Source organism: Copadichromis virginalis, linkage group LG18 (assembly GCF_057382275.1).
Source record: "Copadichromis virginalis isolate Kocher_CV1m ecotype Utaka linkage group LG18, C_Virginalis_male_GT1.1, whole genome shotgun sequence".
Classification (NCBI taxonomy): Eukaryota; Metazoa; Chordata; class Actinopteri; order Cichliformes; family Cichlidae; genus Copadichromis; species Copadichromis virginalis.
In genome coordinates, this window is record NC_140635.1 from 20,911,202 (window position 1) to 21,027,927 (window position 116,726).

The following is a 116,726-nucleotide window of genomic DNA, read 5'->3' on the forward strand; positions in this document are numbered from 1 at the left end:
GCATGGCGAGACATGGAAACTCTCCAAAAGTCTCTCCAGAGAGATAAGGCTTTCGCAGAGAAACCAGGCGGCACCAAGGCGTTAATGAAAGAGATGCACGTGTCTAATAATTCCCCCGTCTTTTAAAAGGCTTGCCTTACAGGACTGAGGGGTAATATTTTCTAGGATGTGAGAAACCCCACCAACCTACTTTTAGAAGCTTTTGGCCGTAAGAGGTGAGATTACAGCTGTTTAGTGCTAAGAACCTACAGGATCACACGCTTCTTTCCACAGCTGCCTGAAACAAACTGCACTCACAGCAAAGGCTGGGGAAGCTAGAAATGTCTAACAAATGTGGAGGCTCCAAAACATAAGATGCCCTGGAGTGATATGAAAAGTGTTGAAAGATCTCTAATTCCCCCCATACAAAAGAAGAATCACATGTTTACAATCCTTTATAAAAACACGTTTCTTCTCCTTCTCCCCCCCTTCTTCCTTTCACTGATTGGCTGGTGTTGATGAAACAGAAAATCTGAAAATTGTGTGTGCGTGCATGCCTGTCGCTGTTATATCAATAGATGGCATGTGCGATTGCCTCTACAAACTGGAGGCCAGGCCACTGGGAATAATGCTCACTAAGCAAGTGAGTGGGGCAGGGAGCGAGCTGTGTGCGTAAATGTGTGCGCGCACGCACGCACGCGCGGGTGTGTGTGTTTGCATGCGCGGCCGTGCGCAGTTTATTGAAAGAGTTCCTCTCTCCGTTCCCCTCCTCCCCACCGTCCTCCTCCCCCTCCCTCCAGCCCAGGCAGCAGCAGCCTGGGTGGTCCCCCTCTCTCTCCACTTTGGTGAGCTGTTGCTTAGCAGCTAATAATAGGCGATGTTTGCAAAGTAATTTGCCTCTTCCTTGGCCAATGGGAGCCGGAGCACTTTTCCATCAAACCTTCCTTTTCAGGATTTGCCGAGAGGCGAACTTCTCCAAATGTTACCGCCACGGGATCGGAGTTAGACTTGACACGGACGGCTCAGACATAAGCTACTACTACTACTACTACTAGAGCTACTACTCCTCTCTGAGACGTCGGTTCACACACCATCGGGACGAATGAAGACGGAAGGATCTATACGGACTCCGGCGCATAATGTTGGGATGGAGTTTAGAGACTTGTTTGGCTCAAAGGAAGACTAGAAAACGTTCTTCTAGTTTGTTGCCGGTGCTGCTGGATGCGCTCTACTTCTATGTTGGATTATTGTCGCTTTTTCTGAACTCGCACCGATTCTGTGTCGCTTCGCTCTGCGTGCCGTTCACGCTCTTTGGACTATGGCCTCGGATCGCGGGGTCCCAGGGGCCGGCGTCTTTGGAGATTTACCCCCGAGTTACACACGCTCCCAGCCGCCTGCGAACCCAGACCTACTCCGGAGACCCAGCTACTGCCACGCTGCTTTCGCACTCAAACAGATCTCAAAGGTGATACACTGGTCGCAGTCTAGAGTGGATTTTTCTGTGAATACAGCTTTCATCCAGTCGGCAGATGTGAATGAAAGGTTTCCCCTAAAAAAGGCAGCTTATTTATTTAGGAGTTAGGTTATCTAATCGGGATTTGAGGGTCGCATGTGGGAATGCGGTGTAGACTTTAAGCAGCAGCTATCAAACCGGAGTCCGGGGACCACCAGTGCTCCCCTGAGGGGAGACGACTGCGAAATCGGGATCGGTTTGATTTGACTATTTAATACTGAAGGGAAACATTGCGTGACATTTTGGGAGCGGAATAAAGCGATAACAAATGAACGAGTCTTCTTTTTTAGCTGTATGTTAACTCTGCTGTTTATTTGAACTGACATCGGCTTCTCATTGATTTCTGCTGTTAAAAGCCACCGTGAGGAGAGCGAGAGAGAGAAAGAAAGATAAGGGCTTGTTCCCATACCCTATCCCAGGCGTGTTGTGCGTGTTTTTGTTTTTTTTTTTGACTGTGTGCAGCCAGCGGAGAGCGCACTGGCCCGGGGTCTGTTTGGAAATGTGGTGGGTCCTGTAAAGGAATTCACTGATTGAGTTTGATCTGACAAAGCATCTTTGGACCGCCCGGATGCTTGGACGTGTTTCAGCACTGCTGCGAGAAACCACAACACTACAGCAATGTCTCCTAGCGCAGCAGTGACATTTGTGGCAATTCACAGCAAATGAGAGATTAGACAGATGGGTGTAAAATTATTCATAAAATGTGAAGTAGAACCAAATTAAAGCAAAAGATATCCATTAATATTTTTCTGTTGGGCTACAGTTATAGAAATAGCTTGAACTGCATAGTAAATGTGTTAATGGCTCTTTTTCAGTAGAACAAACTCACAGTTTTAACTTTCAGCTTTTTTTAAAGTCACGCATTTTGCTTTGGAATGAAATTGTCACCTCTTATTTTTCTTATTTATGGGAGCTCCTCTAGGCTGTAAGGTAAAACACTGGAAATCTCTCTCCTTAAATAAGGATGTCATTAAGTACAAAATAGTCCCAACACAGTGTCATTTAAATCGTATTATTGGGATAGGACTACAGATAATGTCTAGCCTGAGATTTAACACATAAGACCTGCATCAGAGCTCTTTGGCACCACGACTTGTCTCCATTTTATGAAAAGCATGATATAAATAACAAACATATGTTGTCTCTGAATACAGATGCATGTCTCTTCAAATGTTTAGAATTTACTTGCACAACCTTGTTTGAAAAGATATGCAACTAACCTTTTTGAGACAGTAAGCATGATTATGTGTAGTATAATAGTAATAATAATAATAATGATAATGTTCTTTTCTCATCCTCTTCCTGCTTCCAATCCAGGGGAAGGCAGTAGGTCAGAAAGCTCCTCTTTGGATCCGGGCGAGGTTCCAGGCCTTCCTATTCTCTCTGGGCTGCTACATCCAGAGGCACTGTGGGAAGGTCCTCTTTATTGGACTCTTAGTTTTCGGGGCTCTGTCTGTGGGACTCCGAGTCGCAGCCATCGAAACCAACATTGAACAGCTATGGGTGGAAGGTGAGTGTGTGATATTTCCTGTTTGACAGTGCATGCGTTGCCCTAGGGAGCTTGTTTTGGGTCGTAATCATGCGAAGCAGTTAAATGTTAAAATGTCTTAAACACTTAACTGTATGCTGTCTGGCGCTGGCACTGAGTCTACAGTAAAGCTATCATTCGGTATGCTTCCTCACTACGTTGTAGCTGGTTGGTGGACTTTTTTTTTTCTTTTTGCTTTTGTTGGATCGTGACAGCTGATAAAGTGACATGAAACTAAGAGAGTGATTGAGATAGAGCAAATGGTGCAGACATCCCCTGGTTTGTACACAATTCTCAGTTGTTTTCCACTGAGTGTAGCTGGAGTTCTGATGATGAGATGTGTTGGCAGGAAGATACAGGTTAGTGTCATCTCAGTGCCGTGGGAGGGCACTAGGTGTTCAGTGAGCGACACAATGGCTTGTCTTGTTGAAATCCTGATGACAGAACTGAGGATTTGTGGGACTTAGTTAAGTATTTTTTTTTTATCTTTTTAGGGGCTTTTATTAAAATTCGAATTACAGCACACATTTCTAATCACATTAGCAGCATATAAGGAAAACAGTCCTACTTACTACACACCAGTATTAACAGCCTTGGATACAGCAGATTCATGCCACTCTCTCCTGTGCATTGTATATGTTTTTATCAGCAGTTTTTCATGTTTTTTGACTTCTTTATCTTCTACGTCTTTTCATCATGAGAGCAAACACATCCCTGACATTTCTGCCGTGTTTTTTTGGATATCTTACAATTTCCTCTTCTCTTGATAGCGCTCCCATTCCTTACCTCTGAACTTTTTAAGTTAAGGTTATCTGTACATTTCCAGCGGCAGAGGCAGCTTTATTTGGTTTTTCACACTGACCAAATTCCTTTTAAACCCTCAGGCTTCAGTGCCGGGGCTGATCCCTGCAGCAGATGGGCTGTGTGAATGGTTAGCCATCTTTGAGGGCTCTGACCCCTCCCCCCCCCCCCCCCCCCCTTAGCTCCCTGTGTGGTCCCTAACTATTCTTGGATTCCATTCAACAAGAGGCAAGCAGGCAGGCAGGCAAGCAAGCAGGCACCACCTCCCTCCCTTACCCTCCTCCCTCCCTCCCTTCTCTCCTCCTCACAAGAAGAAAAAAAATATAAGTGAATGCAGCTGAAGTTTACCCACCTGTTTTGCACGCTCTAAAAGCGCCACAGCAGTTGGTGAATATAAACAGACTCTATAGGGTTTTTTAAGCCCACCATGTCACTGGAGGACAGGAACAGGCGGCTCCCACAGGACCTGTGTGGAGGTGTTGGTGGAATCACACGCCGCCGGTTGTTGGAAGGCTGTGCGCTTCACTTGCGCAGGAATTTAAATAAGGTTCTCTATCAAGCACAATAAAACAAAAAAGAAACAAAAAGAAAAATCTTTAAAAATGTAGGCACTGAAATTGTTTGCTTTGAAGGAAACGCCTCCATCTGCCACAATAAGAAGGAGAGCTGCCACTGTCCCTTTTCTTTGGTTTCACTGTGGTTAGTGTAAAGCTTCGGGATTACCTCTTGAGCTAATTGGCCAAGCCATCTTTTAAAGGACATGTTTAGATGTTTGTGTGCAAGTTGTTTTGCTGTGGGATTGAGAGAGTTGAACTGGGGGGGTGCTCAAAAGGAATGCTGTGCCTTTAAGAGGCCGTGGCCATCTTTCTAAAGTTTCTGCCTGCCTTGTTTCCACCAATAGCCCATTGACAAAGCTGCTAGGGCCTCAATGGAGAGTAAAGTGGTTCGGTAACAAGGAGAGGTTAGTTCTCCCTCTGTCTCTCACTCTTTCTCTTTTACACACACACGCACGCACGCACGCAGAAAAAGACACATGCACCAATACACATAAGCCAGGGCACAAAAAAAAATATGCCTTCTAGTAAGACATCAGATTTCAGACTGATGGAACGAAATTATGAACATATATTTTACATTAGTTCCTAAGTTTTATTTGCTGTGTTTTCTAATCTAAACATGTAAATAATTTGGCTTTACATCAAAAGCAACTTTAAGAAGCGGCATAAATGAAAGTTTTCCCACTTGCACCCTAATTTGTTCAGATGAAACTAGCTGTGAATTGACACCTTATGTGTTAACACTCCAAGCTGAATGTGAATGTGTGTGTGTGTGTATCTGAATGTGTTAGGAGCATATGCTTCCCATCATATATTCATACTAGGAGCTGCCCCCTGCAGTTTTCACACACATACACAAACACGCACACTTGTCATCTTTGTCACTTCTGGTGCGTGCAGCTTGCCTGGCCGCCTGTCTTCCCGCCTCAGGTTCCTGACTGCGTTCCCGTCTGTCTGCCCGGGCTTTGTGTGCGCCTGTTTATATTTCTACCTGTCTGTCTGCCTGCTCTGTGAAGTCAGGCCACCAGGGCTTTTTTTTTTTTTTTTTTTTTTTTAATTGCTTCCTCCCTCCAACAGGACCAAAATACCGTGAAGCACAGCAGTGCAGTCTGTGTCTAGAAAGTGTAGACAGAGAGAAAGAGACAGAATTTGTGCCTACACTTCACAATCAATCAAGCATTCTTTACGTCTTTATTCATATCGTTTACTTCAACCTGAGGACTCTTGTGCATTTCCAGAGCGGATGAGCTACTTATAAGTCGAAGGCTTCATCGTACCTTCAGCTCTCACACCTGTGTAGTGGAGAATAAAAGCTGGAGTATCAGGGTGTTTTGTCTGACAAGGGGATTACGAACTATTTCTGGCTAACTGCCTCTGCTCTAAAGGATCTGAGACAGACATCGCCCATCAAATTACCTTACACCCATGCACATCTTTTTTTCCTTCTTCCTTCTTAAACTGCAGTGCTGGCCCGAGGGATGGCACTTGTTGCCAATTTTCAAAGTGTCTGGATTAAATTGAGTTAAATTGTGTTTCAAAAAATCATTCATGTTATCTAGTTAGAATTAGATAAAGTATACACTGTGGTTCTGCTTATCTAGCTTGGGCCACATGTGAGAATTTGAAAGTTAAGGTATGACCTGCGCAACGTGTGACCCGGCTCTGTATTGTTCACAAGGAGAAAAGAAAAAGATCATAAAAAGAGGCGCAGGAAGAGGACGAGGATAAGAGGAGACAATGGTGTGGGGGGGCAGGAACAGGGTGGAAGGTTTATTGCAAGCTCACACTTTTTTTCCTTTTTTTTTGCTGCTGTTTTTACCTGTCTCATTTGAACAAACATCAAGTGCGAAACGGTCTCGTGGACGTCTTTCTCCATAAAGCCCCGTTTGTTTTATGAGAGAAGTTACTTTCTTAAGCTTTTTTTTGTTTTGTTTTTTTCACTAAAATGTGTAAAACTTAAGGATGCCTTTGCGCAGCCTTTGGATAATTGTTTTCAGGCGCGTATCAAGCCGCAGCCGAAAAGCTGTGTATGGGAAAGAGGGTAAAGAAAATGCCTTCATGTAACAGTGGTGCTGTTTACTCTGACTTTAACTAAACTCATCTTTCTTGGCAGTTGTTTGGGTGAGGCATGACAGACATGTACACAGACTCAAGCTGTCCAAATATGAGCGCAGCGAGACGAGGACTATCCGGGTAGCAGTTGCCCCATAAAAAGTCTTATGCAGGAGAGAGGGAGGTGAAGACCATACAGTGTATACAGAATAACAGGGAATCAGACAAGATATGAAGAGACCGAGGTGTGGACTGATTTAAAGAGAGGAGAGCAAAAAAGTTTGCACAAATGCACACGTGGGCGTTTCACCGTTTGGAGCGGTTTCTCTAAACAAACCTCAGAGTGGCACAGCAGGTAAATGCTATAATTCATTGGAGTGCACACAGCGCCCCAGTTCAGACAGAGAAAGGGAGCTCTATGAGGTATTATTGAAGGTGAATAGTGCGCGGTGGTGCCCCAACTAGATAAATAAACTCCCAGCGTTCAGGGCCTGGGACCTCACTGGTAGAGAGAACAAACAAGACAGAGTCAACCTGGGTCACTTCTAAATGTTTATTTCACCCCCTCTCCCTCCATCCCTCAATCCAAGACTACCTCATTCCATCTCCGTTCTCAGCATCCCCAAAACACACACACACGCTCTTCAACAGAGAGCCCAAGACCACCCCCCAACAAATAAACACACACTGAGCAGCTACAGATACATCTGCATATGACAGATACATGGCTCTTGCTTCTACTGAGACAGGAAGCACAAAAGAGCGTGCTCTACCTTCCCTTTTTTAAAGTCTTGTTTGTTTGGGGTTTTTCTTTTTTCTTCTTCTCTTTTTTGCCTTTGGTTGTAAAACAAAAGCTCTTCATATATTTATTGGGTAATGAGTATCACCGGTTTACAGTGATAGCATAAAACAGGTCTTTGGGCTGAAAAAAGGGCACTGGACTGTCAGGCTCTTTGCTACATTGAATGCGATATCCTTAGAAAGGTCGCAATGCAACCGAAAATGGGATAATAAAAACTCAATCAGTATAGTGTGGCACCCTTTATCTCTTCGCTGAAGAGCAACCTTTGTCTCTGGCTGTGGGGTGGGTGCAGGGGGGAATAAAGCGACACCAGTCACCTTAGAGTTTGCACCATTTGCCTCTGTCTTTACACCGTGGAAGTATAAAAAGTGAAGTGAGAGGGGCTGGAGAGAGAGAGGGGGACTGAACATTTTCTTGGTACTTGGGAGGGAAAAAAGAAATGCTTCTGGGGCTCAATAAATTCATTTCTCATCTGAATGAGACCAGCAACGTGGAAAAATTTTGCTTTTCAGGCGGGGATGAATGTATGTTTCAACCACACATTAAGCAGCATTAGCGGTCAGTGGAGTGTCTAATGTGACTATTTTTCACAGTGGCCAACACTGCCCATGATTAGCATAATTAGCAGAGGCAAGCCTATACATATGGAAATAGAAAGTGCCTAAATGCCAGCCCTCGTGGAAATTTATGTGTGGTGGCTAACACCACTGGCACATCTGAATAGAAAGTAAGTGAAACTGATTTTTCATGTTGTTTTTGCTGTTTTATGCAGTTTTTAAGGTGTGATTTGGAGACAGCTTTTTATTTATGTATTTATTTATTTTTTATTTTAATACCAGGGAAAAGTTACAGGACAAACAGAGACCACATTTGTTTTTTTGTGTGTGCGGGTAGTTTAGCTCATTTCCTGAGTGAATGGTGTTTTTGACAGCTGCTAAACAGATACACTGTATTTCTATAGGTAAGATAGCAAAGTGCCAGCTTCTCTTTCTTGCCCCTTGCCTCACCCCCCCCCCCCCCTTACATCCCGACTCTGGCATTGTTTTACAGGCTGGGAAAGTTTTGGTCCATTTGCTTTTGTTGAGGGGAGAAAAAAAAACGTTCCCTCTTTATTTTATTCTGCTGTTTGTTGGGAAACATCTGAAAGAAATTGAAGGGTTGAATGACAAAAGGGTTTGCATTCAGTCTGGAGCTGTACTGACGGATTCTATAGAGGAACAGCCCATCTGCTGGGGTGCAGCCTGCTTTAGGCAGCGCCCTGGCTAGGGAAAGCCATAGGGCAGGACTGGGCTGAAGAATCCAAAGTGGAGATTCTGGTGGGTCCAAAAGAAGGGGGCCTATTTGGGTGCCAAGATGAAGGAATGAATGTCTCATTTAGCTCCATTGCTGAAAATCAAAAGGAAGTAAAGCAGCTCCTTTGTGAATAAAACAGTGGAGAAGGAAGTAAATCATAGGGAAAAGACAGCAGGCGAGGGATAACTTAATCTATTTTTCATATTGTTGCTACGCTGTGATAAAGTAGCGTAGCAACCTTCCCTGAACTATATTTTATCAAAGGAAGTTTTGTGTAGAAATCGGCTGCATATTTCTTCTCATCTTGTCATGCTGTGTAAATCAGGAAAAACGTCAAATGCACTACATAGCAAGTAATAGCATACATGTCACCTTCAGCCCTCTTCTTCTTGAGTCTTCCTCCATAGCAGCGTGGGGCCTTTCAGGGGCCCCCTAATCCAGCTAATCTACCACACTAAACTTTGAAGGCGGCCTGGTCTGACCTAGAATGGCCTGGAACTGGGACTAGGTACCCATAACCACAATAGAATAGAATAGAAACAGGCCTTTAAAGGTGGTCTTGGATCATTCTAGAAGCCAGATGTTTTATTGAGTTAGGAGATGCTGTCTGTTTGGCTTGTAAGGATGGAAGGGTCAGGTGGGTAGGAAATGACTGAGGTTGGTGGAGACCGAGTCCTGTTTCACACACACACACACACACACCGGCACATGAAAACACGCTTTCTTAAAAACATTATTATTTTTTTTTATTTTTTGTACACCCACAGCCATGAAACCATGTCAGGGCTTGTTATGACATTTTCCCCTCGCTTTTCACTTTCCCAATGTCATAACTGTTGTGAAAGTGCTTTTAGTGGTGAAGCTAGTAAATGAATTCACATGTTGCACCCATCAGAGTCGAATTGTTTGCTAAAATTTGTAAGATGGTGGTCGAGTATCGCGAAAGCATCTCGTCAAACCGATGGGATGTGATTTAGAGCTGCGATTATTTGTGTTCACCCATCTCCAAGCCCCCCATTTTTATTTTTTATTTTTATTTTTTTCAATTTTGATCATGTTGCCAAACAAGGACTAATATTTCATGTTTCAGAATCGCTCGTGTAATAAACTTCCCAGCCACTGGGCTGTTAAAACCCAGCTTTACACCCTCAAAGGTGCTTTCTTCCCAGGGTGGGAAGAAAGTTTCTGGGAACTGTCTCTTTAAGGCTGTGAGGAGCGAAGCCTGGGTGAAGGGAGAGGGTAGAGGGGGGGAAACTGAAAAAGAGTGAGAAAGGGAAAAACAGCCTCAGAAAGAGAGAGAGAAAAGGGGGACGAGGAACAGGGAAAGAAAGGTAGAGACGGAGAGGCTTCTTATGAAGAGAGTGGTGAACTTGAGCAGAGCTGAGTGCTGGGGAAGCTTAGAAGTCGGGTGGTTGGGGCCGGACCGGGGGTTGAGGAGAGAAGGCGAGAAAGAGAGGGAGAGAGAAACGAGAGAGGACTGGCTGCCTGGGTGGTCCAGATGGGAGGAACGAGACACAAATAGCTATAATTTACTTCAGGAGGCCTGTAATTACAGAGCCAGAGTCTCTTCGAGCCACCCAGTTCCTGTTGGGATCAAAACCCCACGCTGCAGAGGTTAACATACGAAATGTCAAAAAAGGTTTAACAGATGTCAAAGAGGTCCTCAAACGGAAAGTGTTCAGTTTTTTAGTGGGTTTTTTTCCCTTTTTGATTGGAAATTAGTGGGGCAAGAAAACCCAAGCGGGGCCACGAAGATTAAAATGTTTTACACTAAATCTCGTATTTACACTTCATGACAGTATGAAAATGACTTAATAAAAGTTAAATCTCATTTTCTAACATTTCCAAAATTCCAGGCAGAATTATTTCTTTCACATATGTCCTGCTGTGGTTTATAAATACATTAGCTTTAAAAAAAGAAAAAAAAGAAAAGTTTTTGTGCAAAGAACATCAAACAAGAGCGTGTCCCATTTTGAAGTGTTTTCTTTGTGAGATGCACTAAGCCCGACACCAGTCACTGCAAATAAACAAGGTGACCCGATAGTGTCGAGGCCCTGCGAATGTAATTAAGCCTTGAAAGCGAAGCCTAGAAATATTGGACTGTGTCACAGAGGACCGCAGTTCTAACCTGATCTCACACTTTTGCGGCGTAGGCTGAATAGTTTGTTTTTTCTTTTCTCCCCATCAATTATGGGAGCCTGTTCCAGCCAGGGGGAGGTCCAGAAAGCGTGAGGGAAAAGAGAGAGCGGGAGAGTGTGAGAGAGAGAAAGAGATGGAGAGAGAGGTAGATGGGAGAGTGTTAAAAGGATAAAAGAAATAGATGCTCGGAGCTGCGAAGTGCAGTGCAGTAAAATTGGGTGAACGACTGACAAAAATTAGAATCAAGAAGGTGGTAGCCCTAGTTTCTAAACTCCCACCACTTCCCTCTTTTCTCCCCTCCCTTCTGTCTCTCTGGGGTTGTCGTGTAGTGGGACAGCAAGAGGGGCAGACGGGCCCTCTGTGATCCAGCGCGGCATGTTTCATGTCCACTTGGCACTGGCACAGATCCCCCCGGCTGGCAAACTCTTTTCAGGGCAACCTCCTGTAATTAGGGGGCTGGGGTCTATTGCACAGCACAACATAGCTCGCTCTCTCTCTTGCTCCCTCGCTCTCTCTCTCGCTCTACATTTTTTTTCATCCACTTTCTAACTTTTCTCTTCATCACCGTCTCTGACAGCCATATTTCTTTCCTCCACGAATATATTCACCGTTCTTTATCCATTCGCACTTTTATGTCTTTCAATGCCATATCACAAGAACACCGCTGAGGAAGCGTTGCAGAGAAATACAGAGTCTGAGATGAACACATTTTCCAATAAACAACCTTTAAAGGTTGAAAACTGTGCATAAACATCAGGAATAAAAGATGAAGTGCCCATCATAATTATTTTTTACGAGTTCAGATTGTCCCGGTCTGTATCTGCTGCTCTAAACAGAGCAGCAGTAGAGCGTTTTGGGGGCATCAGAAGGCTGGTTTCACTAACTAACAGGGCACATCTGTTTCGCAGAAGGAGCCAATGAGAAGCTGTATTACTCATTTCTCTTGGCCAGACACTGGCTTGTGTGAAGTGCCTTCAAAACCAACACTGGCGAAGGCCAAGGGCGTTGGTCAATATGTGTGTGTTCTTGTGTAAGTGTGTGTGTGTGTATGTGCATATGTACGCACAAAACCTACTCTGTATTAGGATACAAATGTGTGAGTGTCTTTGCGTGTGCATTAAAGAAAATCTATCTATCTGTCTATCTAATCACTTTTCATTTCTACTTTTTTAGCTGGCAGTCGTGTGAGCACAGAGCTTCGCTACACAAGGGAAAAGCAGGGAGAGGAGTCTGTATTTACCTCACAGATGCTTATCCAGACCCCCAAAGAAGAGGGCACAAACATTCTCACCCAGGAAGCTTTGCTGGTTCACATGGAAGCCGCGCTGTCCGCCAGCAAAGTGCAGGTGTCATTGTTTGGAAAGTAAGTGGACATGCTCTGTGAAGATCTGCTTCGCGCACCCATGTGTTTTTTAATAAAACTTTTAATCTAAAACCTTTATTTCTCTTAGATCATGGGATCTTAATAAAATATGCTATAAATCTGGAGTCCCCATTATAGAGAACGTCATGATCGAAAGGGTAAGTCGATGAAGAAATATCTGTTTTGTTTTGTTTGGGTTTTTTGTGTGTCTATGTTTATTTATCACTGATTTGTGATGTTTACTTCTTTCTTTTCTATTTCCTGATCCCAGATGATTGACAAGCTGTTCCCCTGTATGATAATCACCCCATTGGACTGCTTTTGGGAAGGGGCCAAGCTACAGGGAGGCTCTGCCTATTTACCGTAAGTCTTGGAATATTTGCCATAACTTTTTTTTTTTTTTGGGTGCACTTTTAAGCACTTCATTGACAGCTTGGCTGTTTCTATGCACTGCTTCCATCTGATCTGAGTAGAGCTTTTGGAGGGGTCCGTCACTTTTAGCACATGATGGATGGAGACATACAGTTGGGCTTTCAGTAGTCTATCAGTGGGTGCTGTGACTGACAGTGCTGGTCAGTAATAGAGTTCTTTTAGGGCCCAGAGAGGGACTGAAAGGGGGTGTACTGACAGAGAAATTCAAAGAGAGAAGGTTAGAGAGAGATGCAGCGGGCAAGCAAGCGAGGCAGGGATGGAGAGAGAGTAGATGGCTGTAACAGCAACTGGGTGGTGGGTTGGTAGAACGGAGGGCGGGGAGGCGGCGGTGGCGGTGGCGGCGGTGGTGGTGGTGGCAGGGGAGCCCTTTGGGTCAGACAATGGTAAGCATTCTTTCAGTTTACGAGTGAGTGTCCATCAGTGCAGGGGCCCCGGAGGAGGGAGGGGGGCTGGCTTTGTCAGCTCACGGCTAACACTCGGCATTCTCATGGTAATGCCCCGGGCTCCTAGCTCCCAAGTTGTCCAACAAATAAAATGGGCAGTATTCAAGCCCCAAGTCCCCCGAGAAGGACAGAGAGAGCCTACAAGACAGTTAACAGTGGAGTCTGGGCGTATTTGGGCATTTGGAGATTCTATTTTTTTTTTCTGCAGGGGATAAAGTTCTCTTGAGAAATTGAGTCACTGAAAGGGATCTCTTTTTTTCCTCGTCAGAAGTGATATTTCAATTGTGTGCTTAGTTTAGAAAAGATAGTTTAGATCATAGCAGATGTTTCTTTGCAGAGGAATTATTTGTTTATGTGTGTGTCTTAGCTGACAGCGGTATGTTGCATGACAAGCCAGCACATACAGAAACAAACACAAGTTTCCCATCCTTAGCATCTCCCTGTTGGCTTGTGTGAAAAGCATAGCACCAGAGAAAGAGAAGGGGGCCTTTGATGAATCACACATCTTCCAAACATTCACACAGTGCTCAACATCTGCTGTTATTTATTAAATGTATTTAACTTCTTCATTTATTTGTTGTCGTCGTTGAGCTTACGAGAGCCTGTTGCATTCACTGGCGGGACTGTCCCTTTATTCAGCTTCTGCTCCAACCATTTTTTTAAAAAACAAAACAAAAAAAACCAACTCAAAAACAGAAGAAATAAGAGTATGATAGAGAGCAAGAAAAGGGGAGGGGGGATCGGGAAAGAGAATGAGTGAAGAGTGGGAGAGAAAGAGAGTGAGAGAACTGGGGAGAACAAAAAGCAGCAATCTATGAAAAAACAAAAGGGCCCAGGCCCGGTCCAGTCAAGCAAAAACTAGCTGATAAAGGAGTGTCTTTGCAACCAGCAGCAAAAGGGGGACCCTGGTATGTGGGAATAGGAGAGCAGCTCTCTTCATGAGCCATCGGGGGGAGATTCAGCTTGGAGTTCAGATACTTTGGGATAATTTTATTTCCCTTTGTCTCGCTGAATCACAAACCACAAACATAATTCCTCCAGTTTTTCCAAAATTCTTATTTTCCTTGAGCAAGTGCATTACATTTCCTGATGTAGGCCACATTGCAGAGCAAACCAGCGCAGTACAGATGAAGCTAACAAACAGGTTATTTGTCCATGTACATTTCATCCCTCGCCCGTTTTCCCTTTCCCTGCCTTCCATCCTCCTGGCCTCTCCCTTCCCTCCCTCCTTATCAAGATGTTTGGGAGGCAGAGGTAATTGTTATGACTCAGTGCAGGGCATTGAGGAATGAAAGTGAGCAGGCAGCCACTGTGCCTTTTCCCTGGGCATTGTGGCAGCGTGAAACAGGATAATAAACGCTATTTTATCCTGTATCTGCAGCTAGCCTCCTGTGTAGCCCACCACAACAAAGGAGCGAGAGAGAAACTGAAGTAAAAGTTTTCCTGCCCAGAGTAAACATTAGCGAAGAATTCAAAGCCACGTAGCCGTGTGGGCACATGCTCATAAAAGCTATTTTACGTTGCCTTCCTTCCTTAAGTTCCTACAAATAATGTAAAATCAGTGTGTGTGTGTTTGTTGCCATTATAAAGTGTGTCTTTGCTCTGCAGGGGTATGCAAGATATCCAGTGGATGAATCTAGATCCAGTCAAGCTGATGGAGGAGCTGAGCCAGTTCACCTCACTGGAAGGGTTCAAGGAGATGCTGGACAAAGCCCAGGTGATGCACAGAAAAAATTACATGGATATCTTTACTAAACAAGGCTGCGTGTCATCTATGTTTACACCTCTTATTGTGTACTGAGACATCTCTAACATTGTTTGATTCCTCAGGTGGGACATGCCTACATGAACAGACCATGTCTAGACCCCTTAGACCCTGACTGCCCCCTCAGTGCACCTAACAAGGAGCTAGGAGAGGTAACCTCGCATGAAAGAGTGCAACTTTAGTAATTATTTACAGTGCACACAAAGTAAACCAAAGAGGCGCGCATATTGACATTTCTGCTTTCTTATTCAGAGTCCTGACATTGCTGGCCGTCTCCAGGGTGGTTGCCATGGTTTTAGCCGGAAGTTCATGCACTGGCAAGAGGAGCTCATTTTGGGAGGGCGGGTCAAGAACAGCCAGGATGCTCTGCTGAGGTGTGTGTGTGTTTTTGTGGGTATATTTATACATTGTCTTCCTCTTGTGTGATTAAAGGATCCAATAGCAAGGATGCGACGCGATCACTACCAGCCAAGTAGGCCTCGAGTTCCCCTCTGAATCTATGGAACCCCCTAACAGCAGTGAAGACACATGCTAGGAATGCCTCATATCGAGAGGGATCAGTTTCCTGAATGACCCCGGTCTGGGATCAGCCAATTAAAGATGATTGACAGTCACATAAAGCCCCACCACCCTGCTGCACATTTGTTGTGTGCAGGACCAAAGAAGAAGAAGAAAAACAAGGAGGCGAATAACACTCAAATTCACTTTTATCTAACCCAGGGCTCTTTATAAGACAATCTTCAGAGTTCAACTGGCTATAAAAGCATGGCCAGTACAAATGGAGTGAGAGCACTGGGTCAGAGCCCAGATCAAGCCCCCCTCCACAGACCCAAGAGAGCCTTGAATGAAAGAGGATTCCAGGCCCATCTGCAAGAGCCACACTTATTCTTGGATGTGATTTATGATCATCTCTTTCACATTTTGAGCGGCACTGCTGCTTACTTTGCTGGTGCCAAGAAAACCTGAGGACATCTGGGACTGCAGCCTAGAGATGAGCAGACAGACTAGATAACACCTGCTTTTAGTTGTTTACACTGGCAGATGGGCAAGCAGGCAGGCGGACAAATCTTAGAAGAGACGGCACCTGCTTTCAGATACAAGGAACATCTAAACACTCAGACTTAATGGTTACATTATGGTTTTTTTAAGAGTTGCTCATCATTCCTGATGTGTACTAAACTTTGTTTGCATGTTTTGCAGTGCGGAGGCTCTCCAGACCATGTTCCTGCTGATGAGTCCTAAGCAGCTATATGAGCACTTTAAGGACGACTACGAAATCCACGACATTAACTGGAATGAGGAGAAAGCCACCGCCATCCTTGAGTCCTGGCAGAGAAAGTTTGTCGAGGTATGAACTCGCGCACAGATTTCACGCTCCTTTAAACGCGCCATGCTTCAAGGACAGCAGGGCAGAAATAAAGATATTTTGTTGTCACTGAGATCATGTAGGAGGAGGGGGAGAAAAATTAGAGCTCATTTCCTTGTCCTCATGCCATCTTCACTGACACACACACATAAACACACACACAAGCGCACTGAGACTTTAATCTGCAGTGTCTGAATTCCATCAGTCTTCAGCTCCCTTGTAAACTGAATCGCAGGGCAGACCAGAGCACCGGGTTAGTGTGTGTTTGTGTGTGTGGTAGGCCAATCGTCTCCCTCTCTGTCAGGACCCTAGTTATAGGAACAAGCTGTTGCTGTGATAGCTGACACCCACCACGGCGAGGCTAAGCACAGCGGGAGGGAGGGGCATTTGGGGAGGGGAGGAGGGGTAACAAAACTCAAATGTAAACAGAGACATGAGGCCCCCCCAGCCCGACATATTAAAGTACAAGCGCAGATCTGTACGAGATAGCAAATGATGGTCGAACGCTTACAGGTAAATGGCTTTCAGGCGCTTTGGTTCCTTCATGGGCATGAAGTACCAGGAGACGCCTTCTGAGCCATGCGATCCCATCCTTTTTCACCTTTGACCTCACAACCTCTGGCATCTGTGCTCATTACTCCTCAGTTGTCATACTTATGCACGCACACACACATGCTAGCACATGTAAAAACACACTCGGGCCGTCTTACTCGCTTTCACAGCCATGCACATTTCAAACAGAAATTTTAGGGGGTCCTGAGATATAGGGCTGTAGTAGTTTAGGGGGATTTTGAACCATGTGTGTAACAAGGTCCATATTCCTTCAGTTGCTCTTCCACAGTGCTTAGTTATAAATTGGGTAGTATGTTTTTTTTTATTCTTCAGCAGAACGCTTTAACAGTTGATTGATGTTTCCCCATCAGGTGGTTCACCAGAGTATTCCAGCAAACTCCAGTCAGTCCATCCACGCTTTCTCCACCACAACCCTCAATGACATCATGAAATCCTTCTCTGATGTCAGCGTCATCAGGGTGGCTGGAGGATACCTGCTCATGGTGATTATAGTCACTGACGTTTGCCCATTATTAATGGATAATAAGTATCTTGTATCATTTCACTGTCTTTAATAATAATACATTTTCTCCTCTCCAGCTGGCCTATGCCTGTGTGACCATGCTGAGATGGGACTGCGCCAAATCCCAGGGGGCTGTTGGGTTGGCTGGGGTGCTGTTGGTGGCTCTGTCAGTGGCAGCTGGACTGGGTCTCTGCTCCCTGCTTGGCCTCTCCTTCAACGCCGCTACGACACAGGTACAACATAAAGGGAGCGGCGTACATCATTCAGTTCATAAGCACATTTAAATTTAAGGAGGTCCTCCTTTGATTTAAATCACAGAGTTTGATTCCACATGCTGAATGATCATTCAGACCCTTTATTCTCGACTGATGTTTTTCCTATTCCAGGTGCTTCCCTTCCTGGCACTGGGGATTGGTGTGGATGATATGTTTTTGTTGGCTCACTCCTTCACAGAAACTGAAAGCAACATACCCTTCAAGGTACCTTTAAAAGCCTCTTCTCCTCTCTTCCCTTGTCCTGTCCTCTTTTTTGCTCTCTTCTGATTTGTGTCTTCTGTTTTTGTTTTTTGCTTTTGTAAAGGAGCGGACAGGAGACTGTCTGCGTCGCACCGGCACCAGTGTGGCTCTGACTTCCATCAACAACATGATTGCATTTTTCATGGCTGCTCTAGTACCCATCCCTGCGCTCCGAGCTTTCTCATTGCAGGTATGTTTTGCAGACATACACAGACACACGCCTTCACACACATGCGCGCATGCATAAACAAGCTGTACACAATCGCACACCATGAGGCCTTGGGCTCCTTTTAAAATGAAAGAGATAACTTAAAAGAGTTGACATTTATTCAAAGCAAGCAAAGCCTTTGTTCCTAGTTTTATTGCCACTGCACCTAGAGGGCCAACGTTTTTTGTGTGTGTATGTGTGTGTGTGTGTGTGTGTGCATGTCTTTGCGTGTAAGTGTGCATATATATTTATATATATATATATATGTAATGCGCATATAATATGTATAATATGTATAATGGGGAATAATCAGAGCAAAGACAGCGATGAACAGACAGAGACAGAAAACGGCAGGGAGAGGGAGGGAGTGGACCAGTATATCACTGGGCCGTCAAGGCGGTTTTCTCTGATCTGTGACTAACTGTGGGTGGTCTGAAACACACAAGCTCGCACACAAATACACACACAAAGATGGACACACTCTGGAAACCACAGCCAGTTAGAATGTCAGCTTCAGGGGACGGGTGAGCGGGGAGGCTGTAGCTGAACTGGTTAAGGGTGATGGTTTTGCTCAAACTTTATATTTATATATATCTTTCTATATTTTTTTGTGACTTCTTTCTTTTCTTTCCCCTCCTGGCTCGCTTAGTATTCGTGGCTGGTGATTTAGAGAAGAGCTTTGCTTTACTTACTGTGGTGTCAGGAATTTAAAAAAAAGTCTTGACTCTTCCCAGTTGGGCTGGTGTGTCTGTAATTTTATATCATGTTCAGTCTCTTCTTAGCTCTATCTTGCTCTTATTTCACTCTGTATTTTTTTCTCCCTCTCCCTAGGCGGCCATTGTGGTTGTGTTTAACTTTGCCATGGTGCTGCTCATCTTCCCCGCCATCCTCAGTTTGGACCTCCACCGTCGCGAGGACAAGCGTTTGGACATCCTCTGCTGTCTCTACAGCCCGTGCTCCGATCGCGTCATCCACCTCTCCCCTCAAGAGTTATCGGACGCCGGAGAACAGCCTCACACGCCAACAACGGCGCACACGCACCAGTACACTGCAGGCTCGACCATCACCACCAGCACCCAAATCACTACGACGGTGCAGGCGTTCACGCAGTGCGACGCGGCAGGCCAGCATATTGTAACAATTCTGCCGCCTACCTCACAGATTTCCACCAGCCCTCCTTCCATCATCCTCTGCCCTCCCTCCCAGCCTCAAGGTAAACTGAACTCTATGATGATTCTGACAATACAGCAATTTATGATACTGGAATGCTCATTTCCTGCTTGTATTTCTTCCTTTTAGCCGCCTCTCCTTCCCCCACCACCTCTGTGCCAGACCCCTATGGCTCCCAGCTCTTCACCCCTACCTCCAGCTCCACACGAGACCTCTTAGCCCAGGTGGAGGACTCCAGATCAGGGAAAAAGTGTGTACCGCTCCCTTTCCTGCACTGGAACCTGTCCAATTTTGCCAGGGAGAAATATGCCCCTCTGCTCCTTAAGCCTAAAAGCAAAGCAGCCGTGGTTGTTCTCTTCCTGTGCCTCCTGGGCCTCAGCCTGTACGGTACCACCATGGTGCATGACGGCCTTTACCTGACCGATATCGTGCCACGTGACACCAAGGAATACGACTTCATCGACGCTCAGTTCAAGTATTTCTCCTTCTATAACATGTACCTGGTTACTATGGACGGATTCGATTATGCCCGATCTCAAAGGCTGTTGATTCAGCTGCACAACGCCTTCAACTCAGTTCGATATGTGGTCAGAGACAGCGACAACAAACTGCCCCGCATGTGGCTGCACTATTTCCAGGATTGGCTCAGAGGTAAGAATTCAGAGTAATGTTATTTTGGGTTTTTTTTTTTAGAGGGAGTTAGGTAATAACTTCTTCTTTCTGTCTCTTTCTGATAATGAGTCTGCTATTTAATGCATTAGGTTTTTTCAGACATGCTTTTTGCTAAAGACAACAGTGAGTGGGTTAATGGGTGTGGGGGTTACAATGTGCAAAGGGTGAGTGGAAGTTCAGTCATATTGTTAGACTGCATCCACCTGGGCTTAGAGGTGACGTACTCGCTCACGGTTTGAGGTCATAGGCTATCTTGGCATGTGTGTGTGTGTGTGTGTGCGCGTCCTTAGGCTAGAATGTGTCACAGATCCAGTGAAGAAGAAGTAATAGCGATCAGGTCAATCTGATCCAGAAAAGGAAACTTGATATTCCACATTTTCAGCATCACTGCTCACACAGGCAGACATGCAGAAGAACTGTTATGATAACAGAAATCAAAGCATTTATAAATGACAGCCTCAATAATCCTCTCTCTTCTTTGTGTGTTCTACCTCACACACAGGTCTTCAGGCGGCTTTTGATGCTGACTGGCAGGCAGGCAGAATTACCGCTGACAGCTATCGTAACGGCACAGAAGACGGGGCTCTGGCATACAAGCTCCTGATCCAGACTGGCTCCAAGAAAGAGCCTTTTAACTACAGCCAGGTGAGTTAAAAAAAAAAAAAGATAAAAGGCTTTGTCTCATAATATGTTTGCTTGGCATTGTAGATGAAAATATGATCAACAAATGCTAATTTTTTCTCTAGCTGACCTCTCGTCGGCTGGTGGATGTCGAGGGTTTGATTCCCCCAGAGGTTTTTTACATTTACCTGACAGTCTGGGTCAGTAATGATCCCCTGGGCTACGCTGCATCTCAGGCCAACTTCTACCCTCACCCCAGAGAATGGATTCATGACAAGTATGACACTACAGGGGAAAATCTGCGCAGTAAGTCATCTGATTTTGGTCAGAGTGGATGCATTTAAAGGTGACTTACAGTGTGAATACAAAATCACTTTACCTTCTTTTAATCTCCTCTCGCAGTCCCAGCTGCAGAGCCCCTGGAGTTTGCTCAGTTCCCCTTCTACCTGAACGGCCTTCGTCAGGCCAGCGACTTTGTGGAAGCCATCGAGAGCGTGCGCACCATTTGCGATGAGTTTGGCCGCAAGGGTGTGTTCAATTACCCCAACGGATACCCCTTCCTGTTCTGGGAGCAGTACATTGGCCTCCGACACTGGTTCTTGCTGTCGATCAGTGTGGTGTTGGCCTGCACCTTCCTGGTCTGTGCGATCCTCCTGCTCAACCCCTGGACTGCAGGCATCATTGTAAGTGGATAGCTCTTCATCCTGCACTCCACTTTTTTATTCCTTCATATCATGCATTTTTCCACATCATTTCTGTTTTGTTTTTTTAATTCTCCACCTCATCCTAACTTAGCATCCTTAACCCCTTCCTCCCTCTCGCTCTCTTTATTTTCACCCTTCTCAGCATAGCTCAATAACACTGTCTAGGGGGCCCCTTTTTTCTCTGTTGAGGGCCAGCATGCACACACACACACACACACACACACAAGGCCCTTTGTTATTCTAATGTGCGCTCTGCGAGCCTAAAAAAAAAAAAGGAAATGCAAAGGAGCAAGAAAGGCTTTACCCTCCTGAAGCCTCTACCTCCAACTCTCTCACTCCTTTTGTCAAAGGGAGAGGGAGAGATTTGGGGACAGGACAGATCTGCCCAGTTGCGACCTTGGCCTGCACAACCCATCCATCAGGGATATTTGTCTGTACGTGTATGTGCGTGTGGGAGAGTGGAAAAGAGACAATCTGAGTGGTCAACAGATGGATAACATTTCACACACAAGCTGGTGGGACCGGTGGTCCTCAAAGACCCCAAACTCACACAGAAACACATATCCCCATAGCCCCATTAGGGGTCTGTAGCTCAACTACAGAGCCAGTTTCAGCAGGAATGCGTTTAATTTAAGCAGCGGCCCACAGCAGTGCTGATTGAGACAGCAACACAACACAGTCTCTCAGACAGAGAGGCACAGCTACGTGCATGCATGGTCTCCAAGCATCAACCGGCATGTGAAGGCTTCACCCAGCCTGTATGTGGTCGAGCAGTAAAACAGCTTTTATCATTTCCAATTTAACTATGCCCCAGCTAAAAGCCCCAGCTGGGATCAAAAGCTGCCGTTGGCCAGGAACTGCTTTCTCCTCCTTGTTTTCTAAGGATTGTTGTTGCTGTTTGTATTGCGGTGTACAGTAACACCCCACATGAAGGCATTCGAAAGCTGTGGCACTGCATTACTTAGCTGTTGTATTAAATGTCAGAAAACAATAAAATGAGCGACACAGGCTAAAAATCTTGTGGAAAAAAAATGAAACAAGATTAATTTGTTATGGACAAGTAAATGTGAATGTGGTGCAAACACTTTGCCTTTGGTGCTGTCAATCTCTGGTGTTAAGCACCTATGGGAAGGAAGAAGAGAAAGAGAAAGAAGGAATATGGGAGTGGGCGAGGGGGATGGGATTAACCCGAGGGTGGGAAATTTGATCTCATGTCATTAAGATCTTGACCACAGGGTCAAAGATTCTGGCAGCAGGACTCCGCTCCATCTAGAAAGAAAAGCATTATCGTAGTTGAAATGCTTTAATTTTACAATCTCGTTTAGCCATATCTTCTTTTTTCATCCTACTGTGTTGGCTGGCTTAACATTTCCTGCACTGGAAAAGTGGTAACGCTAAATTTCATGTGTGCTTTTAGGTGTTTATCTTGGCCATGATGACTGTGGAGTTGTTTGGCATCATGGGTCTAATTGGCATCAAGCTGAGTGCCATTCCTGTGGTCATCCTGATCGCTTCCGTGGGCATCGGAGTGGAGTTCACTGTTCACATCGCTCTGGTAAGGAATGAGCAGCACCTAACCACCTAATCATACCTAATAGAAGAAAATGCATTACAAAATATTTTATTTATAACTGGCGAAAAGTTGGCTATTTTAAAATTATTGAGGTGTTGGCTTGCTCACTCATGGTGGCAACCTGCTTCCGTGCACACTCTACTGTCTTGTAGCATAGTGTTGTAATCCTCAACAAAACCAAATGCAGGAACTAGGGAGCTTGCCAAAGCCTCACCGCAAGCACAAGTTTTGTGTGATCGGCAAGATTTCCAACTCACTTCTCTTCCCCACCTTCCCCCCTCTCTCTTCCGCAGGGCTTCCTGACAGCAATTGGCAACAGAAACAAGCGCTCGGCGGTGGCGCTGGAGCACATGTTTGCCCCGGTGGTTGACGGAGCGATCTCCACGCTGCTGGGTGTTCTCATGCTGGCCGGGTCCGAATTTGACTTCATCATGAGGTAAGTGAGTGTGAGTGTTCATTCGGAAAGGTCATATGCTACCTTTAGAAGAATCAGCATTTTGTGTGGAGCCGGTTGTCTCATCTCACTTTGGGTGCAGTAGGAAACCTCACTTTGGAGGTCTACATGCAGGTGGAAGTCCTTTTTTTGTTGTTTTTGTAGACACACACAGAGACACACAAACAGTGACAAATAAGCACCTGGTTCTGTCACTCTGGGAGCGCACACACATCTGACTCCTCGAGCTTGGAGTGAAACAAATGGGGAAAACATCAAGGGTGTGTGTAGCAGCTGCTTGTAAACATGGAAGTGTTCTGCTGCCCACTGGGTGGTGTCTCCCTCTCACTCTTTCACGCTGTCTCTTTCACACATACACAGGGGAATCTGTAAAAATTCCTATCATCTGTTTGGCATTCCCGCCTTCCACGTTGGATGCCGTAATGAAAAAGAAGTGGAGCTAAATTTGAACTGGTCAGATGCTCTGCGGCCCACCAACAGACCCTCTGTTTGTGTGTGTGTGTGTGTGTGTGTGTGTGTGTGTGTGTGTGTGTGTGTGTGTGTGTGTGTGTGTGTGTGTGTGTGTGTGTGTAAGAGAGTCTACACTGGTGAGTGTACATTGTGTGCGCATCTGCTCTGTGTGCGTGTGTTTTCTACCACTGTTTCATGGTCAGAGTGGAAAAAAGGCGAATACCTCCATGTTTTTCAGCCGAATGTGGTCTCGGCCCAAACCCTAAACCACAGCCTTGAGCTCACAGACTGCAGCAGGCCTCCATGACATAAAAAGCACAGTTTTCTTCAGAAACGGAGACAGAAGCAGAGGGAGCAGGAGACGTTTTCTGAGGGTGGCTTCCGTACAAGGACATAAGGTCTTTGTGGGTGGCTAGATCACAGCCTGATGAGTAGATCTTCCAAAACTGTTGGATTACACTCATAAAGAAATGTACATATATTTAGGTACCGGTAGCGGGAATTTGAGAATACCTGGGAAGTTGGGTTGGAATTAAGGGTGCCAGAGCAAATTTCCAGTACTTTTTCTCTGCTCACGTTTTTGAGAGACAATTTTCAAAAAAACAGAGCGTGAAGGAGAGACAGAGGGGACTAGTCTCTGTTGGAGGTCTTGTTTAGCTGTAGCTGTAGCTGATTGGGGGAAGCCAAGGCTGGCTAGCTGGGGAGTAGCATAAATATACTGCTGTAAACATCTCCTGGCCTTGTAATGCACTGAATAAACAGCACGCCTAATTCAGCTCTGCTCAGAGACCTCTCTCACACACATACTTACGTAGAATGTGCATGCATGCATGCAGGCAGGCCACAAGTCAGTGCGCACGCACGCACACACACGGGTGTACACACGTGGAGAAACGCACATACGTACATGCGTGTAAGCGCTTACTGTCTCATTCTTACACACACACATACGACTCTGCAGGCCTGACAACGAATGGAAAAGATTACAGTTTATATAAACAACAGAATTCCTAACAGTGAGACGCTGTTGGAGGTCCCACCAACGTCTCACTCTCTTTCTTTCTGTCTCTTTTTCCGCCACGTAAAGAATTGTCATTTTGGGGTAAAAGCAAGTGAGCTCAAATGTGGACGCCATTCTAAAATAGTAATGATAATATTGATAAACTATTTATCATTTCGCCATCTGCAGGTGAATGCGCATTAATTCGATTAAGCATGCTTGTTAAATATGTGCGTCCCTGCAGGGTTTTGGCAAAGCAGCTTATGAATATCCTTCTGATAACAGAGGAAAATAAGGACAGCTGCTAGAGAGGAAAAGAGCAAACATATCAGACAAAAGAGTGACCTTTGTCAAGTGAGGTAGTAGTAATAATCACTGTAGTAGTCCATTGAGAGGGAATGTTTCCATAACACTCTGCAGCTATTATCCTTGTCCTTGTTGGCTTTTTTCCCTCATACCAACTGTCATTTTTTTCCCTCCCTCCCTCTTTTTTTTCTTGTTTTACCTCTTTAAGTCTGGCTGGTGGTTAGCATCTCACTGTCTCCCTGCTTTCTGTTAGTGTTTAAGTGGAGTCCTCTCTAATTTTCTTGGGGAGCTCTTTCTTGTGGCCTGCCTCCACCCCTGGCCTCCTCAGAGCTGTACAGAGATGGAAACACACACACATACACACACACACGCACAGTGTGAGCAGAAAGAAAAAAAGAAAACGAGCGAGAGAATATCTTGTAGCAGCAGCAGTGGAGGCATCAAAGCATGTTTTAGTTGGACTAAGCAGGGAATCAGATTTGCCCCCACCACCCAACCCCCTCGCCTTTGATACACAAACACTGGGCTTTCCCTGTATTCTTCCCCAGAGCTACTTCCCTTCCTCATGTGCCAACTATGTGTGTGTTTGGAGTGTTTGGAGCCGCACACACACGTGTGTTTTTGTCCATTTAAAGAAAAGAAAAAAAAATGTGTTGCATAACAAAAATGTTAAATAGAAAAATGGATAAAGCAAAAAAAAAAAACCCAAAAAAACCCCAAACATTTGTCAAATGTTAAATGTCTTGTACTTTGTGTGAAAGTGTCATGAGCTTGGCTGACAGTTTTAATGCATCTGTATTTTAGCCAAATCCCTATAAAACTTAGCATGCAAAAGAAAATAGGATTAAATGAATTGCAGCTCTGTCACTGCACGTTCCAGTTGATTGAAAAAATTGCCAATAGGCTAAAGAGAGATGACAGACCTGCTCTGTCCTTTGGCATTTGTCTGATTTCAGGATGGTTAAATGCATTAACAGCGATCAGTCACTACTGCGTGTTACCGTTTGCTTTTATTCTGACACTGATTCTTTGTCGTGTCTGTTTTCGGTTCACGCCCAAACTAACATCTCATGTCTCTCCATCCTTCAGGTATTTCTTCGCTGTGCTAGCCATCCTGACTGTTTTGGGGATGCTTAATGGCTTGGTTCTCCTCCCAGTCCTCCTCTCCATGATGGGTCCTCCGGCTGAGGTCACCCCGGTTGACAATGCCAGCTGCCTGCCGTCACCTTCTCCAGAACCTCCGCTGCCTCCACCAATGACCCATCATGGGTACTACACAGGCCACCCCAACCCACGCTCTCGTCAACAGGCGTTTTCTGAGTCATCAGACTCTGAGTATTACTCTGAGTTGACCACTACATCAGGGATTGGGGAGGAGGATTATAAGTACTGTGAACGGAGTGCATACTTAGCATCGCACACCAGCGTTCCACCAGCAACATCTCATATACTGCTGGAAGCGAGCAAAGACCCGAGCTTCCCTAAACTTACGGTACGCTGCATGAGCACGCAGACAAATTAAGCTGCCCTATTGTTCATCAAATCTTCTGAAAGTTAACTGTAAACATTTCTTTGTTTTAGGTGGTGAAGCCATTTAGAGAAAATGCAACAGCTCCTGGTGGGAGGATTGAACCATTAAGTGAATCTTCCTACATTGCACAGTCTCCTCTTGGATCCCAGGTTACATGCTGGGATGAAAACAAGCGGGAGCAGCAGAGGGGCTCCCAGAGACTCCAGGCTCAGCCTGGCCAACACTTACCCGGCGACAGAGCCCACTTTCCTGGGAGGACTTTTCAGAGCGGCCCCAGGTTCCAGAACGTTAGAGGGCCTCAGCCAAACAGGACTAAAGGGCTGAGCTATAGCCATAGCAACTCTACCCTGCCAACACAACAAGGCTCCGCTGGGGGACCTGTTACTATGGTTACAGCCACGGCTTCTGTGACAGTGGCTGTCCACCCGACCTTGCCGGGAGCAGCATACCAAGGCTACATGCATGAAGGTTTTGACACGGACAGCGAGTCGGACTGTTTTGAGGCTGCTAAGAGGACATGTGGTGACAAAACAAACTTTTCTTCATGTAAAAGAGACTCTCTAGAGCTCCAGGACTTGGAAGCAACACAGGGCCAGACAGAATATCAGCTTGACAAGACACAAGGTGAGCAAAGTTTTCAGGCTTCTTTGTCACTGACAGTAACATGTGACCGTGACTTAATGTCCCCCGTGCCTAAAGTCTGATCGCTCTCTGTCTTCTGTCTGCTGCAGGTGAGCTGAGGATCCAGGCACCCAAAGACTGCTAGACCCTCTCACACGCCTCGCCCTCTCTCTTCGAATCTCTGGGCTACTCCCCAGAACGTCCACATGGCGTCACGTCACACATTGACAGCTGTACATAGACTCTAAAGAATAAATGAGAGGTTTTACTTCAAGGACGTGTTAAGACGAAAAAAATATTTCTTTTAAGAATTATATAAATTTATGAGTATATATTTTAATACTAAACAAGAGGGAAGCTATTTAAAAGAGTACTGTATAACTTGGGTATTCTCTTGTGTAAAAGTTCAGATGTAAAAGATTATCTTCAAGTGGGGTGGTTGATTTTATTTGTTTCTTTTTTGTGGTTTTTTTTTTTTTGGGTTGCCCCCCTGCACTGTATAGAATAAGAAATGTGCTATATGTTTTCACAAAGCTGAGATGTTATTAAGATTATAGGCTATTGAACATACATGGTCAGTGTTTTATTTCTATTTGTATTATGTTCCTTTTTTTGCTGCTACACTTCAAAATAATTTTAAGCAATTTGCCTTAAAAGAAAAATGCAGTACCCCTCCCTCCCCCTTCTCCTGTTAGCATCTATCACAGTGTTGCGCTGTGAGGTATTCTGTATCTGACAGACTCTCTGCCATAGTGTGCACTGTAAAAACTTACACAGCAGATGGTGTTTTCTTAACAGTAGTAACCGCCGTGCCTTCACTACATCACCCTTCCCCTGTTATCACAGCATTCAGAGCTCAGTATTATGTTGTAATTGTATAAATATGTTTTTATCGCTTTCTCTTGTCGAGACACAGAATGTGTACCACGATTGGCAGTGATTGGCTGACGCTTGTCACCATCTATCTGAAAATGGTCAAATCTGATCAGTCAGCCATCATGACACGCTTAATTCATATTGCCTGTGCCCCAACGGCCTCTGCAGTTTTAAATTACTTGAAGGAGCTTTGATGTCTTTTTTTTCCTGCAGTTTTTGTAAGCTCTACAGTGGGTGATGTTTACTTTTGTCACTTTAACAAAAGTGTCGTTCACCTTCTCGTATTAGTTTTGAAAGGGAATCTTAAAATTCACAAATGCAAAGGGAGTTATTTTAGTTTATTATTTTCTTCTCTTTCTTTTCTTTGCTGGCTGCTTTAGGGTTATTAGGGTCTCTTGTTATCGTGACCCTGTGCAATTATTACACGATGTAAACCGGTTTCAATCTAGTTAGCGCTTCGACACGCTCTGACTCACTTTTTTTTTTTCTAATGACTCACTCTGTCTGTTAATGCAAACCTCATATATGTGTCATGTTACATTTCTTTCATTTCATTTGCTTTACAGAGTTTCAGTTGTTATTATTCTTGTTCAGTATTGGTCTAATCACTGCCAGGTTAAATAATTGCAGGGAGAAACTTGCAGATCTATTTGTGTGTGTGTCTACGTGTGTGTGTGTCATTTTCCAAGTGGCAGCTTTGGTTTTTTTGTTTTGTTTTTTTATTTTGGAAATATGAAAAAACAGTCAAGTAGCTACTGCAGCTGAACAAAAACACCTTTCACAGTTTGATCACACCATAGACAGCCAGGAGGTGTTGTCAGTATCTGTGTGTGTGTGTGTGTGTGTGTGTGTGTGTGTGTGTGTGTGTGTGTGTGTGTGTGTGTGTGTGTGTGTGTGTGCGCGCTTGTGGGAAGGGGGTGGGCGAGGGAGTCCTGCATTGATTTGTAGTTTATTTCAGAAAAAAATGTTAATGTCATGCCATATAAATTATTTATATTAAATTTTTATTTTTGTAGTTTGTACAGTTGTTAGTATCTAGACTGAAGTTCTATTTTTAAAGAGTAAATATATATTATATATAAATATATCTATTTGTGGCTGAGTTTGCTTTTATTTTATTGTTCTGTTGACTTTGGGGGGGGGGGGGGGTGGACTGGAGGGCGGGAGGTCATGGGAGGGAAGGGGTTCACAACACTTTAGAGCTGAGGCCTTTGTGTGTGTGTGTGTGTGTGTGTGAGAGAGCAGGAGGTGTGCGTGCGTGTGTGTGTGTGAAGCAGAGGGGGCAGTTGGAGGACCATGAAGGAGAAGGTGTGTAGGAGTCACTGTTACACCTTGTTTTTGAGTCTCCTCTTGGCCCTTCCTTCTTCATTGTCAGTTTTAAAAATGTTCTTGTCCACGTCTAAAACACTGTGACTTCTGAAAACTATGCTCAAGAAAAAACCCTTGTGTGACCATTATGTTCCCTCACCTGCTATAGAAATTTAACTAACAAAATAAATGGAATGAAAAAAAGTGCTTCTTCGGTCTTTGCCAGTCTTTGCGTGTGTGTATGTCCACCTGTTGCCCTGTAAATAAATAAAATGGGAGCACACATCTCACACACTGTGGCCTGTTCTCTCATCAAGACACGATGTTGAGGTGTCGGGTAGAAGCATGCTGACCCTTCTGGCCTTGACATACAAGCGCTGAGTTACTAAAGCGGTAAAATCAAAGAGATGCTTAAGATAAAGGCAAAGATTTTAATATTATCTTTATTATATTGTCAGGGAAGGATAGACATGAACTTTCTAAGCATGCTCCATCCATCTCATCCAATTTAAGCACAAGATTACACTTCATTTGGGTCTGAAAATTACATTAATTTTGCTTTGGACATTTGTCTTTCCCTTTATTTCTTTGCCAACCTCAGGTCAAAATGTAAATCTTACATACAGTAAAACGTATTTACAAAGCGTGTTGGATAACTGTGTGAGCTGGGGGCCTACCTCAGCTGTCAAAGGGAGAGAGGCTACATCCTTGACAAGATGCCAATCAGTTGCAGGACTAACACAGAGAGAGGCGACCATTCACATCCACACCTATCACAATTAGGAATCCCCAGTTAACCCAACTCTGCATAAAATTTTGATGACCACATTCTTAATTTTCCTCATCCCAAGTCTTCAAGATACTTGCTACATTTGTCTGGTACGCAGTAGTTAAAGGATAACACGACATAAACGCAGCTATTCGCTCACTGTTTTGTTTGTGTTCAAATAAATGTGAGTTTCACAGATCAGAGGGATGATAAACAAATTTATGATGATTATCTAAGGACATGAAAAAGACAGAAAACTCCATGCAGAATGAACTGGATGTCTTATCGGTTTAGATTTATTGTTATCTCACTGTGCCTGAGGTGTTGTGCAAGCATAACAGTGCCCTCAGCTTCCTGACAGTCATCTGACACCCCCTGAAAGCCGCACAGGTTTAGGGTTAGGAAATAATCCGTCAGAAAGAGTTGTCGCACACGGACAAGCATTTAGCAGCGTGTGTCTTCCTGCTGAGTAAAACGTCCCCACTTTGTGAACAATGACTTAACAGTAGGAACCAGTGAACTGGAGCTTTGAACCACCTGTAAGGTGCCTGGGATCACCGGTTGCCTGAATTATTGTTGTGACTCATCTGTCTAAATCTCGGACGCACATCCCCACACACAAACATCAAGCCTCTTGTGTTTATGTGCACTGCAGATTCTGAAACACAAACATAAAACAAGCTACATGCTCTCTCTCTCTCAAACACACACACACCCACATCCCTGCCTCCTCGTGCGCAGATGCACACACATATACACACAGGCCCACCTGTGTAGATAAAAGGTAGATGCTGTAAATTCCTTTGCTTCCCACACAACAGCTCCTCGTTTGTCAGCCCAGGCAAAGCAGCCCATGTCTGAATCTGATACCTCGCTCTTTTGAAGTCGCTGTCATGCACATGCACATCTAACACAAGCCTCATACTCTTGCACACAGGCAGACAGCAACAACACAACGCAGTGTTTATGTGTCTATATTCGGGGTAAGCTAAACCTAAATATCTCTTAGTTTCTACTATCTCACGTACGGCCTCGAGCTAGGAACAACGCGGGCCCTGCTGATTTTGTTTTAAGCTCTTCGTTAATGAGAACATTTGCTCAGCGAGTGATGTCATCACATTTGTGCGCAATGTCACAGTTCAGTGACGAGAAAACATGTCCAGTTATGGGTCACAGCAGGGCTGGAGCCTTACCCAGCATGCTTTGGAGGGAAATTATGTAAACAACTGTTCAGACTAATGTTCACACTCATGAGAGACTATTTTGCATGTACCTAAAGAGTAGAAGAAATTATCTACTACTTATCTAAACCCAAACCTTATCCTGAGGTTAATATTAGTTTAAGCTCACCCTAATCTCAAACCCAGTACAATATATTGATTTATGTTGTGGGGACCTGCTCCTCTGAAAAGAAGGTGGGTCCCCACAGATTTATGTCCCCACAGCTGAAGAAACAGGAGTGCTGAGTCATTCTGGGAACCACATAAGATAGGATTTAATAAGATAAAAAATTAAGGTGTGTTGGACTATTCCTGAGCAGTACAAGAACTACTTTTAAACCTTTTCTGCCTCCTCTCCCCAGCCAAGAAATTAAATAACAATATTGTTAGTCGGTAACAGCTTTTGCAATTAGGGAGGAATGTAACAGCCGTAATGACGGCAGCAGGCACATCACGGTCTGTCTATGAAGCGTCATAGAAGGGACAGCATTGGACGTAAAACTGCTCAATGTGTCTGCTTCTCGTCAGCATTGCCAGGACAGTGGATGTTAACAGTAAGTAAAAATGAGCTCCTTCCCTCCTTTCTGTAAGCGAGTGCAGTGTGTGGGCCCAGAAGCTGATAGTCCAGATAACAGGATCTTCCAGTGCCAACTCCTGACCTGTGTGAGGTGAGATCAATGAAGGAAGAAAAAACATGATAAAGGAACAAAAGACAGAACTCATGATCTGGTGCTGTTGGTGTGCATGTGTGTGTGTCTGTGTGCATGCACTGCTTGGGTGGCCCGAGGATGAGCGCCTATTGTTGCTGGAATTCAATAGGGCTGATTAGTAAAGAAAAGTGTGTGTGTGTGTGCATGTGTGTGAGAGCGGTGGGTGCGTGTGTGTGTGAGTGTGTGAGTGTAAAAACATGCACTGGCATGCGTGTCTGTGTGAAGCAGGGGGTGGTGTATGTGTTTCTACTTTTGCACTAAGCACAGCAGAGAAGAATGGGGGAATTAGCTGTAAAGCCAGTGAGAAAGCAGACTTCAGGGTGACATACCACACAAATCTGGGGAACTAGGATTGCTTCTCTTCACATCCACAGCAGCGCTTTTCCTCAAGAGAATAATTACAGTAAAGTGTAAACTGTATTTTAAAAGGATATCTTTTTTTGTTGGTTTGTTTGTTTGTTTTGTAAGAACTGATAGTTCTTGTTGGAAATCTGAAAATTAAACCCACCATAATCCAGAAATTGGCAGGAGACACAAATGCTGTTCAGTGATTTTTGTTAAGCCAACCTAACAGCCTTCTATCTCTAGCGCCACAGCTGAGATGTAAGAGTGGTGTTGATCTTCTGATCCAAGTCTTGAGGACTCTGGTCACCAGTCCATGCAGACAGCTGTGAGACTGTAGTGATATCCTCGACACCAACAATCAGAAATTAGTATTCCTTAATTACTACTATCTAATGGCTACTATGAACTTTGTATATTCTCCTTGCGTCTACGGGTTGTCTCTAGGTACACTGGCATCCTCCAACAGTGCATGCTAGGGTAACTAGGTGGACTCCAATGATGCATTAAGTGTTTTTTCTTCAGTCACCTTTCTCACTCACTATGTGTTAATAGACTTTTCTGCATGTAATCATACTTGTTATTAATCCACAGCTCTCTTCCACAGCATGTCTTTTATCCTGTCTTCCTTCTCTCTCCCCAACCGTTTGCACAGATGGCCGCCCCTCCCTGAGCCTGGTTCTGCCAGATTTTCTTCCTGTTAAAAGGGAGTTTTTCCTTCCCACTGTCACATAAGTGCTTGCTCATAGGGGGTCATATGATTGTTGGGTTTTTCTCTGAATGTATTATTGTAGGGTCTACCTTACAATATAAAGTGCCTTGAGGTGACTGTTGTTATGATTTGGTGCTGTATAAATAAAATTGAATTGCATTAGATTTTATTTGAAACATGTCATCTTTAACTTTTTGAAAATGAGCTTGTTTAGCATGTGGCTAAAACGTTTTCATCCTAACTCTAAAGGGGTGACCAGCACGATTGGTTTTTGAAGTCTGGTTTTGAAGACAAGTTTTTCACGAGTGTTGGTTCCAAAAATACCGGATGCGGTAAGGAAGGGCTGGTCTGAGTTGTTAGCCAGTAAGTACGTGCTTTCATACCTGTATTATGTAAAAATGGTATTACCGTAATTTACAAAATAGACTTAATTTTTCATTCAGCATCACATAAAATGAGTGATTGAACTGATAAAATCAACAGGAAAACCTTTATAGTGATTAAGACAGAAAGCTGCTCCCCCATAGACTTCTAAAGGTCCGGAGTTCTTTTTGCAACCACATCTATCGTCATCTGGTGGCCTTCAGGTGGAATGCCAATTTAAGGCGCTTCTACATTAGCTTCTGTTTTAAGACGCAGAAGCTAAGGGCTGTAGTCATCAGCAACCAGGTGACTCCTAAGAGGTCACTAACATTATTATTTCAAACTTACTCTGTAATAAAGTAAATATTATAACTTATGCAACCACAACTCACTCACCTTTACGAAATTACTTTATTAAATTACTATGATTGAGCTTTTTGTAGTTTTTTTTATATATATTTGTGGCAATATTTTAGGTGTTAGCAATATTTTTCCTTCAGCAAATGTTTAATGAATCAAAGAACATGTTGTTTCACTTATATACGTAGTTACTCACCCATCTGAAACAAAATGCTCCTTTAAGGCTTGAGTTTCTCTGCTGCTGCATGTATTTATATGTGTTCCTGCATAGTGATTGCACACTGTAGCAGACCGCTGCTCCGACGGAGTTCTTCTAATCATCTCTCACAGAAACAGAGGAAGAACGAGATCAATATTTACTGAAAACGCTCTTCAACATAACAAATGTGTTTGTAATCTATGCACCGTGTGTGTGCGTGTGTGTATTTGGTATACCTTGGCCGTGACCGGGCCCGTCGAGGGGTGGCAGGAGGAGGAGGAGGTGGAGGAATGCTAAGTTCCAGGCAATCATGCAGAGAGGCAGGAGGGCCCATATAGTGTAAACATGTTTTAAATAAACAGGAACCAGCGTAATGCCCTTTTAATTGATTCATTCTGTGCTTTGCTGTTTACAGAAGGGCCTAAATATGAGCCTCGTAAGGCAGAGGCCTTGTGTTTATAAGTGATTTGTTTGGTTCAAACAATAACAGTTTGAACGCCAAACGTAGTTGTGGATCAGCCCTGATGGGATGTGCTGTAGTACTCTCTGGCACAGCAATTTCTCTTATGTTTTTCATGTACTCTTTCTTTCTCTACATCACTTCCTTTGTGCATGTGTGTTTCTCCATTTTAGGGGAGAATAAAGGAGCTAAAGCAGCTCTCTACAGTGCCCCACTGTCTCCTCTTTGCAATTTGCAGGCCAGCCAGGGTATGCTGGTGCGTCTGTATGTGTGACTGAAGTTTAAATTGCAGCCACAGTGTAATGATATGGTGGCATGGCATTGAGGGGTACTCCAAAGGGAGGGCGGGGGTTGGTAATTAGACATATGCCGACACAGACACACACAGAGTGTGAGACGTGCACACACAGACACACACAGTGAGGCAGAGAAAGAGAGCAAAGCTAAACACATCCAAGTGGGGTAGTAAAAGCTAATGAAGGCTCAGCGCTAGGCTGGCACAGACAGCCATTTCATGTGGTGAAGAGGAGAAGAGGAGGAGGAGGACTGGGGCAGGCTGGGGAGCAATAAGGCAGAGCCTTACTCTACAGAAAGTTAGGCAAACCAGATGATAAACTATAATTGACAACATGCATGAGCGTGGTTTTTCAATATCGTTTGTCTCAGGGTCTGCCAAATCATTGTCTGTGCAATAGAAAAGGCAAACAATGGCATTAACACATTAACAATAAAACTAACACTCATGTGTAGGTAGCTTATGATGGAACTGAAGTAGTTAAGTGTCAGCTCAGGACCTTGGGGGGAAATCAAGACCTCGGTTAATGATAACAGGATAAATGATAAAAATGTTAGTAGCATAGAAGCAATACAAATACACAATAACATGTATCATTTGCCTTTTTAGACAATATCCAAATCATCGTGTCATTACGAGGTAAAAATGTTTGGTTCCATCTTTTGATAATAAACCAATGTTTGCAGCAATGTTTCTCAAACACACTTCAGCGCTCACAGTGTGGCCAGCGATGTGGTTTCTTTAACGCTTTGTTTTGGGGTTTGTTTGTTTTTTAATGAAATTTGAGCTTCAACGTTTTTTTTTTTAATTCGTTGCTTGTTCATCTGTCTTGCATATGCTAACTAGGGGTTTCTGTTTGTCTCAAACCAAAGTCTGTTGCTCGTTTTATTACAAACAAGACATCACTTAGCATAAGTCAGAGAAGGTTTGACAGGGACTACGTAACTATTTTGTTTTTTAAACAACAGAGAGAAAAAAATTATTTGAGCTTGGTGAGATTTACAAGCTTCGATGAAGAGCTCACTCTTAAGCTTTAATTCCTGAAATATTATCATTGTCTGCGGACTTGGAGCACTGGAAAGGAAATCTTTATCTCATTATCTGATTTATTTTTCTTAAAACAAGTGATACAATCTGCTAGTTTGGTAACATGACTTCATCTGTCATCCTTTTGCAATTATCTCGCTGAACGGCCACATTTCTCTCTCTTTCGGGGAACTTAGTAAAACACGAAAATTAAGTTGCTATTCTGGAAACCTTCGCAGCGCATCCCTTTGCTGTGGTTTGGGAGAAGGCCGTAAAGCTCTGTGTGTAGGTTCAGTTTTTCTTTGAGAACTTTGGGGTCCACATGTTGTACCCTGCACTATACAAGCAAACATGCCTTCTCTGTTGGCTCCTGTAAAAAAAAAGGGAGAGAGAAAAAAGCCCAAAACACTGGTGGGTTTTAAGGATTAATTTCAAAAGCACACTAACACATTTCTGTGCTATTCACGGTTTGTGGTTTCAATTGGTGTTCCCTTAAAGAGGTCGTATGGAGGCCTGCTGTATTTCAGTCTCTACAGTTTATATATAAAGAAAGTGATTGAATTCAGGAATAGAATTTATGGGCTAATTTCACAGTCATGGATAAAACTTTGTTTTAATCTCCCATTAAACTTTCAATGGACAGATTTACATTAAGATATAACCCTTATTTTGCAACCCCCAACCACCACCACCTCCTTTTTTTGTCAGATAGATTCTCTACTTTCTGCAGTTTGCTTTAACTTTGGAAACTAATGAAAGCCAATAGGGGAATTGTGATGACAGAATGGCCCTGTGGACTTTTTACCAACCAAATAGAGAAGTTGAGGAACCGCAAGTTGCACTCTGTGACCTAACTTAAAGTATGTGTGAGGTTGTGGGTGTAAAGCCATGTAGATGACATTAATGATATTTCAGTACTGTATCGAAAGGCTATAATGCCTTTTACTTTCAAATTCTTCAAAATAGCTTCACATGTAGGGTGACAATATTTAGGATTTTCACACCAAGCATCACAATGAAGAAGAGAAGTGATTTAAATGACTCTGAAGGTGGCACGTGTGTGGTTTCAGACTTGTTGGTCTGAGTATTTCAGAAACAGCTGATCAACTGGGATTTTCCCGCACAAACATCTCTGGTGTTTACAGAGAATGGTGTAAAAAAAAAAAGAGAGAGAGCATCAGTTCTCTGGGTGATAATGTCTTGTTGATGCCAGAGGAGAATAGCTAGAGTGCTTTGAGCTGATGGGAAGGCAACAGTAACTCCAATAACCACTCGTTACAACCAATTCATAAGAGCATCTCTGAAAGCTGCAGAAGACCACACTTAACACCAGTCCTGTCAGCTAAGAAGAAGAACTGAGGCTACAGTTCTCACAGGCTTACCAAAACTGGACAACAGAAGATTAGGAAAAACACTACCTGGTCCGATAAGCCTCAGTTTCTGCTTCAACATTCAAATGGTCGGATGAGAATTTGGCGTCAACAAAATGAAAGCATGGATCCGTTCTGCCTTGTACCAGCAGGTCAGGCTGGTGCTATAATGGTATGGGTGATATTTTCTTCACTCTGGGCCCCTTAATACCATCTGAACACTATTTAAACACCACAGCCCACCATGTTCATCCCTTTATAATCACAGTGTACGCATCTTCTGACAAACTCATACAAAACAAAAATAAACATTTATTCAAACGTGATCCAGTGATGCAATTAGGGTGTTGCTTTTTTACAGTTTACATTAAACGTACAGGATGCCCACAGATGGGGTGTGGTCATATGTCAGATTTAGCAGCTTAAACCACCCAGCCAAAGTCATTACAGGAACTAATCATTCCTTTTAAAGCCAAACACTCAAATCACCATTACCAGTTACCTGGCTACCACAAAAAGGCAGGGAGATAACCATTATGCTATTCACAGGTAGATTCTGTTTTAAAATACAACACCATCACATCAAATTGTTGCTAATTAGTAACTTAATACAGCATATATAAAGTACTACTTACAGATAAAGTATCACTACATAAATACCAGTGGATGCACGTGTTAAGTTTAGTTCTTTGGCCTCAAAACGGCTGTTAAATGAAACCATTTGAATTTTAGCATAAAAATCTACTGGACTGTAAACAATAGTTTTCTGTTTGTTTGTTTGACTTATAAAGAATTTAGTAATAAAACTATCACATGAGAATGTAGTAGAAGCATAAAGTAGCATTCCTGTAACTTGAATAAGTGCACTTAGTTCTGTGCCAACACTGTCATCAATCTTGGCTTTAGTTTATTTAAATATTTATCTTACTGAGTGTGCTGACTAGATTCTAGTGGATCTGTAATATTAGCCAGCAGTGTATATAACATACACTGCTGGCTAATCATTAACAAAAAGCCAGTTTTCTGTGCCCATAATAATGATTCTATTAATTGCATTTTTAACTTTAGGTATAAAAATGATAATTACATTAATGTACAGGCCGAAAACACATGCCCATAGTGTTACTGTAATTGCAGGTACTGCATGAACCATTGTTTACTTCTGAGCCAAAATAAATAAATAAAATTATTGCTGAAGAAACAGATATGCATTTGCGAGCAGTGGGGAAAAAATAGAACTTTGTCTGGCTGCACTCACAAGTTCAAAGGTGAGTGAAGTCCTCAGTGAATGACTCCAAAGCTTGAAATGATGTGGCTGAAGAGAAAATTTAGTACTTACTTTTTAAAAATAATGGCATGGAAAGAAAGAAAAAAAGGGTCACTGGCATTATTTACTGGATCTCCACATGCCAAGAATACGAACATGCTTTAATGAGTGAATGTTCCAGTTGCACGTTTAGCTCTCTGGCTTGAGAAGATTTAATTCCCTGCTGGATGCGCAGTGGGTTCAGTTATGGAACAGCACGTACCAACCCAAAGCTATGCTATGGAAAAGAAGAAAACCTGCATTCTAATACTGGATCTTGAGTCCTGTCAGCACTTTTATTTCAAATCCCACAGTTAGCTGTACCTGACTGCATGCTGTCAGTTCTGTTTGTAGTTATATTGCTCTCTGCTGGTCATGTTGTAAAATGCAATACAGACCCTATATATTTAGGGTTTTTATCTTAGAAAGATAAAAAAGATGAAAACCATTTGATAAAACCACACATTACAGACATGATTATAGCAAATCACATGCCCACTACGAACTGCCTCATTGGTCAGTATTTCAGCATCACTATAGGGCTGACACAGAATTAAAGTCCGCTTCATATTTAGGGAAAAACTGACTAATGCTCGCCGACAGCTTACACCCAAATGCTAAACTTATTCTAAAGACCTAATTTCATATTAGTGTTAGGTTTGGCAAGGGTTACAGAATTATTATTGCTATTAATACCATACAAAAAAGAAAGAATATGAAAAAGTAGTTCAGTTTTTCCTTCTCTGTTTCTCTCACTGCTCCTCTCCTCATCTGTCAGCCTTCCTGGGTGGTTTATAAGTGTGCTCAGCTCACGTACAGTATGCATGTGCATGTTTATTTAGTCTGTATAGAGGAACAGAGCTACGGCCTCCGCCAATTTTCTTTACACTGAGAAAATATGCTTTTGGACGGGTGGAAAAAAGGGGAGCGGTTAAACAGTGACAGGGCCAACAGATACAAGACTGCGTTCTTCTTCGGATCAAACACCACCAACAATCGACGCTGTGAAGCCAGCACCTAAAAATGCCGCTGTGTCCTTTCGGCAACTGTGATCTTTGCGTGGCGTGACAGTGTTGAGGCCAACTTTGGTGTTTAAAAGAGGAGACTTGAACTCAAAAACCCAATTTTCAGTTTGTTTTTTTCTAGTGTTTTTCAGCCAAGTATTGAACCCTTATCAGTATGAACAAACAAATGTGGAACAGAGCTGGCTGCTTGAAGGGAAAGCCCACCCTGAAGTCTCTGCAACATGTGCGAGACATTCTCCGCAACAGTCACAAAGTCATGAGAAAAATCTGAATAAACACGCACAAAGGTATATGAAAATAACAAAAGCATAAAGCCACAGATGCTACTGTTTTGTTACATTATTTCACATTCCCGTGACCTAGCCTGTGTATAACAGGATGTGCATTTACAAGAGCTCATGCTCAGTTTTGGGACAGACACATGTGAAGTGATAAAACATCATCACCGAGTGAGTCAATTCAAAGAACATTTTAATGATGTGCACTGTCAGCTGGTTCATGGTTTATTTTGTAGTTTAAAGCTTGAAAAAGAGAAACAATGTGTTATAGCTTTAAATATATATGTTAAAAAGAAGAAAATGTGGATGAGGATGTGTGATACTTTACTAACCCCCCCAAATGTTTTTGTAATCAGGCAAAAATCACACCTTTGTGACAGTTTTTAGCTTTATGTAAATGATGAGGGCATACTTGGACTAAGTGCACACAGAGACAAGGTTTCTTTACATTTTTTCTTATCTTACTCGGTCCACTTGAGGCCACTGGGGAAGTGTTGAGCTGAGGACTATGGCTGTGAGAATGGATGGACTGACAGAGTAAGGGGAGGAAAAGGGGGAAGGAGAACTGCTTGGAAAGGAGAGGAGGGAGAGGAGGGTCTAGAGGTTTAGGGGATGAGAGGGGAAAAAAAGGGAGGAGGGGAATACCACCCACTAAGCCAGTTGTGGAGAGGTTCTGGGGGTTGGACTGCCCACAGGAAACAGTTGTGGCTCCATCCCAGGCCTCACACCAAGCAGCCCTGGGCCACCCAGTCATCAACAGACAGACCTACCAAATGGCCTGGATGCTCAACCGACAGGGATTTGTTTATTTTTCGTCCTTTGGTGGTGGTGGGGAAATTGTTCAGCGCAAGCTGTTTATTAGAGCTTTGATTTGTCATGTGTCAGCGTTCGCTCGTGGAGAATGTGTATACATAAGTCTAGCTTGTGTATAGTTAGGAGGTTTGAAAATTGAGAGGGTGTGGGCACGTAGTGGGGAGGCTAAGGGGTGAAAAAGAAAAGAGAAAAAAATGGGAAGCCTCCCACACTGAAGGCAAGGCTGAACTGCATTATGGGTCATTCTCCAGCTGTCCCTGATTGTTGATGTCACGGAGGACTGAAATGTTGTGCCTGGTTTGCAGTGAGTGTGAGAAGAGAGGCAGCGTGTGGATAAACACTGGATTCTTGTGGTCGCAAGCATGAAATGCAATAGGCCAATTAGATCAGCTTTTAGCACATTTGGGGATCACTGTGGAATGATCAGGGATGTGTTCACGGACTGGAATATCTATAAATGTAATATTAAAAGAGGCCTGTTTGGTTTCAGTGATGTCATGATAATGCCCCTACCCTATTAAAAATAGCCTCCCACTGAAAAAAGCTGCAATTATATTTGTTTGCAGCATTTTTATTATATTTTGTACGGATGTGCCAAATCAATAGTCCAATATCGGCATGGCTGCCATTGGACTATGGAAAACAGGACTAAAGTCTGTACTTGTAATGTCTCTAAATTTGTTGTTTAGGTTTCATTGGTAATATTCCTATGATCTAAAAAGTATTTCAAAATTTAAAATAAAATCTTGCACAGAACAGTGTTTTATGTGATCTACATGTAAACAGTTGTTAGCCTGTTCATGTTAAGATAACAAAATCATTGTGTCATAGTGCAATGTTGTATTGCTGAAAGTCTAATTACTCCATAATGTGGCAAATGTGAATTCTGAGAAATGCATCGGTCTGTTTTCTGTCATTATTTTTAATGTCACATCTCATAGTGATCTGTAGCGAGTTAAACTCTAGGCTGCACTGCTACATTTGAAGCGAGTGGGAGTAGTCTGGACTTTCTACCAAATAAGTAGATACAGTCCTGTCAAAACTAACTACACTCCTACTCTTTCCAAAGGAATTATGAGGGTAAGTAACAGCCAGGTGCTGCCAATCAAATGCATGTGTCGTTAATTAAGCATCTGCAAGTGTGACCAAACTATGAAAATAGGGGTTTTGGTACTTTGCTGGTCTGGAGCATTCAGGTGTGTGTTAACACAATGTTACAATCTTCCCAAGAGCGGACATCTCAGGAAATTCATCCCAAGGTCAAGGTCATGCAATGCTCACAGAAACTGCAAAAAATCCAAAAGCTACATTTCAGACTTTACAGTCCTCCGTTAGGATGTTAAATGTTAAACTGCGATTAGAAAAATACTGAACAAATAAGGTTTGTCTGGAAGATTTGAAAGGGGAAAGTCTATTCTCTCTAAAAAGAACACAGCAACACGACTTTCCCAAAGTTGCATCTCAACAAACCACAAGAGTTGTGGAACAATGTCTGTTGGACAGAAAAGACCAAAGTGGTGATTTTTGGTCATAATGCACACTGAAAACCAAACACAGCATATCAGGACAAACATCTCACAACAATTGCAATGCACAGTGATGGAGGGGTGATGAGTAAGGCTTGGTTTGCAGCCACAGGACTAGGGCAGTCACTAAGTTGATCACGACCTCCTCTGTATTCTAGAGTCAAATGTGAAGCAATGACAAGCTAAAGGTTTGCCAAAATTACAGCATACAGCAGGACAATGATCCCAAACACAGCACCAAATCTACATGAGAATAGCAGAAAAAGAAAAGAACAAATGTGTTGCAATGACCCAGTCAAAGTCCAGATCTCAGCCTGATTAACTGATTAAGTGTGTAAGAAATGCCTGGGGGGGGAAATGAACCAAAACAATGTTGTAAATCAAAGGGCTACAACTGATATGTGAGACAGATAAAGTCATGCAGAAATATATTGCTAAACCATTGCTGGTTGTATAATGATTTTATATCATGTTTATTTTCAGTTTCAGTTAAGGTTTAGAAAATAAAATTTAGTTGAGTTCAGGATAAATATCAGTGACGAGTATTTGGTAACTTTAACTTTAATTCTTAGATTTGCACAACTGTAGCGGTTCTTCCTAACTTGTCCGATGAGTGGCAGTGTAACATCAATTTAAATACCACCTATAAATCCGTAGAAGAAGAACGCCGGACTCTATGAAATGACGAAGACCAATCAGATTCTTAAATACTCGGAAATAACGCCAGTTTAAATTCTGGGCGCTGTTGAGTTTGGTACGGGTGAAAGGTAAGTGTGATTTTTATCTTGAAAGAAACTAAAAACAAACAAATGGAAACAACTGACGGTTTGGTTTTATCAAACTTTACGTTTCCATGAAAAGGCGGCATATTTTCACAGCGACGACAGCACAACTGGTAGAGAATGAGTTGGATACTTAATACGCTAACGTTACCTTCATTATTTTCAGCTTTTTAAGAAGGCGCTATCATGGAGAACAGCCTGTCCCGACTTCTCGTTGGACTCTCTGTCCAGATCAGCCGCAGTGATGGTGAGCTCATGTTGCATTAAATCCGTTCGTATTATGTGTTTTTGTACTTCCCGTGTGCGGTGAGTTTAACTCAGGCATGCTTTTTTATGTACGTGAACTAGGTCGAGTCCATTCGGCCACCGTGAAATCCGTTGACAAGTCCACAGTTATGGTTGAGTGGCATGAGAGGAACATGTGCCGTGGAAAGGGGGTCAGTAATGTCGTAACTGAGGTGATATCAACCAAGTATACATTAACATATCCTATATGCTGAGGCTGCTTCTTCTTCTGTGTTTTAGATTGATCTAAGTGAGTTATGTATACTCAATCCAGAGGTTTTGGACCCTATAAATTCAATCACAAGCTCAACTCCTGACCCACCGACTCGTGTTCCAGAAAAGGTAAGTGCTAGCCTACATTGTTTTTTCTCATAATTTATTACATTAACCTTGCTGTCAGTCACCAGATGACAGCAAGGTTAGATGATCCTGCTTCCTTGTGTAGCCTCTCCTGTGACATTAAGTTGACCCTTATTTCAGGTAAGGGTGCATGTGAGTTGAATTTGAATGTTCAGTAGAAGCCTTATGCTGTATGAGGTGTAATCCAAAAGGAACTCAACTGTAGTTGTAAATGAACACTTCCTGTGAGCAAACCTGAAGCAATGCTCTACTCCACACGTTGATGACCTTAAGACAGTGGATTAATTCAAATTGAGCATTTTTGTTTGTTTTATAAGTGATAAACGCCAGATGATTTTTAAATACATCATCTGGATTTAAAAATCTCCCCCTGCTTTTATACTGTTTGATGTAACTACATACAGAATGATCTTCTAATAACTTATATTACACATAAGTACACGGTGCTTCTTATGAGGGAGTTAAGTGGCTGACTGGACTGAGCATTATACAGTTTTCTTTCTGTTTTTATTCTGTAGAAATACGAGGGTCGACTGCGCTCCTCTAGGATTCCTGCACCTGCCTCCTGTATGTAAATATTGATTCTCTGTGTGTGTCAGGTGTAAATGTTAAGTACTCTTGCCTAATGGCTTCTTTCCTTCCAAAAGCTTCTACTACGGCAGTCACAAGAACTGAAGAGTCAGGTCGGCACGGCGTGCATGTTTTTTGTTAAAGCAAATCTGTCCTGTTTTGGTTATGGGTGCAAGGGCGAGGAGTGACAGTCCTGCAAGAGCTGACCTCTGCTCCCAGATTTTAGATGTACATTAGATTAATAATAACGCACAAGGGATGCAAATCAAACACACTTAGGTGTTGGGTGATTGTATATGCATATGCAGCAATGGTTTTTTTTTTTTGTTTGTTTGTTTTGGGGGGGGGGGGGGGTTGTTTTTTGTTTTTTTGTTTTTTTTTGTCTCTTCGTCCTTAAATTCTGCCTGTTGAGAAATAAGATCGTGCTATAAAAAGGACCGCTGATTGTTATCACTGGTTGATCAGTTCATTGGAGAATAAACAGTGCATGTACAGTGGCCTCTAAGTCCTTTTTTTTAGGACTTAGAACCATTTTAATGACCAGCACATTAGTGTTTTCATATCTTTGTTATTCACTTAAAACACACTTTTCTACCACTGTGGATGTCTAATTTGGTTGTTCTGTTTTTAGAAAAATAAGTGGTGAATTTACTGTTGGTGTCACTTGTGTTTTGCCACACAGCCTCGTACAGCTTTTTTTTTTTTTTTTTTTTTTTTTTTTTTTCTCCTCCTCCTCCTCCTCCTCCTCCTCCTCCTCCTCCTCCATTATACCAGTAGTGGCTGTCTTAATCCAGATCAATAATGCTGGTAATAATCAGTCTGAATTGCATAAACGCATATTTCAGCAGTTTGACTTGGTTTTGTGTCACTTTCAGTTGCTACTCGGTCCCAGGCTCGGCAGACGTGTATGTTTCAGGCTCCAGGTTCTGTTCAAGGACCAGTCTCAGCTATAGAATCCCTTTCAGCTAACCCAGAAACCATACATCCCGAGCCCCCACCATCACCAGTCCTCAAAAACTCTGGTTGGTTGTGATTTACTTATTCATTTAAAACAGAAAACAAAAAGATTTTTTAAAATGCATAACGCATTTTAAAAAATCATAACAGAGCCACATCCGTTTCATTTAACAACATGTTGTTGTTGGTGACCATGCCATATTCATTTGGTTATCTGCAGGGTACAAAGTCATATCATGTACCTGTTAAAATGTATTTGAATAAGTTTCTGAGTACTTTAAATGTATGAAGAAATATTTTGGTCTTTTCCTTCTGTTAAATCTGAATTATATTTGTTTTTTGTCATCTAGTAATTCCGAATCAGCAGCGTAAAAAGAATGATACACAACCAGCGACTTTGCAGCCTTTTGTTCCTGAGGCCATAAAGCAAAATGATGAACCTGAGAAAATGCCTCCTCCATCCACAGTTAAAGGTATGTAACCTTACCATTTTATTGGTATTAGGTGTTAACATCTCATTTATTTATTTATTTCAGTGTGTGTGTGTATATTCAGTGTGTATATTGTTTGTTTGGTTTTTCACGTTTCAGGCAGGAGGAAATCTGTGGCTCCCGTGGAGTTGAACAAAGGCAATAAAAGGCTCTCTTGTGTTGTAAAGCCCCCAGATATGCAAACCAAGAGGGGAAAGGTGAAAGATTTCTTCAACCATTTTTATTATTATTATTATTATTATTTTTTTTTTTTATGTAAATTGTTTTAAACATGAGCAAAACTACTCCTCATTTTGTTACAGTACCTTTTGTTTGCTTGTCTTTATAGTTTCTGGAAGGTTCCCGGCCCAACCAGAAGTTCTTTGAGATGATTCAGGATTTCAGAGCGACTTTGGAAATCACACCCTTATCAACTACTGAAACGGTAGGTTTAAACATGGACTTACAATGTTCCATCCAGAAAGTTTTATTGTAGCTTTGCAAACTGTAGCACAGTCATTTCTCTGCACATCTCTTGCCTTTTTTTTAAGATTGAGCCCCAAAGGATTTGTGTGTGTGTTCGCAAGCGGCCCTTTAACAAGCAGGGTAGGTCAGGAATAATTTGTAGATTCTCTATTCTATCATCTGCATATAAAGGAGTAATTGAGGGAGAGAAAACAGTTGCCATGTTTATACACTAACTCCGATACTCTTGTGTATTGTAGAGATTAATAAAAAGGAGATTGATGTGGTGTCTGTACCTGGGAAAGGTGCGTTACTGGTCCATGAGCCAAAACACAAGGTGGACCTCACCAAGTACTTGGACAATCAAGTCTTCCACTTTGACTACTCCTTTGATGAGACCGCCACCAATGAACTTGTCTACAAGTAACTACCTAATTTTTCCTTTAAGCCAACAGTGGCTCTGATTGTACATTTTCTAACTTAGCTTTTTCAACTGGGACATTAACCAGTACAATGGAGACTCGATGTATACTTTTATACATGCTGTAATTTTCCTGTTAATGTTATGATGACTAAAATTCTGATTTTCCTTTTAGGTTCACAGCTAAACCTTTAGTCCAGTCCATTTTTGAAGGTGGTATGGCAACATGTTTTGCCTATGGCCAGACAGGAAGTGGTAAGACTCATGTAAGTCTCCACTTGATCTAAGATTTTGAGGGGTTTTTTTTTTTTTTTTTTTGGTTTTTTTTTTTGGGGGGGGGGGGTTTGAAGCACAATTTTGCAAATGTGGAATTTATTCAAAGTCTTTATTTGTTTTTAAGACAATGGGAGGTGATTTCACAGGAAAGCAGCAGAACAGTGCTAAAGGCATCTACGCATTAGCAGGTAGGACCTTAAATGAAACAACTGGATTTTGTACAAAAAACAGACTTTGTCATAATTTGAGTCTATTCACTTCTAGCCCAGGATGTTTTTGCCTACCTCCACCACAGGAGGTATGCTAATTTGGATCTCTCTGCCTACGTCAGCTTCTTTGAGATTTACAACGGCAAGGTAGGAAGACGTGAAGGGAACACCCTTCACTCAGAAGATATCTATTGAATCCACGTGTTCAATTAATCCATATAGCAAACTAGACCTTTATTTATTTATTTTTATTTAGGTGTATGACCTGCTGCATAAGAAGGCCAAGCTGCGTGTTTTGGAAGATGAACGACAACAGGTTCAGGTGGTCGGCCTCGAAGAGGTCTATGTGACCTCAGCAGAGGAGGTCATCAAGATGATACAGATTGGCAGTTCATGCAGGTAGTTTAGTATCAAGAATGTGTTTGATGTTTCCTTGTGCATTTTTCTTTGTGGCTGAAAGGGCACAAAAACGTATTAATTACCCATTAGTGTACCGTAGGTAGGCAAACTCTAAGTTAGAATCTCACTGTCTTTTCCAGAACGTCGGGCCAAACCTCAGCCAATGCCAACTCATCCCGCTCTCATGCAATCCTTCAAATTGTTCTTCGGCGCAATGACCGTGCTACCACGCTGCACGGCAAGTTTTCACTGATCGATTTGGCTGGCAATGAGCGTGGTACAGATGTCAGCAGCAATGACCGGAGTACTTTAGTTGAGACTGCCGAGATCAACCGCAGCCTTCTGGCTCTCAAGGTAAGCGATGGCTGATTAAAAGGCAGAAGTACTCTGTTTTCTCTCCATTAAATATGTATGCACAGCAACTCAAAACGCTGGTGTTTCCTCTCTTGTATCCTGTAGGAGTGTATCCGTTCACTGGGAAAGAACAGTGATCACATTCCTTTCCGAATGAGCACTTTGACCAAAGTCCTCAGGGATTCTTTCATTGGAGAGAAGTCCAGGACCTGCATGGTATGTTACCACACCAAATTTGACTTCCTCTCAGCATTGGATATTTTGAAATCCACATCAAATAAAATTTTTTCTTTGTTTCACAGATTGCTATGGTGTCTCCAGGTATGACCTCATGTGAATATACAATGAACACATTGCGCTATGCTGACAGGTATGTATTTAGCATATGAAGCTCTGAATCTGTGGGCTTGTTTTTTTTTTTTCTAATGGGAATTCTCAGTCGCCTTATTGTATGATGAAGCTTGAAACATTTTCTGCAGAGTGAAGGAACTTAATGGCAATTCCAAAGCCAGTGAAGCACCTAAGACACAGGAGCCAATGAATAGCTCCTCAGAAGAGGTAAGCTTGCACAGCATGAATCCAGTTATAACCTGTGTGGAAGTTTCTCAGATTTAACTTGTCACTCTTTTTGTGATGTAGGAATCAGTTTTGGATACCGGTGTGTATGATGCCATATCTCAGGTGGCTGAGCTGGAGGAGAAAGTTTATTCAGAGCTCAAGGTAGAGTTTTCCTAACTTTGTATGTTTTTTTCCCAGGATTCAAGTTACAATGTCATTTTATTTTTTTAAATTAGTAATTTCGCCTATTTTTTATTTTTTATTTTTTTCTACTCAGAGGGGAGGTGACCTCGTACAAGAAATGGGCCAAATCTCATACAACATCGAGGAAGGACTCTCCAATCTGGTTGATCATTCCAAAAAGTTATTGGGTTTGTACCAACCAAAATATTGCTTGATTTGTTTTGTTAATGTAATGTACTAAATCTGCTTGCTCATTACACAAAACTTTACCCCTTCTAACACAGCTCCAGCCTTTTTTCTTTTGTTTGTTTTTTTGTTTTAAATAAAGGTGTAGACTCTGTCTTAAAATTCTATTCTTTTTAATGGCCACCAGGGGGCAATACCTAGGGCTTGTAAAAAGAATTTTGTTACTATAGAAAGAAAAACCGTTTCCAAATGTGACCTCTCTAAACACTTTCCTGCTGTATTTAGTCATTATTTTCAGGGTGAGATTGGGAGAAAAATGCATAGATGCCAAACAGTCATCTTGTTTTGTCAAAATTAAATGTATAGCCTGACAAAGGATTAAGAAAGGATTTACTTTGGTGTGCTTTACATTCATTTGTTTCATCCACAGAGACAGTGATGGCTTTGCAGTCTGCTGTGGATCAGGAGCGATCAGCGAGGCTGAATCACTAAATCAAGCAGAAAACCTTCTCTTCTGAGTAACGAGCTGTTTTATTAGAAAATTGTGTTTTGTTCTTACTATATTTGTTTCATTGTATTAACTTCTGTGTATTCAATAAAATGTTTTTGAACACTATTCATTAAATATGTGATTTTATATTTTAGGCAGACAGCTCATTTCTAGTGCAGAATTGGATACATGTACATTAAAAAATCGAGACAAGTTTTGGAGGGCTCATTCTTGATGGAATTGGTCATTGAAGTTGTCTATGCACCTCATTAAATAAATTATACCACCACTAAGAATGCAGTATGATTTCTTTTCTGCATCATAGGTGAACATAGTTCACCTCTTTCAAAACTATGATTCAGATTTGAAATTTCAACAGAATTGATTTATTCTTGGTCAGATGTGGCTCTGTATAAATAATTATAAATAATTGAATGACTAAGTTGATGGTTTCTGGGTTTTTTTTGTTTGTTGTTTTTGTTTTTTGTAAAAGCAAATAGCTGCTATAGAATATTTTGCTTCTATTTGACTTGGCCCCTGTGAGGGAAGGCTAACTTAAAATCAATATAACATTTTGATGGCCCCTATCCTATAATGAGACTTTGATCTCAAAAGGGGGAATGATGGTGCACAATGACTCCATGAATTTTGCCAGTGTAAGTGTTGCTCCATATGGCCTTAGTAGGTATCCGATCAGCTGCAACACTATTATCAAAACACCCACTAAGGAAATATCCCATCTTTAACCTCCTAGGACCTGGCATCCACATATGTGGACATCACATTTTGGGTTATTTAGACCAAAATACTCAATTTTGCTTTACAGGGGCCTGATTTCCACTTACAAGGTTATATACTGCTACTGTTCTATCAAAATTTTAAACGAATATCCTCATATGGGGCTCTTATTTTTCTTAACAAAAATAAGGTAAAGAAAATGTGGTAATTCTTTGGTTTTACGTTCATTGGGCCCCAATATGCCCAAATATCAAAGAGAAATTAAAAATGCATGCCGTAGAAGAGTTCGGGTCTTAGGAGGTTAAGATGGGGTGATCCATGTTGTTATATTTTATTAGCCCAAAGGCTCTGTCAATCAGTTGAACTGCCAGAGCGGGAGGTGGTGCTAAAGATGAAACCAGTACTAGTTAAAACCTGCGATTGGATGAAGAGGAAAAGGAGGGACCAACCAGAAGCGAAATGTACAGATTAACCTGCCTGCGTACGACGGGTTAAGGAAGAGACCGTCGAAGAGGATAGCCATGAAGTGGATACGGTTCTCGCTCCTGGTTTTGGGGGTGTTTTCCCTGTGCTGTGCCACGGCTGGTGACAGCAGCGGCATAAAGAAAATGAAGATGCAGTTTGCCACTGGACCTCTTCTCAGGTTTCAAATCTGGTAAGCAAATGAGCCAAAAAACTGGCGAGTCATTGCACGCTAGCCCCCGGCTAACAGTGTCGCAGGCCTAAAATAAACGCTCGCCGATAGGAGGTTAATTTACCGGATGTTTGTTAGGAAATAACAACGCTCCGGGTTGTTCAAACTGAATAAATAAACAGTTGTCAAAAGCTCTACTGAAATCATTTTCTGGAAGTCGATAATTTTTTGCACTTTTTTCGTAAACATTTGGTGGAAAACATGGCTTCCACTTCCGCTGTTAAACCTTTAATAAACCGTCTACTGTGTGTAGGTTATGTTAATGTGTTATCATTGTTACGCTACGACGACAGGATTTTTTCCCCCCCAGATTACAGTAAAATAACTGGTCTGCAGTTATTGTTGGTAAATTTAACATATTGTTTTCGCTGATAGACTTGGAGATTTTAGGCAAATTAGTCCACTAACTACTCTAAATATTAACCTGACCAGGAGGCGGTGTGCTAACCTGAAAACTCTCACTTTGTTTGACGTTTGTGTACGAGGAAAGTATTTTTTTAAGGCCACGTTTGCAATGTAAATAAGCTAGTCACTAAAGCAAACACAGCCCACAAAGGTGAACATGCAGCTTTCATGTATGATAACGCGCTGCTGCCAAGTCACATATAAAACTTTTGAGTAAATGACCAACAGAGAAGTTTAAAATTCAAATCTTCGTGCTAAATCATCAACGTAACCTTTGTTAGCCTGTCCTGTTTTGACTTTAGACTGTGCTCGGCTTTCTAGCAGTGTCCTTGTTTCCCCCCACAGCATTTCCTGAGGATACAAGCGGGTGTTTGAGGAGTACACGCAGGCCTTGTACCAGCGGTACCCAGACATCCGCATTGAAGGGGAGAACTATCTTCCTGTTCCCATGTATCGGTAAGCGAGAGCGAAAGATTGCCTGCCTTGTTACAAGTGGATTACGTCGAGCCTTATTAAAGTGGGCTGAAAGCTCCCTGGGATTAGCCGTGATTTGTCTAAGGAAGTGAAATTCTCAAGCACGAACATATCTGGCCATGGATTGGTGTCTGGTAGTTTTGGTAGACACTGCTTAAACTGCTGTCCTTTTTAAAGATGTTTTGATCCAGTGTCCTAAAATCACTCCAATGAAGAAAATGTCTACAAATCAAATCGAAATGTCAGCAATAGATAAATTGTTAGATGAACCGGGCTAATTTTACTCCAGCTTACTTCATTTTGCATTCCCAAGTTTTAAAGATGTTAAATGGGTACTCTCCGCAGGAAATCCAAACAACTGTGATGCATTCCTTAATTGCTTAAATTTTCAGGCCATGGGGCTGAAGTTGCATACCTTCCTTGGTGTATACAGTACAGGCATGGATGTGATGGTTTCAGCTAAAGTATTTAAATGTAAATTAAGTGGAATGTCATACTATTTTAGTGTTTTAGTTTTATTTGTCACATTTTAAGTTAATGCAGGGTCAGCATTACAGATAAATTTGTTTCACAAGATATAACAGGTCAAAAAGCTACAGACATAGAAGTTTAAAAACTATAAAGATTAAAAAAAAAAAAAGAAACAAAAGAAAGAAACAACATAAATGAAGTCAGAAATCTTCTGAAATGTAAATGGGTGGGTGGGGACATGCACTTTTTTTCCTTCAGTTTTTAAAAATGTATAGCTTTGTTATGGTGTAGGATTATATGACATACGTAATGGTCTATTAGGTATTAGTTAATAGTAATGTAGCCTTAACTTGGGAGGGTAATGAAAAATCTGTTCCAAATGACCAAATCCACCACTTCCCATATTTCTTATAGCCCTTTTCCACTCGTACCTACTAAGATTAGCTCGCCATGGCTCAACTCATTTTCAAGGACTTTCCATTGGGTTGTAGTACCAAGTACTTTGGTACCTAAGCCCCTTTTCCATTAGTACCTACTGGCCATGGATTACCACACCTAGACTTGGATCAACTGGTTTTCTATTACAAAGCAGTGGTACCTAACACACGTGACTGTCGTCATAGCTAGGGATGGGTATCGAAAACTGGTTCTTGTTGAGAACCGGTTCCCACTGTTTAAATTCCTTGGAGTTGTTTGCCATTTTTTTTAAACGATTCCCTTATCGATTCCAGTCGCCCCGAATGACGTCACCACGTTGCGGAGCGTCATTTACCTGGCAGGAAACATGGCGGCTCAAACGCTCAAAAGTTTGATTATACTTTATGAGAACAGATGACAACAGGGCAACTTGCAATACTTGCAAAGTAGACATTTCATTTAAGGGAGGAAACACTACGAATATGGAAAAGCTCACAAAACACGCGATAACCTTAAATGAATGTCGTGTTTTTAATTCCGCTTCGGACCCAGCAGCAGCGGTAACGTTTGCACGTCCTCTCCCGTTAATGTGGCAGGTAAATAATCAACTAACAGTGCATATTATGTTAGCGCGATCTGCCTTATTACAAAACCTGCCATTACTGTGCATTTAGGTGATCATGATGAGAGAGACAGACAGACAGTCTGGCTCAGATGCTGGCAGTTCTCGCTGCAGTCTACCATTAACATCTCCTTTCAGGCCAGGATAGACGAATGTCACAGAGCAGTGGCTAAGATTGTGGTAAAAGGCTTGCACCCATTTGCCACAGCAGATGGTAAGTGAATGTGTTTAATTGTAGGCAGGAACATTACTGGATATTCTTGTGTAATTGCTACAGAATAATTTATGTTATACTTTATTGCTACAGAAGAATATTTATTTTATTATTTTACTTTTTTTTTTTTTTTAAATGTCCTGGGGACCCTGTGACACCCCATTGAAGAGCCGTAGGCTGGATCTCTTAAGATGTCACTGTTGGGTTTGTAAGGCCATGTTACTCCTAAATTTTTATCTTGTTCAAAGAGAAGATATAAAAAGTTCTAAGCTATTCGACCTTAGTGTTCTCCTTTTTTTTTTTTAAAAAAAAGAATCGAATCGTTAAACAGAATCGAAAATGGAATCGAAATCGTGAAAATCTTATCAATACCCATCCCTAGTCATAGCACCACGTCTGAGCATCCCACGATGTGAACGCTAGACTCTGGAAACACAGCGTTGTTTTTGTAGCAGTTTCTCTCATTTCCAGATTTTGATTTTTGTGAACGAGATAAGTGATGCTACTGACCAGCCAATCGGTGGCATGCAGTCTGATGATGTCACATTTTAGTACCTGCTCGGATCGCTTAGACCCCTGGTCAAGTATTTACTAAAAAAAGTACCAGGCACTATGACATGCGTAAATGCATAGTAACTAAAACCAGCATATTAATGATCAAGGAACTGACCTAACAGCCCATTATTCAATCAGTGGGCTGGTTTCAGTTATAATGCAATGCAATGCACTGTTTATAAGGTTGGGGAAACCTGCAGTCAGCTGAGACTGAAGAAGTCACTTGGATGAGTGATGAAATGTTTCTCCCACTGAAAACACTACATCCAGATGAACACAATCAACTTTTTGGGATTTACTTACCTGGATGATTGAGCATGCATCAAGACTTGCATCAGAACATTAGGTATTTAGCTAAACCAACAAGTCCATCTGTACAACAATCAGCACTGTGACTTATGATAATAAAGTTCAAAAGAGAACTTATAAATAACACATGAAATCTTTCTCATTGTATTCTAGTTGCTATGGAACAGTTTCTTTGTGTTTACCGTTTTAGATGGACTATAACTTGGTTTCTGAATAATTAGTCTGTGGCATTTTGAGGAATCATTGCCTGGAGAATTGGATTGTATTTGTATTACATGTGAGATGTATTTGTGTAGCAGTCCCAGGTGTTGTAGTTAAGGTGTGGTGTTACTGAGACTCTTAGGTATTTTTCTGGGCTTCTAATGAATACACACGAGAAAAGCTGTGCAAAAGAAATGGAGATGGTATCAAGCCCCCTCAGAGTCTTTAACCATTGTTTTCAATGTCTCACAATGTAAAACTAAAGATTTTGGAGAGATTTTACTTCAGTAACAAGCTCTGTCTGCTTTATGCTATCACGTATAAGAGCTGTATTCAAATCCATATCTAAACATATTTTTGTTTTGTTTCCACAGACACGTTGCTTCCTTCCTGTCTGTTTTCAAACTGCTGGTGATTGGGCTGATTATCATCGGCAGGGACCCATTCGCTCTCTTTGGTATGCAAGCCCCCGGAATGTGGGAATGGGGCCAAGGAAATAAGGTAAGGTTTCCTGGAATCAAAACTGTGTCCTTATGGGAACGTTTTTACTGTAGTGTTTTTATGTGTAACAGCGTGTTAGACGGCAGACTCTGGCTTTTCAGTAGATGGAGCTGCACATTGTTTTGGCAAGTTATTGCAGATAGCACAGGCGTGGGTAGCATGTAGAAATGAAGAAAGGTGGGCTCTAGTTTCCGTTTACTTACAGGCTGCCAAGTACAACTAAAACCCGCAGGATTTCATTAGCTCTTCATTTGGTGGCTTCTGGTTGTTTTGTTAAGTATTGTTTGGCTTGGATTTGTTATCCCCAGGGTTAGAGACCTGGCAAATCCCAAAAGCCTTCCTGCAATAATGGTCGTTCTTGCATTTTAACAGAAGGCTGAAAAAGATTAAAAACTATTTTTGTGCCATTGAAACCCAAGCGCATAACAGCAACTCTTGCCTTTAAATACACAATAAAGACTTATTCATTTTGGTTTGGGCTGGTTTTGCTAGTGAATTTGTTCTTTTAAAATTGCTTCTAAGCCACATATGTTTGATAACAAAGACTATCTTAAGTTTTTCTTCCACTGAGTATGTGTTTGATTTTAAAGCTGCTTTTGGTATATGCATGGAATCCTTTCGCATGATATTTAACATGAATCTAGACTGCTATCACTAAATCAGCTGGCTTGAGAGCAGAAATCTGGTTTTAATGACTGTGCCAGGCCCTGTCATTTGTTGTTGTGTAATCCTACTGCACTGTAATCTCATCAGCCAATATGGGGAGAGCTGCTCAAGAGTGTGCGTCAAAAACAGGCATGCACAACTCTGTCAGTCCCTGTCATGCGAACTGCAGACGGGTAACAAATAAAACAAAACTTAGACCTGCAGTAAAGTCTTAACGGCATAACTGCAGGAGCCCATATGTTACTTGGATTTAAAATGTATTTATTTTGAGAAATAGCCATATACTTCACAATGTTAACATATTGGCAAGTGTTACTCCACTGAGAGTGACTACTGAATTGCACTAACGCAGCGGTCCCCAACCCTCGGACCGGTGCCGGTCCGTGAGTCGTTTGGTACCGGGCCGCGAGAATTGAGGCTCAGGTGTAAAATGTATGGTTTTCAGGATTTTTATCGGTTTTCAGCGTCATTTTGTTATCGTTTTTATCATTAACTCGGTTTTCCTGGATGTTTTCACGTGTGTTATGAATAAATCTTCTTTTTTTTTCGGTACCGGTACTAGTTTTATTTTGTTGTAGTTATCCGCGACACCTTAAAGGCCGGTCCGTGAAAATATTGTCGGGCATAAACCAGTCCGTGGCGCAAAAAAAGGTTGGGGACCGCTACACTAACGGATGGCATGAACGTCATATTTTAAAGCAGCTACATGCTAACCTGTTACTACACTTTTATCCTGTGGGGTTTTTGTTCTAATTTCTGCTCACTGAACATTGCAGACTCTGTTTAAATAAAAGAAATCTTTCCTCTCCATCAGATTTATGCCTGCATGATGGTGTTCTTCCTCAGCAACATGATTGAAAACCAGTTAATGTCAACAGGAGCGTTTGAAATCACATTAAATGGTGAGTGTTATTCTAGCACGTACTTAGTGCCCAGTGGATTTGACTTTATTTCATTTTTCTTGCAATAACATTCATAAACTTGAGATGATGGAACAAAATCTAGCCCACAAATTAAAATGAAAATATTCTTTTATAGATGTACCAGTGTGGTCCAAATTGGAGTCAGGTCACCTGCCCTCCATGCAGCAGCTTGTGCAAATCCTGGATAATGAAATGAAGATGAACGTTCACATGAACGCAAGGCACCACCACCATTCATAACCTTACTGTTCAATTCCTAGCTGAAGCTAAAAGCCCATCCATGTAAGTACAGTCGTGTGACAAAGACTTTTTTTGTTTGTTTGTTTTGGAGTCACTTCTACTAAAGTGAAGGTTTATGCTTTTTAATTTGGCCTGCTCCTTTCTCTGCCCTTCTAGGTCTGAGGTGGGTTTCTCACTGGGCTGTGAGGTGATGTTTATGAACGTCTGCGCTGAAGGCAGGAACACTGCTAGCACAGACTGGATGTCCCCATCACTCTTCACTGCGCCCCTTAGAGATGACCCGCCCCTGACGCCAGAGTGGGATCCATGGCAACAGTGCTGGCCATTTTGTCATTTTCTTGTACTATTCATACTACTACAGAGTTCATCCAGGTGATATTAGTGAGCCCATAAGGAGAGAGTTAACATTGGTTCTTGTAGTCTTTAACTATTTGAATATAATTTGATCTCTGTGGGGAAAAAAAAGAAACAATGTGTCATTTGTACCACTGAGCCAAATGTAGAAATTTGTTTATCAAGTAGTTTACCGTGTAGAAATTTGCAGCACTTAAAAGTCTGTCATCACTGTTGTGAAAATAACATTGGGAACCTGTTGGTATGATTTCTGAATTTTTATATTTACAAACCTTGGAGGAAACTAAGAAGATTAATAAAACATATTGTTAACTATTTAACTCTGAAACTGCGGTGTGGTGTTGAGTTGACATACTAACGCATCTGTTGTCATCAGGCTTATAATTTACTGTGGGTATACTATGCAATGGTATGAAATATCTGGAGTAACAACCTGATTATCTAATCTTTGGGAAGCTCTACACTGATTTTATATTACAAGGCAAAAGAGAGGAGAAATTAAAAAACAAAAAAAACAACTACAAGACCAGCCTAAAAGAAATAAAGTGGTTAATGTGCAACAGATGACTTTATTTAGACAAGGAGTAATGAAAGTCATTTATTGGGTTAATTGTATAATACCTTTACTTGATATTCTCTTTGTGAAACCGGGCTCCATTTAAATTGAATTTAAAATAAAGGTAAGTCTGGCCTTAAAAATGAGAAAATACTGATTCAGCCAAGCATGCTATAAGGATTATCTCTATATATCGACATGCTGGCACTCAGGTGCTAGTACATAAAATGTTTTTTGTTTTTTTTTTGTTTTTTTTTTCCTTTCGTTTTCTGGTAACTAAAGTCAAAAAAATGAGACATGCAAAATGTTTTTCCAGCTTTGCTTTTTTTTTTTTTTTTTTTTTTTTTTTTCCAGTCACTGTCATCATGTTCCAATATTACATATACATCAACAATCCTGAAGGCACTTGAGGATGAAGGCTTTGTCACTGTCATTCATCATTACATCATCACTGACTTTCAGGAGCCTTTGAGCAGTAACCTGTAAGTGATGGGCTGGTGTAGTCTTAAGTTTTTGGGGATGTAAGGGCGTCGTCAGGTACTGGTGAAGATGCTGAATTGCTGCGTGGATCCTGATTTTGGCTGCCAATGCCAGCAGCTCGTCTTTAGAGAGCGATGAACCTGAAGTATGCACGTATTCACCCTAATCAAAGATTTTTCACGTTAATGAAGCACTTTAGCATTTGTTACAGTCATTTTGCAAATCATTTAAACCCTCTGTGTAGTTAAATGTTAAAATATTTGCTTTCATAAAGAAAGACATCAGAAAACTGGTAGTAATGCATACCCATATCCAAACTTTTAGACTTATTCCAGTGTCATACTCAAAATGAACATATTTTCCAATTTTTGTTTTTCCATTTTAGCCCTTATGTTTTGTCATATGTTTAATTCTATAAAATAGCCAGTTCACAATGTGCAGACTAGTTGCACAGTGCTTCAGTCTTACCTGAGCGCAGCAGGTACCCACACTGAACTTAGCCTGTTGCCTGCCTGCCAAGAAGGAAACAAACACTTGTTTGTTCCCCAGGACTCGAACTCCAACAGTTTTGTTGAGGGACAGAAAGATGGGCTGCAGGGGTGTGGGAGTACCCCAGCTCCACTTACAAGTTACATTGCCTGCATTGTTTAAGCATCGGCCACCAGACATGTTCAAGGACAGCCTGCAATGCGAGTACAGAAAAAATACATGCATATAAATGGACTGTAGCTCATTGCCATTATGTATTTATGCTCACCTGTGCAAATTTTAAATATCACATTTACACCCCATAGACAAAAACATTTTTTGACAGCAACCTCTATGACAACAACTATAGGGCTAATAATATAATTTAAAGAGGCAATATTTAATAAATGGTAAATATAAAAAAAAAAAATGCTATCTACCATATGTTTCCATTGGTGTGATAGCATGTCGCTCTGCCATCAGACTGGAATATAGCTCTGATTTGTTGATTAGGGGCACTGACGTCGTCATACACTATACAAACTCTTCCATTGTGTTCAGTGACGACGATAAGTACAGCCAAGAGGCCAGAGGGATAACTGTAACCAAGCTGGTAAGGACAGGAACACTGACTATAGAGGATATTCAATTCAACTGGAATTCACTGGATTTCTTTAATGTTTAAATTGTGCATTTTTAAATCACTTCCGCAAAGTCTCATGATCAATCTGATCAAATCTGAGAGGATACAAGACCTGAGCAGAGCCACCAGGGAACATGGTAAGGAATGTGATGCCACTGGAATAAAATTTCTGTAAAACTCCAGACCCCACCTGTGAATACAGATAAAGTTCAAAAGAAGAAATTATCATGTCTAGAAATTCTATTTTGCACACAATAACATGGACTTTTGAAAAATTATTTTTAAAAAACAATTATTATTCTTATAACCTAATAGTGTGGAGTTTGAAAGAAGTGGGAGGGTTGCTTTATTGCAAATTTACCTCTACATTCAAGTTCTCTTTCAATGTCTAAACTCGTCAGCCTCTGCAGGGTCATTTTGATTGTCTTTTGGCCTTTTTACCCAGCTTTACTAGTTTACGATACTAAAACTGAGTAGTTTCTCTTTATAAATAATAATACTATTTAGCGTAATAATAAAGTCTTGCATTTGTGAAGGTTTTGGGTTCAATGTATTATGTAGACACAGTGTGACCACATGGGGGCATTGTATTAGTGTGTAATGCAGCTGTCTGAGGCCTCTATTCAAACATAAATGAAACCTCTGTGTTGGAAAAACGTCATATATTTACAATATAATAAGACAAAACAAGCTCTGTGGGTCATGAAAAATAGAAGTAATATTAATTTGCATGTTACCTGATGATTACATATGCCAAACTGAACTGGTTTCCAATCATAAAAAGGGAGCAACACCTCCTCCTCTTCCATTTTTAAGCATTTTTCACTTGTGCTACTGCAATACGTTGTCCCCTTTCCTGGAGCATGTGAGAGTCTTAACCTGAAGACCCCTGGTGCAGAGAAAGCTAAACAATAGCAAAATAGACTGCGTTAGTTTCACAGAGCTTTATAAAATCAAGATGCAGTTACCTGTCTGTCTGTCTGTCTGTCTGTTTATTATGACTGTATGCAAAAGTTTCAGGCTTCCAGTGTGAATGTTGCTAACTACTCACAGGTCTTCCCTGCAAGCAGATTAACTGGGTAACCACCGTAGATTGTAGATTCTCTTGATTGTATTCTATGAAAAAATACAAAATAAGTGCTACTCATATTAATTTTGCACATTATTTGAGTCATATTTCTGTTCCTACTTTCATTCTGTTTACAGGCATTTTCATGCAAAATCATACAAAAGTGTACCTAGGTTTTCTCAGAAAGCCTTTCATAAACTTGTGGTAAGCTTCACTTTCTCTGGATTTGTGATACAGAATTTCCATCTGGTCTTTTGAAGTTAGATTACCAAAGGTTAGGTTAGATCGCTCCTCAAACAAAAGTCTCTGCTTCACCAGGATTTGACATAGCTGCTGCCGCTGAGCACAACAGAAGTGGGTCTGTGATGGACACAGAGGAGGGGGTAAGGAGGTCATGTAGTACAATAGGTGAATTTAGGGATTTTGACTTGACCATTTACAATCTGCCTCACCTCAGGATTATGTACCCATGTTAGAACAAGTAGAGGATGAGCCTTTTCCCCACAGTACTCACATTGTGCTGGGTATTCTGTCTGGGACTGAATAACATTTTTTTTTTATCAGAGTAACATTATCTGTAACACCTTGCTTCCTTCCTTAAAAAGTAAGGAGATATTTGACTTTTAATTTATTATTACCCTTTGGGGAAAAGTTGTTAAATTCATCCTGTGATTGTCAGACTCACGATTGTACCTCAGAACTCCCGCAGCTCTGATACAATAGGTGGGTGGGTCACTGACAGGTTTTGGGCAACTGCATCGCATCCTCTTACCAGACAAAGAGAAAAAATGACAAATAAAAGGAAACATTCAATGATTTTAGAAAGAGTGAGATATTAATCCATATAATAATATCAAGATTATTATATGACCATGTGAAACCAATCAAGGTCTTATATGGTCGTCTGGAACATGGAGTAGATCACGAGCTAATGTAGCAGTGCCATTTAATGAAACACAGAAGTCTGAATAAGAGAACTGTTAACAGTGTTGGTATGTATTTATAAATATACACTCACTGGCCACTTCATTAGGTATTCCTGTTCAACCGCTTACATCTAACCAGCCAATGTGGATGTGGTCAAGATAACCTGCTGAAGTTCAAACTGAACAATAGAATGGTTATAAAGGGTGATTTAGTCCAGTAGAGGGCCTTTGGGATGTGGTGCAATCAGGGATTCAGCTGACAAATCTGCAGCAACTGTGTGATGCTATCATATCAACATGGACCAAATTATCCGAGGAATGATTCCAGCACCTTGTTGTCTCTGTGCCAAGAAGAGTCAAGGCAGTTTTGAAGCCAAAAGAAGATCCACCAATCTAATAAAGTGACCAGTCAATGTACATGTAGGAGATATTTTAGTACTTTGAACAGACTTGCAGGAAAAGCTGGACTTCATCTTTTTGTCTTGACTGTGTTTAGTGTCTTTATCCCAAGATAAAACAATCCATCCTCAGCTCAATGAGCTAGTCTCATGTGCTACCAGGAATCAAAACTTATTCCTAGCACATACACACCCAAGTATAATACGTCTAATATATTTTTTACATATATAAAAGCAGTCATCATTTAAGGAGGGAAAAAAGACAGATAAAGCTGACAGTTGGTGAAAACAAACACCTCTATACATAGTCTATGAAGATATGAAGATAAGCTGAAGACAGCACGACAATAAAACACCACCTACTTGCCGCAGTGGTAGTCAAGTATTGAGCGATTCTTCAGACTAGCCGGTGTTGTTAGTAACCATGGAGATGAAATAGCTGTATGGCAATGTGTAAACATAACAGCAGACCTCATCTGTGTTGCTGTCTGACTGGTTATGCTAACATTCATAAGCGTTCTGACATAAATTTCTAATAAACAGTAAAATCTATGGTAAGACCCCGGATTTTAAAAAAGCCAAAACCTTTCCACAATTATTGTAATGTGTAAATATGGTAATCTAGTGTTTGCAAAGGATTTGGAGGCAGGGAATAATCCCACCTCAGTGGTTCATTTAACAGCCTTTCTGCAGCTTCACCAGCAGGTGGAGCTTTGGTGGTTGCCATGGCATCGTAGATGTTCAAATTCTCGATATTTTCTAAGCACGTAAGAGGTTGATCCCCAGTTTTCATTGGTCAGCTTGGAAACTGCAGCTGAAACTCGCTTCCGTGACCGAAATTGTTTTTGCGCCTTCCATTTATGAGTAGCAGAGGTTTCTGAACACATGCAATACTATTTTTAGATGGGACAGCGGTTGTGCATTTATTTTTTTTAGTTTACCTCATTAATTATTACTGTGTGTCTTAATTAAACTCTCTCTCTCTCTCTCCCTCTCTCACTCACTCACTCACACACACACACACACACACACACACACACACACACACACACACACACACACAAAGCCCGTTAAGAATAAAATGTTAACTAGACATTACTCAGGTGCATATAGTGCAGGTAATTAGAGAATCCGTTGATGTCCCCGCAGCGGCTTCTGATTCGCTGTGGCAGCACCTGGCTTGTTTGCTGCCGCACAAATAGCCATGGCGAAGTCTCGCCTTCCAGCTCTTAACATTTCTAGGAGACACGCACAGCTAAACGATGCGTAGAGAAAAAGGGAGACGTGCCTCCGTTTGTTGTGCTGTAGCTGTTATTCTGATGTGCCATTTAGTGCAAGCAATAGACTGTTACCGACTAACGAAAACAGAGAGGCGAGGAGGGCGCAAAGAGGCCGATGCGTTAGGTGCACGAAAGGGGAAAGTCGTATTCGGAAAATCTGTCGGGAAAGGCTCAGGCCTTGAGTCAGAGGTTAAATATGGGAAAGCCTCTACAAACTCATCCGTGGAGGAATCCTATCAAGCAGATTTTATAGGTAAGCTTCAGGTCCAGTTTATGTAAGGACACTGGCTGCAGGAAAAGCGTGCTTATTTGGAGATGTACTTGCATTTTTATTTAAAAGCTCTATACCTCTGTGCATAATTGCAAAACTTGCTCTTCTTGATTTTTTTTTTTTTTTTTTCCCCCACGTCAGGCTGGTCAAAAGGCCAAACGTATGACACCAGTTCCAGAGAAGCAGCATGGAGGCGCATGGTACCTTTGCTGCTGTGCGGTGGGGATCGGATGAAGTTCAGGGTAGCGGGAAGAGGAGTGTCAGAGCTAGCAGTGGACCAAGGTAAGCAAGCAGGGCTCTTTCTTTTTTTTCTTTTTTCTTTTTTTTGTAAAGTGTCCATTTGGTTGCATCGTCATGTAAACTTTTTTTCCCATAGCAAATGCACCGCCAGTACCTCTGAGCCAGGTCCCTCCCAACTGTGGCTACAACATGCAGAGGAACTTACGGTCACTTGTTATGCAGGTTCCCTATGATGGCTGCAGTGTGGTTCAAGAGGTAATTTTAACTGAAATTAAGTCTTATGCTATATTTGAATAATTGGCAGCCTGCTGTTAAAATTGGCTAGTTTTAGGATTATTTTTTTAATTATCAAAAGTAAATTAAAATTATGCAAAATCTTCCTTAGATGGCCGAGGCTTTAATTTGCTAGTCATGGGTTTGGAACGGTCTCTTGGCTAAACATAAACACTTAATATTGTGATCTCTAACAATTATGGCTCTTTTAAAAGGGGGTAAATAACTTTAACTCCTTGACTGGTAACACGCAAGTCCTGATATTCCTTCTTGTTTTAAAGGGTGGCAGTTATGTGCTTCCAATGCGGTGGCAGGGTATTCCAATCTCCCTTTGGTGTTCCAAACCTGCAGCACCAGCTCTTATGACGACTGCCTCTCAAACCCCTCAGGACCCCGCATCAAACTCCCAGATGCCCTACACTAGCAAAAATCCAGACCAATTGTATGCCCATGTTCCTCAACCCTTTTTCTTTCCACAACAAATGCACTATCCATATCCTTCAGTTCCCGTATCGGATCCTGCAGAACCCATTAAGCAGTCAGAAATGCCCCCATTCCAGCAATACCCTCCACCCTTTCCCCCCCTCTATCCTTACTTTTATCCCCCACTTCCAGCCACAAGAGCAGCCCCAACCACCACTGCAAAGCCAGAATCCTTCATTCCTCCAGAGTTTCTCTTACCTGGTTACAAACCAGTTGGTCCACCTTTTCTTTTGCCCTTTCCACTACCTGTGCCAGCAGATACTGAAACCACAACTAACGCTGACGCTTATCCCCACTCACTGCAGCGTCCACCCAATGTGCATTTCCTCTCCCAGTATCCTCTCTTCCCTCAGTTTGTCCCTCTTCCACAATATCCGAACAACCCTAATGCAGATTTGGCGGCTGCTACTGGAAGCTCGGACACCGTACTCCCTCAATATGTTGTGCCTTTCCCTCAATTTGTTCCTCAATATCCAAGCAATCCTAATCCAGACTTGGAAAGCGGAAGCACAGACACTCTGCTGCCTCAAGCTCAGTCGCACAATTTTCCACACTTCCATCAACAAGTTCATTTAATGCCCTTTCGTCATAGTTTGACGAAAATATAATAAAGGCTTTAAATAACACCAGTTCTTGGTTTGAAATTCTTTGTTCAACAGCTCAACTCAATCAGCACCACAGATTCAAACTCAAGAATCATAAATGTTATGAGCATTTAGTGCAAAGGTGATTGGAATTAATAAGCAGACTTGATGATATTTGGATGTTGGGGGCTCAAATTTAAATGATTAATGTCCCTGTTGTCTGCAACCACCCACCAAACAAAGGGGGGTCGGGTGGATATGTAATGTTGGAAAGTCACTATTTTATTGCACTATGCTGGGCTTATGTAGCCTGAACTGTTAAGCTTGCTTTTTACTAATAAAAAGCAATGTTCTGTTATGCTGTTCCAACTTAGTCAAAGCAGCAAATGGACTATCTTTACAGGACTTAATCATGTACAGTTGTACACCAGGTCCTTTACCTGGCATGCTGGGTCCTTCAAGAGATCTGTTTTACTCAAATGGCACCGGGGGAAAAAACAACAAGTCAGAAAAAAACAGCTTGTTGCTTGTCTCTCTCTCGCTCTCTTAAAAAATACATGTGACATATAATGTAATTGCAAGGAGGTATTTCTGCAGTCTATTGATTACTAGATAGTGGAAAGGGGGTGGGATTAAATAAGCTTATGCTTCTTCCTGCTCCTTTTTGAACATGAAAGTTATTTGTAGTTGTGGTTGCTCGTTTTCCTTTTGTTTTGCTTTGTCTCTGTTTAATTCTATGTTGTTGTACTTTTTCAACATGTTCAAAATAAAGATTCAATTAATCAATAAAAAAATATTGACTCATTTTTGACAATTTCTATTTTGCCCCACCCTCCCAGTTTTCTCTTTACACTCTTCATTTTGTTCCTTTTAATAAAAATGAAAAAACAAACTAACACAATTTGTAAATACAGATAATTAGAAATAACCAGGGTGACTGTTGCTTAGGAGGCAAAGGTGGTCATCCGACAATTCAGAAGTTGGTAGTTCAGTCCCTGGCTGCTCCAGTCTGCATGCCAAATATTCCATTATAAGTACCTTGCATCCATTGGAGTGCAATGTTGCAAAGCTTAGAATAAAAACTGCTCGAATGGGCGGGTGTGAATGAGGCATATTGTATAAAGTGCTCAAGTAGCGTTGAAATACACTAAACCAGTCCATTTACCATAACCACCACCTTAGGCCACACATTGGATTTATTCTTTTTTTCTTGGAGTTGTTTGAGCCCATCCTTTCTTTCAGTTAGCTGTTTGTAATAGTTTGCCAAGCTCTGCAAACAAGCGTTTTAACGGCACATTAAAGAGGTTTGGGCATTCCTTGCTGCCCAGACCTCTACATTGGAGAGACCAAACAGCCACTTCACAAGCGCATGGCACAACACAGAAGAGCCACCTCCACAGGACAAGACTCAGCAGTCCATCTGCATCTTAAGGACAAAGGACACTCTTTCGAGGATGCCAATGTTCACATTGTTCACAGGACAGATGGTTTGAAAGAGGAGTGAAAGAAACCATCTATGTCCACTGTCAGCGACCATCTTTGAACAGAGGCGGTGGTTTACGACACCAACTGTCTATAATCCATAATCCAGTTTTGAGTTCCCTCCCCAGACGCCTTAACGCCCACTCACATCCTGGGCCATCTGACCTCAGGAATTCGCATGATAAGGTGAGGCCAGGTTTCACAATGAGCTCACCCGAAACCCTGGCTGATTGGGACCCACACCCAGTTTCACACCTTGGCTCAGGCGATTAGAGGATCATCAGGGGGTCCTTTTGTCCCTCTGTGGGGGGATACTCCCACTAGGTTTAAATCTGGGACTCCCCACCATTTGACCTTAGAACTGAAGAAGCTTCTCGGATGAGAGGTGAAACGTCTTCAAGTAACTTAAAGAAGTCCAGACGCTTTTCTTTGCAAGCTCCTTTGACTATGATGATCTGGATGACTGAGAACCTTCACAGACATATTTTAACGGCACACTTTGCACATACAGGTTTATTCAGATATTAATGTTAGTAATGCAAATTACAAAGTGATTTCATTTTTCTTTTAACTTGTTAACCTGCAATTGATTAAAAACAACACATATTATGAGATGTCAATTTTTGTATGAATTTTTTAAATCACATTTGTGGTTTGGTTATTTGCTACAAAGTGTTTTTTTCTGCTTTATTGCAGCATTTTATTGGGTAGGCATTTATAAAGTGGCACCATGATGAAATTACTAGTTTGTACTTCTGGTTTCATACTTCTGCATGCATTCTGACAAATGCATATATGGTGTAAAGATGTAACTAAATGGTGAAGCAAATACTACACAACTGCTGCATTTCAATTTTTTTTTCAGTTCTTTTTCTTTTACAGGATCTTATAAAACTCTTCTCTGCTCAGTCATTCAGTGTTCAAGCTACGGTTAGATGGTGTTTACTACTGTAATTCTTGAAACTGAGAACTTTTATTTGATTATTAATCGAGTCAAAGAAGAGTTTCTTAAGCTCATTGGAATAACCTACCTAGACTTATTTGAATTTTTCTTTATTCAATTCACTTATGTTCCAAAGGAGAATAATTTTACTTTAACCAAAATTAGTTTAACAAGAGACAGAGCCTACACTTGTCTACAGTATATCTAAATAGGATAATCTTGTCTGCAAACTCATGAGTTATGAAGACTATAGAATTCCACGCATTTCATGCTCCATAAAAAATGTTCTACTTATCCCAGGACAACACTAGAGTCAGCTGCCAAAGGCTCTTAATGAGGCCACAGGTGCAAACTGTAACTGTGTTGATTAGCTGGTGACAAATTGCAGACAGCATCAGAAGCTGTGATTTAGTTGTTCTGCATCGCTGTGAAGTGCTTTCCATCTGCACTGTGTCACCACTATGGGAGGTGATAGAAGTGGGAGATGTAGAGCATGTCAAACTGTGGCAGTCACATTACTCCTGTGCTCTTTAGCCCTTTGTTTAAACTTGCAAGTGCTGGGCAAAAAAGTTAAACATGAGGGATCTAGTGAGACTGCAGTGAAAGATGGAAGAAAGGGAAGCATTCTCTTTAATGGAAAAAGGCTTAAATCCCAGTCAGGACCTGCTTCTTCTGCAGCTGCCACAGGACATGCGTTGCTGCAAGTTGACTTGCATCAGTCAAGCATCACAGGTAACACTTGGCTGTTTCTGCTAATTTGATATGCTCGGTACACTTGAGGCAAAGGTTGTTGCAGTTAACTTTGTGTTGGGATATCTTTCTTCCTAAAGCAGAGAGTAGATCAAAGCTGAAGAATGACACTGCTAATGAAGCAGCATGGAGGCAATTAAACTCTTCACTACACTGTAGTGATAACAAGATGAAGCTGAAGGCCATGGGGCCTGGTGCTGCTGATCTACAACTGCACATAGGTAGAAAAAATATTATAAGTATGCAAAACGGTTTTTAAAAACTGTCATTGAATACTGGCATGTTTTCTCCTTCTCTCAGAAAATGCACAACCCTTACCACTGAAGCATGTGCCTGAAAGCTGTGGTTTCTCAATGCAGCAGAACGCACTGGGACTAGTTTTAAATGTCCCATATAATGCCTGCAGTGTGCTAACAGAGGTATGCTGCTTTTTTTTTTTTTCTTTTAAAAGGACCTGGACTTGATGGAATGTGGTTTTCATATCTGCACTAATTGATGAATTCTATATTTTCTTTTGGTAGTTTTGAAAAAGATCTCTTCAAACTTAGAGTTGGTATAACTGCTTGATGCTAAATTTGCCAAAAAAACAAACCCAGGCCAAAACATGTTTGGTTTCTTTGTTTCAGAATGGAAGATATGTGTTGCCAATGAATTGGCGGGGGATGGCAGTTGAATTCATCTGCCCAGTTCAACAGTCCAGGAAATTTCCTTTCTCTCTCAGGCCATGGCACTTCCATCGCTCAAGACGACAAGCAAAACAGCCCTATTATCCTAATCTATATAATTCCTACTGGTATAACTATTACATGCATATGATGGCACCAGGTGCTAAAACTAACCCAACTACCACTCGCCCTCACACAAAGCCACCTGGATATTCATACCCTCTGTACTACCCATATAACTTTTATTACCCCTACTACTACTCCTCCTTTCTCCCAGTGAAGACCACTGTGCCACCAGCTACAACCACTGTGGCACCACCTACGGCTGTTAGACCTAGTGGCAACAAAATTCCTTCCAAGAGCCCTGCCTATTACCCTGCACATTTTCCTAATATGCACTACCTTCCACCAGTCCAACAGTTGCAAATGATCCCTGACAAAACTCAGGTTTACTACTACAACCCGGAGACTGAATATTTCTTTGGAAAGCCTTCATACCAACAAAAACCAAATTTGCCAAAGCAACCTACTTGGTCTCAATTTACCCCAGTTGCTATGCCAAGTTACCCAGCTTCCCCTGTGAAACTGAGTTACCCAAGCCCTGTCAGCCCAGAAACCTCTGCAGCCCCTATAGCACCATATGTTCCATTTGACAAGCTCCCCTTTGAGCCATATGTTGTATACAAGGCTAAGAAACTCCCCGATGACCAGAAGTACATGGCCAAAGCAGGTTTTAAATCTAGATTCCAAACACATTCAGGCTTCCCTTTGCAAATTGCTTCCAGGTTTCCTCAGTACAGAGGTCAAGGAGGTCCCTGACTGAATTAAGCAGAGCTGTAAGTGCTAAGGGTTTCTTGTTGGTGTGAATTTGGTAATGGTTGAATTGTTCTAAGAAAATCTTGTGTTCTCGCGGAGCATGATGATGATGATGAAAATTAAAGATTTTTCTACTGTGAACTTGTTCTCATGTGTTTGGGGTGTGGTTTTTTGTTTTTTTTTTTTTTTATTGTTTTTTTTTTTTTCTTCCCCCCCCCCCCCCACTACAAAAGACTGGTCATTTAATGATGGTGAAATGCACAGTCCTAAGCATGTTGGTTGTCATGGTACACCCCTTTCTAAAACGCCAAACTGAATTATTGTTCAAACGTTTGACCTATTCATAGCAAGCCCCGTCAATACTTGTTAGAGCTTATACTAAGACAATGAATCAAAGTCACTAGAGGGCTACCTTTAGTTCTTGTTTATGGAACACATTTTTTTTTTTTTTCTTGTCTTTGCAAAAAAAAAGTTGGTGCATAAATCCCATTCACCCACTGCACATACAGACCCTATTCTGTCTGCTCCTATATATTTTTACAGTGCTCTTCCCCCTTGGGCACTCCGTGACTGTGTGTACGCACTTCGCTGAAATTCAACCACACGTGACAACTGAACGACGTGTAATGCTGGACTCTGAATCCAGACATGCTCATTGTCGTTCAGCCACTTCATTTTCTAAACGCTACTTGGAGGGTCCAGAGCTCCAGAACAAGAAATCAAGTAGATCATTCATGCAACACTGCGTGTGTCTTGCTGCAGCTGGTTAAATTATTCAATCATTTAAAGAAGTGGTTTCATCTCTTTAGCCAAGGTGAGCGTTTTGTAGTACACAGGATTTTGCTTTATCTTTTTACTAGTGACAAAGAATTTGGATGTTTGTATCAGGCTATAGCTTTATTTTGTGGCTTTGTTTAAATGAACTTAATGAAAGGATTAAAATCAGACTGAAATTCTACATTTTTTAAATCTCATTTTGTTATATAATCTATTTTTTTCTATCCATGCTACCACAGGAAACATTAAGATACCGTGCATTAAATAGACTGGAACAGCCGTCGTTTAAACAACTAATTTTGGTCAAAGATCTGTATTCCTCTCCTGTTTATGTCTGGCTAGATTCCCGACCAGATCTCTCAGCTCCTCCTCCATCTCTAAAATTTGCTCCGCCTACTCTACTTTGTATCTTTATGGAGGACTATGATGTGGACATGGATGAGGAAGAGGAGGGAGACGTATTCACTAGAAAGGCCACAACGTGCCACTGGTGGGAAGATGCACAGCATCAGGGAGGAAGACTAGGATGCATGGTAAACAGTCACAGCTGGGCAGAGGAGCTTAAGGATATCTTTGCACCACAGGCAGATCACTGTTACAGTGTAGCAAGAACCAGGCTGTCCAGCATCTCTGTGAGTGATTCACTGTGTCTGTTGTTTGATCCACACATGGAAATAAATGAGGACACTTATTCTGATGGCTACGTCTCTTGTAGCTGTTGAAGAGACTTCTCCAAATAAAAAGGAATGGGCTATAGGGAAAAAATTAAATTTGGGTAAAAGACAAGTGCAACAACAGGCTGTGTTTATTGCCATATTTGCAATATGCAGTTCTGTAACTGTTTTTATATGCATGCAGCATTCATATATATATATATATATATATATATATATATATATATATATATATATATATGCTGCATATATATATATATATATATATATATATATATATATATATATATGCAGCATATATATATATATATATATATATATATATATATATATATATATATATGCAGCATATATATATATATATATATATATATATATATATATATATATATGCAGCATATATATATATATATATATATATATATATATATATATATATATATATATATATATATATATATATATATATATGCAGCATATATATATATATATATATATATATATATATATATATATATATATATATATATATATATGCAGCATATATATATATATATATATATATATATATATATATATATATATATATATATATATATATATATATATATATATGCAGCATATATATATATATATATATATATATATATATATGCAGCATATTTTCCATAAGCAAAAATTCCTGGCATGGAGAGACTGAGAATATTTGGCTTGATGTTGATGAAAGAAGGAAGATGACTCAGTCTTTAGTCATTTAATCAGTGAACAACTGCACTGTGGGAACTAACTGCAAGCCTGTGTGTGTGTGCAACACTGGTTGTTTATGCACATGTGGACAAATGCGTCATGTGCTTCCTTATGCCTCTTACGGCTCATTACACTTGTACCTTTGATGTGGGATGAGGCTGTAGGAAATTCCTCCAGAAGACAAAACAAATATAATAAATCTACTACGCTGTGTAAGGCCAATAATCAGATGTTGATCTATTAGAGAACCAGCTATGGCCTCTAAGTATTTTGTTGCATTCTCATCCATTAGGCCTTCTAGCCTAGTCCACCTGCCATTTTTTTTATAGATCCAAAATGTCTGCCTCAATTTATCAGAAACACAGATTTATTATTTGTCCCTCTCCTTCCAGTAAAGGAAAGGTGAAGAGGAGAAGGCAAGAGAGAAAATAGAGGAAGATGGAGGTACAGATAACAGATCAGGAAAGCAGTGGCAGCACTGAGCAGCTTCTTCTTTCCCCTCCCTTGATTTCTCTCTCCTCCTCTGCTTCCGTCGCTGCCCACTCCTTCCTCTCTTGCTCCCACGTCTCCCCACCCTCCCCTATCTGCTGCCTCTCCCCTCCCCGCTCTGTCATCCCTTCCTCCCACCCTCGCTCTCCTGCACGGAGCTGCGGTATAAGAGAGGGTCTCCTGGGTCTAGTTTCACTGCAGTGTAGAGGAGGGCAGGACGGCTGTTTTAGTACGATGCGCTGAAGGATGGTGCACCAAGAGAAACGCATTTACCAGGTGTGTGGATTTGTATTTGCTTGCATTTAGTGTGTGATTCTGATGGGTCTGTCGCATTTAACAAGCTATTTAAAGGTATACATGATAGGTATCCATCATGGGTGTGATGCTGTAGATAAATCAGCCGTATGGGATGAGTGGAAAAGGGAGTGGGCGTGTTCGTATGTGGTTGTGCTCGAATATATCTGTGTAATATGTATGCTCCTGCATTTGTTCAGTCAGATTTGACACAATTTTCCATCTCAGATCATTGATATCTATATCATTGTATGTTATACTATCTTTTGTTTGAATAGGAACTAAAATCTTTCTACATTTGCATTCATCATACCATGTACATTCTTTATAAGGGGTACAATTTTGGGCTTGTGGGGGTGCATGTGCTCGTGTAGTCATTTTGTTAGTAAGGAGGGCATCTGTATGTCTGAAGTGGGTGAGCAGGGGCCAGCGTTGGTTTGGAGAATGATGGCGATGAACTCATTTATGCTTTTACGTCACATCCTCATCTAAGGATGCGTCACAAAAAAAGAGGGTGTAGTGGTGTGTGTATGTGTATGTATCAGTTTTGCAGCTATTTTGAGTACAAATGCTGAAACATAAGAGAAACGTGCCTAATTTTAGAAGTGTTATTCAATATATGTGTGGTTCCAAAGAGCACACACAAACTCAGGCAGCTTTAGCAGATGTTTTTGGCTCAAATCCATCATATATAAATACTTTCCCTTTGATGCCAGAATAGAAAATCATGTTGTGAGGATCCAAGGGGAAAAAATGAAATCGGTTCAAAGGGGGAGCTACAGACTGAAAGCTGAGATGAAGTGAAATAAAAGGAAACGAGATAGAAGGCTCGGGTGTGGAAGCTCAAAAGGTTAAAGGGGAAAAGAATGAGAAATACAGATGAGGGAAAGGGGGCAGAACATAAAGATCCAATGTCATTAAAGTGAAACAAAAAGTATGAAAAATGGGACGTCGGTCAAAAGAAACTAGTCACATAGGAAGAGGAAGCTGTAAAACACCAGCCCACAGTGACACGGCATTTTGAATCAGCAGCACTAAAAGAATGCAATGGAATTTTTTTAACCAGTTTAAATAGTACCTGCTGTTTTGATGATGAAATGTGATGCATAAATTAGTGAAAGAAGCCATTTATGGATGATTCACCGTCACTACAATCCTATGATTGTAATGAACAAAGATCTTTAATAAAAATGCATTCAGATGCACTGACATAACTGGATAGATACACCTATTTCTTGTTTCATTCTTCAGTCTTTTCTGGGCCTGGCCTGTGGGGGAAAAAAATTATGTGCACTGTCTCTCAGAATTGAAACAGTACGTTTCTCTGAAGTGTTAATGAGGACTGCATCTGCCAGATTCATTCGTTTAATTGTTTTCTATACATCTATTTCAATACTACTGTTTACACGCATCAGATGAGAAATCCTGGACAGGCTGTCAGCTGGTAGTAGTAGCAGATAATGAATGTTTTAATACTCATATTCATACATGGAATCAAAAGTAGACGGTAGATGTGAATTCATCACATTTTCCCTCTTAATCGGGTGTAACCGGATTTATAGTTGATTAGAAGAAATGAGAGTGTCCTCTCATTTTGGTATTACCTGAATTTATGCATTTGTTTATGAATTTCATCAGTCTTCCTTGTCAATAAGCGACCCACTTGGCAAATCAAGCAGAGAGAGACGGCAGCACAGGAGCCTCGTCTGTGTTAATATTCTTTGTGCTTCCACGTTTCTCTGTTTGTGGCAGGCCCAGAGGAATGAGAGAGAGTCCATCAGGCAGAAACTTGCCCTTGGCAGTTTCTATGACGATGAGCCAGTCATCTACACCAGCTGCAGCAAGAACGGCCCTTCGTCTCGGTGCGTTTGACTGAGTGTATGTGTGAGCAAGCAGAAGAGAATGGTTCATTTTGAATAGTAACAGTAATAATGTGATAGATTGTTGGCTTTATATGTCATTCTGACTGCATTTGAACATCTTCCGAGCGCAGTGATGTACAATAAAATAAAAATAAAAAATAAAAAAATCACTGAAATTTGGTGAACTGAATTTCATCAAACTCATTTGGTTTCCTGAAGCTCTCAGTTCTCACAAAGCCTTTTCATATTAAAGTCTAGCTCTCATGAAAATATTTTTTTTATGTATGTATTTATTTATTTTGTTGGCCGCGTCTCTGAGATGCCAACTGTATCATGGAAGCACCTTAAGTTAACCCTTTATTTACAATAGGCCTTGTGGAGGGCCCATTTTACAAGCTCTTTCAAATGACCTTGACTCGGTTACCATTTCTGCTAGAGACAAAATTCAAATGGTTTCAGAAAGAAGAGAAGAAGAGCTTTTGGGGGGATATTTAGTGTATCATTGTAGCAAAAAGCATTCACAAAATACTGCAGTGTAAAGAAGGACATAAAATTCAGCTCCGCCTAGGTTTTATTACCTGCATTTTACATTACTGTAAGTCCTCAGCCATTTTTGGGAGAGGAAATTCAAATGATTCACAGTAATGAGAGTTATCTGGTGATTTTACAGAGAAAATGTACAAAATAACTCCACTTAACCTGTATTATACTTGGGTGCTAAAGGGTTAAGACCTTTACAGCCAGGAGAGGGGATTAATCATCAGATTACGTCATTTGTTGACTAACAACTGTTAGCTGAAAACTACAACAAACAAATTAGGGAGGTGGAATAGTTTTCCTTGGTAGAAATTTATCTAGAAGCAGTGACGTTCTGGAGTTGTGTGTACGTTTAATTATCATGGCTGGTTTCATACGGACTATGCAACAACAGAGGATGAGAGTGAGTCATTTAAGTCACAGACATGCAAAGTGAAAGTGAAAGCTTTCCCGGAGTGCCACAGTTATGTTTACAGTCAGTCTAAAGGGACTGACATTGGGCTATCTAGAGAGTATGGAAAGAATGGGAACGTAGAGCATGGCACTGTGGTTAATCTCTGTTGCATGATGAGCTGCCCACACAGAAACTAAGCGATGCCCCAGCTTCATGGTGGGACACAGTTCAGACATGATGTTCTCAAATCAGACAGCTCTCTTCGAACTCTGTGCCACCAACCTGCCCGTTAAATCATTAAATAATAAAAATAAAAGGACAGTGTAATATTTTTTTAAATATCCGAAATATCCAAATATTTTATTTTTTAAACATTAGTATTCAATGTTTTTTTTTTAAATTTGTCAGACTTGTTGTTTATTTTTGCAATGCAAATAAAATAAGTTGATCAGTAATTTTTTTACTTACTTAGAGAATATTTTATATCTTCTTATAAAATATCATTGTAAATAGTACTATATTTGATAGAAATCAAATAACATACTAGTTTCCATGGAAATGACATTTCACGTCTGCAGTTTTGGATAGAAAAACATGTAATGCAACTGGAACGACTTGCATTATGACAGACTCCCCGTGGTTAACCAAAGCCGCAGCACTTACATCAGTACTCTTTCTCTCCGTGACACCAGTTGACCTCCAGTAGCTTTTTGGCTCCCAACTTTTTTTTTTCCTTTTTCCCACAATACCCTTTAGTTTATGTCACACAGTGGGGCTGTCCTTCGTTACTGTAGATGTTTGAGAAAGTAGTTTCGTCAGCTTGCGAAAGAAGAAGTAATGCCTGACACAGTTATCCACAGCTACAATTGGTGGAATTGAGCATGTGACCCCCTCCCCCGTTGGAGGTAAAGGTGTAACGGGGTGTAGTTTAGGGTGGAAATTCCAAAAAGAGTTAGTGAGGTGTTGTTTAAGTAATTGTTTTTGTCTTAGTGTAGGGGAAGGTTACTTTGGGTTGTTAGGTTCTTTCAGTATCATGATCTGGAATTGAATAAATGGTGTTTTGAACCCTTGGAAAGGCTGAGGTTAAGGTTTTTTTTCCTTCACTTCTGTATAAGAGATGTTACCAACCATTTTTAAAGACCTTGTTTATGAAATGGGAAAAAGAGTCTTTGCTCACATTGTTGTAAAGTCGGATGAATTGTTTCATAATGAATACTATCCTAACCTGCTGTGTGACCTAAAGTAACAGAAATCTGAATAAATAAAAGGCTTTATGCTTTACTATGCTGTTTCCATATCTGTGATTAAATCTTTGGATCTAGCTAAACAATTTTTGGGATGTGCCAAAAATTCCAATATGGAGGAACCACTGGAAATATGAATATATGCAGAAATTCAAAGTCAATGGGCAAACATTTTACCTTGATTGCGATTAATTAATTAGGTTTTTTATTGTAAATATGCCGCTAAACTAAATGTTTAAAGCTTGAGCAGTTAGCTAATGTAATATTGTTGTGCTCCAAGTGTTGAAATATACTGGCGGTATTTCTGTTAGTCGCTTCAACCATTTTTCTCTCAGTTTTCTTCTTTTTGTTTGAGGTTGACTCTCCTGTAGCCAAAAATGTCTCCAAATAAGGGACACATTAATTTTATTTGGCCCTATGTTTAACTTTTCCTACATGATGCTTCCATGTGGCAGACTGGACAGGGCAGAGTGTGCTTTAAACGAATTCTGTATTGACAGAAAAATAAAAATAATTTTTAAAAATAACCGACATTCGTAAGATTAAATCAGTTAGAGGTTCTAAATGTTGGTTTTGGTTCATTTTAGGTGAACTGACCAGCCCTAACCAATGTGTACCCAGACTGCATCACTGACATGTGAATCCAACAAATGTCAACAAAAATGAATTAATATCATGTGAATTATTGTTAGCCAATTTCGCATTCAGGTGTTAGCCAGCAAAAACAGTTGATTAGATTAATTATAAGTTAATATGAGAATGAATGTGTGGACCACGCCATTGTAATGAAGCAACATCTTGGGAAGCTTTAACAGCTGGAAAAATCAGGAAATTTTTGTTTTGCTACACTGAGTTACAGACTTCAAAATTCAGATACATTGACAGGCAGGACACCAAAGCGTAACACACAGCAAGATTAAATAGGCCTGTAGACTTAGCTAAGCATCAAATGAAATAACTCAAACATAACCTTTATTGTCTGATTTTCACTTTTTCAAATGCATTTATAAGTTTTGCCCTAAACAAATGAAAACAAAGAAAATAGACAAGAAACTAAACAAATGCAAATGACTTTTTGTGTTGTGGTGTAAAAATCCAGTTGGTCTTCCTCAGAATCACAACTCATAAGCAAACTGTGAAACTTTCTTCTGACGCTGTCTTTTTTTTTTTTTTTTAAGTGACTGTTTTCACTAAGCGGAAGAGAATGGATGAACTGTTTTCACTCTTTGCCTTACCACTTTTCATGCTTATATGCATTTTAAATGGTGTTTGCTTCTTGTGTGCAAACAGCATTGGCCTGTGCTCTCTAATGTGTGATTCTGACTAAAACGGGTGCGATCTGAGCGCCTCTGAATATTGCATTTGTGTTCTCAGGCTGCAGAGTGGGGTGAACCTGCAGGTGTGTTTTGTTAATGACAGCAGCAGCGACAAGGACAGCGATGCTGAAGACAGCAGGACAGAGACCAGCCTAGACACACCGCTGTCACCTGTGGTATGTGTCCGAGTCTCTCTGTGTCACCATATGTGGGTTTTATGTGTGTTTCTGTTCCACTACACTCGTGAGGTGACCGCAGTTGTTGTTGCATCACAGTATCGCTCACTTCCTATACAGAGTAAGCAGAGCTCATCTCTGTCGGACCGGGATACTGGAGAGGAGGATTCAGATCCTTTAGATGACTGCGGTGGGTTTTGGCGAGTGCAGCGAAGGCTGCAAGAGGAGGCCCGGGTGGCGTTGGCTCTGGCTCGACCCATGGCCCGCATGCAGGTGGAGGTAGAGAGGCAAATTCAGCTTCACAGACGTTCACCTGTGGCTGACTTGGTGAGTCAGAGGGGTTTTATGCACAGAGGTCTTAATTCCCTCTTCCATGGAAAATTCAATGTAGGAAATTATTAAGGGCACTAAAATATCAAGGAAAATAAAGTGAAAATGGAATGTAAGTTGGTGTTTCAGTAAATATGACATAATAAGACTACATAGGCACATGAAAAGGTCAACACTCAAGTTTTTATGTGTACGTGAGACGTGGGTGCATGTTACCATGAGAAAGCCCCTGAAACTGGTGAACAGACGTGTTGCAAGTTGCAGTTAGAGGCTGCGTCATGTAAAAATCCAGAGATCCAGTTGATTAATAATCAACAACACTTTTTAAGTCTTTATTTACACTCAAATGTTTGACACATTTTGACGTGCAGTAATTTCCCGTCTGTGTGTGCTTATGCGCGCAGCTTCCCCATTTGCCCCACATCAGTGAGGGTTTAATGAAGAGGAATCTGAGGCAAGGGGACATGAGAGACATGAGTCTTGGACAGCTGCAAGTCATCACGAATGATTTGCATTCACAGATTCAGAGTGAGTAGATGACTCACGCATAAAGACACAAATTAGTTATTAAAAACCAAGCCAAAAGCCTGATCTGTACTTTATCAGATTTTAATATTTTTATTCATGCCATCTATGCTATTATTTCTATCAAATAAAGTATCAAAAGACATTCAGTCCACTTAAGAATTTATACGATATCTTTCGGGATTGTTTTTCTCTTCCTCACTTCCTATTTTTTAACACATTTCTGTCTAACATCATCACAACAAAAGCACACACTTGGCACGATAAAATACAATCATACAAGGGAAACAAACATTCAAAGACTGGATTTGTATCTTCAAACAGGTCTAAATGAGGAGCTGGTACAGCTGCTGCTGATGAGGGATGAGCTGCATGTGGAGCAGGACGCTATGCTAGTGGACATAGAGGACCTCACCAGGTGAACCACAGTTTTTCTCCACCTCAGCTTCTTAGCTGTCAAAGGTATTGGAAGCGCTGTCACTTCACAGTATGTCCTGGACTCACTTTAACATATTTCTTCTTGTTTATTATGGCAGGCATGCACATAGCCATCAGCGGCACCAGCCAGAGAAAGGCATCTCTAAATAAACACCTTGTCTACACATGTGTCTGTATGCACGCCGTCCGATTTCCCACTCTACGGACTGCTACCAGTGTTGCTAATGAAACTTCATCTGTGCTCACTGTATCTGGAGAGTTGAATGCAGCATATAGAGTAGTATTAAGACACATGTGATACGTTGCGCCACATCTTAGAACCTCAAAACACAACATCTACATGTGTAAGATCACCAATTTCAGTATTGACAGATGAGTTTGTGCAGGCGTTCCACTTCCACTCAGCATGATTGTCCCCGTCATATTTCATAAAATTAGGGGAGTCGAGTTGATTCCGTCCCTGATCTTTATTTAGCACTCAATGATTTTGGCACGGCTGGGTTGGAGAGAGCACCACCATGCCTTGTGTCTCTTTTTTTTTTATGAAAAAGGATGATGAGTTGAGATCTTGAGGTCTTTTGTTTGGCTCTAATAATCAACAGGGTTCTTAGAAATGCTCTGTTCACTTGTATATCGTTCACTTCACTAAAAGCACTGTGACATTGCCGTTTATCACTCTCATTCACTATCAAGCATCACATACCTGATCTGGTATAATAGGAAACGATAAGTACTCTGTATTTGTTACATTTAAGCAACTGCTTTCCAGAAAGTTCCTAAAAAAATCTTTAAGACTCAAACCTTAATATAATTAAATAGCTGCTACAGTTTCCACCTCCTTTAAAGACATTTAGAGCTTTACTGGACAGTATTTTGACCTTTATTTGGGCAAATCTGTATTTGTCAAATGTGATGATCTGCTCAGTAGAAGACACAAAAAGTTCATTTTTTTTCAAAGTTTACACAAAGCTGTAAAAAGGAACAGGCATCTCCACACAGATAGTCTCTTAATAGAAATATGCAATTCCATTTTCTTAATTTAATAACGATCAGAGATGGTAAACACAAATGTAAAACATATATTAATAAATCGCAGCCTAAGCGTATATCTATTTTATCTGTTTCAAATGTTTATGTATGTAAATGTTAAAATATACTTTATTAAAAGGATTAACAACATGCCTTGTTGTGTTTTAGTGTTTTAATTCTAAGCTTTTTAAGAATGTCATTTAACACAAAGTCACTTTTTTATTTTCCTTGATTCATGAACACATGTATTCTATAATGATTGTAAAAAAAAAAAAGACCAGAAAAAAATGATTCCGTAATAAATGTTTCAAGTGTGTCGACTTTCATGAGATTTATTTTGCTTTTTTTCTGAATTTACAAGAAGAAAAAAAATCCACACGTTCCAAGGAAAGCATCACGCCTTGACACTGCAACTGAATGACTGCAGGCTACACAAGGAAGGAAGCGAGGGCACCGTCTAGTTTCTATTCACATTCACACTTTCACGTGTGATGTGTTGACACTTAAGTTTTGTAAGGACTTACCGCCAGCAACGGGGGAAAAAGCCGTGGTGACAAAAATAACCTTGGTTAGTGTTACATAGTTACAACCAGTGGGAAAATAATCTATGGCAAAAACTAATGATCACTTAACTGTTTATTATAAGCCTTCATTATACTTTTTTTCTCAAAATTTGGGACATTGCTGTTAAAAAAGCCCAAAAATGGGACAGTAAAATTAAATCAATGCAATATTACAAAACAAAGTATCTCAGGAAGTACACACACACACACACACACACACACACACACACACACACACACACACACACATATATATATATATATATATATATATATATATATATATATATACATATATATACATACATACATACATACATACACACACATATATATATATATATATATATATATATATATATATATATATATATATATATATATATATATATACACACATATATATATATATATTACGTGAAGTACCCTCAATTACGTGAAGTACCCTCAGAAGGTCTGCTCGATGATGTTAATGCAGCACTACGGGCAATACCTACAACCACGATTACCGACACTAACAAGCTGATCTACAATACGGCAGCAGTGATCAGTGAGATGCTTGGCTACAAGTTGAACAGCGACAAGGGGCAGTACCCTCCATGGAGAAGGAGGCTAGAGGGCAAGATCAAAGTAGCACGGAGGGAGGTTAGCCAACTAACGGAGTTGCAGAAAGGTGCGACAAATAAGGTGCATAAGAAATACAGCAAACTGTCCATACCTGAGGCCTTGGAAACTGCCAAGCAAAGACTCACAGCCTTGGCCAGCTGCTTGAGGAGGTACACCAGAGAGATAGAAGGCAGGAGAATAAACCAGCTGTTCTCCACAGAACCAGCAAAGGTGTACTCTCAGTGGCAAGGGAACAATAAGAGAACAGCACCACCAAGGCTGGAGACGGAGCAATACTGGAAGAGCATATGGGAGAAGGATGCAACCCATAACGGCAATGCTCAGTGGCTAGAGGATCTGAGGGCAGACCACAGCGACCTCCCTGAACAGGGTCCAGTAACCATCACAGTGGCAGATATCCAAGAAAGGGTCTCCAGTATGAAGAGTTGGACAGCACCAGGGCCCGACATGGTTCACGCCTACTGGCTGAAGAAGCTGACTGCACTCCACGAGCGTCTGGCAGCACAAATGAACCAGCTGCTAGTTAACGAGAGACACCCGGAATGGCTAACTGAAGGCCGGACGGTCCTGATCCCCAAGGACCCCAAGAAGGGACCGGTCCCCTCCAACTACCGACCAATAACCTGCCTCAGTACTACATGGAAGCTCCTGTCAGGCATCATATCGGCTAAGATGAACAGGCACATGGGTCAATACATGAGCGGGACACAGAAAGGAATTGGCAAGAATACCAGAGGCGCAAAACACCAGCTACTGGTAGACAGAACAATCAGCCGAGACTGCAAGACCAGACTGACCAACCTGTGCACTGCCTGGATTGATTACAAGAAGGCCTATGACTCAATGCCCCACAGCTGGATACTGGAATGCCTAGAATTGTACAAGATCAATGGGACCCTAAGAGCCTTCATCAGGAACTCAATGGGGATGTGGCGTACAACACTAGAGGCCAACTCCAAGCCCATAGCACAAGTCACCATCAAGTGCGGGATCTACCAAGGAGATGCTCTGTCCCCACTGCTGTTCTGCATAGGCCTGAACCCCCTCAGTGAGATCATTAACAAGACTGGCTACGGATACCGACTACGGAACGGAGCAGTTGTCAGCCACCTCCTGTACATGGATGACATCAAGCTGTATGCCAAGAGTGAACAAGACATCGATTCACTAATCCACACTACCAGGCTATACAGCAATGACATTGGAATGTCGTTCGGACTGGAGAAGTGTAGTCGGATGGTAATAAAGAGAGGGAAGGTAGTCAGAACTGAGGGGATTGAACTACCAGAAGGCAACATTGCAGACATAGAGGACAGTTACAAGTACCTGGGGATCCCGCAGGCGAATGGGAACCATGAAGAGGCCGCTAGAAAAGCTGCAACCACCAAGTACCTGCAGAGGGTCAGGCAAGTCCTGAGGAGTCAGCTGAATGGTAAGAACAAGATCCGGGCCATCAACACGTACGCCCTGCCCGTGATCAGGTACCCTGCTGGGGTAATAGGCTGGCCAAAGGAGGAGATAGAAGCCACTGACATAAAGACAAGAAAGCTCCTTACCATGCATGGAGGGTTTCACCCCAAGTCCAGCACCCTGAGGCTGTACGCTAAGCGGAAGGAAGGGGGCCGGGGACTGGTGAGTGTCAGCACCACAGTCCAGGATGAGACAACGAACATCCAAGAATACATTGGGAAGATGGCCCCAACTGACCGAGTGCTCAGTGAATACCTCAGGCAGCAGAAACCCAAGAAAGAGGAGGGAGACGAGGAACCATCATGGAAGGACAGGCCCCTGCACGGTATGTACCACCGGCAGATAGAGGAGGTGGCTGATATCCAGAAATCCTACCAGTGGCTGGACAAAGCTGGACTGAAAGACAGCACAGAGGCACTAATCATGGCAGCACAAGAACAAGCTCTGAGCACAAGATCCATAGAGGCTGGGGTCTATCACACCAGGCAAGACCCCCTGTGTAAATATGCCCCAGAGACAATCCAGCACATAACAGCAGGGTGCAAGATGCTAGCAGGCAAGGCATACATGGAACGCCATAACCAAGTGGCCGGCATAGTGTACAGGAACATCTGTGCCGAGTATAACCTGGAAGTCCCGAGGTCAAAATGGGAGATGCCCCCAAGGGTGGTGGAGAATGACCGAGCTAAGATCCTGTGGGACTTCCAGATACAGACGGACAAAATGGTGGTGGCTAACCAACCGGACATAGTGGTGGTAGACAAACAGAAGAAGACGGCCGTAGTGATCGATGTAGCGGTTCCGAATGACAGCAATATCAGGAAGAAGGAACACGAGAAGCTGGAGAAATACCAAGGGCTCAGAGAAGAGCTCGAGAGGATGTGGAGGGTGAAGGTAACGGTGGTCCCCGTGGTAATCGGAGCACTAGGTGTGGTGACTCCCAAGCTAGGCGAGTGGCTCCAGCAGATCCCGGGAATAACATCGGAGATCTCTGTCCAGAAGAGCGCAGTCCTGGGAACAGCTAAGATACTGCGCAGGACCCTCAAGCTCCCAGGCCTCTGGTAGAGGACCCGAGCTTGAAGGATAAACCGCCCGCAGGGGCGTGCTGGGTGTTATATATATATATATATATATATATATATATATATATATATATATATATATATATATATATATATATATATATATATATATATATATCCTGCTGGCTTGAAATACCAGCATGATTATTAATAAAGACTGAATAAAATGTGACCATTTAGAGTGGTTTTGGTTTTGTTTTTTTTCAGTTTTTTGTCACATAAAAAAATGTTTCAGCCTTTTTCTTTTATTATTTTTCATCCTTAAAAGGCTATATAAGTTTAGTTGTGATTAATGATATCTTAGATGCGATCAATATTTTGAGAAATATTAGACGTAACTGTGCACAATCAAAGTTTAAAAGAGCATATGTGATGAACTTTCAATATGTTTTCTTTGGTAATCGAACAATGAACAGACATTAGTTTCAGCAAACCACGGTTATATGGTGAGAAAGGAAACTACACAATTTTGAGCCCACACTTTCAACTTACAGTGGATCTGCTCCATTGACTGATGCAGGGATTTCCCTGCATCAGTCTGAATATAAAACACTGCTCAGCCAGACACAGTCAAAGAACACAGCTTACCACTCTGAACCAAGATGCCCCTCATCAAGCTCTGTGAGTATAACGTATCATGATTGAAGAGTCTAATCTTCCAAGAGATATTTTACAGTTATCTAATTTTTCTCTTTTTTTTCTAGACTTCACTCCTGCACTGCTGCTCCTAGTGCTCACTTGTCCTTTATGGCAGATCAGCCAATCTGTGCCACTGATGGGAATGCAAGACTCCTGTGTATTATACGCAAGAACACTGCTCCAGAACATCACGGATGTACTCAACCAGGTAGGCCTACAACGAATGCAAATCCACAGGGTTTTTTTCTTACAGTTTACATTTTATTAAATATTACTTGTCCTCAAACAGAAAACCCTGTTTAGTGGAATTGACTGCACGAAGCAGAACATGGAGCTGTACAAAAAAACCAGCACACCATCAGCGTGTGCACCACAGGTACCCACTTTAAATACCAGATTGCTTCCATTTTGTTTCAGGATACATTGTGAAATGGAAACAAGACATAACAAACATTTGATAAGTCTTTTTTAGCTGTGCCTCTGATTACTTAACTGTGTTTCCCCCACAGGGATCAGCATGCTCAGAAATCACTACATCAGGATTTGATCAGGTAGGTTTTTGTGCCACTTCATCATTTTTTTCTTTACTTTATATTCTTGATGAACATGTTAAGGTCTAGACATGGAAGCCAAATAATTCCAAGAAAATCTAAAATGATGTTTGACATTTATTGTGGTTGTGCTTGCTGTGTTTAGAGCTCATGTTTGAAAAACATTCGGGAGGATCTGAGGTACTATGACGAATTTCTCGCAGCGCAGCCTGTTGGTACTCTTCTGTTCAGTCTCAGGGAACTCATGAAGGTATGTGATTGTACACAATTATTATCATTTTTACTGTGATTTTACATAATTCTCAATAAATAAATGCAGACTCTTTCATAAAATTACTCTCTGAATGTTGTTTTATCGTACTGTGATTTGCCAGGGTACTAAAATAAATTTTAAAATCTTAACAAAGGAGAAATCACAAACTACCAACATTTACATTATTTATATCATATAAGAATTTTTTTGCTCTCAACAGAACTGCTTCGGAATATTTCCGGCATCAGATTCGACCTTAAGGGAGGTAAGAGATCTATTTATTTTTAAATCAAGCTTGATTTCACACTTCTTCGGGTCTTTCTCATTAATATTTTGAAAAAGAAATTTTAGGCTTGTTAGGGAAACAAAATTTAATTACATAAATGTTTCAAATCATTTATAATGTTTCTGTGTTTCTTTAAGGCTGCTGCAAACATCGGAACCTCCTTCGACCAAAGACTTCACCTCTGCAAAGTGCTGAAGGGCTTCCAGGTCCGTGCCATCACAATAAACCGAGTGATTGCGTACATGACCTCTGATGAATACACTAAATGAATCGTCACTGAGCTCCAGAACAATACTCAAGAGGCTCCAGAAAGAAATTACAGAAACTACGGTGACAGTCAGTTAATGTTGCTGTGACAGAAAACACTTCAATATACTTTAAAGTTTCATAAATTACTTAACTCATATCTTAAAATTGACGACTTATATTTAACTGTGTTTACTGACTTGAAAATGATATTTATTTATTTATTTTATTCTGGACTATTTATTTTCAAATGTTGAACATGTTGTTATTTATTTGATTCTAAGAATCATTGAATAAATATTTTTTCCTGCATACTACCTGCTGGTTTACACTTTTTTTGTTCACTGATTAATTAATTTATTTTTTTCACTTTAAATATGTTACAACAAGATAACTGCTTTAACTCTTTATAAGAATCTAAAGACATGGTTAGTTTACGGTCAAGCTTGAAAACAATAAAAAGCATTTGTGGACTATAAGAAAAAAATATTCCTTAATACATTTTAAACAACAAAAAAATGTAGATTGCACATTGATGGATTTTGTTTTGTTTCTTTGTTTTTGCCACAGAGCAATCACAATGCTCTATGTTTCCTATAAACATGTAGCAAACTAAACCCACCATGAAGAACATTTACAAAGAGACCACAGTATAGTGTTTGTTCACGCTTCATTTGGAAATCCCCAAGTTAAGATAATGACAGTCAGGTGACTATTATTGTCATGATAAAATAGTGATAATAAAATGCCAATAAAACGTGGTCTGATATCAAGAAGGAAAGTCAATCAGTATCTGTCCAAGGGGTTAAATTAAACTTAAAAACTGGATTATGACACTTCATTATGGTGCCATTACAGTCAATGTAATAAGAAATGCATCAAATAGTTAATCTGTTAAGACCAAGATTTACAGAAAGAATCATTATTGTAATTGTTATTTAGTATTATTGAATAACCATGAACTAAAACATGTTCTGATTTTAACACTATATCCACAAGCAGGTAATTAAATAATAATAAATAAATCCAATCTTCCATATCTGTGAGACGCACATGTGTGTGAACTTCAGTGATTAGCCATTAATTTAAAGGTGAAATTAGAGTCAGGTGCTTTCAGTCAGCAGGGTGCGAGTCAGCTATGAGTCAGCAGCCTGTGTTTACTAAAAAAACATTCAGAAAAAAAATCTAATCTTCCCAACATGTGTTTGTGGAAGTGTTTTACGATAAAAACAAACAAGATTTCAGAGTTGTTGATAAGTATGGACACAACCAATCCACAATCGGACAGATTTCCTACTGCAAATGGAGGAAAGCACCTATTCCGGGGTTGGGAGGTCACAGTGGGTAACCTTTAAGCAGCTAAAACCCCCTCACACATTCATCTTCATGAACACAGTGTTACCTGTGGAGAAAGAAGAACACTGCATTTCAGAAGAGGAAACGTCACTCATCTGTGAAGCTATATAGTAGTGACATCATGCTTTGGGCTCGTTTTTGTAGCTGTACTTTGATGAATAAATTTTAAATTATAGCAATAAAAAAGAAGGTGCGGGTCATGCAGCAAGACTGCAACCAAGTCTTCAGCTTGATCCAACTGAAATGTGGAATGAGCTGAAGTCAGCAGTTAACATGAAGAAATCAACAAGTGTCCTGAAAATGCATTGTATGGATTGAAATTGGTTAGAAGTACTCCAAGACAGTGTGCAGGACTGATCAAGAGCTGACTGACCAGGAAGTGTAAGGCTGCACTTACTGCTCCACAAGGCTGTACACCAGACACTTCACATGTTGCCACTTAAATATATGTAATGTTCAATCTGTTTTTGTCTCTTTTATTTAATTTTGTTCCCTTTTTTTACTTTTAGGACTTTATTTTTTATGTTTTGTGTCATATTTATACAGAAAAGTCCACACAAAATTATTAACAATGAAATACCGAGATAAGCTTGTTTTATTTCTCATTATAATTGCAGGTTTTAGTCATATCCAGGCTGTGACGACATTCAGGATACAGCACTTCCATGTAACACGATATATACTGGGTGTTTCCTAAATGATGTCATAGATTATGCAGGGTTCTGGGTGTGTGCAGTAGCGCATTGATTTCTCACAATATCAACTACTGTATTCGTTATTTACAAAGGAAAAAAAATCCGAACATGCCACACTTTCAGTTTCGATATTGAATTTAGTGTAGGTTGCTTAGACATGCTTGTGCAACAGACAAACAGGATACTCTAAAAAACCATCGTCATCGTACTTGTGAGCGTGTAAAACGCTGTTGATGTTTTCTTGACTCGAACACAAACTTAATTGATTTAATCAGGTCAATGCCCTAAAGTGCCACCTGAAAGTTACACAGGTTAATTGTGGGAACGATGGTTTGAAAGCAGAGGTAAGGCGAACTGTTTATTCATAAAACCGAACTGAAAATGAAATATAACTTTGTTTCCGTCCGCATCCCTTCCCTGTTCGTTTGAATTGTCACAGCTGACATTTGTGGCTTATGAGGCTGAGAAAAGAGGTGCGACATTTTTGCCACAGAAACATGTGAGGTAGACAAAAAAAAACCATTTAAAAAGGGGAAAAAAGGATCACAATCAGGCACAGAAGATAGAATGAGATGGAGGTCCAAATACATGTGATAACATGATAGGAAAGAAAGCACCACACAAGCAGAAAATACCTTGTTAATTCATTTAATACTATGTAAATGTATGTAGTTTCATCAGTATAGACTTAAAAGTGTTTATGATGGGGCAACCTGAATGTAGACTAAGGGGGAAAACCCAGGTTAAAGAAGCCCCACCTGCTTCCCCTTCTAGTTTATAAATGTAATTTTTTTTTTTGTTTAGTTGGCAGGTTCAGTTGGAATTAAATCAGACTATTTTTTTATTTACTTTAGGTAGTTATTAAGTAATGTCATTTCACGAACATCCCAGTAGAGCTGACGTAATAAATTGGTACTAAAATCGTGAGGCTCAAGACAAACTTCAGTGCAAAAACAGTCACTTCTAAACAGAGGAATGAAGTCATCATTACATCATCCAATCCCTGTCGACAAACTGACTTTAAGCTGTTTTAGTGCCACCTGGTGGAAAATATATACAATAGCATTTATATTTTCTAAACGACCACACAATCGAAATGAATAAAATTATGCCGAAAACAAGGTTTTCACTTGTTGCACTTTAGTTAAACTTGTTGTTTAGCAAAAAATCACTTTTGTGTCGTCACGTTTCAAGTAACGGGCACGCATGCTCAGTGAAACGGTTATAATCAGTCAAACCAGGTGTGTTGGAGAGCAATCACTTACAGCGGTGGTGCTTTTTCTTTCAGAGGCTGTGTTGTCGGGGGACTTATCACTCCTTCCAAAAATCTGACTAAAGCATGGACTGTTACCTGCACGGCCTCGTTTCTTGGTGCTTTATCATTTTGTATTCCGTTTGCGCATTGGCACAAAGCAGCCGGTTAGTTCACAGCAGCGAGTCAAGCGTGGCAAACTCCTTGAGCCAGGGTGGGACATATGGCCGCATCCAGCCTCAGTTTGGTGCGGTAAAACAGAAACCGAGCACGGAGCACCGGGAGCGCCCTCGTCCGGTCACGGTAAATTGCCAACCGGATGCCATGGAGGTCGTGGTGCAGGCTGACATGTTTGACACAGGCCTACAGGTGGACGGCGGACATCTGAGACTCGGCTCAGTTTCCGCGGGTGAGGAGAGAGTATGCGGAGCAGTCCCATCGGGAGAGGCGGAGTTCACCATCCGGGCCCAGCTGGTGGATTGTGGAACAAAGCTCTCAGTAAGCACTGCTAGTTCTCTGGAGCGTGGCTCAGTCACTGCTGTGTTCTGGTCAAAAGTTTCTCCTTTTACAAAACAAAATGAAGTGTGAGTTGCAGACTAAAATGTTAACATTTTCTTTCAGTCCACAAAAGAGAAGCTTATCTATGCCAATGTGCTCGTCTACTCACCTGAGCCCTCATCTGATGGTTTGCTTAGGCTGGGTGGAGCTGCTATTCCAGTTGAATGTCATTACAAAAAGTATGCCTATGCACATGAACAGAAGTTTGCAGTGTGCTGTGGCAATCTGTGTGTCTGTGTGAAATCTGTCTGTTTCCAGGAAGTATTCTGTAGGTGGCATTTCCCTGCATCCCACCTGGGTTCCACTTGTTGCAACAGCTTCAGCAGAAGACCAGATAGACTTTCATCTGCTTCTCATGACCGGTATTACAAGGATGACAGCCATGAAACATTGTTCTGCTGTTGCTAAGAGTCATACTTAATGTCATCACACAAAGATTCATCTTTAAAATGCCATCACAGGTTTTAGGAATATTCATTAGAGGCTTACAAGTACTTTTATTTTTTTTAATTGTTGCCATCTTGCAGATGATTGGACGTTTCAGAGGGGGTCTTATACATATTTCCTTGGTGACTCGGTTCATTTTGAAGTCTCTGCTGTTATTGGTAACCACATGCCCCTGCGAGTGTACATTGACCATTGTGTTGGCACAGCAACTCCTGATGCAGACGTAGCATTAAGATATGATTTTGTTGAGCATGGGTGAGTTCTACTACTAAATCTTTAATTCTCAATAAAGTGGTCTATATTTCCAGTAAAACTCATATCATGTCATAGGCTTTCATTTTTAAATTGTCTTTATTTTTTTTACATAACAGATGTCTTACTGATGCTTACCTGACAAACTCCAGCTCGCGTTTTCTGCCAAGAACTGAGGAACACAAGCTCAGATTCCAGCTAGAAGCCTTCATTTTTTACCAATCACCCAGCAACCAGGTTGACAGTAAATAATGGCTTTCCACAGTACATATGTTCAATATGAGACCTGTGTGTTTTACTGTAATATACAGTTGGACCCATAATTTGTCAAATCAAACATGCTATTTTTGTAGTTTTGCTTCTTTACAACACCACAGTGGATTTTTAAATCAATGTGCCATTGAAAGCTTTCGACTCTAATTCAAGGGTTTCACCCAAATTTTTGCATTGTTGTTTAAGAATAACAATAATTTTATATGTAGTTGCACACTTGGCCAACAGGCAGTGCTCTCTCTTTGTTTTTATGAAAAATGGAGACCTCATATCTGAAGCTGATTTAAATTGTTGAGTTTGTATTTGATCTTTTCACTAGAAGTTTAAATATAAGGGCCAAAGAAATGTCTGTGCATATGAAGGTAGCCATCATTGGGCCATGTCTTTGGACAGATGAAACAAAGAAACTATTCTTATCTTGTGCATATATGGGAGAAGAACAAAAATGGGTTTAGTCAAATGCTGCAAAACCGATCAGTGCTTCACAGTGGAAATGGGATAATGACCTAAAGCATACTGTAGAAGCTACTCAAGAGTTTCTCAGAGCAAAGAAGTGGGATGGCTGTTCTGCAGTGGTGTCCTTAGTGACTTAATCTCAACTGTCTTTGGCCAAATTATGTCCCTAACTCTTGTCTCATTCACAGGTTTATATAACCTGCCATGTAAAGGCTGTTCCAGCCACAATGACTGCCACCTCACAAAACCGGGCCTGCTCTTTAACTGAGAACAGGTACCAAAATCATGTCATTTTTATGTGCAGCAATGGTTAGTTGCCCATTTGTGCTACCATGTTATCAGAAAATAAGTCATGATGGACAAAATCAAAACGATGTCTCTAAAATCACTAAAATCTAAAAGTACAATATATTTAGTTTGTTATATCAGATTTCACAGATGGGTAATTTTATTTTACACATGTAAAATTTCACATTATCCAGGTGGCGTTCAGTCGACGGGAATGATGAGGCATGTAGGAGCTGTAATATTGCCCACCAGGTTGAAACTCAGTCCACCCAACCTCCTAAAACTACTATGAATGCCAAAGCAGGGCCCACCTTGTCTTCACTGGAAGGTTTAGTCCAGAACAGTCCCAAACATCATCCAGCAACTTATGTCCGTTTCCGTCCAAGATTACACCAGCGCAGGCACACAAAACATGAGCAATCCTCTGCTAAATTAATGAAGGGAGGAACAGACTATGTAGCACGTGAGTACAATCTTAAATCAGTGGGTTTCTGCTATTAAACACCTTTTCATTAAAATTGGATTGCTGTTGAACTTGTATTTCAGAGATTTAATAATTAAACCTTGAGTGGAGCTCAAAGAAACCTGAGTGAGACACTGTGATCTGTAATTTATTTTTATTTTTTCCCTGTTTTTACAGGGAGCCTCCAGCTGGGACCCTTAACTGTGCTGCCATTCAGTCACCTCATCACAAGTTTAGCAGACCCAAAAACAGTAGTTTCAAACAAGACCACCTGAGACTCGGGAGGCTTTACTGGAGAGTGAGGGTTAAAATAAAGATTTCTCTGCTGACTTTACAAACATGTTGTGGATGCTGTACACAAACCCCATGAATGTAGCTCATCCTGTGCACTAGAACACAATCAGGCCCGTTACATTTTTCAAATAAAGTTTTGTCTCAACTTCTCCAGCCATTTAAGTGTGCTGCTTGCCGTCAGTTTCTTTAAATTATGTATTTTGTACCTCAAATAACTCTTTGCTATAGACAACAAACATGAACAAATCCACAACATCCTGTAATTTTCAGTCTGAACTTGATATGGAGCTAGCAAATAATTTAATTAGCATCGGGTTTTTAAGCACTCAAGCTCATTAGCCCCGAGCAACAGAAGTGGATGTCAAAATGATGCATTACTTGTGTACTTGAACGCAAACAATGCATCCTTTTGCCAGCTGTAAAGATTCATCTAACATGCCAACCATTATCAATTAAGAAGATATGCAGACATGCTATTAGAGAGCGCTTCCTTCCATTACTACCCTCAGCCTACTCATGTAACCACATTATTGTCACAATGAGGGGTATTTGATGCAATATAAAATCCTGGCTTTTCAGATATATCCAGTAACGCATTAGTCACAGCTCCCTGGAGAGATGGATTACTGAAACTGTTGCATCTTTGTCTTCTAAATTTTTATTCATAAAAGAGCAGCTTTACACTTTATCAGTAAATATGTTTAATAAACATTAGAAAGCAGAGGTGGGACCAAGTCATTGTTTTGCAAGTCTCAAGTAAGTCTCAAGTCAAGTCTCAAGTAATGTCAGGCAAGTCAGAGTCGAGTCTCAAGTCACTGGTCTAAAAGTCCGAGTCAAGTCACAAGTCTGAAACTTTGAATTTCAAGTCCTTTCCAGTCTTTAAAAAAAAACAACGAAAAAATAATGTTGCAGTTATGCTAAATGTAAATATTAGACCATGTAATTTTAAAATCTGTGTTTTTCTCAACACATGACAAAATAGTGAACTTAGAAAATATACACAAATTGTGAAATTGCACCTCTTTAAAATGCAGCTCAATTAAACCTAGCTCCAAGAATAATTTTCACCGACAGTTCTGAGATAAGCTGCATGTTATTCTTGGATGCGGTTGTAGGACCAGCTTTAAAATCGCATGACAAAAATATCATACACATTAAAAAAAACTGTATCACCAACGTAGCCTGGACAACATTTGCTAGTTAGATGAAGTCAGCTATCTCATCGTAGCATATTTATATGCATATTTATAATCATACGGTTCTTGGAGTGAGTGCATACACTCATGAAGTTTAGTAACTTCAGGTCACTGCAACAAGCCCAGGTACAGTTTACCGACGGATGGGTAGTGGTAGTAGTGGGATGGGTAGTAGTGGAAATAATTTCTGGTACCCATCACAGAAATGTAGCAGTGACAATAATACTGTATGCTGTAATCGTACTGGGCAATTAGTGATACAAAAAACCTGTTTTATCCTGTGAATAAAAGTATATGTTTTTGTCAATGTACCATAATAACAGAAGCGAAACGCAATATTGTGTCAGGACAATTCACTATTTATGCACAATAAATAAAGGAGCATAGCGCGACAATTTCTGTTCAGCGCCAGACTTGCTTGTGACCTATATCACCAATTATGTTAAGAAAAATGACGCATTAACTACTAAAAAACACTGACCTTCGTGTAAATGCTTGGAGCAGACTAACCTGTGAGCTGGAGGGTTCTGGGACGTTATATTTGATCATTGAATGGCTGCAATCCAGGCCATCCGTAGGGTCTTTGTTACTTCGGAAACATGGCTCGAACAATTTCTCTTCAACGACGTAATCCGATAACAACCGATCTCTTTACCCGTCGGCTTCCCGTGGCTGTCATGCGACCGGCTATTGCAGTTAATAATACAACAGCTTCTTGACATTTTTGTGTTTCTTTTTATCGCTGTATAACTGATTTTAATTGAAAGCCTGCGTGCGCTAGTACCGCTTGCCACGAGTTCCCAGAATCCTTTGCGGTTCTACCCGTGAATGACGTCACATTTTCAATCTCTATATAATATGCATGTTAAATTTTATATTTGGGGTAAAATATCAAGTCTTTTCAAGTAAACCGGTTCAAGTCCAATTCAAGTCCCAAGTCATTGGTGTAAAAGTCCAAGTCAAGTCACAAGTCTTAGAACATTATTTCAAGTCAAGTCTAAAGTCATAAAATTAATGACTCGAGTCTGACTCGAGTCCAAGTCATGTGACTCGAGTCCACACCTCTTTTAGAAAGTGTCACTTCTGTGCTTTTGTGTAGCAGCCTTTTAGGGTTTTAGCAAACACCTTCCAAGAGCAGCACTTCCCTAGTAGCACTTATTTCATCATGTACGGATCATCTTAAATGGACGTCCGCTGAACATTGCGGCCTTTTAAGGGGGTGGCCTGGCTTGACCCCTTGATGTACACAAAGTGGTATTAATATTGCAAATGGAATTTTTTTTTTTGTGCTCGTGCCAAGTGGAGCATTTATGCTCTTTGGATTTTGTGGTGTCAGCATCTCGGACAGCGCCCCTTGTTGTTGTCCTCGGTGGGCGTGATGAGCGCTGTCCGCGGTGCTGAAACAGTCTGCACGGGCCACTTTGTTTTCAGCGTCCCCTCCCATCTCCGTGATTAATTGCCATTCTTCAGCCTTTCTGACACGACTTGTCGATTTCCCGGGCGCCTGTTTACTTGCATATCAGATGAACAAGCCACTATATGTATGCTGTTTACGAGTTGCTGTACCAATAAACCTGCTAAGTGCATAACAAATCAGGAGCGCACTGAAGTAGCACTTAGGAGTTCAGTGCCACTGCTTTATTAGCATATTCATGCGTTGCAGGGGTTACAGATGCAGTCCAGATCTCTGCCTGATCGTTTTCAGTCGGGGAATGCTTACAGTTTATCGTCTGCCGATTGGTACTGTTAATACGTAGACTTAAGATTGTTGATTACCCACCCTGGTCCGTCGTTTTATCCATGCTCTGGGGATGCGGTGAGTGGATAATGCTCTGCGTCAGTGTTTCAGTCCGGGCATTTGCGTCGTCTCGCCTGCATCCTGTTTCAGGGCTTTAGCTGTTGTCTCTCACTGGGTTGTTTTATCCCGTTGAACACATCGGCGATGTTTTCCCTCAGAAACCAACTGCTGGCGTTGTTCACTACTTGCCTTTTTGTTCACACGGTTGTTGATTGCAGCCGGAGATGCGGAGACGTCCTTTGCAGAAATGATCAGATATGCTGCACGCAGGGAAACAACACTTCTGTTGTCACCTGTTGCCCGGAGTTGGTGAACTATACGTACTACAGCATCGCCATGGTCACCCGAAAACTTTCTGGAATACTTATTCTGCTGCTTCTCTTCGCGTTGGGATACTTTGTCCAGAGGGTGCTGTGTTCAAGATCAAGGCAGGACATCCCACCTCAAAATGGACAGCCAGCGGCCACCACATCGCAAGAAATGCTTATGGAGAGCTGTACACCGGACAGCTCGGCGGATCCAGCTGCCGCTGCGCATTTGCCAACATACGATGAATGCAAACATCTGCCGACATATGAGGAGACGGTTCGGGACGGAAAGAGATCGACGACCGGAATCCTGTGACGGACAAGCTACAAGGCGCGAACACGTAGCACTATAGATTCAAGTATTCGATATTCGAGATATTTGTCACTATAGTGCGCATTTTTGGAGAAGAACGCACAAATTATCGCCAGGTGAATTTCCATACAACATGAACTGTATGCCTCTGGAAAATGTTTTCATCCAATTCCTCCATTTCTTCCAAAAAAAAGTGTGTCCAAGTGAGTGTTCAGGTCTAGCTTAATTTTCTGCTAAATACTCTCAGCACTGAGGCTCGATTTATTATCATATCGCATCTAATGCTTCATAGATTCGATGTGATATGATATAACAAAGATAAAGAAAACAAAAAACAAGTATCTGCTCTTTAATCAGCCAGACTCTAATACAGCCTATGAATACAGTCAGCATTTACCACATTTAGATTGTTTTTGCAGACTAGCCATTTAGAAAGCGAAAAGCTAATCAGTGGATTATCAGCATCTATCATTTCTTACATAAGTGAAGTGAAACACTAGCCAAAGGAGACTGTTTACAGCCGAGAGTCAGCGCAACGCAACTAAATCATCCAAACCTATTTGCACTTGTCTTTGTTGCGCTTTTCCCCTGGGTTGACGATGCTGTCAGTGAGATACACGACTGTGAGATAACAGAATTGCGTTTAATAATTAAAAGGAGATACGGATATGCAGTTTCTAAACGCACACCTAATAAACAGCTTACCTGTTTATATGATTAGTGCATGTCTCCGTGGGCGTAAGAATCATAGAAATGTAACCAAAACATGGCATTTCTTTAAATACGATTTATTGTTGATATAAAGGAATTAAAGCAGAAGGTAGTGTCAGAGCTCATTCGTCATATTGTCAAATAACACATTGCTTATAAATAAATGTTAATGTTTGGTGTTTGTTCTGAGGTAGTGCACTGTATCCTTGATATTGTCTTTCACTGCACCGGGCTCTGACGGAAGTTTGACCACTTGGACCACTCGTTTAAAGGCCTCCTCAACTCCAAATCCCGTCGACGCAGAGCATGGCTGAACGAAACAATCCCGCTCCTGGCAGATCTTTCTCATATTGAATCTGTCCTTCATTTCAGTGACATTCAGCGCGCCGTCGACGTCCTGTTTGTTGGCGAGAAGAATCAGCGGACGGCCCCGGAGCTCATCATTTCTCAGAGTTCTTTCCAGCTCCCTTTGCGCCTCGTTCAGGCGCTCCTGGTCGGCACTGTCCACAACGAACACGATAGCTCCAGCGTTCTGGTAGAAATTCGGCCAGTGGTCGCGCATGTTCCCTTGACCGCCGACATCCCAGATGGTTATAGCTATTTTTCTCCTGTTCTTTCTGGCCTCGAGCATTTCCACGTTGAAGCCGATGGTAGGGACGGTGCTGACACTAGTGTTGTGCTTCAGTTTGTAGAGGAGAGTCGATTTTCCAGCGTTGTCCAGACCCAGAAGAAGAACTTGCACTTGAGGTTTGGAAACCCATAATCCCATGGTGAAGTGCAGATACAAAGGCTGTTAACTGACGCGGGACAGTCACATCCTCCGCACTGTGCCCGTCTGACGCGGTGTTTGCTTAGTGCGTTTACCGAGGTTTAATGGATAAGCCATTAGTTCCCTGCTAAGGCACTGTGTTCTGATAAGGCGTCACACCAGAGGGCAAAGTTTCCCGTTCCCCAGTTACACTTTTATTGGTCATGTATTCCATCACTTTATGTTTGTTATCCGAAGATATCAGGCTGACTAATGTGCATTCGTAAAAGTGTCAAAAGCGCACTGAGAACAAAACCGGGTACTCAAACACTTAAATATTAAAAACTAAATAATAGCCAATTGCACCAAACCAGTTAAAGTTAAAAAGGACCGTAGTGGAAGGTGCCTTAGTGACTGGGATGCCTCAAACTGTTACAACATTTCGAAATTTGAATGACATGTCCAATCACGGAATTAAATAAGTGATACGTAAATTAATAAATAAATAAATAAAACGTCGAAGCTCTTCCTGTTTGCATACACACAGTTCTTGTATTCGAACAAATTTCTACACGGGCTTGTCAGCCATGTTAAATATGAGATGGATGTTTCAACGCTGACATGCACATTAAAAAAATCAACTCAGATTCCAGTGCTTCTAGAAAACCAGAAGCAGCCAAACATCATAAACTTGAGGTCACGTCACGCACAACTTGCTTTTACCCCTTGTGGACATTCCGTCCTAAATCAAGGTCACTCCATCACATCCAAAATGCCATCGTTATTTTAAAATATTGTATTTTAATACTCGTGTATGTTGTATAGCACATACACGCGTAATTATAAACAGAAATAAAAGTCAAATAATTTTTAAAAAAGGAAAGTGGACAAAATCAATAATGGTTGGTCAGCCATTGGTAGGGTGCAGGTTTTACCATGACACCATCGACCAAAGCATTACAGCCAGGCCCCTTCCCTTTGTTTACTCTGCTTCACATCATTCAGAATAATAGAGCACCCAAAGACATAGACTCGGTGGCTAATCACCTCCCCTCACCATCCCCCTCTCAGTCTAACACTGAACATGTAAACAGAATAAAGAAACATCCGTTCATCTCAATGATCCGTCCAGCCAAATCCTCGGTAAGGAGAAGGTCGATTGAATCCACCTCACTGCATTGCGGGCGGGCACAGTGGAGGCTCACCTCACAGCAGGAAGATAAATCAACAACATCTGCTACTCTGTAAGATGCTCAACTGATTCCACTGATTAAATCATTTGTATTTCAGTTTTTTGTATCAAGATCTGGACCATTTCTCCTCCGGCTTCACCCACACCCCGCCGGTTGGGTTATCCATCACGTACACCAGTCCTCCGGTGTCACGGCTACGCAGGGGCCAAGAGTCGAGTTCTGATTTCTGCCTTGTCCGGGGGGAAGAGTGAAGACAGGCCGACTGATTGGTCACCCTCTTCTGAAAGCGGACAACTGAGCCTGGGGTAGAGCATGTGTCCGCTTTCTGGCACATGTCCGCTGCGCCATCGCTCTGAAAAATCGCACGGGCTTCAATGGAAGATTTGGAGCCATGCTGTCCCATGTTGTTTGGAACTTCGAGAAGATTCCTAAAAACGATCTAAGGGGGGGGTTTTTTAAGCCAGAAGTGGTGTATTTCTGCTTGTTAGTGAATCTCACGTGTCTTCCACGCGCACTGATCTCTCGTATAGCATGCCAAATTTAAATAAACAGCGGCAAAGCGTTCCCGTAAAGCCGATGAGTGACGCTGTTGATTTTTATAGTTATTAGACCACACTGGTCTTAGGAATTTGGATGAAGTCGTGTGGAGGCTATTCTGAGTTTGGCCACCTGGTGCAGAGTGTCACTGAACTTGACATCGCTGAGCTTCAAGGCTGAAGACTGCGGTGTTGAGTTACCTTGCAGACGGCAGCTCTGAGAGTGAGAGAGCTATTTGTGGTCTGGGAGAAGCATCCCAGAAACGCTCGGGTCACGTGTTTTCCCTCAATCTTAGTGTGACCTCACCCTCCTAGCCTTTGTGACTGTTGTTAGCTAGATTCTTTAAAAGAAATGTCTTGAGGTAAACATATGAGAAGCTGTTTGCATCTCCCCAAAATCTATATTTGCAACGGAAGGCACTTAAGACTGGAGTGCTCCAGTGGAGCTCTCCAACAGACCTGGCAGCAGGTGATGTGCATTGCATTTAATATATGATAAAATGTGGAAAGAATAAACACATCCAAATTGATCATACCTGTCATGAGATGATGGAGATGAAAACGGTTGATATATTTCAGAGGAAAGAGTTTAATGCTTACAACTTTCTCACGTTAAAATCACGGGTATTTGTTTTATTGTAAACTTCTGCTCATGTACAGAAGGACAAAACTGAAAATACATCATACTGGTTTGGCAATCTGCCTGAGACATCCAAAAAACATAACAATAAATAAGGCATTGGGTAAACTGTTAAAATAAAAGAAAGAAAACAAAAGGAACAAAACTCCCCTCTCTCGACTGATGAAGTCATGATACACAGTGGTAAAAGGTGAATTTAAAACAGCAGTAAATCAAGCACGGTTTACGGTAACTTTCCTTGACAGACTGCGTCATTGACACCAGTTGTATTGCTTCGGGAGCATATCGTATTTCTAATCACAAGCATTCTGGCTGCAGCTGTACAGTTCGTGATGCGACATCGTTTAGTCTTTCAGTCTTTCGTGGTCGAGGTGTGTCCGTTGCACCTCCTCGCTTCGTGTGCTTCGCAGGTCGAAGACAGCCACCAGTGTCCGTTGCTGCACGCCGTTGGGTCATTCGTTCGTGAACATGGTTAAGCTGAAGCACATGCCCTGATACAGACAGTGTAAGTCCACTTGAATGGAACAGTTTGCGTTTCCTCCGTAGCCTCGCAAACAGGTGAGTGTCGGGCTCGACGTAGAGTGAAACCCGCTTGCGTTGCTGAGGGTAAACAGTGTTTACGTTTGCTGATATGTAAGAATTTACCATTCCAAAAAATAAACATCTGAAAAGTGCATTTTTTTTTAGAACCATATGTATTTCTGTGGAAGTTACATGTATAAGCCACAACATTTAAACCACTGACAAGTGGAGCAAGTAACCTTGATGACATCTCACCCACTTAAACACTGCTGCAGACCAAGAATGGCCTCTCCCAGCAAGGCAACGCACTTTCAACCACTATATAAAACTGCCTACGAATAACTCCAGGGACCCCAAAATCAAGAGCCAACTGGGCATCAGATTAGAGCCACCACCGTGAAACCCACATGAGCCAAAGCATCCAGTGCCAACATCCCTGTCCCACACACCAACCTCTCAGAATTCCAGTGAATACACTCTGATGGATCAGAGGTGTTTGGCAAGGAGGATCCACACAATATTCGATAGGTGGTTATAAGATTGTGGCTCATGTGGTGTATGTGTGTGTTGTAGTTAAAGTCACATTCCACACACAAATTTCACTTTTGAGTATCACACACCTTCTACAGACTTGATAAATTTCTTTCAAAATGTTACGTTTCAGCCTTTATAGTCACTCGGTTAGGGTAATGTTGATTAAGGATTCTTCAGAGGTGAAGAAAATAACACCAGGTTTCCCAGGTGTGGATTGAAACAAGCCCCAGACTAAAAGCAAAATTAAATAAAGATCAACAGTGATTAAAGTTTATGGTTTAGGATCAGGCTTAATCCATGTCTGGGAACGAGATGTAAATGTTCAAATAGCTGAAGAAACATCTGAGTCCACTCTATTGGAGATCTTGAAGGATAAGAACCAGAACGGATTTTTTGTTGTTGTCAATTTTAATGCAATGAAACAACTGACCCTCAACATTAAAACACATTTTGAAAAAAATATGGACATTCAGATCATCTTTATGCCTATTCTAAGTTGATTAAATTGATGTGCAATATTAAAAAAAGGCTTATTTAGCATTTATTTGGTCAATGAATTATCAGATACTCCAAAATTGACTTCAGGCATCACTTTAAAAAAAGATATTTCATTTAAAGATGTTTAAAATGTGTGTCACCTAAAACGAAAATTTTCAGCTCAATAAGCCACGAGCCCTTGTCACTGCTTACCTTCTACCCCCTTCTCTTTATGTGACTGCTTAGTTTTAAAAATCTGCTGTACTGAGCATGAATTTTAAATAAATGCAAAAACAATAAATCTCCCAAAGCTTTTACCGTCACTCCTCAAGCCACAAAATAGGTGCTTAATACTCAAAAGTCATATGTGTGTATTGTCATCAGAAATTAAGTAGAGGTATGGATCCACTGGAGTCTTCTTACATTTGAGAAATTATTATTCCTGTTGGAAAGTCTAACAAATGCATACAATCAGAGAATCATCAAAATGCAGCAAGCCGGGTGGTGTTTTTGCAGATGGACAGTAATTGTTGTGCAGGCACTGGTTGAAGCCTTCTCTGAAGAAGCCTCCAGTGGACCTGTACCATTCGTGTGCGTGTGCATGTACAGTAAACAGCAGTGATGTCATCACAGTCTAATGTGTGCTGGTTTAAAAGACCCCACCCCCCTCCCCTGTGTCTGGTAGTCTTGGTACTGTACTTCAATATTTTAATCAATTCCTCATCCGTTTAGCAGATGGCTGTGAACTGTATTGAATTTAAATGCCCCTTTTCTCCATCAGGTCAAATTAAATTGAGCTTCATTTTCTCATATCATTGCATGTGTGTGTGTACATTTCTCTGTATGTGTGTGCATTAGTTAAAAGCCCAGTCGAAATCTATACTTCTCCCAGTCCTTCCGTGATGATGTACTTACTGATACATCCAGAAGATGGGAGGAAAAATATACTGATCATGACGCAAGCTTTAAACTCGACCCTCACCTACTCCCCTGCCTTGCTGTTCCCCCCTGCTCCACTTTTAAACTTCACTACCATGACGGTGATGTTATCAGGGCAGCCACGATAGAAAGACTGTAGGACGATGCTCTTGGCACCAAAGTGAGGCTCGTCCAGGCGCTCGCGGACAAAGCGCACTGCCTCCTCGTTACTGAAGGCATCCCACAGGCCATCAGAGGCCAGGATCATGAACTCTGGCTGCAGTTTGTCCAGGTCAAAGGTCATTATGTCGGGGTCGGGAATGACTACGTTAAGGTTCTTCAGTGGGTAATCCCCGAGGGAGCGGGACATAGCGAGGATTCCCTGGACTCTCCACGATCCATTAAAACTGATGAAGCCTCCTAAAAGTAAAAAGAGTAAAAATTCAAATTTAAAGTTTAAGAAATAAGTTTAATCACAACCTATTTCTAACACTGCATTAAATTTAACTCAGTGATTTCCCAGAACAGACCAACAGATGGCGACAAAGGACCCCACAGCAACAGCAGGTACACAATGCCTAAGCTTTACATTACACTCTTATACTCATTATTTACCTGCCCTCTTGATTCTCTTGCGCTCTTTAAGCTGATACGGCTTGTGGTCATGTGATAGGGCGACAGCATTCCCATCTTTGTCACACAACACACCACGCGAGTCTCCAACGTTGGCCACTGTGAGCTCTCTATCTGACAGCAGCGCCATCAGACATGTCGTTCCTGTGTGGGAAATTCAAAGAGAAGACAAAAACAAAAATCCAAACACTAATCATTAGTGATTTTTGTACTGTAACCAGCTACAAGTTAAAAAAAAAAACCTTAGAATTGTTACAGGCACATCTTTGTGATCTTATATTATCCTTTAACTTTTTTATTTTAATCACACTACAAAATATAACAAATCATTTTTATGCCAGATTAACAGTAATACTTAAAACTAGATTTTGTTTTGTTTATGCTGGCTTTTGAGAACGTAACTCATGACTTCAGATAGCTCCAAATATTTGATTAGGCAAATTTTTTTATTCCAGCTGCCCCTACTGATGCAAAACTCAAGGGATTTGTTTTGCTGCTTCGCAAACCTGTGCACCACTACACTACAGCAATGCACACAGTCGATATGTTTCAAGTATGGGGTGTTTTTTGTTGTTGTTTTTAAGATTTATTTTTTGTATTTTCCCTATATTGTACAATGTAGAGGGGTGGACAGAAAAGCAGGAAGAGGATGGGGGGATGACTTGCAGCAAACGCCACTCATCCCAGTGAGCTATAGCAGCACCTTTCCTGTAATGAATTTATTTTCACACTACCACAGAGGGCTTTCAGAGGATAAAACTTAAATTACACCTTAAAGAATATGCTCGATGACATGTATGAATGTGAGCTTTAAAATAAATAAATAAAACATAAATAAAACAGAGTTTTCCATAATAAAGTTGCTAACCTGTGAGTCAATACTAGATCAAGCTCAATTATTAAAATTAATTTTATAGAGACACCATTGTGCCAGTGGCCAGTCATTAACTGTATCTTCACTATCCTGAGGAGATGATGTGGCAGACTGTCACCAAAAAAAACAAAACATCAATGATGAAAAATAATAGTAGGTCAAAAATATGAGGAAACTGTTTCAAATGCCACCAACCGATCAATCTGAACTGTTTCTCTGAAACATCAGCGTAAATCTGGATCAGCATAGTGTTACACAACCATCTCACTCTTCTAATTCAGCCAGCGTTTCGAGTGGGCTGTAGAAGGACTCGGTCAGAGACGTAAATGTCAGGTGGGAGTACGGAGATGAGAGGGTATAAGACAGGAAATTGTGAGGATTTTCTTTCATAGGTGAGGTTCTGCAATGCAACCGAGTCCCTTAAGAGGAGAGAGCGTGAAAATGAGAGTACTCGAAAGCATCGTTCTTAACATGCCAACTTTCACGCAAACAGCCAGCTTTATTTTAAAGTGCACTAAAGGAATACTCTTGACACTTCTTGGCAAAAGTGCTTGCACAGTGTGTTTACAAGACATGTGAGACGTGCTTCCTCTATTTGTCTCATGTGGCAATTTTAGTTTCAAAGTTTCCCCCACACACACACTGACCACATATCTTTTTTTCCCCATTTCCTTCCACCCTCCTCCTCCTCCTCCTCCTCCTTCTGACCTGCTTCATCGTGGTTTGCAGAGAGCTTGTCCAGCATGTCACGATCCACAGCCAGGATGCGCTGCTCGAGAATGCTGGCGTACGAGAGAGCGCTCTCTCTTTTCTCTCTCTCAAAGGCCTGCAGCTGCTGCTTCAGGGACTCGGGCAGGTGGGCCTTCACATAGTCAGCTGCAGCCTAAGACGTCAGAAGGGGAAGAAGGGAGGCACAGAGAGGATTAGACACAGGACAGTGCCTGTGATCATAACAAATAAGTAGAAAGAAATAGCAAACAGATGTTTCCTTAAACTGGTGCTGCCCAAAACAGAGCCAAAAATAAACAAATACTGAAAAGTGGTCAGCAGTCAAACTCTTTTTATTTAATGCCTGCTAGATTTGTATATTGGATATACTGTTTATAAATGTAATGTTGATTTCTGGTGACTTTTCATATAACTTTTGGTGCCGTAATATATGGATAGATTTCATCGTGTTGAATAAATACAATGTTCCCCAGCTTTGAAAGACAGAATAAATAAGGTTATGATTCAGATTATTTTTTATGTCTCGCCAGGCAACACAACTTTAATTTAGAGGAGTGCTTTAACACCAGGTGTTCAGAGCTGAATTATTGAGCAACCTCCTCCTCTTCCAGCCCACTCCTCCACCTCCTCCCTTCACATATCTGCTTCCACCCTCGTTTTCTCCGCCAAGATTTCCATTATGCTAATGCTGTCAAATCAAATCTAAAAACGGGAGCATTTTACACCATCTTGATGTCCCTGCATTCATATTTCAGATTCACAGCTCCTACGAAACGAGGACACTTTGTGCCCTTCAGTCCACGCGCTTTCATTTTGCTCCCTTCTGACGTGATGCAGTAATAAAAAAATAATACTCGGGTTTATCAGGTTTATCCATGAGCGCAGTTGACATTTGAACCGTGATATTGCTCAAAATATTTACCATGAAGTATATGGAATGTCTAATTATGTCTAATTATCAGGAGGGACAAATCAAGTCCCTGTCTGCTTCCTGTGCTCAATGATCTATTTAATGGAGGAGAAGCACTGAGGGAGGCTGGATCAGGGAAAGAGCTTCAAGTGTAAATTTCCATTTGCAGTAAATAGCAGGAAATGCCAGACTGAGTGCAGTTACAAACCTCACGAAGGGCTCCAATATTTTACAGCCTTTACATTTAATCAGCTAATGTAAAATATCATCTAAGCCCCATTTAAAGTGAAAATACAGATTATGGATCTTGATTTCTTATTAACTGTGCTGTTTTATTAAATTCTACTTCTTCCCAGAGCCAGCATGCAGGATTGAATTTTAGTTTGTACAGCAAAGTAACGTGAAAGCCTGTTTAAGGTGTAAACTAGTCAAAGCAAATAGTCTCTTCCCCTGTAAGGCAAGTTAAAAATGAAGCAGCAGCTTGTGCTGACTTTTATATTTCAAGGCCACAATTTGTGCCTTGATAGAAAATAAAAACTGCAGAGAAAAAACACAGAATGTTTGAGGAATGTTGCGCATATTTTCAGAGCCAGGACACCCTGCACTCAGAGACGGCCTGTTCTATCTGCCCATATTTGGCTTGGCAGTATGGCTTCTTTCAATATTGGTGATGTGTGAGGGTTTGTGTGTGCTTCCAAATGCACGAAAGTGCAAAAAAAAAAAAAGATCAGCAGCAAACAAATGTCACTTCCTACAGTTTGTGCCTGCATATCATTAGCATTGAGGGTCCCACGTAGTTTGTTTTTACCAGAGCCTAGTTTTTATACTGGGAATTGTGGTTACTGTGTTTGCATGTTACAGCATGTGTTCTGTGCACTGATGCTAATGACCCTAAAGCAGCTGAGGTCGATGTCAAAGCAACCCAATACAAGTCCAAAGCCTTTGTGACTACTGATAAAAAGAAGGGGGGCAAACCTGAGTAAAACACATATAAACAAACCAGACAGAGCAACACAAATCTGACTTGTGAACTACAGAAAATAAAGGGAGCAAAGAAAAACAGTAGACACTGAGTGTGAAAAGGAGAAAGAGGGTGCAAGATCGGGAATTAGAGGAAAGAAAAATATTTGTTTACACAGTGGAAAGAGACAGAAAGGCTAAACACAGTCTGTTTGTTTACCTCCCTGTGACTGAACACATCCGGACGCCAACAGTTACAGCATTTCTGGGAGCTAACAAACTAATGCCTGTTTCCTTAAGACAGAAAATTAATTGCCTGTGTCTAATGAATCCCTTAAGATGTGCTTAAAAGAGAGGATAGACTGGATGTAATCACTAACTCTTCTGATTTACTGTTTCAGACAGTTTTAAGCAAAAATCCCAGTTTCACTGTTTCAAGTCAAATGTGAACTACAGTTTGTTTTCTTGGCCTGTTAATGATACTAAACTGGATATTTAAAAGCTCTGAAGCGAAATAAGTTAGATTAAGAAATGAAAAAACATTTTCACAACTCCTTAATTTTCAAAATAAAAATAAAAACTGATATATTTATTAAGAAAACAGTAACACTTTATAATACGTCTTAGCCCATATTTCCTCAGATTTAATGTGGAATTTGAATGAAATTTGTTCTGAAATTAGGGTGCAATTTTATTAGGTACACCAGAATAAAGGGCTAAAACTCAAGTTTTGCTTTATACGTATGCAATTTAAACTTTTTGATATGTTTTATGGTGACCCCAATGAAAGCAAGAAGCTGAAACATGAACATTAAAGCTGTTCTTAACACTACAAGTGCTGCTCGAGCTTATTTCTCATAGGGCAAGGTTAAATACTCCATAATAGGACCCAAGACCATAAAAAAGGTGCAGTTACAACATTAGACAGGAGGTTAAACCACTCTTTAACACAGCCCACACACCTTAAAGTAGAATCTATTTATTATTATTCAAGATGGGGAGTTTAAGGTACTCCACAATACAACTGCCACCTCTAAAAGTAAATTATACTTATGATGTCAGAAAGGGGTTTAGGCCACTCTACAATACAGCCCATGGCCCTAAAGGTGGGGCATATTTACATTGTAAAACTGTAAGATTAAGCTACTTCATAAAATGGCCCACAAGTACATGTAAAGTACTTCAACTTACTCACTAACCTAAAAGTACTTACAGTAGAATTGCTACCCTTTTAATCACATGTAGGTTTCTTATAAGTATTTGCAGGTAAATAAAAATTCACCCAAATTTCATCCAGTTTCAAAAATAAATGTAAAATTTCAAGTTAAATCTGGAGGAATTACAAGCCAAGTCATGGACTGTATCATAAAGTGCAACAGATAATACATGTGGAAAATATTCCAAATTAGAAATAAGATTTATGACTCAGGCTCGTTCCTATTTGCTCTACGGGAACAGCAGACCATTTTTATTGAGCATATACTGCATTTAGGGACAAAACTTCCTTTTTTCCATACTTTTATAGCTGCATGGCACTCTTATTCTTAGACGTTATCACTGAGTGAAATATGCAACAATATGTCCTGTACTGGGAGCTCTGACAGTGGTGATGGTGTGACAGATGGCGCAGGACATTTGCTCTTCAGGCAATCCTGAGAAACAACTGACCCTTGATAACACAGGGACTGGAGCACACACACACATACTACAAACCATTGTTCTTACAGACACACACACACACACACACACACACACACACACACACACACACACACACACACACACACAGCCCTTTGTGATGAAATCCAAGTCACCTTCCTGATTGGCAGTGGTGGAGGTGTTCAAACAAGGGAATACAATGCCGGAGTGGGGAGGGGGAGCTCTCTACCACCCTTGTGGAAAGTTTGTAACCTTAACTTTTGTTATTTCAAACCCTGATTGGTAGCAAATTAACCCACTCAACAAGGCTAAATTAAGAATTTATTTTAATATATATAAATGTAGCAGCATTAAATAAAACTGCACTCTAAGATACATCACGTTCTCTTTACCTGCCAAATTCACTGTGCTGCTAAAAAATAAAATAAAATAAAAGGGGCCCTCGTAACCTCTTGCTTCCAGCTTACCTCGCCACCATGACCATCAAATATCCCGAATATGGACGGGTGGCTCTTGTTGGTGATGTCGGTGAGCACTTCGAAGCGATCCTCCATGTGGTCTCTCCTCCCTTGTATGGAGTACACGGCTACGTTGTTATTCTTGAACTCCCAGGTTTTGGAGAACTCTGCATCCAGGACACTGAGGCCTCCCAGCCGGTCATTCTGCATCATCTCCGCCACTTTCCCCTTCACCATCTTCACCGCATCCCGGCTGGACTTGACGATGGTTTTGACTTCGTCCGTGTGGAAGAAATAACTCCACAGCGCCAGGCTTATGCATAACAGAAACAATGTCTCCGGCCTGAGGAGAAAATAACGCATGATCCGACCCAAAAGAGACAAGAGCGTCATTGTGTCTCCTATCATCACACGCAACCAAACTGCGGTCTGTCTCTCCCCCCGTCTGCACAATTCACTCCATCCGCTCAGCGGAACTATGAAGAAATCGATTAACTACCACTGTGTCAGAAAAAGACAAGATTTAAGCATTTGTTCGGAGCTCGGTCTGCCTGCTCCGAGCGCATTTACGCACTGTGCACAGCTTGGCTGCCAGACACCCGGCGGAAAACAGAGGACAAAAGAGAGGAGGCCACCCTCATTGGTTCAACACAACGTCTTGGTCCTATCCCCGGCTCTCTAAACAGCTGCAAGAGGATTCTCCGAGTTCAGCCGATCTCCCACAACCCATTGTAAAACGACGGATTTTCTGGGTTAGACCCACCACGCTGACAGACATAGGAGTCACCAGGGGGACGAAGTGACTGCAATATGTCCTTCTTTTTCACCGCTGACCCCGTTCCTACTGTCAGATATGTGCCGATTCAGTCTCCGCATCAACAACACATTTCACATACACACACACACACACATACACCTTCCTACTTAAGAACTGTCAAACCACCAACAGGGAGCGCGAACAATATCGGAAATCCGAATGTGTGTTTAACGAAGCAAAATAGTAGAAGAGGCAGGAGCTGCGAGCAATGCGGCCAAATCAGGTGCTTTATGTTGAAAGACCAGCGGAAACGGTTTATTCACAGCGAGAAACTTCACGTCCACTCGTTCCTCAAATGCAGTCGGCACTGACGAGACTGCGCAGCCGCAAACTCAGGCCATGCGCAAGCAGAACGCTGGACAAATGGTGGTGACTGCGGAATCGGATGATGAGGTCATCTAGTGTAACACATCACAGTCATAATCTAGATAGCGGCATTTTCACTTCGTATGACTTAAAATACTGTGTGATGATGTGATGTTTTATGGGGCTGCTGACTGTTATGGAGAACATTTAACGAGGCCCAAAATAAAAATGCAGCAGAATAGAAAACAGACATAAATTAGTCCCAATACTCACGCAACAGTATTTAAAAGTAGATAAAATTATGTGGTCGTTTCAAAACAGGCAGCTTTTGGCCCTAAACTAATGGGAGGCGATGTCTTTATGTTTTACAGCAGTGGTTGAAAAATGCCACCTCCTGGTGGCAGTTTAAGGTATAACATTCACTGCTAATTCTATAATTTACATTCTTGGAGTCAAATGATGGAGGGGGGGGGGGGGGGGGCACATAAAGTTGTAAAGGGACAATTCCAGGCAGAGAAATCATACCAATTAAAAGCTTTAAATTTGGATTAATCACTCAATTAGACCTATTGGCACCGAATGTCAGTCCAGATCTTGTGTTATTTGCATACCTAATCCTTTCCCCCCTATTTCCTCTCCTTAAGAATGCCTTCTTGACAACTACCACTGAGACTATTTCTGATCAGGCTTTGATGAACAGTAGATGGATCAATTGCAGGGCCCGATGCATGTCTCAGATCAGCATTTTAACAGACTCTTGTTTAAAGTTTTTATCCCTCAAGGTTGTACAGAACGTATAGATAATAAAGCAGGATATGCTCAGTGGCGGCGGGAGCTCAGGAAGACCTCCGCTCAGTCTGACACCATCAAGTGCCTTTATTCTTTATCTTGGTTATATTTCTTCAGCAAACGGGCCTTCATCTGGGTGAAAACACGGTCCATGAACACACTGAATCTCTGCTCCTTAAGGGGTCTTCGACATGTGGTGTTCCAGAAGTAGAAAACTTCCACTCAGGGTGAGAGTGGAAAATTCCACCAGTAAATCTTCAACAATAGGAGGAGTCCTCAGTAACCTGGCAGATGCAAGAGCTCAAATTCAATCCAAGTCAGACAAAAGAAAAGACAACAGTGAAATCAACTAATGATAACATATATGCATCTTCAAAGGGACAATTTTTAGTGGCCTGTATTTTACAAATCCAAAAAGGTTCATTTTGGTTAAGACTTCTTTGTCTAGTACCTCTCCGTACTGAAAGAATAATGTGGTTAATTCAAGCCCCTTATAGTGTAGAAGGATTATTGTTATGAAAGTCCAGGTAGTGCTTAGCCATGGGGTAAATAATGTTACCTGTGCGTATGGCATATTCGTGTTCTGCTAACCTATACAACCATCTTTTTATTCTATCAATGTAAAAAAACACTTTGCAGCTGGGACACTGGCCTAAAGATTAAAAATGAGGTTTTAAAATTAAAATGGTTTATAGTAAACTCATTTTGTGAAGCAGAATCAACAAATGTCACACTTTGTACTACATTTAAGCAACGATTGCAATGAGCTTTAGGTTAAATACAACAATTCTTTGAGAATAAACTTATATAATTTCCATATGAAAGTGCCTTGAAGTTTTTGGATATCTTAGTGTACATGTATTCCTTCCAAAGACCATCTAAAATGGGAGTGTTCTGAGTTCAGGAAGCCTTCCTTCTTAAAACAATTTGAAATATGTTAGGCCTTCAAACTGTGTTGTCTTTGGCATTTTGTGTAGATTCAACTAAATAAATGGGAACACATTATGTGTTTTTGTGACAGGCTGCTGGTAACAAACTTTTATTATATAGACACACAACACCGGCTCATCCCTTAAGTTAAGTGCCTTTCTTATGCTTGAGCGATTCAAAGGTCAGTGTAAGGTGGCTAAAATAGTAGAGTTCAAGGACTCCACTGTAAATTAGTGTAAAAGCAGCCAATGCCAAAAGAAAAAGTTTGAAAAACCTTCAGAAAGCTGAGAGAATTATTGCTCAAGATCATTTTAAAACATTACGAGAAAGTCTGGCTGCTTGGAAGCAATTTTTTTTCTTTTCAGATTAAGGAGCATGCTTAATCAGACCTAACCCCCGAGTTGTGCTTTTGTTTCAATCTTACAGCAAATTATTTCATATAAAATATATTTCAGTCATAAAATTTGCCAGGATGTCTACTAATGACCTCCTCCTTTTTATTTATTCATTTAATTTATTATTTTACTTTACTGGGAAAGTCCTCACTGATCAACTATTTCTAAATATCCAAATCTCTCATGAGTTCATTTCAGAAACTGAAATGACATCCAGCACAACTTTCGAGAGATGTGAAGCTCGGTTCACTGGTGCCAGGTTTCTGTGAGGTGTACTTGATTTACTGGGTTTACTTTTAGATCAAGGAGATGACTAGTTAGATTACTGGTGCCTGTTTTAGGACACTGATCCTTGTCCCACTGTATCTGGTGATCTGTTTGCTTTGAGGTGCTGCCAAATGGTGTAGTGAGTTGACAACTCTCACTTGGTACTGCACTTGGTAACTCTCATATGAAACGGTATTCATTACCAACAACGTGTATGTTTTTGTGTATAAACAGTCAGTGTATGCAGGCATGTTCTTTGACTGTGTATCTGTCTTTGTAACTTTATATTGTCTCCTGTTTCTGTACAAAGCAAGCATGTGTGTGAGCAACACCTAGGCAGGTTGCACACTCCTGGGCCCTGGATTCATATCCAATATCACAAAGACATAAACTCTTGCCTTGTACAACAATCTGCTTTAGTTCGCATCCCTCAGGAGTCATGTAATCTGTTGCTGCCAGCCCACCAGCCACCCAATAACCCCAGAGTTTTCTGTCCCTTGTTCTGTCATTGGCTTAGAGGCACATAAGCTGGAGAACCAGGGCAATAAAAGGAAGGAAGAAAAACTGCACCGACCACTTGTTCTGAGGGACGGAGTGAAGAATCAAGTGTCATCAACAGGTAAGATGCCCTCTGTGCTATTTGTCTGTGATGCAAGATAAATGATCAGCGCTTCACCCGTTTTGCCTGAATTCTTCCATTAGATTATTGTGCCCAGCCGTCAATATGCCACCCCTTCGGGCTGTTGTGCTGACCACTCTCTGCATGGTCCTCATGGCCATGCTGGCAGCTGGTGCCAGAACCACACGCTGGCCCAAACCCCAGAGCACCAAGAAGCCACCTCGAGCTGGCGCCAGCGGTGATGGAGGTGGACGATTTGGACGAACCACGACAACGACCCCATCCCCTACAAGCAGCCTGAACACTGAAGAAACAACTGACATTATGATGGATGCATATTCCCTGCCCTCTACAGATAGCACGACATACTCCATTGACACATACCCCACTGAATTTCACACTGATGCTATAGTGCCCCCTGGGAACATCCTTTCAAACTTTACCCTTGACTACAACGAATGCTTCTTCAACTTCTGTGAGTGCTGTCCACCAGAAAAAGGTCCCGTAGGGCCTATGGGAGAAAGAGGGCCAACGGGGCCACCAGGTGAGAAGGGCATTCCAGGTGAGACGGATTTTAACTTTTTTTATTGTAAGGGAAATTACAGTTTAAGTCAAAGATTTTATTCTTTTTACTCGCGTGTGTTGTCAGGGTTGCCAGGAGAGAAGGGAGAAACAGGGCCCAGAGGACCTCCCGGACCAGCAGGATTACCTGGAGCCAATGGACTCAATGGCGACATAGGTACAACGAGGCTTGACAGCAGGAGAGTTCTTGAATGTCTAAGGGTTTCTCTCTCTGTGTCTCTCTCTCCTTTTGTGCGAAGCGCTGTTTTGTATAAGTACTTTTTGGATGTCATTTTCTACGCTTTATTTATCAAAACTGCTGCAGGTGAAAAAGGTGATCCAGGACCTGCAGGTCTACCTGGTACCCCTGGTATGCCAGGAAAACCTGGAGAAAAGGGTGTGTAGTTTCCTGTAAGAACCTGGCTACACATGTGCAAAAGTCATGATTTATAGTTATTGTTTCTCAAAGTGCATTGAGGTACATAATAACATATTTTCATTCAAACCTTTCTTCCTAAATAAACATAAACCCTCCACACACAGGTGATCCAGGCCCCAAAGGAGAGAAAGGTGAACGTGGCTTCCCTGGTCTAAAAGGGGACCCAGGAGAAAGAGGAGAGCCTGGCCTGAATGGGACTAAAGGCATCCCTGGCCCAGAGGGGCTGATGGGGCCCCCAGGGATTCCTGGGTCAAAGGGTCAGAAAGGTGAACAAGGGCAGCCGAGTGAGTGTTTGCCAGGTGAGAAAGGAGAGAAAGGTGATCATGGACCCCCAGGTCTAAGAGGTGAGATGGGCCCCCCAGGCCTGAATGGAGCTGACGGTGCACAGGGAGAACGGGGGGAGCCAGGGCCTCCAGGAGGGAAGGGTGATACTGGACCCAGAGGCCTCCCAGGTGGGAGGGGACTGGCAGGGTTGAGGGGAGAGAAGGGGCCTAAAGGTCCTCGTGGGCCTCGGGGTCCCAAAGGACCTCCGGGTCAGAGTGCCGTTCAGGTTCGATCTGCCTTCAGTGTAGGTTTGTTCCCCAGCCGCTCCTTCCCTCCGCCGGGCCTGCCTGTGAAGTTTGATAAGGTGTTTTACAATGGGGAAGGACACTGGGACCCGGCACTCAATAAGTTCAACGTCACATACCCCGGGGTCTACCTATTCAGCTATCACATCACTGTGCGCAACCGGCCTGTGCGTGCAGCCCTGGTGGTTAATGGAATGCGGAAGCTACGGACAAGAGACTCTCTGTATGGCCAAGACATCGATCAGGCATCTAATCTCGCGCTGTTGCAGTTGAACGAAGGTGACCAGGTGTGGCTGGAGACACTGAGAGACTGGAATGGAGTTTACTCCAGCAGTGAAGATGACAGCACGTTCTCTGGCTTCTTACTTTACCCAGACATAAAGACCAAACCTACTGAGCTGACAAACCTCTGAATGCATCCTTGACTGAGCTCTGATTTGAGCCTCTCGCAGACTCTGCGACTTTCAGCCTTTTGCACTGCTCTGTCATTTTAATGTGATTCAGCTAAGCACTGCTGCTCAGTATCTGCTAGCTCCCATGCTAATCAAACCAAATGCTTTACTTGCCTTGCTGTACCTGGAGACGGGTGAGGCCCAATTAATCTTCTGTATGCAACATTTCAGCTCTTTGTAACACTGCATTAAAATTGACTCTGCTTGAAACTGATGACCCTTGGGTTGTATTTACACAGAAACAGCTTATACACTCATTTAAAAGCTATTTGCCATTGCAAAGAGAAGGGAAAAGCTCAACGCCAGTGAACCATTTGTATTACTTGGACATAATTTAAATAAATGACGTATTGCATTTGTTTCCCACTAGAGGGCGCAAGGTGTTCAATTTTTGGACAGAAGCTCTGGAGATTAATACACAAAGACAGTAGGCTAGAAAAACATAATGGTCCCACAAATATTTCAGGTAAAGATTGAAAGTGATACCTCTGTCGTGATGTTATTGAAAAAACTGCACACTACGGCAACGATATACGACAAGGAGAAAAAGGCAAGTCCGGATGATTCACTGGAACGCAGAAAGTAATATGATTTAAAAACCACATTATATATACATGTATGTACACATATATAATTGATATTACACCCCCATAACGTCATACACCTTAGTCCTGAGCAGAGATGATAACCCTCTGCAGTAGATCAAGCTGCACCATAAATTATACTCTAATGCTCCCACACTGCACAATGAAAAATAGAATAGAATAGACTTTTACAAATACTATATCTCATTAGACGTTAAAGAGTCAGGACCTCTCACCAGATTATAGCCGATAATAACTCACTTACTTTTATACAGCAGCAATTCATTCTGAAGATAAATTACATTCAGTACATTCGGTATACACTCAGCCACACCGAGATGCTCTGAGACTTTTTATGTTGTGACGTGTTCGTTAAATGTAGGAGGCAGGGGAGCTGCATTAGCTGGTTTTAAAGCTTTTCTTTATGCAAGGTTGTAATTAGGCACAGTCACATATTTTCTAAGCACATATGATACACTTACACATACAACAAAATGTATAAGCAAGATGAAGTTTTAGATACTAATAATGTAACTTGTGCAACAATTTTTACAGAAATGTATCCTCAGATTAGTGATCAGTGTATCTAAGTATCAACATTTCATTGGGAGTGAAACAAATAAATGAGATTTAAATCATTTTAATTTATAAAAACTATTAAATAAATATATTCTTCAGGGCTTTCTCCCACTTGGAGTCTTAAATAACAACAAAGCTTTAAAATTGGACATATACCTGAGAAGTGTATTTTCACTCTTCAGTGCAATTTAATAAAAAAAAGTACTTCGTGTGTGTATTCATTTACAAATCTGCGTAACACTTTGATTTACTCTGGAGAACATGCGTTGCCTGAGGGGGATTTATATTTCAGGTTGTACACTCAACCAAGACTGCTGCCTGTAGGAAGATAAACAGTTACTATAATCAAAAACACTGTATCATAGCAGACACAGAGGATTTCTATTTACACTGATGTCCGAATTTTAAGGCAGCATTTTTTTTCTCTGGTGTCTTTCATGAAAAGATTTAGGAGGCAGGTAATGTTTTTCTTTTTCATGTCTATCATCCACACTGCAATTTAAATACAACTGTAAATACAATTGTGAAAACTTTGAAAAGAATTATGTAGTATTTATGTAGCTGATCACCAGTGATTATTCAAATAACATTTAAATACAAAAAACATTTAAATTGTTCAGACAAAGTTAGAATTTTCAACACCAAAACTTTCCCCGCTCTTTTTTTTTTAAATTTTCTTTTAATTTCATCCTGATCAAACACCACCAGACTTGGTTAGCAATCAAGAAACATTAATGTTTGGTCAAAATGAAGAACCTTAGAATTACTAAGAACTTTAGACCTAGTTTGGAAATCTCCTTATCCTTACCAGAGTGACATTTGAAGAACTCGAGTTAAACTGACATGTTTTTTTCTTTCTACCTAATTATAACAGTGAATTAAAGAGTAAATGACAGCTTTATAATAAGGAGTCACTGATGCTGATGCTATCAAACTTGATAAAAATAGTCTCCAGTGCAACTCCATCAAATTGGATGTGACAGAAATGAAGTACAAACAATAGCTGCTTTCATTTAAGTAGTATTAGGCGTGCTCAGCAACAGCCTGTTCCCTGTATAGGAACCTTCAGACAGGAAGTGGTGAAGGTAGAAATATCTCTCAACTGGAAAAGTTTTATTGATTGGAAGATTGACTGGAATATTATGAATTAATTTACTTTTATGAGGAATATTGAAGGGAAACCTGTTAAAGAGGAAAGCCCAGAATAACATCTCCATCTACTGGTGAAGGATGTATATTTCTGTCAAAGTTCCACCTTATTCATGCTGCTGTTCATGTTGATGGTGGTGTGTGTGCGTTTGTTAAATGTTATTTTGCTTGTTTGTTTATAGGCCTATCTGCGGATATGTGTGCATAAGTGTGCGTGTGTGTGTGTGTGTTTGCATTTATGTATTTTCCTACTACTCTGTGTGAAAATATAAATAACTACCTTGGCGGTGTGTGCAGTGTAAT

General features: G+C 41.3%; 12 protein-coding genes across 18 annotated transcripts; 9 read left to right on the top strand and 3 right to left on the bottom strand.

Annotated features, from left to right (window-relative positions):
- The first annotated feature begins 898 nt into the window (after window positions 1-898).
- On the top strand, window positions 899-28,896 carry ptch2 (patched 2). Its single transcript, XM_085438876.1, has 23 exons — window positions 899-1,444; window positions 2,810-3,002; window positions 11,838-12,027; window positions 12,116-12,185; window positions 12,299-12,390; window positions 14,511-14,619; window positions 14,733-14,819; window positions 14,920-15,041; window positions 15,868-16,015; window positions 16,957-17,088; window positions 17,186-17,341; window positions 17,495-17,587; window positions 17,688-17,813; window positions 18,663-19,044; window positions 19,131-19,652; window positions 20,176-20,318; window positions 20,420-20,600; window positions 20,697-20,977; window positions 22,416-22,553; window positions 22,865-23,007; window positions 25,871-26,273; window positions 26,363-26,936; window positions 27,044-28,896. The coding sequence occupies exons 1-23, from the start codon at window positions 1,298-1,300 to the stop codon at window positions 27,076-27,078; spliced, it is 4,467 nt and encodes a 1,488-aa protein (XP_085295002.1). The 5' UTR covers window positions 899-1,297; the 3' UTR covers window positions 27,079-28,896.
- A 13,688-nt stretch (window positions 28,897-42,584) lies between these two features.
- Window positions 42,585-48,982, top strand: kif2c (kinesin family member 2C). Of its 2 annotated transcripts, XM_085439309.1 has the most exons (23): window positions 42,585-42,658; window positions 42,840-42,920; window positions 43,022-43,110; window positions 43,199-43,300; window positions 43,837-43,885; window positions 43,966-44,001; window positions 44,764-44,910; window positions 45,196-45,318; window positions 45,436-45,533; window positions 45,665-45,760; window positions 45,867-45,921; window positions 46,041-46,203; window positions 46,377-46,467; window positions 46,602-46,665; window positions 46,742-46,833; window positions 46,943-47,085; window positions 47,226-47,439; window positions 47,545-47,655; window positions 47,742-47,809; window positions 47,919-47,997; window positions 48,079-48,159; window positions 48,275-48,368; window positions 48,797-48,982. In XM_085439309.1, the coding sequence occupies exons 2-23, from the start codon at window positions 42,860-42,862 to the stop codon at window positions 48,856-48,858; spliced, it is 2,118 nt and encodes a 705-aa protein (XP_085295435.1). In that variant the 5' UTR covers window positions 42,585-42,658; window positions 42,840-42,859; the 3' UTR covers window positions 48,859-48,982. The 2 variants fall into 2 exon arrangements, with proteins under 2 accessions (XP_085295435.1, XP_085295436.1); XM_085439310.1 differs by lacking the exon at window positions 43,966-44,001 and having other exon boundaries at window positions 42,586-42,658.
- Window positions 48,983-50,048: 1,066 nt separating this feature from the next.
- selenot1a (selenoprotein T, 1a) lies at window positions 50,049-56,968 on the top strand. Its single transcript, XM_085438488.1, has 6 exons — window positions 50,049-50,249; window positions 51,039-51,149; window positions 54,331-54,457; window positions 55,938-56,025; window positions 56,162-56,328; window positions 56,443-56,968. The coding sequence occupies exons 1-5, from the start codon at window positions 50,116-50,118 to the stop codon at window positions 56,284-56,286; spliced, it is 585 nt and encodes a 194-aa protein (XP_085294614.1). The 5' UTR covers window positions 50,049-50,115; the 3' UTR covers window positions 56,287-56,328; window positions 56,443-56,968.
- Window positions 56,969-57,523: 555 nt separating this feature from the next.
- On the bottom strand, window positions 57,524-61,901 carry LOC146687751 (glutamate-rich protein 6). Of its 3 annotated transcripts, XM_085438486.1 has the most exons (11): window positions 61,544-61,901; window positions 60,495-60,621; window positions 60,309-60,395; window positions 60,026-60,216; window positions 59,839-59,903; window positions 59,525-59,691; window positions 58,900-58,977; window positions 58,585-58,754; window positions 58,303-58,358; window positions 58,145-58,188; window positions 57,524-57,838 (listed from the first exon to the last, which is right to left on the bottom strand). In XM_085438486.1, the coding sequence occupies exons 1-11, from the start codon at window positions 61,690-61,692 to the stop codon at window positions 57,584-57,586; spliced, it is 1,389 nt and encodes a 462-aa protein (XP_085294612.1). In that variant the 5' UTR covers window positions 61,693-61,901; the 3' UTR covers window positions 57,524-57,583. The 3 variants fall into 3 exon arrangements, with proteins under 3 accessions (XP_085294612.1, XP_085294610.1, XP_085294611.1); XM_085438484.1 differs by having other exon boundaries at window positions 58,145-58,358; XM_085438485.1 differs by having other exon boundaries at window positions 58,145-58,358; window positions 58,585-58,743; window positions 58,895-58,977.
- Window positions 61,902-61,964: 63 nt separating this feature from the next.
- Window positions 61,965-65,002, top strand: LOC146687752 (uncharacterized). The gene is made up of 4 exons (XM_085438487.1): window positions 61,965-62,713; window positions 62,873-63,013; window positions 63,108-63,226; window positions 63,526-65,002. The coding sequence occupies exons 1-4, from the start codon at window positions 62,443-62,445 to the stop codon at window positions 64,333-64,335; spliced, it is 1,341 nt and encodes a 446-aa protein (XP_085294613.1). The 5' UTR covers window positions 61,965-62,442; the 3' UTR covers window positions 64,336-65,002.
- Window positions 65,003-67,197: 2,195 nt separating this feature from the next.
- On the top strand, window positions 67,198-68,970 carry LOC146687753 (uncharacterized). Its single transcript, XM_085440301.1, has 4 exons — window positions 67,198-67,468; window positions 67,567-67,707; window positions 67,787-67,905; window positions 68,113-68,970. Exons 1-4 carry the CDS (start codon window positions 67,198-67,200, stop codon window positions 68,968-68,970), a joined length of 1,389 nt encoding a protein of 462 aa, XP_085296427.1.
- Window positions 68,971-70,142: 1,172 nt separating this feature from the next.
- On the top strand, window positions 70,143-80,119 carry LOC146687754 (schwannomin-interacting protein 1). Of its 3 annotated transcripts, none has more exons than XM_085438968.1 (7): window positions 70,143-70,376; window positions 73,701-73,810; window positions 77,360-77,477; window positions 77,598-77,804; window positions 78,212-78,335; window positions 78,657-78,750; window positions 78,869-80,119. In XM_085438968.1, exons 1-7 carry the CDS (start codon window positions 70,158-70,160, stop codon window positions 78,918-78,920), a joined length of 924 nt encoding a protein of 307 aa, XP_085295094.1. In that variant the 5' UTR covers window positions 70,143-70,157; the 3' UTR covers window positions 78,921-80,119. The 3 variants fall into 3 exon arrangements, with proteins under 3 accessions (XP_085295094.1, XP_085295093.1, XP_085295092.1); XM_085438967.1 differs by lacking the exon at window positions 70,143-70,376 and adding an exon at window positions 71,782-71,930 and having other exon boundaries at window positions 78,657-78,794; window positions 78,869-78,931; XM_085438966.1 differs by lacking the exon at window positions 70,143-70,376 and adding an exon at window positions 71,784-71,930.
- Window positions 80,120-83,768: 3,649 nt separating this feature from the next.
- LOC146687755 (interleukin-12 subunit alpha) lies at window positions 83,769-85,827 on the top strand. Its single transcript, XM_085439017.1, has 6 exons — window positions 83,769-84,388; window positions 84,470-84,556; window positions 84,690-84,731; window positions 84,877-84,981; window positions 85,205-85,249; window positions 85,408-85,827. The coding sequence occupies exons 1-6, from the start codon at window positions 84,179-84,181 to the stop codon at window positions 85,537-85,539; spliced, it is 621 nt and encodes a 206-aa protein (XP_085295143.1). The 5' UTR covers window positions 83,769-84,178; the 3' UTR covers window positions 85,540-85,827.
- Window positions 85,828-88,808: 2,981 nt separating this feature from the next.
- On the top strand, window positions 88,809-91,998 carry LOC146687756 (zona pellucida sperm-binding protein 3-like). The gene is made up of 8 exons (XM_085439619.1): window positions 88,809-89,317; window positions 89,441-89,556; window positions 89,636-89,739; window positions 89,905-90,079; window positions 90,196-90,313; window positions 90,994-91,079; window positions 91,288-91,556; window positions 91,734-91,998. The coding sequence occupies exons 1-8, from the start codon at window positions 88,907-88,909 to the stop codon at window positions 91,829-91,831; spliced, it is 1,377 nt and encodes a 458-aa protein (XP_085295745.1). The 5' UTR covers window positions 88,809-88,906; the 3' UTR covers window positions 91,832-91,998.
- A 4,091-nt stretch (window positions 91,999-96,089) lies between these two features.
- Window positions 96,090-98,740, bottom strand: arl14 (ADP-ribosylation factor-like 14). The gene has a single exon (XM_085439314.1). It carries the CDS (start codon window positions 96,943-96,945, stop codon window positions 96,343-96,345), a length of 603 nt encoding a protein of 200 aa, XP_085295440.1. The 5' UTR covers window positions 96,946-98,740; the 3' UTR covers window positions 96,090-96,342.
- A 516-nt stretch (window positions 98,741-99,256) lies between these two features.
- Window positions 99,257-108,892, bottom strand: ppm1la (protein phosphatase, Mg2+/Mn2+ dependent, 1La). Its single transcript, XM_085439083.1, has 4 exons — window positions 107,977-108,892; window positions 103,960-104,134; window positions 102,360-102,521; window positions 99,257-102,164 (listed from the first exon to the last, which is right to left on the bottom strand). The coding sequence occupies exons 1-4, from the start codon at window positions 108,373-108,375 to the stop codon at window positions 101,809-101,811; spliced, it is 1,092 nt and encodes a 363-aa protein (XP_085295209.1). The 5' UTR covers window positions 108,376-108,892; the 3' UTR covers window positions 99,257-101,808.
- A 3,139-nt stretch (window positions 108,893-112,031) lies between these two features.
- otol1a (otolin 1a) lies at window positions 112,032-114,325 on the top strand. 2 transcript variants are annotated; one of them, XM_085439950.1, is made up of 5 exons: window positions 112,032-112,090; window positions 112,174-112,652; window positions 112,740-112,829; window positions 112,977-113,048; window positions 113,195-114,325. In XM_085439950.1, exons 2-5 carry the CDS (start codon window positions 112,196-112,198, stop codon window positions 114,070-114,072), a joined length of 1,497 nt encoding a protein of 498 aa, XP_085296076.1. In that variant the 5' UTR covers window positions 112,032-112,090; window positions 112,174-112,195; the 3' UTR covers window positions 114,073-114,325. The 2 variants fall into 2 exon arrangements, with proteins under 2 accessions (XP_085296076.1, XP_085296077.1); XM_085439951.1 differs by having other exon boundaries at window positions 112,174-112,634.
- The last annotated feature ends 2,401 nt before the right edge of the window (window positions 114,326-116,726 follow it).

Bases quoted from the DNA above. Each gene is read 5' to 3' on its own strand.
- ptch2 (XM_085438876.1), top strand. From the start codon at position 1,298: ATGGCCTCGGATCGCGGGGTCCCAGGGGCCGGCGTCTTTGGAGATTTA. The intron at 12,391-14,510 runs GTAAGTCTTGGA...TTTGCTCTGCAG, and splicing joins GGAGGCTCTGCCTATTTACC to GGGTATGCAAGATATCCAGT. The intron at 17,089-17,185 runs GTGATTATAGTC...TCTCCTCTCCAG, and splicing joins CTGGAGGATACCTGCTCATG to CTGGCCTATGCCTGTGTGAC.
- kif2c (XM_085439309.1), top strand. From the start codon at position 42,860: ATGGAGAACAGCCTGTCCCGACTTCTCGTTGGACTCTCTGTCCAGATC. The intron at 47,086-47,225 runs GTAGTTTAGTAT...TGTCTTTTCCAG, and splicing joins CAGATTGGCAGTTCATGCAG to AACGTCGGGCCAAACCTCAG. The intron at 48,160-48,274 runs GTAGAGTTTTCC...TTTTCTACTCAG, and splicing joins AAGTTTATTCAGAGCTCAAG to AGGGGAGGTGACCTCGTACA.
- LOC146687751 (XM_085438484.1), bottom strand. From the start codon at position 61,692: ATGAATGTTAGCATAACCAGTCAGACAGCAACACAGATGAGGTCTGCT. The intron at 58,978-59,524 runs GTAACATGCAAA...CTGTATTCACAG, and splicing joins TTGGCATATGTAATCATCAG to GTGGGGTCTGGAGTTTTACA. The intron at 58,359-58,584 runs GTAGATAGCATT...CTCGCATTGCAG, and splicing joins CACACCAATGGAAACATATG to GCTGTCCTTGAACATGTCTG.
- LOC146687752 (XM_085438487.1), top strand. From the start codon at position 62,443: ATGCGTAGAGAAAAAGGGAGACGTGCCTCCGTTTGTTGTGCTGTAGCT. The intron at 63,014-63,107 runs GTAAGCAAGCAG...TTTTTCCCATAG, and splicing joins AGAGCTAGCAGTGGACCAAG to CAAATGCACCGCCAGTACCT. The intron at 63,227-63,525 runs GTAATTTTAACT...CTTGTTTTAAAG, and splicing joins GCTGCAGTGTGGTTCAAGAG to GGTGGCAGTTATGTGCTTCC.
- LOC146687753 (XM_085440301.1), top strand. From the start codon at position 67,198: ATGGGAGGTGATAGAAGTGGGAGATGTAGAGCATGTCAAACTGTGGCA. The intron at 67,708-67,786 runs GTAGAAAAAATA...TCCTTCTCTCAG, and splicing joins TGATCTACAACTGCACATAG to AAAATGCACAACCCTTACCA. The intron at 67,906-68,112 runs GTATGCTGCTTT...TCTTTGTTTCAG, and splicing joins CCTGCAGTGTGCTAACAGAG to AATGGAAGATATGTGTTGCC.
- LOC146687754 (XM_085438968.1), top strand. From the start codon at position 70,158: ATGGAGGACTATGATGTGGACATGGATGAGGAAGAGGAGGGAGACGTA. The intron at 73,811-77,359 runs GTGCGTTTGACT...TTGTGTTCTCAG, and splicing joins AAGAACGGCCCTTCGTCTCG to GCTGCAGAGTGGGGTGAACC. The intron at 77,805-78,211 runs GTGAGTCAGAGG...TTATGCGCGCAG, and splicing joins GTTCACCTGTGGCTGACTTG to CTTCCCCATTTGCCCCACAT.
- LOC146687755 (XM_085439017.1), top strand. From the start codon at position 84,179: ATGATTGAAGAGTCTAATCTTCCAAGAGATATTTTACAGTTATCTAAT. The intron at 84,557-84,689 runs GTACCCACTTTA...TTTCCCCCACAG, and splicing joins CATCAGCGTGTGCACCACAG to GGATCAGCATGCTCAGAAAT. The intron at 84,982-85,204 runs GTATGTGATTGT...TGCTCTCAACAG, and splicing joins GTCTCAGGGAACTCATGAAG to AACTGCTTCGGAATATTTCC.
- LOC146687756 (XM_085439619.1), top strand. From the start codon at position 88,907: ATGGACTGTTACCTGCACGGCCTCGTTTCTTGGTGCTTTATCATTTTG. The intron at 89,557-89,635 runs GTATGCCTATGC...GTCTGTTTCCAG, and splicing joins GTTGAATGTCATTACAAAAA to GAAGTATTCTGTAGGTGGCA. The intron at 90,314-90,993 runs GTTGACAGTAAA...TCTCATTCACAG, and splicing joins ACCAATCACCCAGCAACCAG to GTTTATATAACCTGCCATGT.
- arl14 (XM_085439314.1), bottom strand. From the start codon at position 96,945: ATGGGATTATGGGTTTCCAAACCTCAAGTGCAAGTTCTTCTTCTGGGT.
- ppm1la (XM_085439083.1), bottom strand. From the start codon at position 108,375: ATGATAGGAGACACAATGACGCTCTTGTCTCTTTTGGGTCGGATCATG. The intron at 104,135-107,976 runs GTAAGCTGGAAG...CTGACGTCTTAG, and splicing joins TTGATGGTCATGGTGGCGAG to GCTGCAGCTGACTATGTGAA. The intron at 102,522-103,959 runs GTCAGAAGGAGG...TTTCCCACACAG, and splicing joins TGCAAACCACGATGAAGCAG to GAACGACATGTCTGATGGCG.
- otol1a (XM_085439950.1), top strand. From the start codon at position 112,196: ATGCCACCCCTTCGGGCTGTTGTGCTGACCACTCTCTGCATGGTCCTC. The intron at 112,830-112,976 runs GTACAACGAGGC...AAACTGCTGCAG, and splicing joins TGGACTCAATGGCGACATAG to GTGAAAAAGGTGATCCAGGA. The intron at 113,049-113,194 runs GTGTGTAGTTTC...CTCCACACACAG, and splicing joins AGGAAAACCTGGAGAAAAGG to GTGATCCAGGCCCCAAAGGA.